The sequence below is a fragment of the Hyaena hyaena genome, unplaced genomic scaffold (assembly GCF_003009895.1).
Source record: "Hyaena hyaena isolate Hyena2069 unplaced genomic scaffold, ASM300989v1 scaffold_242, whole genome shotgun sequence".
Taxonomy (NCBI): Eukaryota; Metazoa; Chordata; class Mammalia; order Carnivora; family Hyaenidae; genus Hyaena; species Hyaena hyaena.
Genome location: NW_024080869.1, coordinates 1898137 through 2019912, shown reverse-complemented (window position 1 = coordinate 2019912; position 121776 = coordinate 1898137). Strand labels below are relative to the sequence as shown.

The following is a 121776-nucleotide window of genomic DNA, read 5'->3' as shown; positions in this document are numbered from 1 at the left end:
CCCCAAATGGAAATATTACCCAAAAGACCATAAACAATAGAATAAATGAGTAAATTCACAGTGTTCATATAATGGAATGCTGTGCAACAATGAGAATGACTCGCAACTACCGACGTGAAATGGCTTAACTGCAGAAATGTAAATTTGAGCATAAAAAGTGGGGCAGAAAAAAATACTTAATGAGTAAGCCTTTCTCAGCACAAAAACAGGAAAAGAAATCTGCTAGGATTTAGGGTAATGGTTACCTTTGCAGAAAAGGGATAGTGACTGGGTGAAGGATTCCCAAGGTGTTAGGCTCTCTCTGTTGATGTTGGCACTAGTTACACGTATGTGTTCATCTGTAAAAATTCACCAAACTGTGCTCTTATGCACAGTTTTCTGTATGTGAATTATATTTCACAAGCAGTAGTTTTTAAAATTAATTTTTTTAATTTCAAATTTGTTTTACTTATAATTCATTGCAATATAGTTTTGTAAACATAGTGGTTATTTATAGGAAATTTAATGCCAAGTAGCCAATGGATTTATCTCTAGAATTTGGTTAGTAGTCTCTTAAACCTGAGTAATGTACTCACTCTCACCACCTTTAAAAGAAAAGGAAAAACTTGATTAAGAAATGGGCAAAGGACTTAAACTAGACATTTCTCCAAAGAAGGTGTACAAATGACTAATAAGTAAATGAAAAGAGGCTCAATATCATTTATCATTAGTAAAATGCAAATCAAAACCGCAATGAGATACTATCTCACACCCATTATGCCGGAGGCCGCGCCGGCTCCGACAGGTCCAGGGGTCCCTGAAGGATGGACGGTGTCGACGAAAGAGAGTGAGAGAGCCCCGAGATTCTTTCTGATCACCAGGCAGGCATCTCTGTCCTGTCGGTTTTGGTGTCTTTATTTATAGGTTAAATGATAACACGACATCAGAAAAAGGAATTTTTACAATGGATAGCTCTTTGTGATAAGATGCTTTGGAAAGTGTACACAAGCAGGTTTTGCAGAAATATTCTTGCAGAACTATTGCAATTATAGTGAGGTTAAGTAAATCTTATAACTAGAGAATTAGGGTATTCTTAGTAAAAGACAGGATACATATTTGTTCTAAGTTAATAACGCTAAGGTTAGGTCATAGGTTAAGTGTATAGATGGGCTAAGAGTCATTCTGTCTGACTCTCAAATGTATGTTTTTGAGTTGGTTAATAAGTTGTTTGTGGAAACCTATTTGATGCTGAATGTGTGAACACCATGGAGGCCCTAAATGTGTCAGCCTTTTGTTTGTGGGTAATGCTTTAGCTACTCTTATCTATCCTCATCCCAGCCACCTGTAAGGGAGGGTGTTTGCAGAAAGTAGGCCTTGGGAAGGGACTGCCATACATCACCAATTAGGAGAAGGTATAAGTATTAACTTAAGTTCTGCCCTTATCTGTACCTTAACTCTAAATTAGGCTCTTTGTCTCGGGGCCAGACTCAGTTGTAATTCTTGTGTTCTTAACCCCCTAAGTCTTGGATCTGCAAGGCCCTCAGGAAGAGCCTTTTGACAATCATCCGTAGAGCTTTCATCTAAAATCTCTCTTGTAAAGGCAGGAATATGCTTTTCCTTATGAGGTATCTGTGTTCAGAATATGGGTCTGATATGGAATATTGTGAGGCCTGGTCAATACCAGCACAACATGAGCCAGTAGTAGCAGGAGATACCAGTTTTCATTTCTCATGGCAGTAGCTGTGCAAACACTGCCATTTCCTTGCTGTGACTGCCATCCATAGAGGCCGGTGAGGCTCCCGGCAACATTAGAATAGCTGTTATAGGAGCACCTGGGTGGTTCAGTGGGTTGAGCATCTGACTCTTGATTTCAACTCAGGTCATGATCCCAGTTTCCTGGAATTGAGCCCCAAGTTGCTTAGCAGAAAGCCTGCTTAAGATTCTCACCCTCTCTCCCTCTGCCCCTCTCTCCCGCTCTCTCTTTAAATAATAACTTTAAAAAACTTTTTTAAAATAAATGGATACTATAAAACAAAACAAAACAAAACAGAAAATAACAAGCGTTGGCAATAATGGTGAGAAACTGCAACCTCTGTGCACTGCCAGCAGGAATGTAAAATGGTGCAGCCATTATGGAAAACAATATGGCAGTCCCTCACAACATTAAAAATAGAATTACCATATATTCCAGCAATTCCACTTCTGGGTATAAGCTCAAAAGAATTGAAAGCAAGGAATCAAACCAACATTTGTACAACCATATCCACATCAACATTATTTACAGTAGCCAAAAAATGGTAGCAGCTCAAATGTGTATCAACAGATGAATTGATAAAAAAGTCATGTAAATATGACATTTATTATATTATTCAACCTTAAAATACTATTAGATTCAGTCTTAAAAAGGAAGGAAATTTTGATAGATGGTTTACTATGGATGAACCTTGAAGACATCATGCTGAATAAAAAAAGCCATTTAAAGAGTACAGAGTTTCTGTTTTGCAAGATGTAAAATGTTCTGGAGATGGATGGTGGTTAATAGTTGCACAACAAGGTGAATGTGTTTCATGTCCCTAAACTATACCCTTAAAAATTGTCAAAATGGTGGGAACCCCTGGGGGGCTCATTCAGTCAAGCATGAACTTTGGCTCAGGTCATGATCTCTAGGTTCATGAGTTTGAGCCTCATGTCGGGCTCTGTGCTAATAGCTCGGAGCCTGGAGCCTGTTTCAGATTCTGTGTCTCCCTCTGTCTCTTTCCCTTCCCCACTCCCACTCTGTCTCTGTCTTAAAAATAAATAAACATTAAAAAAATTTTTTTAATGGTCAAAATGGCAAATTCTATGTTAAGTATATTTTACCACAATTTTTAAATGGGGGAGAAAAAGAAAATTCTAGTGAGTATCAAAAAATATATCTGAGGATTCAAATTTGAGAAAAATTTCTTGAAGGCCCTTTTCCGTTTCCATGGGATTTTTGCACATTCTAATGCAATTATGTCTATCTTTTATTTGACTCAAGGCTGTGCCCAAGGAGTGGAAACCTGGCCTTTTATTTTTTTTAGGTTTTAAAATTTTATTTATTTTTGAGAGAGAGAGAGAAAGCATGTATGTGCCTGAGTTGGCGAGGGGGAGAGAGAGAGGAAGACACAGACTCTAAAGCAGGCTCTAGGCTCTGAGCTGTCAGCACAGAGCCCGACACGAGGCTTGAACCCTCGAACAACAAGATCATGACCTGAGGTGAACTCTGACTCTTAACCGACTGAGCCACCCAGGTACCCCTGGGGAAAATATTCTGAAAAGTTTTTTTGTTTTTTGTTGAGTTTTGTTTAGTTTTGCCTTCATTTTAATTTTTAAGTAATCACCCAAAGTGGGGTTTGAACTCGCAACACCAGGATCAAGAGTGGCATGTTCTACTGACTGAGCTAGCCAGGTGCCCCTGAAAAGTTATATTTTTAAGTCATTTAGTGATTCTTCAAATCTAGTACCTTAACTGACCCAGCAAAAGGTGGCCATTGTCCTTTGCTGGTTGTTTCACCATGTGTGATTCTAATGCACTAAATACTTTTCAGGGATCATGAATTGTATATGGGTGAAAAGACACACATTTTTAAAAAATGACATACTCTTAAGAAATCCTTGAAAATTTTACCACTTGAATCACAAGTTTGCAAACATATGTAAATTTGTGGGAAAATCAGGAAAAGCCTAAGATTTCTTCACAGTATTGTTCTAGATAGTAATAATGTAATAGTCTACAGAATCAAATAGACCATGCTTGAAAACAAATTTTTGAATACTTTCTAGTCAGACATCAGACATGGGTGTTTAGAGATGGACAGAAGGAAGGTGATTTGTGCTCTCTTGGAGCTTATAGTCTGGTAAGGGAGACTAACCAGTGTGATGGAAGTGTATAAAAGGGGGCCCTAATTTAAATTGGAGAGCCAGGGAGGCCTATCTGACAAAGTAACATTTAATCAGTTATCTGAAGGATCAATGTGTTAGCCAGATAAATAGGCAGAAAAAGATTTTAAGTAGAAGGAGCATCAAGAAAGATGACCTGAGGCAGGAAATAATTTAATGGGTTTGAGGAATTAAAAGGGAGCTAGTGGGCTAAGGTGGAAAGTGCTATAAAATGAAGTATTGAGGGAGACAGGGGCCAGATCATGAAGACCCTGTAGGTCAGGATAAACAATTTGGTTTATATTGCAAGTACACTGGGAAGCCTTTGAAGGGTTTTTAGTGCAGGGATAAGGAAATCCACTTGAAAGATTCCTCTGCCTGTTGTTTAATGAAAGCACAGAGCAGATGAAACTAGGACAGTGGAAGGCTGGTCCAGGTGAGAGATGATGGAAGCGTAACTGAGATGGTAACAGGGGAGGGAGAGAAAAGTAGATGGATTTGTTTTTAATTTTGGGTGTAGAATCCATAGGACTTGGCTACGGAACAGGAAAGAGGGAATGTCAGGAAGGACTCACAGGTTTCTTGAATGAACACCTGAGAGTCTGGCATCTAATTCCAATGTGTGGGAGTTTCCCCTCCACCACCACCAATAAGCAATTCTTAGACAATTTAACTCAATTTTGCCACTGTCCATCTGGAGATAGCATCAGGTTCCCCAGGTTAAGGGTTCAGTCCCACAAGACTGTGTTCATTCTTCCCCTCCCCACACACACTTCAGATGCCAGTCACATGCCCAGGTTATCAACCCGAGCTTCTGACCAATTCATTGCAGATGGGAGGTTCCAATGATCTCTTCCCTGGGTTTGACTAATTTGGTAGAGCAGCTCAGAGAACTCAGAGAGGCCATTTACTTTCTAGATTACCCGTTTATTATAAAAGAATATAACTCAGCAAAAGCCAGATGGTAGAGATGCATAGGATGAAGAATGGTAAAGAACATGCAGCTTCATGCCCTATGCAGGTGGCCAGTCCCCCACATCTCCACGGTTCATCTACCCAAAAGCTTTCTGGCCCAGCCCTCATGGGTTTTATGGATGCTTCATTACATAAGCATGATTGATTAAATCATTAGCCATTGGTGATTGAGTCAACCTTCAGGCCCTCTCCCCTTGCAGAGGTGATGGTGGAAGGTATGGGGAGTTGAGACTTGAAGTTCCAACCCTCTAATCACAAGGTTGGTTCTCCTGGCAACCAGCTCCCCCTCCTTAGGTGGTGTGTAAAATTCACGTTATTAACATAACAAGAGTTGCCTCTGTTGCTCTCAACATTTAGGAAATTCCAAGGGTTTTAGGAGCTCTATGCCAGGAACAAGGGACAAAGACTAAACATATACTTCTTGTTATAAATCACATGACCTTGCTGATAGTGGTCGCTATGGTACTAGCTACGATCCTTAGCCAGCGTGAGTCAGGGAATAGTCAGTTCTTTCTAGATATCCTTTGTTGGTTTGTCATCGATTGCTCTTGTCTCATATGGGCCAGCTAGCTGTATCATCACATACATTTCTGGATTTAGGGTGCTCATCAATTGTTAGAACATAAAAAAAAAAAAAATCTTTGTTAGGGTGCCTGGATGGCTCAGTTGGCTAAGCATCTCTTTTCTTTTCTCCTTTATGTGCATTCGTTTTTGAGAGAGAGAGCTTGAGCAGAGGAGGGGCAGAGAGAGAGAGGGACAGAGGATCCAAGGCAGGCTCTGCGCTGAGAGCAGCAAGCCCGATGTGGGGCTTAAACTCAGGAACTGTTATGATCATGACCTGAGTCAAGGTCAGACATTTAACCAACTGAGCCACCCAGGTGCCCCGAAGCATCCTACTCTTGATTTCAGGTCATGATCTCACAGTTCATGTGACTAAGCCCTATGTCAGGCTCTGCACTGATAGCATGGAGCCTGCTTGGGATTCTCTCCCTCTCTCTCTGCACCGCCCCTGCTCTCACATGCTCTTTCTCTCTCAAATAAATAAATAAACCTTAAAAAAAAAATCTTGGTTGTCCTTCACTGCCCAGGTCTGTCTCATACATAAATTTGCTTTTGTTGAAATAGTGTGCTGAGAGATACCCTCTCTGAAGGGGCTGTACTATATGGGCAACCCTCTGACTTTTTAAAAAAAAATTTTAATTTGAGAGAGAGAGAGAGAGAGAGAGAGAATCTTAAGCAGGCTCCATGCTCAGCAAGGAGACTGACATGGGGCTCAATCCCACAACCCTAGGATCATGACCTGAGCCAAAATCAAGAGTCATATGCTCAACCAACTGAGCCACCAAGGAACCCCACCTTTATTATTTATTTGTTTATGTGGCAACTTTCTGATTTTTGAGGACCTCACCGATGGTACATAGTGTATTTGTGTGATGTTCTTCCTAGTACATCCATTGGAACATTTGCTTAGTCATCCTTCCGGTGATCAGGCAATTAATGCATTTTCAAGAGCATATTGACAAACAGCATTTTGTGATCCACTCTTTGATTTAAATTCTTAAAATAAATTAGAGGATTATAGGATTTATCCTATTTTTAGAAATGAATGGGGTGCTTGGCTGGCTCAGTGGGTGGAGTGTGTGACTCTTGATCTCAGGGCTGTGAATTCAAGATCCACACTGGGTGTGCAGATTACTTAAAAAAAAAAAATCTTAAAAAAAAGAGAAGCAAATGAAGTAGATATTATATTAAATTTTCAGCTTGTAACTCCCACATTACATACATAGTGTACATCCAGAAACCATACGTACCCACGGTAAAGTTTTGGGGGTTTGATTCTTCCCAGAAACTTTCCCCCCCATTTAGAACAGTAGGGGATGGCAGGTTTCCTTGGTGCTTCTCTGGTCTACTGGAAAGAATTTTTCCAGCTCCTTTCTTACAGATTTGGTGGCTCTTCTAGTGTCTATCTTTATGTTAATGTCTCATTTTCAGCTGGACCGGGACATATCTTTAGTCCCTTGAAGGCATATTACAGCCTGTGATTGAGTCTCAGTTGTGGCACTTCCCAGACTGATTGTCCTACTTTTGATTTAGACTGTGGTTTTTTTGTTTTTGTTTTGTGTATTTTGTGGGATTTTAGTTTTTTGTTTGTTTATTTTTGCTATTGTTATAATTTAACCAACTATATATATTTACCTGGGCTTGTCAAGTCTCTATATAAATAGTGGGAGGATTCATATCAGCTCAGTTAGCTTTGTTACGGGAACAAAAGCTGTATTTTATTTCTATATCAAAGTAATTCTGGTCTGAGCCCACATTTGCTAGAGTTGTAAGATGCCCACTATCAGTCTTTAAAATAGGAGTTCACTGGGGCGCCTGGGTGGCTTATTTGGTTAAGCGTCCAACTTTCGCTTAGGTTATGATCTCGCGGTTCATGGGTTCAGGCCCCGCGTCGGGCTCTGTGCTGACTGCCAGCTCAGAGCCTGGAGCCTGTTTCAGTCTGTGACTCCCTCTCTCTCTGACCCTCCCCTGCTCACGCTGTCTCTCTCTCTCCTAGAAATAAATAAAACATTAAAAAAAAAAATAAAATAGGAGTTCACTAGTTCTCCTCCATTTTCCACAATTGCGTGAGTTGTCAGATGCTTGCACAGCTGGCAAGACTTGAGAAAGACCTCTGGCACTCAGTTAATCCTAATCATCACTGAAATGTGCATTGCCTAAGGTCATTAAATCTATTTGAATAAATTCAAATCCTTTATGCCAGGTTTGGTCGTAAGTATCTTTCACTTTTCCAATGTCCAAGCTATAGTGGTTAGTGTTCTTTTCTCCAGCGACCATAAGCTAAAGCCCCATCAGAAGTCCTACTGTATGTTCTGGTAAATCTGGGCAGAGATCACTGCAGTTTTTAGAAGCTACTATTCCAGAAACGTCTAGGAAGCTAATTAAATCTTTTCAATTCTAAGAACTCACCTCATGGTGAAAATGGTAAGGACATTTGAAATGTGGTTATCTTGGGGCACCTGAGTGGCTCAGTCAACTGAGCATCTGACTCTTGTTCTCAGCTCAGGTCATGATCTCACGGTTCATGAGATCAAGCCCTGAGTTGGGCTCTGGACTGACAGCATGGGGCCTGCTTGGGATTCCCTCCCTCAGCCCCGTGCTCACACTTTCTCTCTTCCTCTCAAAATAAATGAATAAATTTAGAAAAAAAGTGTGGTTATCTTAATAGCTTGAGGTTGGTATTGTTATTTAGTGCCTAGAATCCAGGGCTACTCAATGAAGCTTGCACCAAAAGGCCATTAGACTTCTCTTTGAGAATTATTGTCTATTCCATTCATCTCTGGGATGGTCTAGTTTCGTCCCCTTTGAAGGAGACTTGTGTTTGAGACCCACATTAGGTGTAATGCTTACTTAAAAATAACAAACAAATTGTTTAACTTCTTTTCTAAGTGTCTTAGCTCCAGTGGCCATAGACTGGGTGGCTTAAACAACAGGAATTTATTTCTCACAGTTCTAGAGGCTAGAAGTCCAAGATCAAGATTCTAGCTGATTTGGTTCCTGGTAAGAGCTTTCTGCCTGCCTTGCAGTTTGTTACATTCTCACTGTGTCCTCTGGTCTCTTCTTTTTCTTATAGGGACACTAATCCTATCATGGAGGACAAATTGTCATGACCAAATCAAATCAATTACCTCACTAAAGCCTCACTTCCAGCTACCTCACTTCCACATTGGGGGTGGGGGGGGGTCAGGTCTTTCAAATATTAATTGGAGGAGTGAAACACAAACTTTAAGTCTATATATATAAATATATAAATATAAATATTAGAAAATGTGTAATGAGCTCAGACGTTTTATCAATACTATGTCAGGTTTGTGTGGAAACTAATTTGACAAGAAACTATTTGTAAAAAAAAAAAATACTATGTCAGGTTTTCTTTTATGTAGGGGGAGGAGAGAGAGGCCCCACCTAACTCCTTTCTTGAGATCCATACCCAGTATCCCAGCATAACTGGCCGCAGCTCTGAACTGTGCCTGTGAGCATCTGTGCTCTGTTTCCATTTGTTTTGTGCATCTACTGGCAAAAGTAGATATATTTTGATATCTAAGATATCAAAAAAGCCTAAGAGAAGTTATTGTGGGGGGTCTGGGAATGCTGAAAAGTTTTTCCATATAAATTAATGGTGATTGCTTCTTTGCCTTACACCAATTTGGTTTAGAGTTTATTTATTTATCTATTTTTAAGTAATCTCTACACCCAATGTGAGGCTTTGCCTCATGACCCTGAGATGAAGAGTAGCTTGCTTTTTTGAGTGAGTGAGCCAGGTGCCCCTGCTTTATGCCATATTGGCTAAAACTTTCATTGGACGGTGTTACTTTTAGGAGTGGGGGAAGCCTGATGTGTTGTTGGAAGAGAAATGAAATCAATCCTTTTAGAGAGCAATTTGGCAAAATATATAAAAGAGTCAACTTGTATTTCTCTGTTTAAAAATTTCATTTACACTATATTCTATAAGGGTCCTTAATAATACAAGTACAGTGAACTCAGTTGTCTCAGATTTTAAGGCCAAATGGACATAGAGTTTGTGACCTGAGCAAATGCTTTTCTCTCTAACCCAAGTTATAGTTGGTTCCTTCTAAACATATAGGCTTGGGGACACTTGGGTGGTTCAGCTGGTTAAGCATCCCACTCTTAGTTTCGGCTCTTATGGTTTCATGAGTTTGAGCCCCCACATCAGGCTCGATAGCACAGAGCCTGCTTAAGATTCTCCCTTTCTCCTGCCCCTCCTCTGCTCACACTCTCAAAAAATAAATAAACTTTAAAAAAAGTTATCATTATTTTTTAATGTTTTTATTTCTTAGAGAGAGAGACAGCGTAGGCAGGGGAGGGTCAGAGAGAGGGAGACACAGGATCCGAAACAGGCTCCAGGCTCTGAGCTAGCTGTCAGCACAGAGCCTGATGTGGGGCTCGAACCCATGAACCAGGAGGTCATGACTTTAGCCGAAGTCGGACGCTTAACAACTGAGCCACTCAGGCGCCCCCAAAAAATTATTACAAAATAAACATATAGGCTACATTTTCAGATTATTAAGCCTTCAGAGATTCAGAAATTCCTTTGTAAAAAAAAATGATAGTCTGTCTTGAATTTCTTCCTAAAATATTTTTCCCTATGGGACATGATTTAAATGTAGACAGAAAAAAAAAAAAAAAAAACCCAGAAAGAATGTAGGACAAAACAAGTGTTGTTTTGATGATGAATTAGTGATGATTATAGAGATACCTCTGGGTGGTTTTAGGTTGCTTCAGGGCCTTATGTTGGGCCCAGATTCTACTCCTCAGATTTATATGTTTAAGAATTATATTTTACCAGTTCACTCAAGGGATGATTAGGGAATGGGAAACCAATCATTGTTCAAGGCTTATTATATACATAAAGCAGAATGGTAGTCTCATAACTAGGATATATACCAAGGAGGATAACCAGACCTGAAGCTTTCTTCACAAAACACGATCTCTTGCTTAAAAATATAGCAGAAGCCTCCATCTCATGCTTCCATCTTTCTCATTTTTCTTCTTCCTTGAATTTTTTCTTTCTTGTGGGTATGTACATTTAGGAGAACAATTTGCAAGTCAGAAGGCTGCTGAGTAAGCACAAAACTAAAGCAAATAGAATTAGATGCTTTCTGAAAGAATTTCTAGCAAACCAAAGAGAAACAATGAATGGTTCTTACACATTTTAGAGGAGTTTCTTTCTACAAAACTGGGCCATGAGTCAAGGATCAGAACACCCTTTCTTTTTTCAATGAAGGAGAAATACAGGCTCAGATACACAGGTGACCCTTGAACTGCACGGATCCACAAATAGAATCATTTATGCACTTTTTTTTATATAACAGTACAGTACTGTAAATGTATTTTCTCCTTTATGATTTTTTTTGGAAGTTTATTTGAGAGAGAATGTGAGCACACGTGTGTGTGTGTGTGTGTGTGTGCGCGCGCGCACACACACACACAAGCTGGATGGGGGGCAGAGAGAGAGAGAGAATCCCACGCAGGCTCCGCCATTTCAGCACAGAGCCTGACTCAGGGCCTGAACTCACAAACCATGAGGTCATGACCTGAACTGAAATCAAATGCTAGCCGGCTAACTGAGCCACGCAGGGACCCTGAAGTATTTTCAGCACTTTGAAGACAGCTTTTGGGACAGTAGTCTGCTGCCTTTCTAGTGTTGGCATCATGGAAATAAACTCCCTTCTTGTTTCATCACCACTCATATCTCTGCCTTTGGATTTGGCAGCCGCGAGTGGCCAGTCCTGGTCCGTTTGGAGCCCCTGGAGCCATGTGCTCTTGCACCCCTGCACCCCAGTTGCATCATGTTGTATAAGGGTCAACTGTAGTTCAATAAAAAACCAGGCTAAATGATTTCCTTTCATCTGTCCCCAAATGATAGCACACATGTAGTTTTTCAAAATAAAGCACTACCAAAAAGAGGGTGAACACTTTTCTTCATTGTGGTAGGAAGTTAGGTGGTTGTTTCAAAAGCTGGCAGTGTGTTCCATGAAAGGGAGGTATATGCAAAATGACCCCAAAGGCAAAGGGAGCCGTCAGACTGAAGAAAAAGGCGGACAAGTTTAGCTTGATGAGAAATGGTCTATTAAGGAGAAGTAGGGACAGAAGCTGTGTCTTTGGTGGCAGGAAGGCAGCAAAATGAGTAGATCTCTGCAACCCCAGCTCCCATAAGACTTGCTTCTATGCCAGAGGTTGGGGAGTATAAACTGGGGAACTATCCCGGAGGACTACCCAGGAGAATGTTCCAGAATAGGTGTGTGTCATAGTCTTACCTCCAGAGCAGATCAAGGACATTTTGCCCTGATGGTATGCTTAGGGGTGTGGCTAACAAAAGGAAAGAAGGTGGTGGTGGTTGGGGGATTGCTGTACCCTGAAAGGCTTCTGGTCACAGAATGTAATGCTTAGAAAGAACTCTCAATAATGTATTCCACAGTGCCTATGACTTTTAAGGACTGGGATATTTTCTGAGGACCTTAGAATGAGCAAATGGCCTCAGCACCCAATGTCTAACTTAAAGTGAATTTAATGTAAAATGTTGTTAATTATTAGCATCCTTTTCCAAACCTTTGAAATAATTGCTGGTAACTTGAAGTGTTCCCATTACTCTGTCACTAGGGTATCTGTTTCTCTGAAGACAAAATGACTGGTGAGGTGAAAATTTGTCCCACACTGCAGTCATTTAATTAACAGGAAGATTTATTCAGTTTTAATTATTCAAATATTATGTATACTATTGTAACTCTTTCAGTTTTCATTCTAAAATACATAAGCATACTACATAAGTGACTTTATTTGCTAATAGAAAATATCTAAAACCACAGTGGACTCTGAAATGTCCAATCCCCTAACTCCTAGGTGACTGTATGATTTGGCTGTAATAACATTTATTATGGGATGCGCCTTTTCTTCTCTTTCTTGAAATATCTATGTTAGGATGTTGGTAAATGGTCCCTAAAAATAAAAACATTAGGGATGCCTGGGAGCCTCAGTTAGTTCAGTGTCTGACTCACTTGAGCTCAGGTCAGCATCTCATGGTAGGGAGATTGGCTCTGAGCTGTATGTGGAGCCTGCTTAAGATTCTCTCCCTCTTCCTCTGCCCCTTTCCCCACTCATGCTCTCCCTCCTCTAAACAAACAAACAAACAACCCTTTGAATTAAAAGGAAAACAGAACCCCTTATGTATTTTTGTTACTATTAAATAATGCTTTTGTAATTTTGAATGGAAAACCACCCGTGTGTATTGCTATTGGGTTGGAGTTATGCCTTCAAGTTTAACTTAAAATATACTACTTAATAAAAATTTCATGAAAGATGAATACAATAATCAAAAAATAAATGCATTTCAAAACTAAAATTTTGTGTAACATGTATCAACAGTGTGGAACAAAGTAGTAAAAGAGGTAATGTGGGGCGCCTGGGTGGCTTAGTCGGTTAAGCGTCTGACTTTCACTTAGGTCATGATCTCGCGGTTCGTGGGTTCGAGCCCCGCGTCGGGCTCTGTGCTGACTGCCGGCTCAGAGCCTGGAGCCTGTTTCAATCTGTGACTCCCTCTCTCTCTGACCCTCCCCTGCTCACGCTGTCTCTCTCTCTCTCCTAGAAATAAAACATTAAAAAAAAAAAAGAGGTAATGTAACTTTACTTTTTATTAAAATATTTTTAAATTTTTATTATTATTTTTAATGTTTTATTTATTTCTAGGAGAGAGAGAGATAGACAGCGTGAGCAGGGGAGGGTCAGAGAGAGAGGGAGTCACAGACTCTGAAACAGGCTCCAGGCTCTGAGCTGGCAGTCAGCACAGAGCCCGACGCGGGGCTCGAACCCACGAACCGGGAGATCATGACCTGAGCGAAAGTCGGACGCTTAACCGACTAAGCCACTCAGGCGCCCCTAATATTTATTATTTTTGAGAGACAGAAAGATACAGAGCACAAGCAGGGGAGAAACAGAGAGAGAGGGAGTGAGACACAGAATCCGAAGCAGGCTCCAGGCTCTGAGCTGTCAGCATAGAGCCGGATGCGGGACTCAAACTGATGAGCTTCGAGAACATGGCCTGGGCCGAAGCCGAACACTGAACTGCCTGAGCCACCTACGTGCCCTGATAATGTAACTTCCTTAAAATTCAAAACAACTTGGGGTGCCTGGGTGGCTCAGGCGGTTAAGTGTCTAACTTCACCTCAGGTTATGATATTGAGGTCAGTGGGTTCAAGCCCCTTGTAGGGCTCTCTGCTGACAGCTCAGAGCCTGGAGCCTGCTTCAGATTGTCTCCCCGTCTCTCTCCTCCTCCCCCGCTTGTGCTCTGTCTCTCTCTCTTTCAAAAATAAACATAAAAAAAATTTAAAAATGGAAACAACTTAAAAATATTTCATATTTATTTATTTATTTATTTATTTTAAAAATGTTTATTTTTAGAGAGCATGAGTGGGGGAGGGGCAGAGAGAAGGCGAGAGAGATTCCCAAGAAGGCTCCATGATCAGCGCAGACACCTGCCCGGGGGTCATCTCACAACCGTGAGATAATGACCTTAGCCAAAATTAAGAGTTGGAAGCTTAACTGAACCACCCAGACACTGGTATTTCATTTTTTAGACACTCTGCTAATATTTAGCATACTGGTTTTATCGATAGTGGGGCATTTAATGCAATTTAGCAGCACTGTGGCTTAAACAATTTTGTCTTGGAAATGGAAGTTTCTTTTAAAGAAATAAAGTCTATTTTAAAGAAATGTTTTGTTTTAAGGCTTTTGTGTCCCACCCTCAAGTAATAAATTTATTTTGCCCTCTATAAAATAATTGTGGCATTTAAAAAATTTAAGTAATCTCTACATCCAAACGGGGCTTGAACTCACAATCCTGAGATCAAGATGCTCCACCAACTAAGCCAGTGAGGAGTCCCCTGTTCAAATTTCTATGTTAGCCATCATCCTAAGCACCTTGTTATTGCATCTCATTTAAAGTTTTAACTCATAGCATTATCATCCTGACTTTACAGCTGCGGAGGTCAGGGATATTCTCGGGGCCCTCTGTTGATAACAGCTGAAGTTGGGAACTCACGTCTTCCTGCAGCAAAGCTTTAAGCCACTATGTGTGTTCTCTCCCAGGGCTGTATCATCTTTAGACCCCAGGTCTGATGATTACACTTGAATATGTATTTATAATACTCCCTGGATCCAATATCTAGGTCAATTTTCCATTGCCAGGTTTTTCAATCTTTTCTGACAGCCTTGTCAAATTTCTGCACATATTGTGTGCAAATTAGTTGCATATTAAAGTTGGACTAGAGGGGTGCCTGGGTGGTTCAGCCAGTTGTGTCTCACTCTTGATTTTGGCTCAAGTCATGATCTCTGTTTCATGAGATCGAGCCCTGCACTGGGCTCAGTGCTGGCAGTGCAAAGCCTACTTGCAATTCTCCCTCCCCCCCCCCCACCCCGTTCTCACTTGTGCTCTCTCTTTCAAAAATAAACAAACTTAAAAAAAAAAAGCTGGACTAGATATTGAAATTGGCCCTCACCAAACAGCTGTGGGTGAATGCCATAGTGATTTGAATGCTGACTACACTCAAGAGAAGCATGTTTGCTACAATATTTTTTTTTTTTTTGATTGTTTAAGTAAGCTCTACTCCCAGTGTGGGGCTTGAACTCATGAACCCAAGATGAAGAGTTGCATGCTCTAAGGCCTGGTTATCCAGGCACCCCCAATATTTGAGGTGGATAATTAAATATTGGTGTGACCCAGTTCAAGTTGTTTACTCTTTGATCATGATTGAAAGCTTAAGAATGTGATTATGTCCCTAAACAAAGGTCTATTTCATTTTGCTTGCTTGTTGTGAGTAGACACACACAGACAAGTTCAAGCTCACTGCTGTCCTTGTTAAGTTTTCCAAAATTCTCAGCTTTTACTTTCATTTTTATCTTTGAATAACTGCAAAATCCAGCTTTCAAAAATAGCATTATCACATATGTGTCCTCCAAATGTATCAGCATTTCTCTCAGCCATTTGGAGTCAGACACGCTACCATTGCACTATGAGGTCACTCTCCCAGCCCTTTGAAAGGGACACATGTATGGATATTTCCTACTCTAAAATCATTGCATGTAATTGTTTGCCAGATCCTTGCTGTTACTTACATGCGTTGTTAAATTCTTTCATGCTTTCCAATTGCAAAATGTTGCAGAGTTCTCTAATTAGTTGATCACCTCTGTAGGGTGAATTCCAAGAATTTTGAGTTGGAGTGTGAGAGTGAGCTGCATCTACGCAGAAGACCATGTCTGCACTCATTATTGTGTCTCTCTACATCATACCTCACTTGCTAATGTTCTAGTCACAGGACACCATTCCCATAGAACAGTGTGACTGGTGCCCCCTAGTGGATGCAGTACTGGTACTGAAAGAGCAGCACAGTTGGAAAGCCCAGTTCACATTTATTTACTGTTAGCTCTCTCCTTCCTATCCCTCTGAAAGCTGTCTGGATTTTTTTTTTCCCTTAACTTCAAGTGTTCCTACATTAAAATACCAGGAGGCACAATTCTACATTTGTCAGACTTTTCCGGGGGAAGGACTGTCACTCTGTCCTCAGTTGATGCACACTGAGTGCTCTCCTGTCGATTCCTTGGCAGGTCCCGCGAGCTGCACACTCTAAGAGCCAGTGTAGGATTAGGGACACTCTACTGGGAAGCAGCGCTCATGAGGCAAGCAGCAGGGCTGTCCAAACACTGCAGGCTACATTCTATAAATGGTATGAAATGATCTCGCAGTTCGTGAGTTTGAGCCCCGTGTCAGAGTCTGTGCTGACAGCTCAGAGCCTGGAGCCTACTTCAGATTCTGTGTCTCTCTCTCCACCCCTCCCCCACTTGTGCTCTGTCTCTTTCTCCCTCTCTCCTTCTCTCTCAAAAAATGAATAAACATTAAGCAAACAAACAAACAAACAAACAAAAAGAAATGGGACTGTTAGGGAATGTATGAATAAAAGATAACATACTCTGAATTCCATTGTGGTCCCAAACTATTACCTATATAAAAGATGACGGGCACCTTGGTGGCTCCGTTGGTTGAGTGTCAGACTTTGGCTCAGGTCATGATCTCATGGCTTAGGAGTTGGAGACCTGCGTCACACTGTGTGCTGACAGCTCAGAGCCTGGAGCCTGCTTTGGATTCTGTCTCCCTCTCTCTCTGCCCCTCCCCTGCTCACACTCTCCCCTGTCTCTCTTTCTCAAAAGTAAATAAACATTAAAAAAAAAAAGAAAGATGACAGATGAAGGTAACATGTGACTCTTGGTAGTTTCACCATTTAAAAATGAATTACACTTCTATTCATTCTTATAAGAAATAAAAATGTTAAGAATCAACACACTGAGGTCCGTGCCCCTAGAATGTGGTTCAGGCTGGAAGTACAGAGGGCGACAGATGCTGCAGGCCAGAAACCGAGACAGCCTGGAGACAGCACACCGCAGCTCTTCAAGTCTGTGATAAGGGCTGGCCTCCAACAAATCTCCACTGCAAAAAAATGGGTAAGAAACAACATGAAGAGCACAAAGGTTGAGGAGGCAGGGCCCAAACCTCTGGTAGAAAATGTCCTAGTCTGACATGGAGTGAACAAGTGAATGGGAAGCAGGGGCATCTTCCAGGGTGGAAGGGATTCAAAGATGCTGACTGTCCTTGAAAACTGGAAGAAAACTTGATCCTTGCTTCCTAATTTTCAAAAAGCTGGTAAAGATGGCACAAAAAGAACGTCTTTATGTGATCATGAAACTGATGATAGCAAATGAGAATCAACTGACAAAATCAAGAGGCTTTGACCACAGTTATCAATGAGAATTAATGCTTCCCATGAAGTGGAAAGATTTAAATGAGGCCAACTTAGCAACGGCAATCAACACCATAATGTTCTCAGATTGTAATTGCTTTTTATGAAGAGAGGCTAATTTGACATTTTTGCCCAGAAAATGAAGCTCAATATTGTCTGCATTGCAAGATATAAATATATAAAGCCAATCTGGATCTTGACTCTTTTTTCCCCCCAGTGTTAAAGAATACCTACATTCTCATGAAAATTGGGTTTGATGCATTCACTTTGAAGTCGTATTTGAGGGGGAGTTGAGGTTTTTGTGTATCCACAGCACTAATGACTTCTAACAAATGAAAAGTGTTCTACACATTTGTTTCATTTATCACACATACAAGAATAATCAATATACTGGTCAACCTCGTTAGTCAACAAAATGCAAACGAAATTCAGGTATTTAGTGTAATTTCTAATGTAAGAAAAAACAATGCTTGATTCTGGAAAGTTTTTAGTGAAATAGCTACATTTTAATTACTGAAGACAGTATAAATTGATGTAACTCTTATACAAAAAATTCTGGAAGTATGTCAGGTCATGAAAATGTATATACCCTTTGACCCAGTAAATCCCACTGCTGGGAATTTATACAAAGAAAATAAAAAAACAAAGAAAAAAGAAAAAGCTCTCTGTATATAAATATACAGGAATAAGAAACAACCTGGAAACAATCTAAATGTCTAGTAAGGGGAATGGCTAAGTCAGTTATACAACTATACAGAATCGAGGTTTTAAAGTTGACGATTAGCAGACTTAATAGCAGCATTTTTAAAAAAAGGCAAGTTACAACACTGTATTTCTATAATGAGTAAAAATTGAGAGAATTGATGCATTTGGAAAAAGATGAAGTGGATATAGAGCTGTTCACAGTGGTAAAATCAGAGGTGAATTCTCTCACACTTTATCCCATGTTTTCACATATAGGAATAAATATATTCATATTACCAGATGCATAAATCTTAAAGTCAAAATTGATAGAGATGTCCAAAAAAAGGTGCTTTATGAAAAAGATGTAAGGAAAGGTTCTTATTTTGTGATCCCTTTTAAGCACACTTCTTAGTTAACAGTAGATGTGTAGTAAGTGTGTGTGCTGCTTAAGGTAAAGAATTTCTAGTCAACCAAATGCCCCATGTGCCCAAGCATCTCCACACCAGATAAAACTCAGGAAAGAAAGTAATGTTTTTGCCCCAGGCTGAGCACTAACTCTCCTATGTACTATGTATTCATCCACAGAATAGTAAAAAATATATATATATATTAGGTGCTAGATTCTAATACAAGACAAGAATTCAATCTAAAAACTTCTAGAAAGATAATTAAAATACTTCTAGTTTTAATTATTTAATCACAAAACTGATGACACTGGAATATTTTCCTCATCTGAAACAAACAATCAGTATCAAATGTTATGTCTAACATAAAGAACTAGTATTTAATCATTTTTACATCATCATTTGTAAGCGCTCTTCTTTTTCAAAACTAGTTAAATTTGCCTTCAGCATTCTGTTGCAGAGCTTTGGAACCAGCTCCTTTAGAATGCTCTAACAGCTTGATGGCCTTGTCAGAATTTTCAATATTTCTAAGCAGAGTCTCTAATCTTCTCTTAATTTTCTTCTGATCTTCAAGAGCACAGCCAATCACTATGGACTGAAACTTCTGGTCAACAGGCCCAGGTGGCACCTCAGATGAACACGCACTGTACAGTGACATCAAGTGACTCCTGGCGTTTCCCAAATCATCCAGAAACTTACTGACCACCTCATCGATAATCCTGGTGGCATGCTTTAAGGATTCTTGCTGCTGGGGATTCCTAATAGTTTCTACTGAAACTTCAACGGTGAGGGTTCGTCCCATCAAACGGTTTGCTGTTAGGTTTAATTCTTCTCTTTCTCCTAAATGTAGAAAGTTTAAAGTATCAATCAATAGGAGATATAATTATATCAATGTTGAGAACACAAAGTCATTCATTTGTGGCTAAAACTACTTTCTTTAAGTGCTTCTGCTATGAAATTTTTAAATGTAAAAGTTAAAACTATAGCACGCAAGATTAACTGATGAGTGTATTACAGAGAGAGGCTGCAGAATACCTTTCCCTGAAAGTCTTTATGCATGGGGTACTACTAGATGACTTCTTAGTGGTTGTGCTTGAAAAAGTGCGGGTGGGTATGCGTTTGTAGCTGGGATGGAGACAGAGTCTTAACACAGAGTGAATAGTGAATGTAACCAGGGCTTTGTGCTGTGTAGAGCAAGGGATCAGATTTGGTGGATCTCTCCATATGGATGCGCATGTAAGGGCAGAAAAATATTTTCCCTGTACCTTTCTGAGTTCTTGCCTGAGAAACCTAATAAAAGACAGATTCACAAGAAAAAAAACCCAGAAGTTTATTAATATGTATACTTCAAATATACATAGGAGAAGTTTACTGAAATGGTCTAACTCCCTGAGATGGCCCAAGTCACCACCTTAAAAACCATCCTCAGCTAAGGACTAAGACATTGAGGGAGGCCTTCCCCTTCTTGGGGAGGTTACCAGGAAAAGCAGAATAAACCAGGGTAAGGTTGTTTTGCAGATTTAGTAGGCGCTTTCTGCATAGATAAGAGTTTCTTGTGATTTCCAGTCATCCTCTTTCTGGTACACAGAGTTCCTTATAAATGGAACTTTCTTTTATAAATTTAAACTTGCCTTACAAAAGAATGACTTCTACTCTGTTTTCAGAACTTCTCCTGTGTCTGCAGTTTCTCAAAAATATTCAGCTTGAAATAATTCTTATGCCAAAGAGGCATACTTTGGGGTGACATATTCTGCAAGTGTATCAGAATACAATGACCCAATTTTGGCTGACAAAAACATAGCCACGGCAGCGAAGAAAAAGCTGGCCTCAAAATGAGGCACTGGCTTCATCTTCTCCAGGCAAATTTGAGCAGGCCAGTGGTTTAAGTCTTTGCCAGCACAGAGAGGCAATAGTAGGGAAAGGTGCGCTGGGTCAACATTTCATTATTTATATGAAAATGTCAGCAATCTCCTATTTGTTCTGTTCTGTAACTTCCTAATTCATGGATCTTTGGTCAGGATGGGGAAAAGACTGGCTAGGTCTTGACCCCCCGTGCATGTCTAACAGTTCAGGCCCTGGAGTTAGATGGCATGTTCATGGCACCAGCTGCCGGTCCATCAGCTTGTCCCAGGAAGCACCAGGGCAACCAAATTAGGAAGACCACTGCTGGTGAACGGAAATGACAGGTGCCCTGTCTCTCCTGGGCAGTCATGCTTTTCTTATGGAAACAATACCATGCTTTTACAGTAATGGGGCTTTATCCGGTCCATAATTTACTTCCCCTGGATTTTCTCTCCTTTCTCTATTTAAGTTGCACCTCAACCCTTCTTTTTGTTTTTTCTGCTTTTACACTTCCACAGTCTAGTAACTTCTGAGGAGCTGAAGTTAGGAGTGTGAACCTGAGGTTAAAGCCACAGCCTTACTGCTCAGCGCTACCTCTTTTGGAGCGTGGGGGCTTTTTCTACCATTTCCAATCATGTCCCTGAAGTAGGGGGTGGGCCAGAAGGGTGACCTCTGGATACTGGCTCTTGTAATAGCCTGACAGCTGCAGCTGCTGTCCGCTGCTCATGGCTGCTCAAAGCCTGGTGTGCTCCTTCCTCAAGTCAAGCGCACAGGAACCCACACGTATCCCAAATCCCTTCACGGAGTAGAAAAGATGAGCTCCCTTCCGTGGCAATGTTCTCACCGTCGCTGATCTGCCTCATGTCCTGGCTATTCTGGATGCTGTGGATCATCTCCAGGAGGATTTCTTTCTCTTGCTCCACAGCAGTTGCCGCTTCTCTCAAAGCCTCCACCCTGCAGAAATTGGGACAAGTCACCACGTGGACATTTAGTTTTCCTCATCTCTATTATGTGCTCCAACTCAGGTTTCCAGATCACTAGGGGCACCTTTCAAACATTCTTTATTCCTTTTTAAAAAGTTAATTTTCCTATTGTTTTCACTCCACCTACCCTACTCCCATTTACCTTCTTGCTTGTATGGCGACCATTCTATTTAGGGTTTATATATTTTCTATTTGGTTCTTAACAAAATCTGTATTTGTGGTCTCATCTATTTTCAAGTTATATCTCTCTCTGTTTTTCATTCAGCATTATTTTCTTAAAAACCATCCAGCTTCCTACGTGAACATCTAGTCAGTAGCTTTTTTTTTTTTTTTAAATTTTTTTTTTAATGTTTTATTTATTTCTAGGAGAGAGAGAGACAGTGTGAGCAGGGGAGGGTCAGAGAGAGAGGGAGTCACAGACTGAAACAGGCTTCAGGCTCTGAGCTGGCAGTCAGCACAGAGCCCGACGCGGGGCCCGAACCCACGAACCGCGAGATCATGACCTAAGCGAAAGTCGGCCGCTTAACCGACTAAGCCACCCAGGCGCCCCTAGTCAGTAGCTTCTGATTGCTGCATATCATATACTTCAGGCATATCCATCTGGTTTTACATCCACTCTCCCACTGAAGACGCCCACCTTGTCCCCTCACTTTTCATCACCACAAAAAATGCTTAAATGAATACATGTCCCCAAATGGACTGAATGAGAATCTCCTTAGGATGTATCCCAGGGTAGAATTCCTGAGACAAGGGTGTGCGCATCCTCAATTTAACTCAGTAGTACTATGACTGTTCTCAGGAATGGCTATGCTAGACCACTGCTGGGAAGCAAGAATTCCTGTCCCCTCAAAGGTGCTTCTAGCTGGACTAAGAATCAAATTGACAGAGACAGATTAAGAGGAAAACATCAAATATAATAGTGTACATAGGGGGAACCCACATGGACATGGAAATTCCAATGATGGTCAGGCAAAATCAGGTGTAGCTGTCATTCTAAATGAAGGAGGAGAGTAGGGGTCTGGAACTTCAGACAACAGGAATATACTTCACGGGGTGATAAGAAGAGCAGATGTTTGGTAGTTAGATGCTTGCCCTACCAAACAGATGGGCCACTCAGATAAAATTTCTCTCTGCCTAAACCCTTATTCTGGGAACGACCCCTAATTTAGATTCTTCTGTGTGGTTAAGGGAGGGGCAAAAGTGTCTTTTGAGCCTGCAGGCTCTCACATGCCTTCAGCTCAAAATAACCCACATATCAAAGTGGCACATTCTGGGGGACCCTGTCCTGAACTCCTTCACAATATTCCCAGCAGCAAAGGAGAGGAATCCCTGTGTCCCCATAGCCCTACCAATACTCAGCATTTTCCAACTTTCTACTTGTTGCCAGTCTAGTAAGTGTACAGTGACATGTTCGTACTTAATTTACATGTCTGTCATTACCAATAATTTTGGATATCTGTTCATATTCTTGTTAGCCTCTTCATAGCCTGTGCCTATTTTCATTTCATTTCATTTCCTTTCCCCCCTCCCTCCCTTGTTTGTTTTATCATTTTTAAACAAGGGTTACTGTCCTCTTATTGATTTGCATGTTCGAGGAATTAATCCTATGTTAAAAACATGACATTCATCTTCTCCCATCCTATCATATATGAATTTTGTCTGGGATGTCCTTCACTGAACAGATATCCTTACTTTGAAGTGATCAAATTAGTCTTTTCTTGCTCTTCTTTTGCCTTATGGTTTATGCTTTGAAGTTTTGCTACAGGGTTTTTCCATCCTAGGTCATAAGATATTTTCCTGTATTTTTTGCTATTAACTTTATTGCTTCATCTTTCTCATATTTATGTCTTAGTCCATCTAGAATCCACCCTGTAGGTGACTAGGTAAGGATTTTGTTTTATTTTTTCCAAATAGTGAACTGGTTTCTCCAACATTCCATCCGCCGACCATCCACCTATCCTCCAATGATTTATAGGAAATTGATTGTCTACTATTGGAAATCTCTATTACACCCACTCGTGTATTTGACTGTTCTTATACCAACACACATTTTTAAAACATAGCAACAGCCTTGTAATATGCCTTATTATTTGGCAGAACTAGTACCTTAATCTTAAATGTAACTTAGCTATTTAGACTTTTAATCCTGCACATTAACTCTAGAGTAAGTTTATTGGGTTTCTCAAAGAACTAAGGGAAATTTGACATCTTTAGCATATTGCCATTCTATCCAGAGGCATGATATGATATCTATCTCTCCATCTATTCAGATTATCTTCTATCTTCTCTACGTTTATTTTTGTATTATATTTTTAAGATTTTATTTTTGGGGGACACCTGGGTGGCTAGGTTGGTTAAGTGTCCTGTCTTGACCCTTGATTTCGGCCTCCAGTCATGATCTCACAGTTTGTGAGTTTGAGCCTGGCATTAGGTTCTATGCTGATGGTGTAGAGCCTGCTCGGGATTTTCGCTCTGCTCCACATGTTCTGTCTCTCAAAATTAAAAAAATAACAACAAAAAAATATTTTATTGTTTTAAGTAAACCCCACCGACCCTGAGATCATGAGTCACATGCTCAATCGACTGAGCCAGACAGGCACCCCTCTTCTATATTCCTAGAGTTTTGAACTATTCTTTTCAAAAAAATTTTAATATATTTTTTAAAGTTTATTTATTTATTTATTTTTTGAGAGAGAGAGAGAGTGGGAGCAGGGAAGGGGCAGAGAGGGAGGGAGAGAGAATCCCAAGCAGGTTCCACACTGTCAGCACAAAGCCCAAAACGGGGCTTGAACTCACAAACTGTGACATCATGACCCGAATTGAAACCAAGAGTTGGATACTTAACCGACTGAGCCACCCAGGTGCCCCAAGTTTTTAAGTATTCTCCATGGTAGTTTTTGTGGACTCTTTAGAGTGCTTTGATCCTCTGAAGATTGTTGTTATTATAAATATTTTAAATTATAATTTCTTGCTGGTTATTGCTGGTTAGAGAAATGCTGTTTTTAGAAGGTTCACCTTGTAACTGGTAACTGATTTATTTATTAATTTTAATAATTTATCTTTTGATTCCATGATTCTTCCTGATTGGTGAGCATATCATCTGTACAAAATGACAATTTTAATTTCCTCCTTTTCAATCCTATCAGCTCCTATTTTTATTTATTTATAGTACTAACTAAAGTCCTCTGTTACTTTATTAAGCAGTGGTGATTAGACAGGCTTCAAAGAAAGACCTTTGTCTTTTCTTGAGTTTAAAGGAAATGTCTGCTTAGGCTTTTGGTATAAAGCCCTGATCAAGCTATAGAAGCACTACTTTTCCTAATTCCCTCAAGTATAAATACACGTGCACTCTTAATACACATACACATGAACACACCTAGTCACTGAAGAACAAGGCTATGGAATCATGGGAGCAGAAGAAAAGAAAATCCTGTATGCATCAGTGCTTTATTTCCAGGGCAAATGCTTGTTATACGTTGCCACTTTTGCAAAATGAACAGTGACAGACTTACATTCTCAGTATTCAGATGGCCCAAGAATCATGAGATCATGGAAGATCTAATCCTGATCACTGCCTTAAGTGGGCACAGAAGGAACAACTTCACTAATGTTTAAGCACATGTCCACTCCATATAAGGCTTCCCCTTCTCACCCTAACCACACATTTGCCTTTTCCCAACAGCCATCCACCTGTTAGACCCCAAAATAGCACTGATAGACTACAAAGTCACACGGTCTCTTTGTTCATCAAGATACTAAATATATGTTGAACTCTGAGTTCATAAGAACTAGAAAAACAAAGAGCTGGTATGAATCTTATGTGACAAATGTGGCTGGAAAGCACAATAAAAACCAATAAAACAGCACTAATGCAACAGCAGGCCCACTTCCAGCACCATTCATTGCGTGCTTAAATATTTTACATTAGCAAACTCTTAGGCAGATAACCAAGGGCCCAGTGCACAGAAGGGAGGTTGAGTTGGCACTAATATGCAATATTTATGTGAAAAACACAAACCATGACTGCACTGTGTACATGACAAAGATGAAATCATGTGACTGGTAAATGAGAAGATGTTGAAAGAAGAGATTAATTTTTCAAGACTCTTGAGTTTGTACTCAAATGCACAATGATAGAGAATTAAATGTTATTCTAAAAAGGAAAGCTTCAGTTACATCCAGTTACAACAGTAAGTTCATGGAATTGTTAACAAGAAAATGGTTTAAGAGGAGACGCGCTAGGAAAAACCCCCATAAATATAAGGAAGATATTTTGCCATTAAATGATACCAAATGCAGAAAAAATTATTGTTAACGTTTATTTTTGAGAGATAGAAAGAGAGAGCGAGCGAGCGAGCTGGTGAGGGCAAGAGAGAGGGAGACAGGCTCTGTGCTCCCAGGGCAGAGCCCGACTTGGGGCTTGAACCCACAAGCCATGAGATCATGACCCAACCCAAAGTCAGACCCTTAACTGACTGAGCCACCCAGGAGCCCCAAATACAGAAGAAATTAGATGGAACTTTTAAATCTTGTGGGTTTTCTGTTGTTGTTGTTTTACTTTTGTTTTCCTCCCCAAGGCTAGAAACTGTCAGGGCATTTTTCCTGTGATAAACAGATCTTACTTTTAATGGGACTTCTCAGATACATTTTCATGTACACTTTTTTTCATTTCATAGCTAAGATAAAATGCATTCTTCAGAATATTTCATTCTTTAGCAGATTTCAAGGTTTGCTTGTTTTCTGGTACCATTGACCTTTCATGTGCTGTTTCCGCTAGCTGAACCTAGACTTCTACTTAATTTATCTAAGTAATATTTGCACTGTTTGTCAGCTACGGAGATCCTTAAATTCACCTCACATATAAATCTTTCTGTCTACAACCCTTCCATTTAGCTCTAGAAAACTGTTAGCCATAGTATCTCTGAATATTCCCTGTCCTCCATGCTATTATTTTCTTCTGGGACTCTGGTTAGACAAGTGTTAGGCCACCTCACTTTACCCTTCAAGCTTTTAAACATCATTTGACAATACTTCTCTTGGCGGAGAAGGGTGGCTCTGTTTTTATTAACAGATCCTAGAAGAGCTACATGTCCAAAATTGGGAAAGAACTCCTCCTCATACCAAGGCTGGCCTGGGTGGTACTCCTGGAAAATTCTCTGCGTGAAATCACAACTAAGCAGGCTTTAACACAAAGAAATTTTAGTCAGAAAATTCTTAGGAGGGCAGAACTTGAAGTTCTTGCGTCCTCCCCTAGTATTCGGGTCTCCTGTGCCTCACACATCTCTGCAGCCTACGAATCAAAAGGACACATTTGTGAGAGAGGCCGGACAGCGACTTCACCAGACTGAGGCTACAGTGGATATGTCCGCTTACACAGCATGCAATGAAGCGGCAATGGCTTTTCAGTCACGCTGTTCAAACCAGCACTGCCACTAACTGGCTGTGTAACCTAAGTTCTCTCTGACTCAATTTCTTCATTTATGAAACAGGTTTAATGAGATGGTGGTTGTGACTGAATGAAGTAAAGCAGGTAAAGAGTTTAACACAGTTGAGTTACAGCACTGACTAAAACAATTATGTTTATGGGTTACTACGCGTCCTGTGTCTAGAATTGGTGCTGGTAAACACTGGCTTCAGGCTATTTATCACATACTTACCATTATGAACTCCGGCTTATAAATACCAAGAACTTGTGCTTTCATACAAAGGAAGAGAAATGGCAAATGCTCCCATCATGAATTTAATTGAAATAAATAATTTCCAAAACAGGCTCTCCAAATTATAGTCCCTTCTCTTATTAAGTACTCAAGTATCCAAGAATGAAGTATTGGCGAGGATGTGGAGGAAAGGAAACCCTTGTGCACTGCTGGCAGGAATGCAAACTGGTACCGACACTGGAAAACAGTATGGAGGTTCTTCAAAATATTAAAAATGGAATTATCCTATGATCCAGTAATCATACTACTGGGTATTTACCCAAAGAGTACAAAAATGCTGATTTGAAAGGTTATATGCACTGTTACGTTTATCTCAGCATTATTTACAATAGCCTAATTATGGAAGTAGCCCAAGTGTCCATCGATAAACGGATAAAGAAGATACACATATACATATACTTAATGGAATATTATTCAACCATAAAAAAGAATGAAATCTTGCCATTTGCAACAACATGGATGGGGCTAGAGTGTATAAGGCTAAGCAAAGTCAGTCAGAGAAAGACAAATAACATATGATTTTACTCATATGTGGAATTTAAGAAAGAAAACAAATGAACAAAGGGAAAAAAAAGAGAGACAAACCAAAAAAACAAGACCTTAATTATAGAGAACAAATGGGCAGTTACCAGAGGGAAGGGGTGGATGGGATGGGTAAAATAAGTGAAGGGGATTAAGAGTACACTTATCTTTTTTTTTTTTTTTTAAAGTGTTTATTTATTTTTGGGAGAGAGAGACAGAGATAGAGACAGAGTGTGGACGGGGGAGGGACAGAGAGAGACACACACACAGAATCCGAAGCAGGCTCCAGGCTCTGAGCTGTCATCACAGAGCCTGACGCAGGGCCTGAACTCACCAACTGGGAGCTCATGACCTCAGCCAAAGTCAGATGCTTAACTGACTGAGCTACCCAAGCACCCGTTTTAAAGTTTTTTTTTTTTTTTTTAATATTTATTTTTGAAAGAGAGACAGAGTGTGAGTGGGGGAGGGGGGCAGAGAGAGAGGGAGACACAGAATCTGAAGCAGGTTCCAGGCTCTGAGCTGTCAACACAGAGCTGACGAGGAGCTGGACCCATAATCCCTGGGCCAAAGACAGATGCTTAACTGACTGAGCCACCCAGGTGCCCCTTAAAGATTTTATTTTTAAGTAATCTCTACACCCAATGTGGGGCTCAATCAGGACTCCCAGCCTCTACTGATTGAGCCAGCCAGGTGCCCCAAGAGTACACTTATCTTGAGGAGCTCTGAGTAATGTATAGAATTGTTGAATCAGGGCACCTGGGTGGCTCAGCTGGTTAAGCGGCTGACTCTTGGCTTCAGTTCAGGTTGTGATTTCACGGTCCCTAAGTTTGAGCCCCTCACTGGGTGCTGTGCTGACATTGCAGGGTCTGCTTGGGATTCTGTCTCTCTGACCCTCCCCCACTTGCTCTCTACCTCTCTCTCAAATAAAAATAAACCTATATATACATGTATACTCAAAAAAATAAGAATGGCTGCATCACTATATTGCACACCTAAAACAAAATGCAAAAATCAGGCACCACTTAGAATTGGTCAAAAAACTGGGAGAGAAAGGAATCCCCTTTTTAGGAAGAAGCAAAAAAGGAGAGGAGATGGAGTCAAGAAAGAAACGCAAGTATCGTGGTAAAGTATTAGGAACAAACGGAATTCCTTTAATGATTTGTAGAATGCTGCCAAACATTTCAAAGCATTTAAAAATCAGATACACCAGTTGATACTCTAGCTCATAAAGCATTTGGCAAATTTCTTTCAGTTTCATATGGATGACATTTTTTATTGGCTGGGGAACAGTAAATGGAAGCTTCTGAGTACAAACTATAGTGTTTTATTCTATCTAAAACACTGCCTTATGAGTCATCCTTAATATAAAATTAAACTATTAGAGCAAATTACCTATGAATATGTTTTCTTTTACAAATAGATCTAGGCATGATGCTAGTTTTTAACAGTGCAGTGCTCTGTGACACTGCTCACGTGGTTTCAAAGGAACTTTAAAGCATCAGCATTTGCATTTTTCTTTATTTTCACTACCTTCTAAAACATTTCCTTAGATTAGTTATTACTTTTTATTGTAAGGAAGAAACAAAGCTTACAAAAGCCAAAAATTACTAGAGAAGTCCTTAAAATGAGTAATTAGCACATTTTAATCAGTCTTTCCTCCTCAGCTCAAGGGTTAATTAAGTTATAATGTAATCACTTGTATAAAGTAATCAATTCATTTTACATTAATCAAACATTAGAATATACTGATACTCAAAACCAGAGGCTTTCCTTTAAAGATAAGTACATGCCTGCTTTTCCACCTACCACACAAGAGGTGTTAATTCAAGTTTGAGGAGAATGACTCAGCTTGTAGAAGGGAGGGGCAATATCCTCCACATTCCTTTCAGGAAAAATCCTTTCTGATCAGGAGGGAGAGAGCCCTGAAATAGTTAAGAACTTGCCCTCAAAGTTCTAAGTACCTGTAGAGAAGAGGGTGTTACTTTTTTTTTTTTTCCCAGTGTCTTCATTTCCTATTTATTTATTTATATTATGTTTACAATTTTATTTAAATCCAAGTTAGTTAACATATAGTGAAATAACGGTTTCAGGAGGATGTGGGGAGTTACTTGTAATGCTGCTATGTAAAAAGAAATATTATTAATACTTCAGAGGGGCATTAAGTAGCTTGAAGCCACTGATCAGTCTTGTTCCACGTTCTCTGGGGGCTGAGTGTGTCAAGCCCAACCACAGGAAAGCATTACTTTTCTCTTGTTCCATTTGTCTCATTCTGAGCAGAACCGTAGAATGTGGTTTTGGCTCAGGTTTCCCTCTCTGTTGCCATCCATGAAATCATCGTGGAAGGAGAATTTCTCATTTTTTGACTCTTTTCTCAGGATAATAACTGCCTCAACTGCCAAGATATTCTGTGGTTATACATGCACTTTGTTGGCAAATAGACACCTCTTCTCATTTTGGTATATAAATCCAGGGAGATAAAGACATATGGACTACTTCCTAAAATTTTTGGCTTACATACTTCTTTGCTCCCCCGTGAAAACTATGGGGAAAAAATTCACTGTAGTTTCAGGGGCTGCAGAGTATTAATAAGATGTTCATTTATCTACACCTGCACACAACTGTCACAGTAACTTTGGTGACATAAACGTTTACAGGAAGTACATAAAGGTTTTCCAAACATTTCCAAAATTTTATAAATTAGAGATTGTATATATGCTTAACACTATATTGCTTAATAAAATCTTACTCAATTAAGAAAAAAAGTGTGACTATCTTATACTCTCAGGCCAATGATTAGCACTTTCAAGAAGGTGTCAGTCAGTGTCTTCTCTGGAAGAAGGAACACAGTAAATACTGAGAAACTAACGGAAAGGTTGCATGCGGGGTTAGGAGGAAATTGAAGGCTGCAGGGTCTTACTACACCACGTACCCAGCCATTGTTCTCCCCGCAGCCCCTCATTTGTCCTACTCCGTACTCCTTGTTATCAGACGGATCCCAGGATTTTTCATTTTTTGCTTTGCTGGGTTTTGGAGCAAAGAAACTAACTTATCACTCACATCGGGGACCAGTAAACTGCTGCCGCTCTGAAAAATGCATAATAGGAAAAGAGTAAGTTAAAACCATTTGGGAAGACCACATACTGGCACTCAGAAGGTTCTAGAAGTTCTGTAGACACGGACTGTCACAGTCTCTAATCTCAAATAACGTCACGGTAACTTTTACCTTCTCTGATTTTCCTCCGTTCCCAAACGCTCATGCCTGTTAACGAGAACGTGGCCACCAACAATGTGCTCACAGGTTCCGCCTTAAATCGCACGCGTTCTCTCTCCGACGGAGAGGAAAACCCACCGCGGGCCCGACAAAACCGCCCCATCCGCACGGAGAGCGAATCTCGGGCAAGCACCTTCCGCGGCCGCAGCCGGCCCCGGGACCGGGGCGCGCCGGCCCGCCGCCCGCGGCCTCCGCCCGCAGACCGCCCCGCCGCTCACCTGAGCTCCAGCTGGTCCAGGCTCTCCAGCAGGCGGCTGGAGCGGTCGGCCATGGAGGAGGAGCGGCAGAAGCGCCCCTCGTTGGCTTTCGCGTTGATCTTCGCCTGAGCCATCTGAGCCTCCGAGGGGGGGCGGCCAAGAGGTCACCGGCCTCTCCGGTGGCGGCGAGTGGAGAGTCCCGCGGCCGCAGGCGTCGCCGTCACCGCGCGGGGCGCCCGCCTCCTTCTGACGCCCGCGGGGGGCGGCCCGGCGGGACGCGCCGACTCCGCCGCCGCCGCCGCCGCGTGGCCAAACAAGGGCAGGCGCGCCGCCCGCCGGGCTCGGGGCTGCGGTGCCCGGCGGGGAGTGGCTGTGGCTGCGGGAGGAAGCTCGCGGGCCACGGCGCCTCGGAGGTGGGCAGCCAGGGCCCGGGGGCCGGAAAAGCGGCCTCCCCGACACCCGAAGGGCCTGACGAAGAAAGGGGAGGACCTAACGCGGTCGCCGCATCTTGCTCTCCAGACCCTGAAATAACCGAAATCCCAGAAGTGGCTCACAGGACAGCCCTCTACCCCTACCCTTGGGAACCTCCGCCTCTGCAGCCTGGATGTAGCCAACTCCCCACACGCCCAGGTACCTAACGGTAGGCTGTGGGTATCACTGTTAGGGCTTCGCTCGTTTCTCCCAGCGCTCAGAATTCACGGCCAAACCAAAAACCATTAAAAATCCTTTGATAGGGAGAAAAAGTTCCTTTGTGACACAGATGGCATTTAAGTACAGCTTCTTGGGAGCCTGTACTTGCCTGACCCTGTCTTACCAGTCCCTTTCCTGAGGCAGATTAATGAAAGCCTGGACAACACCCCTGAAGCTTAAGGTGGGGGGGCCGAAAAAGCTACCCCATTTTTGACTTTCACACCCAATTTATTTAAATCTCCTGTTAATGAAAAAGATGCGGCAAGTCACTAGGGCAGACACTATAAAGGTCAGTGAAAGCACGGGACTGGGAGTACAAAGATTAATGTACTTAAAAACTTGTGCTTTGCTCCCATCTCATTATAGCTATACGCCTCATATTGCAAGGATGAGAATATATATACGGGGCACATAAAATGATAGATAATAACAGTTTAAAGCTGAATCACAGCCTTTAATCTGAGATCAAAGCCATTTAAATACCTGAATAGAGAGGACTGCTGTAAATCTGGATTCCAGTTCCCTCTGAACTCAGTCTAAATGCTAATAAACTATAGGTGTAGGGGATTATTTGACCTCATTAAACATATTTTGCCATTATCATGACACAAACTTGGAATCCAAAGACATGTTGTGAATGATCTGAGAGTCTATCATGGAAGTTTAGAATTGTCCTGGACTCCTTTTCTCTCCTATCCTATAGATCCAATCCATCAGTAAATCCCCTCACCTCTATTTTCAGAATACACTCAAGATTCTTCTCCCCAATTCCACTGCTACCACTCTGGTTCCAGCCACCATCACTTCTCACCTGGATTACTCCCAACACTTCCCTGTCTGGTCTTCTGCTTCTACTCTTGCCTCTGGTGTATGTTCTCAACACAATGACTACAGTAATCCTTCTAAATAAGGCAGATCACACCATTTATTCTCAGAAACCTAATCTTTCCCTTCTTTATTTTTCCTTCATTAGTTACCACCATTGGATACACTTGTTTACAGTAATGGATAACACTCTATCCAGCCGTCTCTCCACCAGTTATGTGAACCATAAAGAAGTGTGGGCTTCGCTTTGCTCACTGGTATATCCCAAGTGTTTAGAACAATCACTGGCACATGGTAAGTACTCAAAAAATACTTTGTGAGGGAGTGAATAAATAAAAAAGTGAATGGTGTAATGAAAAGATAAGCATCTCTGTCAATGTTAGAAACATTTACTTTTGTTTTTTTAATCATTTACTTTTGATAATTTAATAAACCCATAATTTTCTGTAATACCATCCACTGATTACCTCTCCTCTTTGTGTCTAAATTAAGTTCAAATTATTAATTTAAAAATGATTTTTAATTGCTTAACAAGTAGAAATACAGTGACATTAATTAAAACATTAAACCACCCAATTATCTTTTTTTAATGGTCATGATGAAATATCCCTTTACTGTCATATAAAAAACTTCATTTATTCTCTACCATACACACCACAAGAGCTTCTTAACAGAACATTTGTGTGTGGTACCACTGGCAGAGAGGTGTCGATTTCTCTTTCCCACATCTACATCAGCACTCTTCTCTCTGGATCATTCTTTCTGCTCCTCACTATTGAGCAAGCTCCTAGAGAAGTCTTTAAGGTCCAGCTCATGACTACCTCTGAAAGCCTTGCTTGATGACTTTAACATACAAATGAAAAGTACAATGTGGTCATTTTGGAAAAATGACTGGTAAATTCTCAGCCTACATGTCTACTTAAAAACATGCAAGCAGGTAGGACAGGACATCTTAAGAAATAAAACCACAAACTGGTTTCCATTGTGGATTGGAAAGACTCTACTAATAAACAAAAACAACTAGTACTTCTGTTTTACACTAAAATATCTAGTTGAAGAGAAAAAAGGAAATTCTAGCCATGATTTTTTTGTCTTAAAAGAAAAATTTACATTTATAGACACTTTTAAGTTTTGTATGGAATTACTACTCAAAATTTTTAATAAAGACATTTCTGGTTATGAAGCATATACACAAAGATAGATAAGCCCTTCCTAGTCTTCTAATTTTGTAATGTTTTTTAATTATTCGCAATGGAGCCTGAACATTTAAAAATTAAATGGGTAATATGAAATGTAGGAGACTGACAAGTTAATAATTAGAATGAAGATACTTACAATGAAATAAAAATTTTAAAGGGTTAATTAAGGAAGATTACTCCTGAGTAGACATTTAACATTATTTTTTGAAGATTATGTTTACACAAATATATATAAAAGAGGACTAATATTATTAAAAATACATTTAATTCTTTGCAAACATTTTGACATCATTCCCTTTAAATAGCAGATAATACAAGTCACATGATAGTCTAAGCAGGTAAAAGGAATGGAAAGATTTCTTTTTAATCATTTCAAGGAAATTAGGTTTTGTTTTTTTTTTTTTATTCCAGCAATGTGCTGCTCCAGTTAAAGCAGGAATATACATCTGAGTGAAACCCACAAAGAACATGGCTGGTAAAATTTTTAATTTGTTTCCATGATCAGTTTCCATTATTCTCTTCTAATAATCAAACAAAGATCTCAAAGGTATTCTATACTATTGCCACATAAGAAATAGAATTTACAGAAAAACTGGGCTATAACAGCTTTATTTACATTCATTTTCACTCTAAAAAAATAAACTAGAGTCATCTGTACAGTACAAATAAAATTAAAGCACTAATGCGATTTGGGAAACATGTAAACAATAGTCAAGAGCTTCTCTATTTTTAATTCTTTTAACCTAAATATATAAATTCAAAGTTAACTGGAAAACCGTGCTAGCTATATAAGAATACATGATTTATATCTGCATGAACATGTATTCTACTCCTCTGTACATTTTTGCAAAATAGCACAAAAATACAAAGCAAGTATCAGATGCAAAAGCAAAAAAAGCATGTTTCCAAATACATTTGTACTAACAGATTTCTGGTCTCCTTTAGAAAACAAACTCAAGGATTCATCATTCTGAGTCTCTTCAAGGCCACTTGATGTTGTGTGGTAGTATCTTTATAATTACATTTCCTCAAGACTTCTTCTAATAGCTTCTTCTAATTCCACATCTGCATTTAAAGATAGAATTTTAGTATTTAGTGCAGAAAATAAACACGGGCTTTATATAAATCTCATCAACTACATCTGTCTTTTAAAGAAAGGAAATACAAACCTTTGAGAACCTTAGGATGACCTGACAGTTTCTTCATAAATTTGAGTATTTCAAAATAATAAGAATCTGGATATAATCTCAGAATTATAATAAATATGAGCTTAATAAGGAACTTGCAAGTTATTTCTCTTTAGGGACATAGAAAGTCAACAAACTAATAGAATCACTGACAGGTAATCCAATGCACATAAGACTTGAAACAGGCTAAACCATGAAATGCCAAAATCTCAAAGACATTAAAATTTTAGTTTGCAGCACCTGGGTGGCTCAGTCGGTTAAGCGTCTGACCTCGGCTCAGGTCATGATGTCATGGTTAGTGGGTTTGAGCCCCACGTCAAGCTCTGTGCTAACAGCTCAGATTCTGGAGCCTGCTTTGGATTCTGTGTCTCTGTCTCTGCCCCTCCCCTGCTCATGTTCTCTCAAAAGTAAACATTAAAATTATTTTAAAATATAGCTTTAAGCTTTTTAGCATCTAAGGCAGAGTGTCTTCTGAGAAGCATATATATTATATGTACATATATGCACTCATTTAACAAATATTTAATGAATGCCCACTGTAAACCTGGCATAGGACTACAGTAATGACTAAGACAGTCATTCTTGTGTTCACAACTGTTTCTCCATTTTCTCCCTGAGAATGATGCTAAAGCCCAGGAAGGTAGAAGTAGGTGTTGATTTCTTGGCCTTTACCAGCTTCTCACACTAGATTTATTTCATCTCATCCAGTTCATAATCTTTCAGAGGCTACTTAGGTCATAGGCACCAGTGATCACTCTAAGATGGAGCAACATCTTCCTCTCAGCTGGGACAGTGGTATTATGTTTTCTGTAATTTAAAATATAGGGGTGCCTGGGTGGCTCAGTCGGTTGAGCATCTGACTTTGGCTCAGGTCATGATCTCACGCTTTGTGGGTCCACACCTCACACTGGGCTCTGTGTTGACAGCTCAGAGCCTAGAGCCTGCTTTGGATTCTGTGTCTCCCCTTCTCTCTGTCTCTCACCTGCTTGTGCTCTCTCTCTCTCTCAAACATAAATAAACATTAAGAAAAAAAATTAAAAAATACTACAGGCTAGTGTATAATGTGTGTTAACTTAAAGCTAGATTCTGGGTCAGGAAGTTGCCCTAAGATGAATTCAAAAGGACAAGGAAATAAAAAAAAAAAAAAAGCCAAGATGCACTTAGCAAAGATAAACAAGGTGACAACACTTATAAAAAATGTGAAAACTTATTATAAAGTTACAGGAATTAAGAGTGTGGTCCAGTTTCTAGAAGATAATGCAAGGGGTTAGCTTTATGACCTTAGTGTAGAAAATCATAAACAGAATTAAAAAAATATTATGGAAAACTATGGTAATTTGGAATGTATTAAAATTACTTTTATCCATTAAAAGACACCATTAAATGAGGAGCCTGGGTGGCTAAGTCGATTAAATGTCAACTCTTGATTTTGGCTCAGGTCATGATCTCATGGTTTGTGGGTTTGAGCCCCACGTCTGGCTCTGTGCTGATGGTACAGAGCCTGCCTAGGATTCTCTTTTTCTCCCTCAAAATACATAAACATTAAAAAAAAAAAAAAGACAATTAAATGAGTAAAAAGGCAAGACATACAGTGGGAGGAAGTATTTGCACTACGTGGAATTTGTACCCAGAAAGAACTAAAAAATTTTCAACCCTGAAAAAAAAATCAATAAAAAAATCCACAAGAAAACTGTTAAGAAATTTGAAAAAGTACAGACAAAAGATTATGTCAAAATGTTCAACTAGCCTTACTCATCAGAAAAGCATAAATTAAAACTACAAAGAAATAACAGTATATACTCATCACTAGCTAAAATTAAAGGGACCTAATAATTTAAAAGATTAGTGAAAATGTAGATCATATACTACACTGGGACAAAAAAAAGTGGCACAATCACTTTGGAAAAACAATTTGGTGTTACCTACTGAAGATGAACATAAGCAATCCCACTCCTAGGTATATATTCCCAGAAATGTGCACATATGTGCATTAAGAGACATGTATGAGACCATTCACAGTAAGCAGTATTACATGCAACAGACAAAAAGTACAAAGCAAAGGTCTATAAATAGATGAATTGAAATATATATGTAAAATAGAATATTATCCATATATTAGAAATGAACAAACCAAAGCTACATGCTAACACCTGGATTAATCTATAAAACAATGTTGATTAGAAGGCATCCAGACATAGAGGTACCTGGGTGGCTCAGTTGGTTGAGTGACTTTGGCTCGGGTCATGATCTCATGGTTCTTGAGTTTGAGCCCCACACTGTGCTTGCTGCTGTCAGGACAGAACGAGCTTTGGCTCCTCTGTCCCTCTCTCTCCCCCCTCCCCCACTTGTGCATGCTTTCAAAAATAAACATTAAAGAAAACGAAGGCACCCAGACAAAAAAGAATACACAGACCCTGCTTGTGCTGTCCAATATTATGGACACTATGTGGCTATTTATATTTAAATCAATTAAAATTAAATAAGATTTAAGATTCAGTTTCTCATTTAAGCTACATTTCAAGTGCTTAATAACCAAACATGAATATTAGCAACCATATGGGTGAGGTATCAAATATTTTCATTGTCACAGAGAATTCTATTGGACAGTGATGGTCTGTATAATCCCCTTTAAATAAAGTTCAAAATCGAGCACTACTAAACTAGTATTTCAAGACATGATAGTGGCCACTAGCCTTTGGGAAGGAGTGCAAAGGAAGTAACTGGAAGGGGGAATGACAGGGAGACTTCTAAGGTACTGGTTGTTATGTTGCATTATGCTTCCCCAAAACATGTCCAAATCTCTAATACCTAGGAATGTGACCTAATTTGAAAATAGGGTCTGTAGATATAATCAGTTTAAGATGAGGTCACTAGGTTGACTGATGTCCTTTTAAGAAAAAACTACCATGTGAAGACAGTCACGCAGGTAGAAGATGGCCACATGATGACGAAGGCAAGACTGGAGTGATGCATTTATAAGCCAAGGAGTGCCTATGACTGCCCTGTAACAATTAAAATCTAGGAGAGGAACAATGGCTCTACAGACGACTTGACTTAACTTTAGTTTCCTAACCCTTAAAGCTATGAGACAGTAAATTTCTGTTGTTTTAAGTCATCTCTTTTATAGATGTAGTATGTATAGCATCCCTAGGAAATTAATGTGCTGGTGTTATTCCATTTATTTTTAATCTGAGGGATGTGAGATCTTTTATACGATTTTTGTGTGCATTATACTACACACATTTACACCCAGAGAAGCAAGCAGTGGAGAATACCAGCATCTAAGTTGGGAGGAGAGGATCAGAATTGAGGGGTTTTAGAGTCCTTTTCTTGGTGCAGAGGCAGACAGCATGTAGGTATACTTTAGTCGTTAAATCACATATAAAAATGTGGCAAAATACTAATATAAGCACAAAAAATAAAGTATATAACTTATAAACCAATTAAAAGAATAAAAAACTAAAATAAACAAAAACTAATTAAATGGTTCTACTTCTAATTAATACTGGAATAGCTTATATTGGATTAACCCTCCCATCGATAATAATTATGAACTATTTTAAGGCACTGGAGAGCAACAAAGATCAGGTAGTAACAGGACAGAAGCTGGTCACTAAAGGAAGCAAACTGCACACAGGGTTCAACTTTCAGCTTTATGGTTTTGATGCCTCAGGGTATTCCTCAATCCTTGTGGAACAAGGTAACAGCTTAACCCAGAAAGCCAAGCTCTGTGTCTTAAGGCATCATAGACAGAGTTTGGATCACAGAAACTAGAAAGTGGAGCTGGGGAAGGGAGGTTTTGAAAGAAAGAAGGGTATCTCAGAAGAAACAAGAAAGCAACAGAAGGAGGATCCTTGAAATCTACAAAGTCTTAGTTGACCTCTAAACTGCACATACAAAGGAAATGATCTAATATTCTAAGTGAAAAACAACAGTTGGGAAGTAAAAGAAGTAAGCAATTTTAGCTATTGCCTGCTGTGGAGGAGGCAGAGGTTGGAGATTAGGTCTATCAGGGTAACTGCCTTTAAAGGAAAAAACCAACCTACCAACCAACATTCCTCAGATAAAAATAATAAAATCCAAAGAATCTGAAATGTACATCCACAATATACATATACATCAAAAAATCACTTGATTTGAAAAGGAAAAAGAAATGTAACCCAACAGTCAAGAACAGCCAACTGAAACAAATACCCAAGATAATCTAGCTGTTGGAATTAGGAGAAAAGCATTTTAGAAAAGTTATATTTTCAAGGACTTAAGGATGAATGCATAGGAAATCTCAACAGAGAAATGAGATCTATTTAAAAATAAAACAACTAGGAGCACCTGGGTGGCTCAGCTGGTTGAGTGTCTGACTCCTGATTTCAGTTCAGGTCATGATCCCAGGGTCATGGGACAGAGTCCTGCATTGGGCTCTGTGTTGAGCATGGAGCCTGCTTGGGATTCTCTCTCCTTCCCTCCCTCTCTGTTCTCCCCTCCTCACCTTTCAAAAAACTAAACATTTAAAAAAAGGTTCATTTGTGAAACGATCAAATAAATTGATAAATTTCTAGTTAGACTGATTAGGAAAGACAAAAACAGATCCTACAGAAATAAAAAGTACATTTGGTACATTTGACAATTTAGGTAAAATAGACAAATTTCTTGAAACACACAATTCTCTAAAATTGACATAAAATTCAACAAAATATGAATGCCTATATATGTTAAAGAAAATAAATCTATTATCAAAAAACCTCTCAGAAAACTCCAAGCCGAGATAGTTTTACCAGTAAGTTGTCTAGAACATTTAAAGAAGAAATAAAATCAATCTTGGAGTGAATTCAACAAAACGGTGGAGTAAGCAGCTCTAAATACCCATCTTTCCACAGAAACACTGAAACACAGCAGAAACCATCAGAAACAACTTTGTCCAAAATCTGAAACACACTCAAAGGTTCACAGCAACTAAGCAAACATTAAATCAAGAAAAAGACAACATAAACACAGTAGGAAAAGGGCATGCCTGGCTCAGTTGGTTAAATGTCTGATTCTTGATTTCAGCCCAGATCATGATCTCAGTCATGGGATTGAGCCCCAAGTCAGACTCCTTGTTGACAGTGTGACAACCTGCTTGGGATTCTGTCTCCTCCACTTTCTCTGCCTCTTCTGCCCATGCACATATGCTTGTTCTCTGCCTCTTCTGCCCATGCACATATGCTTGCTCTCTCTCTCTCTCAAAATAAATAATGAACATAAAAAAGAACCAGTGGGAAAGTTTAATGGTATTTTTACTTAACCTTTCTTCACCACTTCCTTGACTTGGTAGCAGTCTTGAAAACAATAGAGAATGTTCCTGGTATGGGACTCTGGTTCCTAGTTCCAGATGCAGTACAGTAGACGTTACAAATTACTGTGTTTGTCTATTTTAGTCTGTCTGCGTGCATAAAGAAGGATGAATACAAGGCATTCGTCTTTGTTTTGCCTAGCTCAGAACCCATTTAGGACCAAAAAGCAGCGGGCATTGCTCAAAACATTTTAAAGTGAATAAAAAAACACAGCCTGGGGCAAAAGATTATAGTTGAGACATACAAATACCCAGAAGGAAAAACCCCAGAAAATTTCTTTGGGAAATTAGGGCATTCAAAAGCATCTATGTATAACAGAGAATTTAGAAAGCTGGGCATATGCCTAGGACAGGATACATGCTAAGAAAATACCTGAAAAGACCCTAAACTTTCACCACTGGCTGATGTGTAGGGCCAGTGCAAGCCTGGCTAAATACTGAAGAGCTTCAGCACACAGCCAAACTGCGAACACTAGGAAAGGTTGTTTTGGTTTTTGTTGTTTTAGTTTTTTGCAAAAAACCGTTGATCCTGGAACACCACAATTTTGAATTGTGTGGGTCCACTTATATATGGATTTTGATAAATACAGTACAGTACTATAAATGTGTTTTCTCTTCCTTATGGTTTTCTTGATTTTTTTCCTGAATTTTAAGAACATAGTATATAATACATATAATGTACAAAATGTGTGTTAATCAACAGTTTATATTATTATTGGTGAGGCTTCCCGTCAACAGCAGGCTATTAGCAGTTAAGTTTTGGGGGAGTTAAAAATTATATAAATTTTTGACTGTGTGGTGGGTGGTGTCAGTGCCCCAACTCATTGAGTTTAAGGGTCAACTGTAGTTTGTAGAAGTAACCAAACAGACAATTATAGCCTTCAACACCAATAGCAAACTGTGGGGAAGAGATATAATCTGACTTCCAGAGGTACTATAATATTTGCATACCAGTTTTCAACAACAAAACCACAAAGAATACAAAGTAACACAAATGTATGACCCATTTGAAGGCAAGCAAAAAAAAAAGAATTAAACTGTCCCTGAGAAAGACTAGATATTGGACTTACTGGATAAGGACTTTAAATCAATTGTCTTAAATAAGTTCTAGGAGCTAAAGTAAATCATGGACAAAGAACTAAAGGAAACCAGGAAAACAATATATGAACAAAATGAGGTTATCAACAAAGAGAATAGAATTTCTGGAGCTGAAAAGTACAACGGAAATGAAAAATTCTTTATAGGAGTTTAACAAATTTAAGTAAACAGAAAAAAGAATCAGCAAACTTGAGGGTAGGACAATTGATCCAGCTTGAGATCAGAAAGAAAAATGGTGAAAAGCAAGCAGAGGCTAAGAGATTGGTGGAGTACCATTAAATGCACTAAGGTATGCATTATGGGAGCCCCAGAAGGAGAAAGGGGCAGAAAGAATATTTGAAGAAATAACGACCAACAAGTATCCCAAATCTGATGAAAGATATGTATGAACCTACACATCCAAGAAGCTCAACTCCAAGAAGAAACGGAAAGAGATCCACACTGAGACATAATCAAACTGTCAAAAGCCAAAAACAACAAAAGCAGCAAGAGAGAAGCAATTAATCATGTATAAGAGATTCTCAGTAATTTAGTTAATTTAATTCTCACCAAACCATGGAGGCCAGAAGGCAGTGAGGTAACATATTTAAAGTACTGGAAAAAAGGCCTTATAAAGCCAAGAATTCTACATCCAGCAAAACTAAAACTAGTCTTTAAGAATGGAGGAGTGTGGAAACTAATTTGACAATAAACTATTTAAAAAAAAAAAAAAGAATGGAGGAGAAATGAAAATTTTCCCAGATAAACATAAGGTACAGGCATTACTAGCAGACCTGCCTTAAAAGAAATGCCAAAGGGAATCCTTCAGGTTGAAATGAAAGAACATTATACAATAACTGAAAGCTCTATGAAGAAATAAAGAACATTTGTGGGAAGTATGTCTTCACCTTAATTTCATTCCTTTGAAAAAGAGGTAATTACTGCAGAATAGGAAAGAACTCAGTAATAGGAGTTAGGATACTTATATATAAATCATGCCCCATCATTTTGAGGATGAGAATCTGGAGGCAAATTACTTAATGTTTAAAAGACTACATTTTTATGCAAAATGAAGAGAATATTCTCTCACAGAGTTGTTGAGATTAGTGTTTTCTTAAACATTAATTGAATTAAAAACGAACTCTTATCTCTCTTATCCTGTCTTTGTTCACTCAATTGGCCACAATGTTTTACTATTTACATCATAATATTAATTATAGGATGACTGCTATTAATTGAGAGCTGAGTTTTAACCCAGGCAGTCTGAATCGAAAGTCTGCGCTCTATACCACCACACTATGTGGTCCCTACTTCCCATATCTGGTATACATAATAGATTATACAAGATCTTAATGACTGGCATGGATAGTCAGAGTCTGATACTGGTCTACAGAGAACAGCAAAGAATGAGACAAATCATGGTTGGGGGTGAGTAGTGTGGATAAGGAAACTACCATTCCTCAAGGCAAAAAGTCACAAGTTTATCCTGCCTTTTGCCACTATTTGTCAGGCATTTACAATGCTGTGCTGAAAAGGATAAGAATGAAAAGAGGCTTGAAGAAGTTAAACTTTTTTGAGTTTTGCTAATAAGTCTGCACTAAAATACCACTTTGCTTCCATGGTGGAGGATCTATAGATCGCTCACTCTTCTCCCAGCCAAATGGCCTTTATCTTTTTTTTTTAATTAAAAAAAACTTTTTTGTGAGACAGAGAGAATGAGTGGGGGAGGGGCAGAAAGGGGGACAGAGGATCCAAAGTGGGCTCTGGGCTAACAGCAGCGAGCCGGATGCAGGGCTAGAACTCATGAACTGCAATATCATGACCTGAGCTGAACGAAGTCAGATGCTCAACCTATTGAGCCACCCAGGCACCCCCAAATGGCGTTTATCTTAATTTCTCTTATTTAGCTTTAGAGAGATGGGTCCTGGTAGCTCTAACATATCTGAGTTTGTTATAAGTATATTCTTCAACAAGCAATCATTTAGTGCCAAACACCAGGTGCTAGGTGCTACTGAAAAAAAGATAAAACAACAACAACAAAACATGATCCTACTTCTCAAAGGGATAATACACAGAAAAATTTTAAATCTACTTGGTAAGGTACAGAGGGAGCCTAGAGGAGACAGTTGTTAGATATCTCTAAAAAAGATAAATCTGAAAGTACTACTGTACAAAAATGCCCACAAAATGTCAATTCTCTATGGTTCGACCTAAAAGATGATATTTGAGTTAGTTCTTGTTGGGTAAAAGGGGGAAAAGATTATCAGAGGAAACTGCATAGGAGGTCATATTCCTTAACTTACATGGAACACTGTGGGCTTCTCAAACTTATTTATGTAAATCATAAGAAAACAAAGAAAGCACATACATAACACTTTGGTTTTTCTTGAAATTAGAGCATTACATTCCTATCTCATATGACAACTAAACTTTGAAGTATCTTTTCTTGACTTCTTTAATAACAATCCTTTTGCTCATCTGAAAATCACAAAAATCTAAAAACTCTACAAATCCTAAAACAGCCCAGAGATAACAAAATGTTAGAAACTCTGGTACACAATGCATTATACATACTCAGATTTCCTGGGGACAGCTACGAACCATAAAAACTGTGAAGGCTCCTCAAGAGTGGTTATTTAAAGTTATAATTTTGTATGGGGCGCCTGGGTGGCTTAGTCGGTTAAGCGTCCGACTTTCGCTTAGGTCATGATCTCGCGGTTCGTGGGTTCGAGCCCCGTGTCGGGCTCTGTGCTGACTGCCAGCTCAGAGCCTGGAGCCTGTTTCGGTCTGTGACTCCCTCTCTCTGACCCTCCCCTGCTCACACTGTCTCTCTCTCTCCTAGAAATAAATAAAACATTTAAAAAAAAATTAAAAAAAAAAAAAAAAAGTTATAATTTTGTGTGGCATTTTCCATGGGATAAAGTCATGAGCGGAAATAAAGGGTGCCAAGTCTGAAGTACTTAGATGCTCAGCGGTTATCTTTTAGTGGTCTTGATAAACAACTCAGGTGGCTGGTTTTTTTTTTTTGTTTTTTTGTTTTGTTTAACTCATAAAAGTTCTTTCATTTGTTTAACTCATTATTATGTGGCTGCTAAGCAGAGAGCTAGACCTTGAAAAGCCATGTTGGGAAAACAAGATGATCAAAAAAACTTGTTTCCAACTAGGTTGTAGATTTACTGCCAACTTTATTTAACCACTGAATTTTGGTTAGAAGACCAGAGTTTTCTACTTCAATGAATGGATGAATCAAGTCTACTGCCAGACTCAAATTCCCAAACTCCTAATAGCAGAGATCTAGTATGCTCTTTTTTTTTTTTTTTTTAAATGTTTTATTTATTTCTAGGAGAGAGAGAGACAGACCGCGTGAACAGGGGAGGGTCAGAGAGAGAGGGAGTCACAGACTGAAACAGGCTCCAGGCTCCGAGGTGGCAGTCAGCACAGAGCCCGACGCGGGGCTCGAACCCACGAACCGTGAGATCATGACCTAAGCGAAAGTCGGACGCTTAACTGACTAAGCCACCCAGGCGCCCCGAGATCTAGTATGCTCTTAAACAATTGCATTATGTGAAAGATCAAGCAAATATACGGAAAATAAATCAGCTGGGCCAAGTCACATTTTCCTTCCTACTTGCTAGTCTCCACATTCCCACTCTCAAATCTCCAATAATAAATACTTCAATGAAATATATTAAGCCTTCTACTATTGTTCTTTAATGTTAAAGATGCCACTGTAATAGTTAAACTTCTTCAGTGAAGCTTAAACTATTTTCTAAAATCACTGGTTTTTCCTATTGTTATTTAAAAGTAGTCTGTTATGGAAAAACCAAAGTACAAGCAAATGACACAGCTAAACAGTTGTACAGCCAGGAAATTATTTGATGTAAAGTAATACAAAATGTCCTCTTTAACCTATGGAAGAAAATAGCTTTTCCTTTAAGAAGAGGGAAAAATTTAAATTATAGAAACAGTCCATTAATAATCAGACAAAAGTGTTTATTTTCATAGTCCTACTGCTTAACTTGTAATATTCTTTTCCCCCTTTTTATTTTTGAGAAAGAGGGAAAGAGAGAACGCATGTGCGCAAGGGGGAATAGGGCAGAGAGGGAGAGAAAGATAATTCCAAGCAGGCTCCACACTAGTGGAGGATTTCTGAGGCTTGATCCCACAAATTCTGAGACCAGGATCCAAGCTGAAATCAAGAGTTGGATGCCTAACTGACTGAGCCACCCAGGCACCCCTAACTTGCAATATTCTTAATTCAAAGCAACTTGAAATAAAGAAAAATTAGGAAACAAAAATCATCTGCTAGCCCAGGGTTAGACAACTTTTTCTGCAAAGGGTCAGAAAATAATTATTTTAGGCTTTTGTCACTGATTCATCTCCCATGAGAAAATGCAAACTCTCCTTTAAACAAGGAAACAATATTTTTGAAACTTAGGGGTAGGAGGTTAATAGGAGGGGATAAAGAGGCAAGAAAGGGAGCAATTAAAAAATACAGATACAGTAAAGTAAGAAAAGGATTAACTACATTAGGTTACCTTCCTTGGATCTGAATTCTTCTTCTATTGAAGTATTTTTTATACCCAGGTTATCATCACTGTCACATTCTGTAAGGCAGAATCAGTAAATACATTTCTGAAAAAGTTATTGTGCCATCATTTAATGTAGTCTCCAACGATATTATTTTCAATCACTTCTTCCATACCCAAGCTTAATTACAATTCATTAGCATTATACCACTTTCCCTATAAAATGCTTTTAAAAAATGCTTACCAAATAGTACTTAAATCAAAGGGGGGGAATGTAATGAAATAATTCAATTTCAGCTCTGTATTCAAATTATTTGAAAAATTTCTTTTAGCACAACTGTTAATGAATATAAAATTCTATTATTAAAAAAACCCTAGAAATTAAGAAAAGCTAGTATGCTTGTTTAAATCTACCAAATAAACTCCCAAGTTTAAGTTACATGAAATCATCTTAAGATTTTAAAATGATGAGATAAAGTTCTTCTATATTTTGAAAATCATGCATTCACTGCTATAGAGACCACAGGTTTAAATTAGCAATATTTCTTCTCGGCACAAACTCACTTACCTGATATCTTATATACTTTTATAATGAAAAAGCTAAGTCTATAAAAATGACATGACTGATAAGGTATTGCAAAAATCACTTAAAATTTGAAACAGTGAGCAAATATTTGATTTATCACTTTAACTACATTTAAATCAATATATATATCATAGTGACTCAATCAGGATTTAAATAACTGAATATAAGTCATATGGACATAGTGGCTTTTGTGGAAAATATGTAAAAACTTAAATATACATTTAAAAATTAAAGATTTTTAGTATTTATAAATAAAAATCACTGTATTTCACTTGTATTTCTTTGTTGCAAAAAATATGTTGTAAGCCGTCTTTTGCCATTTGAGCAAAAATACTAATGCTGTTTTTACAATCTGTTACATACACTTACGAATTCAAATATTTCAAGCAATGTTTTAGGGAAATAAAACTTTACATTTACAATCTGAAGAACAACAAATAGTGTATTGAAACATTAGGAACAAAGAGAAAGTACCCAAGGTTTATGTTATTACAATTCAAAGGCAATGCCTGTCAAAAGCAGCATTTTTTTTTTAAATTTTTTTTTTTAATGTTTTGTTTATTTCTAGGAGAGACAGAGAGACAGCGTGAGCAGGGGAGGGTCAGAGAGAGAGGGAGTCACAGACTGAAACAGGCTCCAGGCTCTGAGCTGGCAGTCAGCACAGAGCCCGACGCGGGGCTTGAACCCACGAACCGCGAGATCATGACCTAAGCGAAAGTCAGACGCTTAACCAACTAAGCCACCAAGTCGCCCCTCATATTTGGTATCTTTATACAGACTGTTCAATGTTGTCACACTACAGCAAAGTGTCTCTCATTATCTTCTCAAGGAGATGGTTAGAGTCAATAATTCACACCGGATTCTCTACATCATAAAATCAGATATATCAGTAAAAGGCTTAGCCTTACCAAGAGATATTGATAAAGAGAAAAATACTTGCTGTGTAACAGCCACAGGTAGCTTATTTTAACCTTTCTAGACCTCTACGAAATACGCTAATCTTAACACATCCTACTTCAGTGTTGCAAGGATAATTAAATAACATGTGGAAGCTGTTCTTTAAATATGTTTAAACATAGGGGCGCCTGGGTGGCTCAGTTGGTTAAGCGTCCAACTTCGGCTCAGGTCACGATCTCATGGTTCGTGGGTTCAAGCCCCGCGTCAGGCTCTGTGCAGACAGCTCAGAGCCTGGAGCCAGTCTTCGGATTCTGTGACTCCCTCTCTCTCTGACCCTCCCCTGCTCACTCTGTCTCTCTCTCTCTCAAAAATAAATAAAACATTAAAACTTAAAAAAAAAATATGTTTAAACATAGTCACTACAAGTATAAAAAGCAGCTAGCAGAGTGGCTGGCACTTTGTAGGCCCTCAATAACGATTAGTTAGTTCCTTTAATCTCCTTTAAAACATTTAAGTGACAAATTACATCTGCATCTTTGGAATACGAGTATTGAGTTAGAATGAACATATATTTGTGAATAAAATGTAAAAAAAAAAAAAAAGAAAAAAGAAAAAGAAAAAGAAAGAAAAAAAAAAGGTCTAGAAGGAGAGACCTGGCTTCTCTGATTAGGATTATTAGAAAGGATTCATCTTGGCAAGATTTTTTTTTTCATTTTATTTTTTAAGTATGCTTCACACCCAACATGGAATCATTGTAGGGCTTGAGCTCACCACTCTGAGATCAAGACCTGAGTGGAGATCAAGAGTTGGACACTTAGGCACAGCTGGGTGGCTCAGTGGATTATCTGACCCTTGATTTTGGCTCATGTCATGATCTCATGGTTCCTGAGGTTAAACACAGCATTGGGCTCTGTGCTGAGAGCATGAAGCCTGCTTGGGATTCTCTCTTCCCCTCTCTTGCTCACAATTTCTCTTTCACAAATAAATATTAAAAATAAAAGTGTTGGATGCTTAGACAACTGAGCCATCCAGGCATCCCCTGTAAAGTTTTAAATCAGTGCATACAACTGGGGTGCCTGGGTGGTTCGGTTGAGCGTCCAATTTCAGCTCAGGTCATGATCTTGCAGTTTGTGGGTTCAAGTCCCATGTCTGAGCTGTCAGCTCAGAGCCTGGAGCTTGCTTCAGATTCTGTGTCTCCCTCCCTCTCTCTGCCTCTCCCTTGCTTGTGCTCTATCTCAAAAATAAATCATAAACATTAAAAAAAATGAGTACAATATAAAATAGAACTGATGAAAGCTAAGGGAGCCAAAGGTATCAAATTAAAAAATGTTTTATAATATCTCTACAGAGATTTATACATTTATCATAGCTGTAATCAAAATGTAGGTGCTGGAACCCTGATGCTTAGGAGAATTTAATTTACAGGGCAAAAGCCATGCCACATTCAAATCTCAAATTTAGTCTAAAGGGTTATGTTGCCAACAAGAGAAAATCACTTACGTTAAGTTAGAGATTTTAAAAAGTACCAGTAGTAAAGCTATTTAGCTGTTCTCTCCCTAACAAGCAAAAAGGTAATACCTTATGGTCAACTGACTTGACATTTACATAGGAAACCAGCCACTCTGAATATCTTTATTTTTATTGTGATAAATATTTTCTGACAAAAACTTCCCATTAACTGAAAAACTGGCAAAAACTGAAGATAAAACATTGTCACAAATTCTCATGACACTATTCAATAGATTCTTCCTTTTTTATATAGGAAGCTCCAGTTCAGTAATGTCACTTTCTAGTCCTATTAATGGAAAATCTCTGAAAAGTTAGAAAGAAATAAGAGGTTCAAACTATCATTTATTTATGCTATGGTGGCTTACAAAACCTGAAAAATCAGGAGACTGCCTGTAAAATAATGACTAATGTAAGAGAACTTCTCACCATATGTTACTTGTAGTAAGAACTTTGGTCATATCCTAAAGGGTTTTGTGGGTTGGTTGGTTGAGACCACAAAGCCCCTGAAACTGTATTTGATATATATACATGTTTATTTTATTTATTTTTAATTTTGAGACAGAGAGATGGGGCATGTGGTTGGCTCAGTCAGTTAAGCATCCGACTTCAGCTTTGGTCATGATCTCATGGTTTGTGAGTTACAGCCCCACATTGGGCCCTCTGCTGACAGTGTGGAGCCTATAGAGAGAAAGAGCTCTAGACAGCGAGTATACAAGTGGAGAGAGAGAATCTTAAGCAGGCTCCACACTCAGTGCTGAGTCTGCTGCAGAGCTCAACCTCAGGACCCTGAGACCCATGACCTGGGCCAAAATTAACAGTCAGATGTGTAACGAAATGAGCCACCCAGTCTCTCCCATGTTCATTTTTGAGGAAAGAAACATAGAAAGCCTTTGTCAGATACTCAGAAAGATTCAATGATTCCCTCCCCCAAATGACACTGCCTTAAGAAACAGTCTTGTTTTCAAATCTGAAGATAGGAACGCTGTGCTAAGAAGTTAGAAGAGAGGAGTTACCCTGGCATTCCTGGCATTCTTGTGATAAAGTACCTTAAAGGCCGAAGAAGAATGACAGTATTTGTGGACACTGAGAACTTATCCAAGTCCCAATACATATCAAGTATCATTTTTAAACAAATGCTATTATCCTACTATTTACAAAGCCATTTGTTAGGAAAGGTGATGGAATAAAGTTACCCAAGGATTGTTCTTATTCTAAAGTTCGCTACTAGGTAATTTGATGTCTTTAAGCCTCTTATAAAGGAAAAAATTTGTCTTAAACTGAATCTGAACATACTGCGATTCAGTGTAACTTATTTTTTTTGGATTTTAGAGTTAGCTACATAAGTATTTTAAATCTAGGTATAAATGAAAAATCAGGATTTAAGGAATTGACACATCTTTGGCCACTTAAATTTTTAGTAATTTTCATCACTTTTAAAATGTAGTGGCTGTAGCACATGAAAAGATGCTTGGGCATCTGGGTGGCTCAGTCGGAAGCATCTGACTCTTGACTTCAGCATGGCTCATGATCTCATGGCTCATGAGTTCAACCCCCGTGTCAGGCTCTCTGCTGACAGTGCAGAGCCTGCTTGGGATTCTGTCTCCCTCTCTCTCTGCCCCTATTCTGTATGCTCAGTCCCTCTCTCTCAAAATAAATAAAATAAACTTTAAAAATGTTTAAAAAATTGAAAAGATGCTCAACATCACTAATTATTAGGGAAATGGAAATCAAAACCATAATGAGATATCACTTCACACCAATTAGGATGACTACTATAAAAAAACAAACAAAACCTAGAAAAGACCAAGTGTTAGCAGGGATGCAGAAAACTTGGAACCCTTGTATACTGTTGGTAGGAATGTAAAAATGATACAGTTGCTATGGCAAACAGTATGGAAGTTTCAAAAAATTAAAAATAGAATTAGCATATGATCCAACTATTACACTTCTGGGTATATACTCAAAAGAAAAAGCAAGGTCTTGAAGAGATACTGGTACATCTATGTTCATAGCAGTTATTCACAATAGCTAAAACATGGATATATTGCAAGCATCCATTGACAGACAAATAGATAAGCAAAATAAAGTCTGTAGTTTCAGCTTTTGGCTTTGTCCAGCACAGTTGAGGATGGCAGAAAGGATTACTCAAGACTCCATGCAAGTCAAGAGAGGTGAGAGGGAGGCTAAGGGAAGTTTCTCCAAGCTGCACTCAAGCTCCCAAATTTACTGAGCAGACATTTAGGATAACATTGCACAATACTCAGGGAGCTACTTGCTAGTAAGAATGTATAGAAAACACACAGAAAAACAAGCTAAGACAGGGTAGAATATTCCATGCAATAACATGGTCTAAGGAACTTGTGAGCATTGGCAGGACCTAACCTCTAGGTACATATTAACTAGATAAGCAAAGTTGAGTACCCCCTAGATATACATTAACTAGATAAGCAAAGCATGGCTGCTGTTTTCAGCAGGTCCAGAAAGCAGTTTTCTGTTTTGCAATACATTCCCTATAATCTCTTAGCCCAGGACATACATACTTGACTTCCCACAAAAGTATACACACTGAGTGGAATATTATTCAGCCTTAAAAAGGAAGGAAAATCTGACATTCGCTATAACCTGGATGAAGCCTGAGGACAGTATGCTAAGTGAAACAGGCCAGCCACAAAAAGACAAATGCTGTATGATTCACGAGTTATGAAGTACTTAGTCAAAATACTGAAGAATGGTATTGGCCAGGAGTTAGGGAAAGGGGAGTGGGAAGTTACTGCTTAATGGATATAAAGTTTCAGTTTGCAAGAGGAAAAGAGCTCTGAAAATGAATGATGGTGATGGCTGCACAAAATCTAAATGTAGTTAACACCAGTGAACTATGCACACTTTAGAATGGTTAAGATGATAAATCTTCCATATATTTTACCACTTTATTTTATTAGAAAGAAAAACAGAAATAAAAGTAGTGGCTAGAAATTGTATTTTCTTCTTATGGTAGTAATAATAAAAATAGCTGCTATTTATTAAACACCCACAGTACTTTATATGCTGTGCTAGACATTTTATACATATTGCTAATTCTCACGACTTTATAGATATGAAAAGTGAGGCTCAGAAAAAGTTCAGTAACTTGCCTGAAATCACACAGCAAGGATGGAGCAAAGTTAGCATTCAAACCAAAGCCCATGCCCTTCTTTATGCACTCTCTCTACGATCTCTGCATTTCATAAAAATTCAGAATAAAGTACACAGTGCCCTCAAATAGCAGTACATTCAAAAGAGCACTGATTATGAATGAATTATTAAAAAAAAAAGAGCATAAGAGGCATTTAGAGGGGAACAATCAGTATATAACAATAACCTATATCTTACCTCCAACCCAAATACATCCATGCACATCTACTTATATGTAGCTCTCATTCCAAATCAAGTTGGTAAGAAAGGCAAATCAATAATAAGTTTCACATTGAAAATTACAAAAGAAATATTTGTTTCCCAAAGCAGCAGCATAAAAAAAGGGAAAAAGGATGGCTTAGGGTGGCAAAGGTAAAAATTTAGGTATTTCACAGTACATTAAGATGTTGTTAAGGACTGGGGACAGGATGGCAGAAGAATAAAAGAAAAAGAGATTTTAAAAAAGGCAGCAGTCAGAGATGGAAAAAGAAAATAGATGAAAACAAAAATTACAGAAAGATAAAGTTCAGGAAGATAAAATCCAGTACTAAAGAATGACATAAATATGCAGAACAGAGTTGATTTCCCTTTAAAGAGCAAGTTGGGCTAGTAGATTAATGATTCCTAACTTTGCAGAAGTAAACTGATCCAGTGTAATGAGTGACTAGAGCAAAATTCTTCAGAATGGGTTTTTAATCAAAATATGGCTCCAAAAATGCTGAAAGAAAAAAAAAAAACCTAGGAGGACAGCAGAGTTGGAGAATTTAAAGCATATAATAAAAAAAGGCCAAAGACAGTTTTTCAGTGAGGTCACTCATTAATATCTTCAAATCTTATTCATGGCTGCAAGCCATGAGGATATTTAAAAATTATACTTTTGTTCTTTTCTTCTACCCACATTTACTTCAGAAATTACAAAAAAATCTCATCTGAATCCCTAGAATTAAATCCTTTTTAAAATACTTGTTAGTGAAAGTGAACATTAGCACAACCTTTCATGGAACAATATCAAAATGTCAGAGAAGAGAGTTTAAGTCCTGGGAACAGGACAGGAAGGTACCCCTTCCATGGAACTAAAGCTCTCTCATGACTTCATTTTGTCCCTGTCAATCTCTTAAAATGATCTTTTTTTTAAACTGACATATTATTATTTATTCTTTCTGGTTTAACCTATAAGCAATTAGCTCTCTGAAAAATTGAAGATAAATTTGTAATTTCAGAAACAGTGAAAGTCTGGATTCTGAGTTTTTCAAAATTGTATTAACCTATTGCAAATCGTGAATATATATTTTATATACATGAATGTAGATTTTTATCTATTAGATCAGAAAAGGCTCCAGAAAATTATGAAATCATCGTTTCTCTAAAACACTAAAAAATAAAGTGAGAAAAGGAAAAAATAAATAAGAAGTATGAGAACATGATGCTTTAGTGAGCAGCCAGGAGTTCACTAGTGGACAGCAGTTTATTGGTTTCTTTCAGCAGTGAAGTCTCCTCCTCTTGGGCGGTTTGCACTGTGACTGTAGGTGCGTACCTTTGGTAGTATCAGATATGCTATTTAACAAGGCACACATCATATCTCCCTCTAAATGGTGAGGGTTGAGTATATGTGCTGGCCTCTGAGTCTTCTTAAATTGGTTCTCTAGTTCCAGAAAACCTTGATCTCCTGAGAGGATGGTGAAAGGAATTTGCTTGGGTAGTTGTTCATCTAGACGGCCAGCCTAATTTGGAACAAAACGCATATGTTGATAAAAATCAGTATTTGAGTTTTAAATCATTACATCTATTTCAGAATGAACACATACCTAGAAAGGTATTATTTATTTACTTAAGATTTTTTTTTTAAAGTAATCTCTACACTCAACATGGGGCTCAAAGTCAACCTCGAGATCAAGAGTTGCACACTCCATTAACTGGGCTGGTCAGGCAACCCTAGAAAGGTATATTTAACTTGTTTTCTAGCTCCCACCAAAGTATGATACAAAGATCTCCTTCATAAATAAAATATGCGACACTTAATCAAACATAAACTGACACCAATTATAAGCTATTTTACGTGGCACTAAGAAAGAAAAAAAAAAAGGCCAAAAGAAGTCAAATAGGCTTTCATATAAAGCTGGAATGATACATGGGTTACAAACTTAATTTAAGGGTAAATAAATAAATCTGCCAGAGAGAAGGTAAGCAAGGTAATCTGAATAATTCAATCTTAGCACCGAATAGATAGAAAAGAAAATGTTTTGTGGTTTAAAATGTAAGCAGCAGTCAAGTTTACAGAGTAAATTCATGTTATCAGTGTGACAATGTAAACCTTTAAGCCGAGAATTTAATGTAAAATGGGTCTCAGGTTGGTAGTTTCTCTAGGTGATTGGCAGACACAGAAGCAAATGCAAATCTCACATAGGCCAACGATGGTTGTTAAGGTGTCTCCCAATTTCAGGGATGTTAAAATGTGTAAGTATCTCAGCATACATCAAATGCACTGTCATCTATTGATCACTATTCTATAAATAGTTGAGGGTCTGTAGACCCATTGTAATGGGTAGCTGGGAGTCTGCTAGGAATTGGGGAAAAGCAGTACCTAAGTATGATATGGGTCCTTGCCCTCATTAGTCATCAGCAGAATCTGATATAGAAGGTTTTATACAAAACTACAGCAATGAAGAATGCTCTATACTGTCATTACGATTTCAGTAGAAAAAAAAATTCCTAATGGGTCCTAGATTCACATTAGATTTTGAATAAAACCATCACTCACATGCATACATATGGCAAAATCAGCAGCATCTTTTCTTTTACTACAACGAGGATGAAGGAAGAAACATCCAATCCTATTCAGGTAATTATAGATTTTACAGTTGAGTGGAGGCTTCCAATTGGTGTTTCCACCTATTATTTTAAGAAAGGCATAAATGATAGTCAAACAGAGAAAATAGAGAACACAACAGTAGCTACAACTGAAAGCTGTACTAAGAAAAAACACACTAGAAAAAGATTTTTTAGAGGGCAAGTACTAGATTAGAACACAGAACTCCGTTCTAGTATAGGCATCACCATTTTGTTGCTTTACAACTTGGCAAAGTATGCCACCTTCCCTCAAAACTCACAGATAAGTTATGGAAAATCAAAAGAAATATGTGTGAAAAGTCTCTGAATGGTATAATTCCATATGAATGTAAGCATTAGTGGGTTTTATTTACTTTAACAAATATGTCAAGACTATTCAGTGGATAGAAATGATAGGCAACCAGCAAAGCTAAATTTACTAAAAGGTTGAACTAGAGAACTTATCCATGTTAGTATGTTTCTTTTTTTATTTTTTTAAGGTCAGTATGTTTGTATCTTAAATCCAGTCCTCCTCTTTAATTTTTAAAATTATTTTTAAAATATTTATTTATTTTGAGAGAGAGAGCGTGAGGTGGGGGGAAAGACAAAGAGAGAGAATCCCAAGCAGGTTCCATGCTGTCAGCACAGTGCCCAACGCAGGGCTTGATCCCACAAACTACGAGACCATGACCTGAGCTGAAATCAAGAATCAGACACTTAAATCGACTAAGCCATCCTGGCACCCCAAATAATCCTCATATATGTTGTTCCCTAACAAACATGATATTTATTGGATCTTCACTATACTAAACTTGTGTAAATCAAAGTTGTGTCTCTTCCTATTTGGTCAATGGTTTGTAAAGAGAGGTTTAGATGAAGTTGCATGCTTATGAACTTCAGTTCAGTAAGGATGAACAGAAAAGGTAATTGTGGCATCTTGAAAATCATACTAGTTCTGTAGCCATGTGATCCAAGTTCAAAAGCTAGTTCTACTCTATTTATTACTTTTATACTTTGGGGAAAAAACTTTTCAAGCATTCTTCCTTATATTTTAAAAAGGAAATAAATATATAATAATCAGTAAACACAGGTTAATATCAAGCATTGTATCTGGCACATTGTAGTTGTTGAATAAAGCCTTTTTCAATATGTATCTAAAGATCCACAAGCTTTAGGTCACCAAAGAGAGCTAACATTCGCCACAAAGAAATGTAAAGAGAAAAATATTCTAGCAGAGTAGCTATATAATGCAAAGTGACAATATTCTAATTATGCTTGTATATTCTACTCAAGAAGGTTCAAGAGCAATACATATTCTATTCAAGAAGGTTCAAGAACAGTACGTCTTCCAAAAGTGGAACATATTCTAATGGAAAAAAGAGGAGAAGGTATCATTTCAAATGTTTTTCTTATCAATCATACCTTGAAAGCCCCAGATGAATGTTCCTTGGTTAAGATGCCCTGGTAGATGACCAAAAAAGTTTGACCAGTTATCAAAGTCTACAAAGACTATATGAGTCATGGTTCGCAGGTAATCCAAATCTGGAAGCTCAACAACTTCCTCATCTGAGGAGAGAGAAATGTTAACATGAATTTGGAATTAGCTAAAAACATTTTAATTTCTCAAGTTTAAAAGATACTAGACAATATGCAAAAATATTAATCTTGAATGTTATTAATTTCTACTTAAAACTTTTCATGAAATCCAAATCTGTACATGATACAGTGTATTTACACAAGATAAGAAATATCTGAATATTTCCACAATTTTATTATTTTTTCTATAAATACATGCCATTGACACTAAGCTGATCTTTCTCTTTTTAATTAAAAAAAAAAAAAGACATATTTAGGGGTCCCTAGTTGCTCAGTTGGTTGAGCATCAAACTTCGGCTCAGGTCATGATCTCATGGTTTGTGGGTTCAAGCCCTTGTCGGGCTCAGTGCTGACAGCTCAGAGCCTGGAGCCTGCTTTGGAATGTGTCTTCATCTCACTGTGACCCTCCCTCACTTGGGTGCGCATGTACTCTTTCTCAAAAATAAACATTAAAAATTTTTTTAAATAAATAAAATAACCTGTTACACAATTAGTCAGAAATACAGTCCTTGACTTTTTTGCCCAAACACATGAGTATTGTCTAAAACACATCTTCTTTGTATGTAGCAGCTAGGCCCTGCCACCAATGTGTTGGTCTGAGTTCACAAATCTGTTTTAACCCGTACCTTCCCTGTCACTTCTCTGGCTCTCCTCTCTTGCTAAGTTGTTTCCTGGCAGTTACTAAAATCTGCCACTACAATAGCTACTGCTGCTACTGGAAATGCATAGCCACCTTGGTTTTGTGGATTGGCAAGGTATTGGCCTCCGCCACCATAGGGGCCAGAACTTGTCTCCAAACTTTTCTCCTTTCATGTGTCCCAGATTTGAAAAATGTTGTAACTGCCAAAAGCATAGCTTCCACCACTTCCAAAATTGCTTCATTACCAAATCTGTTACAGCTAAGACTTTCTTTAAAAGTCACTTATACAGGAATTAAAATATAATAATAATGTACTAGAAGAACTAAAAGGCCAAGTTTTAAGGCTGAAAAACCAAAAACTTGCACCATCCATCAAAATAAAATTCAAGGTGGGGCACCTGGGTGGCTCTGTCGGTTAAGCATCCGACTTCAGCTCAGGTCATGATCTCACTGTTTGTGAGTTTAAGCCCTGAATCGGGTTTGGATTCTCAGCTTTGATAGCTTGGAGCCTGCTTTGGATCCTCTGACCATCCTTTGGATGCTCTTTCTGCCCCTCTCCTGCTCAGGCATGCACATGATATGTTAAAATATCAAGGTTACCTATTAAGAACTTCTCCCCACCAGAACTGTGTTCTTTTCTCAATCTAGACTGATTAGTAACCCACTAGCTATATGATTAAAAACCTAGAAAGCACAAATGAAATAACTTACAACCCTCTATCATAAAGTGGTGGTACCGGTGGCAAATCAGGACCTCCTACCACAAACACATTTTCCTTGGTTTTCTTAAGTTCTTTCCTCTTCCACCATTCTCTAACCCTTGTTCTCCATCCCTTTCACTTCTTTCATACTTTTCTATCTTGATAAGGCCTTAAAGTTTCTAGTAGCAACAATGCAAACCTTAACTTCTAAATTATTTTTAAAATGAGTAGGTTCTACTCCACCTAATAGAGCCTCCCTCAAATATACTACACTGCCATCCTCTCCCATTTCCAAGCCACCTATCTTCTTTTATCTTGTCTTAAAATTCTTAGTAATTGTAGGGGCCCTTGGCTAGCTCAGTCAGTGGAGCAAGTGACTCATGATCAGGAAGCTGTGAGTTTGAGCCCCATGTTGAGTATAGAAACTATAAAGATTTTTTAAAAATTCTTAGTAACTGTAGATTTAGATACTATAATCATTTATCAAACACAGATCAACATAAATTCCCAAAAGTAAGTGGGAGAACAAAAGGAAACCACAAGAGAACATAAAAACAGTGTGATCACTGCTTCACTGTTAGAAGTAGAGCTGAATGAGTTGGTAGTATGTCACGTAACCATTTCTTACATAAAACACACCAGGACTAAAGATGATACTAAGATCTATAAATGCTATAGAGCAAGCCTGAATAAACTCAGTAGTTCATAAAAATAGTTTATAAAAAATTTCTGGCCAAAATTTTCACATATCCTCAGTATCCCCATTCTATACTGTATAACATGCCAAGAGCTCATATTTATTTAAAAGAATATGGACTTAGGGGGACACCTGCGTGGCTCAGTTGGTTGGGCATCTGACTTCCAGCTCAGGTCATGAACTTGTGGTTAGTTTGAGCCCCACATTGGGCTGTGTGCTGACAGCTCAGAGCCTGGAGCCTACTTCAGATTCTGTGTCTCCCTCTCTCTGTGTTCCTCCCCCACTCATACTGTCTCTTTCTCTCAAAAATAAATATAGATTAAAAAAAAAAGAATATGGACATAAAATTATACTCTAACCATGACAAATTATACTTCTAAACAAACATCATACTCTTCTAGAGTTACTCTTTTTTTTAAGTTCATTTATTTATTTTGGGGGGAGGGCAGAGAGAGAGGGTGAGAAGGAATCCAAAGCAGGCTCTGTGCTGACAGCACCTAGGCCACCCAGCGTCCCTAGACTTACGCAGTCTTATTTAGACTAAGTGCAAGGGGATCTATGCTTCAATTTTCTCCTTGGTCTCCTACTACCACTTGTAACTCTACTTCTAATTGCTACTTTAAGTCTAAGTAAAAGCTCTGCTTTCTAGACAATCATAACAAAAACATACAAATTCTGAAGTGAACATTAAGATTTCTCATACTTAGAATAAAGCCAAAATATGAGGATGTGGAGAAAAAGGAATACTCATACACTATTGGTGGCAATGTAAACTCGTACAGCCAGTATGGAAAACAATATGGAGGTTCCTTGAAATATTAAAAATAGAATTACCATATGATCCAGTAATTCCACTACTGTGTAATTACCTAAAGAATACGAAAACACTAATTCAAAAAATACATGGACCCCTATGTTTATTACAGCATTATTTACAATTGCCAACTTATAGATGCAACCCAAGTGTCACTGATAAAGATGTGATATATACACATACATATACACACACACACACACACACACACACACACACAATGGAATATGAGCCATAAAAAAAGAACAAAATCTTGCCATTTGCAACAACATGTATGGATCTAGAGGGTATAATACTAAGTGAAATAAGTCAGTTAGCAAAAGACAAATACCATATGATTTCACTCATGTAGAATTTAAGAAACCAAAGAAAGAAAAAAAAGACAAAAACCCAGACTCTGAAATATGCAGAACTGGTGGTTACCAGAGGGGAAGTGAATGGGGAGGATGAGTGAAATTAAGAGTATTCCTATCAGGATAAGCACTGAGTACTGTAAAGACCTGTTGAATCACTATATTATATACCTGAAAATCAGTGTATGCTAACTATACTGGAATAAAAAAAATTTTTTTAAGTAAAAAAAAGAATCAGCCAACAACAACAAAAGAATAAAGCCAAAATATAAACAAAAAGAACTCACTGGATTTATCTTTTTAATGAACCTAAGTCTAAATAATAAGAAGAATCTAAATGTTAAGGATCACACACACACACACACACACACACACACACACACACGTTAAATCTGACATTCAGAAAGACTATCAATTTCCTTCATCTCTCAAAATTCCCATGCTTTTTGTAAAAGACAATGTTATCTTAAATACATGTTGTTTAAAGCTAATATATACTCTTTTTCCCTTAAGTTTAGAGTGGTTGAATGAATATTTAAATATTAATATTTATTCGTATTTAGGGATACACATACCCCAGAAGTATATGTTACAATAATGAACTGATTAATGTATCATCCCACCATGTTTCTTACTTCAAAATTGAATCATTATTAACCTTCACAAAAATGATGGCTACAGGTGCACCTGGGCAGCCCAGTAGGTTAAGTGTTGATTGATTCCTTTTTTCTTTTTTTAATGTTTATTTATTTTTGATAGAGGGAGAGTGTGAGTCGGGGAGGACAGAGAGAGAGGGAGACAAAGAATCTGAAGCAGGCTCCAGGCTCTGAGCTGTCCGTATGCGGAGCCTGATGCAGGGCTTGAACTCATGTACTATGAGATCATGACCTGAGCTGAAGTCAGATGCTCAACCAACTGAGCCACCCCGGTGTCTGAAGTGTCAACTCGATTTTGGCTCAGGTCATGATCTCACGGATTAGTGAGATCCAGGCTTCTGTTGAGCTCTGCACTGACAGTGCAGGGCCTGCCTGGGATTTTCTCTCACTCCCTCTCTCTCTGTCCCTCCCCTGCTTGCGTGGACACTCTCTCAAAATAAATAAATTTAAAAAATGATAGCTACAATATGTATGTTTCTATATCAGTATATGAAATGTGCATGGACATTAGAGTTGTAAAGCCATACCTATATTCTGACAGCTTAGGTCATTTTCAGCTCCCTTCTCCAGCTCTGAATTTTTTGGATGGCTTACTGCCTGTTTTAGTTTTCTCTCTGTACGTGAGGCACTGGCAGCAAACTTGTACAGGCTTGTTTTCTCAGATGCAAAATGAGCCACACTGGGTTTCCGTAAAAAGCAGTGTTTTCTATGGAAGTGCTGCTGAGCACTCTTGGGATCATGAAATGCTTTGGTGCAGGCGCCACACTTGATGACATACCGTTGCTCCTCTTCCTCCTCACTCTTTTCTTCTCTGTGCACTTCGCGGATGTGAGTATTGATGTCAGCTACATTCTGTGCTGTTGCTGAACACAAGCTGCAGCGAAACCACAGTTTACCTTTATCCAGCATGATTTGGAGACACCTACTATAATCTTCCTTTCTGTTGACTTTACAGATGTAACTCTCACGGCAACCACAAGTTAACAGGTTACTGGTCTCTCTTACTGGAAAATCATTCTCAGTTTTAATTGAAGTTTCAGTTTTTTCTGACACAAACACATAATCTATGCTGTGGTGCTCCTTATAATGACTTAAAAATTCTTCTTCCACATTGAAGGTAAGATCACAAAGCCCACAGAAGTACTTAATCTTTATCTCATTGTTATGCTCATCTTGGCAATGTCGGTACAGTGTTTCAACCTTGTGAAAAGTCTTTTTGCAATGGGCACAGCTATATCTATGAAACTGGTGACTTGCTAAAGACATGCAATGCTGTTTTACACATTCCTGGGAATCAAACATATCTTCACAAATTCGGCACTGCCATTTACCCCTTGGAGGACTGTTTGCTGGAGAATGATCAATGATAGTAATAGTTGAAGAAGGACTCTTAGCAGTCAAATTACTCACCAATGTTGTAGAGGATGTTGGCAAAATTTCACCTTCTACCTCATCCGTCTCATAAAAATATCTGTGTCCATTATGAAATTCAGTCACATGTGCCATGATAGTCTCTTTTCTTGGTAACTCCTTTCTGCATGTCCGACACCAGAAAAGAAAGTTATTTAAATGTGCCCCTCCATGAATCCGGCTCATATGTAAACGGATGACCCCTGAATCTTCACATACTTTTCCACAGACCACACACTTATAACACATTGTGTTTGCTGAGAAAACATGTTTTTCCACTGCATCTTCACTTGGGAATTGTTGATGGCATTCACAAAACCAGGTTTTAACAAATGACTTTTCTTTCTGAGCACAAACTATACCTTCATGGCTTTTACCTTCTAAATTCATCTTCTTTTTTGGAACAGTGGTGCAATCTTGTGAGCTAGATTCTTGAACAGACATGGTTCTTTTAAGTGATGAAAATTTTGATCGATCTAGCAAGAGATTCAAGTCAGAAGAAGGTTTGTTCCCTTCACTGCTGTGGCAATAAAGTAAGACTGATTCTTCCATTGAGGTAATGACTTGGACTTTGTGTCCTGAATTCTGCTTGTGATTTCGGGTACTGGTTTCATCCACAAAGACTTGGTTGCAATGTGCACAGTAACCTCTTAATACGAATTTTTCTGCAACTTGGGCAATGCTCTTCTCAGCTACAGCTACAGGACCAGCATTTCGACAACGAACTCTAAATTGGATGAAAAAAATCTCTTTTGTAAGTACTTTCTAAATACAGTATCTGTTTTTTATAGGAATTATAAACAATGTATACATAAAGCACTAAAAGATATTTTTCAATAAAAAATGCACGTTACAGAATTTCACCTTAGAGTACCTGAGTATTACCTATATTTTGTCTATTTTTAATCCATATACAGAACAGTAAAACTAGAATCAAAAGAATAAAAAAATTCACACAAATATTTAGAAATTGAATGCCTAATCTTTAGAAGTTAAATAACAAATTTCTACTAAATCTATGGGTCAAAGGAGAAATTAAAAGGGAAAAGGTAAAATATTTTATTTTTAAATAAATAAAAAAGAAGACAACTTGTAAAAATCTAAGGGTAAAGCAATGCTTTGAGGAAAATTTATAACTTTAAATGTTTATATAGCAAAAGACGACCCAAAGTCAATCTAAGCTTCTACCTTAAGAAGCTAGAAAAAGATAAGCAAATTAAATCCAAAGTTTAAAGAACAGAAATCAACAAAGTAAGAAATAGGCAAAAAACAAAAAATCATCAAAAGTCAAATGTTGCTGGTTTCAAAGATCAGCAAAAATTTGTTTTGAGATAAATTATAGATATAAACATAAATGCTAAAAATAAAAAGCTTAAAAAAAGCTGATGTTCTTGTTTGCTGAGGAATGTAGTTCAAAGAAAATAAAATAAAATAAAATAAAATAAAATAAAAAAGCTGATGTTCATAAAAAATGAAGTAAACAAAATATATTCCTGAAGAATAAGCAGAGGATTCTCAGGGTAGAGGACAGACAATCACAAAAGACAAAGTCACTAAATTACACTTATGGAGATTAAAAGCTTCTGCTCATCAAAGGACAGAATTAATATGAATATGCAAAGACTGGGACAGAATACAGTCACATATTTCTGACAAAATATTTATATCTAGACCATATCAAGAATTCCAACTCACTATGAAAAAAGCAAACAATCCAATTTTTAAACTAGCAAAAGACCTGAACAGACATTTCACTAAGAAAAATAAATGAAACGCCCATAAACACATGAAAGAGTGCCCAATGTCATTGTTTATCAGGGAAACGCGGTTTAAAACCACAGAGACATTCAAAAGAACAGCTAAAATGAAAGACTGGGAATACCAAACCTTGGCAAAGATGCAGAGTAACTGGAACTCTCATACCTTGTTGATACAAACACTTTGGGAAAATATGTAGTAGTTTCTTATAAAACTAAATACACACTCTTTGATCCAGCAATTCTACTCCTAGATATTAATCCAAGATGAATGAAAACACAGGTCCATAAAAAGACTTGTACAAAATATATACAGTAGCTTTATTTATGACAGCTAAAAACTTTAAATCCAAATGTCCAACATCATGAGAATGAATAAACAAACTGTGCTTAGTTCATATAATGTAATACTACTCACCAGTAAAAAGAACCATGTACTAAGCAATATAGATGAATTTCCCAGATATTATGACAAATATGAGAGTACATACTATATGATTTCATTTACATTAAGTTCTAAAGGAGATGAAGCCAATGTAAGCTGGAAAAAAATATCAGAATAGAGCCTCTAGGGTAAGAGGGTGGGAAATGACTGAAAAGGGACACAAGGGAACTTTCCAGACAGGTAACTTATTTACGATAAAAATGTAGGTTAACAGATGTATAGATCTATCTGTCAAAATCATAAAAGTGAAGATGTGTACACTGTGATTAATTTAATTTGTATCTCAAAAACAAAGAACTTTTAAAAATAATTAAGGGGCTGGGGCGCCTGAGTGGCTCAGTCAGTTAAGGGTCCAATTTCGGTTTAGATCATGATCATGTAAGTTGTGGGTTTGAGCCTTGCACTGGGCTCTGTGCTGGAAGTGCAGAGCCTACTTGGGATTCTCTCTCTCTCTCTCTCTCTCTGCTCTCCCACTTGTGCACACACACTCTCTCTCTCTGATAAGTAAACTTAAAAAAAAAAATAATTAAGGGGAATAAGAAGCATAAAGATGTATAGAATAAAACAAGAATGGCAGTGTTGATTCTCCTTACAGAGGAGTAATGGGTAAATGGAGGTTCATTATACTATTCTGCTGACTTCATACAGTTGAAATTTTACATAATAAAACCCTAAGAATAAAAATAACAGAATCAGGATTTGAACTCATGAAATATAAGTCAGAACCAGGACTGCTAACCTTAGTAGTTACACTGGGTATATACAGAGTAATTATATTTTACTGCTTTGTTTTTTGAGAACATATTTTACTTGAAGGCTTGTGAAAATAATTGTTCTATTTAAATGAATGCAATTGTGTCATTTATTAGATATGAACTGTTAATATATTTTAATGATGCAACAGGAAAAACAGAGACCTAAGAGACATAGCACCTAAAGAGAAAATATGTACAGATTTTGGATCATGATTCCAAGAAACTAAATGTAAAACAAAAAACTTCATGAGATAATTAGGGAAATTTGATAACTCACTAGGTATTTGATGCTATTAAAAATACCAGTTGTTTAAGGTGTGATTAATAGTATTATAGGATTTTTTAAAAAGAGTCCTTATCATTCATAGTTATATATTAAGTATTTACAGGTAGAATGAAATGATTTACTGCAAAATAATAACTTGCATGGAGTGAGAATATAAATGAAACATGACTGCCATTGGTTGGTAACTCCTGAAGCTGAGTGAAAGGTATACTAGGGGTGGTACATTGCTTGATAATTTCCATTGTAAAGACAAACAAAATCATACTTGATTATTTGATAAATTTGACCTTTCACTGAAATTTAATTTTCATATGTATATTATACTTTTCATTCTGGTTGACTTAAAGGCAAGTCAGTTTTTACCCACTCCTCCCCTATACACACACTCCTCACAAAACACACAGAGAAAAACACAAATAGAACTGTTTGTTTTACATTCACAGCAATATCAACATATCCACTTTTTCCATACCTTTAGCTTTTCTCATTATGCTAAGTTTGATTAATTTCAAGACTAATATATATTCTCATTTTAAAAGCAGAGAAACATGAAATAGAAAAGTATTTTGAATCCTCCTACTGGTAAAGAGCTTCTTGGGCATGATTCCCTTACAGCCCCACTAGACCTGTACAAACCTGAAGTGGGCAGTGAGCTCCAGGTGAGAACGTAGGGTCTGGTGGCAGGCCACACACTTAACTTGAAATGGGACATCTTTGCACAGAGAGATCAGAAGTTTCTTTGCAAAAGATGGAAATGATATTGGCTGTGCTATTCCCTTGTCATCTGAAAGACAAAATGAACCGTAACTTGCAAAGATTTAAGCAGATAGCAACCCAACCTTCCTCTCCTTTGCCTTCTTCATGGCTGGAATATGTAAAAGATTGTTGTGATAAAAATCTAAGGGAAGTCATTTTCTAGCCATAAGTACAAAGGATGCTGAACTCATGCTCAAAATGTGAACCTTAAATCAGAGAAATACCCAACTTCCCAGGTATTATGGATATATGAAAAATTATTACATCAAAAATTATTTTTATATTTATTATATAAATAAATGTTTTCTTCCCAAGTTTCTCTTCATTCCTCAAAGTAACTAAAGTTTACTGCTGCTACAGCTCAATGTTGAGAATCTTTCTTGGAAAAATAAAAATTAAGACAATCTTTCACTTTCATGTTTCCAATCCAATATGAGGATGTTACCTCAAGAATTATCTGGTAAAATAATGGTAAATATAAAAATACATGGTAAATCAGCAAAAATTAAAGTACTTTAATAATTTTCAGAACAGAGTATTAACATACCACCCAGTTGAAAATTCTGATGGAAATGATTCTTTCCAGACATATGCTTCAAACACTCATCCTTGCTGCTAAAAAGAAGGAAGCAATTTGGACATGCCAAACACTGAATAATCTGAGGAAGAAGGTTGTTTTTATGTCCATCATCTGCAGCTTCCTAAAATACAAGGCAAAGCTGTATTATAGACAACTAAAATCAGTATTCAATTTTTAAAAATCAACTTTCAAAATTTCTTATTTCTTTGGAATATTCTGTATCAGCTTTTAACAAGAAAACTTTTCTCTCCTCAGTGCGAAGAATGGAATTTTTATCATAAAATTTCCTATGTGAGTTAAAAATACTTTTCTTAAAAAAAACTCTTGACCATGTTTTTGTGATAATAAATATACAAGTTTGCTTTCTATGTTTTTCCTTTATATATATATCTATGTTTTCATAGCACTTATACTTTTTCTCCCAGTTTGCTTTATTCACTCTAATCTGCAATATAACCTATGTTGATATATAATGTGTTCTTCCACAAATGTCTCCATGCTTAATAATTTTCAAAAATATATAGAAATAAACATATAGGGAACTACCACTGTTTTACCAAATGTTATCATCTTACAGACTCTTCTACTTCTTAGTTCTCTTATTCCAATATACCTAATGAAATGCCTAAAAAAAATCAACTGGCATTCCTCTAATTCATTCTTCTCAACAGCTGTAAACTTCTCAACTGGTTGGTAATCAGTGTAGGTTTATTAAGACTTAGGCAACTATTCATTACCAGACTTTTTTTTTTCTTGCCACTATAAACAATACAATGGTGTTGTAAAAAACGTCCTTAAATACATATCCTTATTTAAAGGTGCATTTTTCTCATTATTAGGAGTGGCCCGATTGGGTTAAAAGGTTTATTACTTGAATATTAAAAGCTACTGTATGATTGTTTTTCAAACAGGCTCTACCAAATCACACATTCCCTAGCAATGAATGAGCCTGGCACAATAGCTACTATAGATTTTTTTTTTAATTCATACAATTCTATGGAGATTCCGTATTCTGTGGATTGCTTATTCATATCCTATTGCCTGATGTTTCAGTTGTTTTTGTTTCCTTCCCTTCTGGTCAACTTGTATCATTTCCTCATTATAAAAATTAACTTTCTGTCTCATGCTCCAGTTTGTAAACATTTTTCAACTATCTATGAATTTTGTATGTGGTCACTTTAAAATTTTAATATAGTCAAACAGGTATATCTTTTCTAGCATCTAGGTGTCCACTTGGTTAAGAGGCTCCTCTATCTCAAAATTGAAAATGTTTTAAATATAAAAAATTTTTTTTCTTAAAGTAAACTCTATCTCTAATGTAGGGCTCAAACTCACGACCCCAAGATTAAGAGTCACAGGCTTAGGGTACCTGGGTGGCTCAGTCAGTCAAGTGTCTGACTTCAGCTCAGGTCAAGATCTCACAGTTCATGAGTTTGAGCCCCATGTCAGCCTCTGTGCTGACAACTCAAGAGCCTAGAGCCTGCTTCAGATTCTGTGTCTCCCTCTCTCCCTCTGCCCCTCCCCTGCTCACTCTCTATCTCAAAAATAAAATAAACATTCAAAGAAAGAAAAATTTTAAGAGCCACATGCTCTACCAACTCAGCTAGCCAGGCTCCCCAAAACTGAAAATATTTTAAAGTACCTATATCTATGTATGTGTGCTTGTGTATAAATATAATTTGACATCTTGTTAATGGTCTTTAGGGTAATAGCCTTAGAAGCTGTAGTGTGTCTTTTTAAATTTACTATCATTAACATTAGGGATATAGAAAGTTTATACAGTGCTAATAAGATGCAACAGAAAGAGGAATAAGAAATTTACATTTACAATGAGCACATGTGAAGAAGCACATTAGGGTTCAAAATATACTTTTCCATTTAGTCCTTATGATAATCACATGAAGCACTATTTGCATTATTTACCAATGAAAAAACTAAGATTTAGTTAAGTCAACACTTCTCTCCCAGACAAGATTACCATTCAAACACAGTCTTACACCTTTGGTTATAAATCCTTTGCTCTTTCCATAATACCTCACCCCATTTTAACTTCCTGAGTGCCATGCAGAAGATCACATCCCAAGAAGATACTTAGAAGGTTCTAAATAAGAGCACTGAAGGCATTTCCTAAACGCCAATTTATACAAATGTCCCCAACTTGAAGAATGCTAACAAAATAATTCTTAGTGCAACTGTGAGTTATAAATGGATTCAACATAAAGTCTGTTTAAAGTACTTGCTCAATAGAATGTAATCCTACATAAAATTTTATTGAAATATGCCAACTGCAAAAGTATAGCATCCTAGCTTGTGCAAACTAGGGGAAGAAGTGGGAAATTGTTAAAGTACTCTATTCTTTTCTACCACTGTATTTTCAGCTATATTAAAATATATCATAAACATTTGTATATATAACAAAGTTAAACCATAATAAATTATTACTTTATAACCACTAGGATCTAGGCTACCTTAAAAGGCACTTATGGTCCAACAATTTAACTTGCTGGAGAAGTGAATATATATTCACATGAAGACTTGTACATTTATTTATAGCAGCATTATTCACAATAGCCAAAAAGTAGAAATAACCCAAGTGTCCACCAACTGATGAAATGATAAAGAAAAAGTGGCATATATCCATACTCTGGAATGTTACTTGGCAATAAAGAAGAATGAAATATTGATATGGTACAACATGGATGTACTTTGACAACATTATGGTAAATGAAAGAATCTTGTCACAAAAGGCCACATATTTTACAATTCCATTTATATGAAATGTCCAGAAAAGGCAAAACTAGTTTACAGGTTGCCTATGGCTAGGGAGAATGGGCTAACAACAGGGAAATATCACCTTCAATGATAGGCTGGCTCTAGGAAGAGAATGAGAAAGAGTGGTTTTGTCTATTGACCCACAAGTGACACTGAGGTACACTGAAGCTTACTATATGTCCTCTACCACCTCCATCAAAAAGGGAGAAAAGCAGGAAGCTATATAGTGATATACTACTCATTGAATGGCTCTAATGTCAAAAACGACTAGACACTAGGACAAGAAGCACTGGCATCACCTACACCTATAAACTTGTTAGGAATCTTGAATCCAAGGTCCCACCTCAGATCTATTATCAGAGCCTGCATTTTAACAAGACTCCCAAGTGATAAGTATATAAAGTTTAAGAAGCACTAGCGTAGACAGAAGAAATTGGAGATGAAAGGGAAAGAGGAGGGAAGCAAGGCAAAGAATACAGATTGTGGTAATTTCATTCTCTTTCACAGAAGAATGCCATCTTTACAAAATAGACTTCATAGGTATACAATCTTCTAGTGACCTCTTCTGGCTGATTCAAGATAGGCAATTATAATTTAGTGCATACCAGTTTCCTTAAGAGTTCTAGTGATGGACACTCCAAAAAATAAGCAATAAGGAACATTTAATGAGAGCTGTTTGTTAAGCCCTAAGTGCTTTATACAGAATTAAATTTTCTCTTATCAATCTTGCATGTAAGTATAACGATTTCATTTTAAAGATGAATAAAGCTCAGAGATGTTAAGTAATTTCCTGAGTACATACAGCTAATAAAATTGACAGTAGAAATAGGTCTGTCTGGACATCAAAGCCTTTGCTCTATTTTACCATAATGCTTCCCAGAAGGCTAAATATCATAAATTTACTTCCTAGAGACCAGGCAAAACAGCATGGGATAAGTGATTCCCAGAAAAAAAAAAAAGCAGAATAAATTAATGAAATTTGGGGAAATACAAATGAGAGTATTAATTAAGGTTCAAATACCTATTCAGATTTACTAAAGAAAAAAGATAAATAACTTGCTCATTAAAATAGACAAAACACTTACAGCCTGGAATAGGGAAACATGCCCTGAAAAGACTCTAGTTTTGAAAAAGGAAGAGTATTAGTGGCAAAGTGAAAACACCAAAAAAAATTTATGGAACACAGTCCTTTTGTATCCTTTTTCTCTTCTCTCCTTAAACCTTTGTCACAATAGGAAGCCCTATCATTTCTTCTTGCTTCACTTTAAGGTCTTTATTCTAAATGCCATTACCTAAGTAAAGCCTTTTTTCATCTCAAAGTTAAATTACTGCAAAAGTCACCTAAAGTGGCCTCCTTTCCATACCTATGAATCCACCCTGAACACTGCTACCATGCTAATACCATTCAATCTCTTTGGAATTCCTAAAAAAGAGAAGGAATTGGGTTCTAGAATTAAAAGTCCTTCTAGCTCTAAAAGGTATAAAGCATTATTTTCATCATGTCACTGTCCTATTACAATAACGTCTTGCCAGTATCAAGATTACCACTTGTGTTGGGAGTCCCTCAAATCATCCCCAGGTTTGATGGCTTGCTAGATTCACAGCACTCCGCATAGAGTTGTACTTATAGCTATGATTCATTACAGGATTTTAGTTATCAGGATATTTAAAGTGGTATTGTTTTTAATACAGAAAAAATGAAACAACTAATACATCTAATAGGAAATTAAATGAAATGTACTGTAATATATTCATACAGTAGAACGCTATTCATTGACTTAAAGTGTATGTATTGATTCAACAAATGTTTAAGCATTCATGTTTACAACACACTGCTTTTCTCTTTTTAAGTTTATTTTTTTTGAGGGGGGGCGGGATGTACATGCAAGGGTGCAGGGAGTGGGGCAGAGAAAGAGGAAGAGAGAATACCAAGCAGGCTCCGCACTGTCAGCGCAGAGCTGGGGCTCAAACTCACTAACCGTGAGTTCATTATGATCTGAGCTGAAACCAAGAATCAGACGCTTGACCAACTGAGCCAGGCAGGTGCTCCTAACATACTGCTTTTTTTTTAGTTACAAAACAACTCACACACCTTATTTTATACAAAAATATTTATAAATGTTTTTGGTGTAACTGTAAATCAGGTTTTTTCTTAATTTCACTTTCTGCTTCTTCATATTAGGGTATAGAATTACAACAGGTTTCTGCACAGTGATTTTGTATCCTGCTACTTTATTGAATTCATTTATTAGTTCTAGTAGTTACTTAGAATATTTAGGATTTTCCATATATAGTATGTCACCTGCAAATACTTAAAGTTTTATTTCTTTCCTACTAAGAATTTCTTTTTTTTTACAAATAGTTTATTGTCAAATTGTTTCCATAGAACACCCAGTGCTCATCCCCACAAGTGTCCTCCTCCATGCCCATCACCCCCCTCCCCCCCACATCCACCAGTCCTCAGTTTCTGTCAGCATTCAAGAGTCTCTCATGGTTTAAAAAAAAAAAAAAAAAAAGAGTCTCTCATGGTTTGCCTCTCTCCCTTTCCCCCCTTCTTCTCCCCCATGTTCCTCAGTTAAGTTCCTCCTAATCCTCCTATACATGCAAACATATATTTGTCCTTCTCTGCCTGACTTATTTCGCTCAGTATAACACCCTCAAGGTCCATCCATGTTGCTACACATGGCCAGATGTCATTGTTTCTCATTGCCATGTAGTATTCCATCGTATAGATAAACCACATCTTCTTGATCCATTCGTCTGTTGATGGACACTTAGGCTCTTTCCATGTTTTAGCTATTGTGGAGAGTGCTGCTATGAACACTGGGGTCCATGTGCCCCTATGCATCAGCACTCCTGTATCCCTTGGGTAAATTCCTAGCAGTGCTATTGCTGGGTCATAGGGGAGTTCTATTGCTGGTTTTTTGAGGAACCTCCACACTGTTTTCCAGAGGGGCTGTACCAGTTTACATTCCCACCAACAGTGTAAGAAGGTGCCCATTTCTCCACATCCTCGCCAGCATCTAGAGTTCTTTCCTACTAAGAAATTTTTATTGCCCAACTGCTGTGGCTAGGACTTCCAGTACCATCCTGAATAAAAGTGATGAGAGTGGACATTCTTGTCTTGTTCCTGACCTTAGGGGAAAGCTCTCAGTTTTGCATAAATGAGTATGATGTTAGCTGCAGGTTTTTCACATAAGGTCTTTTTTATATTGAGGTTATATTCCCTCTAGACTTTGTTGAAGGATTTTTATTATGAATGGATACTGTACTTTGTCAAATGCTTTTACTGTATCTATAGAATGCTTTGTTTTTTATCCTTTTTCTTATTGATACATCACGTTGTTTTGTATGTGTTGAACCAACTGCAACAAAACCAATAAAATACCTACGAATAACTGTAACCGAAGACGTGGAAGACCTATACTTTGAAGAATATTAAACACTTATAAAAGAAATTCAGGATGATGCAAACAAATGGAAAGATGTTCTATGCTCATGAATTGAAAGAACAAATATTGTTAAAATGTCTTTACCACCCAAAGCAATCTATAAATTTAATGCAATCCCTATTTAAATACCAATAACATTTTTCACACAACTAGAACAAATAATCTTAAAATTTGTATGGAACCACAAATGAACCCAAATAGTCAAAGCAATCTTGAAAAAGAAAAAACTGGAAGTAACACAATTGCAGACTTCAAGTTATATTACAAAGGTACAGTAACTGAAACAGTGGGGTATGGGCATAAAAATAGAAACACTGATAAATCAAATAGAACAGAAAATCCAGAAATAAACCCAAAATTATATGGTCAATTAATCTTTCACAAATGAGAAATGAATATCCAATGGGAAAAAGATAGTCTCTTCAACAAATGGTGCTGGGAAAATTGGACAGCAACATGCGTAAGAATGAAACTGGGGGCTCCTGGGTGGCTCAGCTGGTTAAGGGTCTGATGCTTGATTTTAGCTCAGGTCATCATCTCCCAGTTTGTGAGTTTGAGCCCTGTGTCTGTCCTTACAGTGTGGAGCCTGCTTGGGATTCTCTCTCTCTCTCTCTCTCTCTCTCAATCTCTCTCTTTCTCTCAAAATAAATAAATAAACATTTAAAAAATAGAATTAAAAAAAAAAAGAATGAAACTGGACCACTTTCTTTCACCATACACAAAAATAAGTTAAAAATGGATTGAAGACGTAGATGTGAGACCTGAAACCATAAAAATTCTTGAAGAGAGCACAGGCAGTAATCTCTCTGACATTGGCCATAGCAACATTTTTCTAGATATGTCTACCAAAGTCAGGGAAATAAAAGCAGAAATAAACAATATATAAACAACTTACACAATTCAGCTGAAAAACAAATCATTCAATTAAAAAATGGGCAGAAGACATGAGCAGATATTTCTCAAAAGACATTCAGATGACCAACAGACACATGAAAAGATGCTCAACATCACTCATCATCAGGGAAATGCAAATGAAAACCATAATGAGGTATCAGCTCATACGTGTCAGAATGATTAAAATCAAAAACAAAAGAAACAACAAGTATTGGCGAGGATGTGGAAAAGAAAAAGGAACACTTGTGCCCTGTAAATGGAAATGTAAACTGGTACAGCCACTCTGGATAACAGTATGAAGGTTCTTTAAAAAGTTAAAAAATAAAACTACCTTATGATCCAGTAATCGCACTACTGAGTATTTACCCAAAGAACACAAAAATACGAATTCAAAGAGATACTGAACCCATATATTTATAGCAGTATTCTTTATAATAGTCCAAGTATCCATCGACTGATGATGTGGTGTGTATATATATATATATACATTGTATATTTATATATATATATAAATTGTATGTATATATATATAAAATGTATATATGTATGTATATATGTATGTATATATATATAAAATACATATTGTATGTATATATATATAAAATGTATATATAAAATGTGTATATATATATATACAATGGAATATTACTCAGTCATAAAAAAGAATGAAATCTTGCCATTTGCAGATGTTAGTCAGAGAAAGACAAACACCCTATGAATTCACTCAGATGGAATTAAGAAACAAAACATGAGCTAAGGGGCAAGAGAGAGACGAACCAAGAAACAGACTCTTAACTACAGAGAATAAACCGATGGTTACTAGAGGGGATGAGTAAAATAGGTGATAGGGATTGAAGAGTGCACTTGTCATGATGAACAATGAGTGTTCATAAAATAAAAACTTAAGGGGCACCTGGGCGGCCCAGTCGGTTAAGTGTCCGACTTCGGCTCAGGGCATGATCTCATGGTTTCTGAATTTAAGCCCCACATTGGGCTCTCTGTTGTCAGCACAGAGCTGGCTTTGGATCCTCTGTCCCACTCTCTCTCTTTGCTCCTTCCCTGTTTGTGCTCTGTCTCTCTCAATACTAAATAAACATTAAAAAAATATTTTAAAAACTTAAAATTTTTTTCCACAGTGAACATATTACACAATTAACATTTTGTAATGTTAATAAGTCATTATAGATATATAATTTCAAATATGGAAACATGCACAACAGAACCATATATTATACAGATTTGCATATGTCACGAATCAACCTGTGTCCCTTGAGATTCAACACTTAATGAGAGTTACATAAAATAACCTTTCATATACTAGATTTCTTAAGACTAGCATTAATAAAGGAATTGCTGTTTTATTTACTACATGGCTCCAACATTTCAACAGGCAGTGAAAGGCAGTGGACTTAAGATTAAGGTTCTATTTCTCATCATAAGCATTTTGAAGAAGGTTAATTCCACAGAGCAACTCCATCAAAGAATGGGTTTCTATGACAATCTTTAGGAGTGTTGGTAACAAAGTTTACCTGCCCACAAAAATTTAGTGTTCCAAATCATTTTACTCTTCACTCTTATGTGCACCACTAGTGACTGCAGGCTTAAGAGCAGCAAGGAAACATCTATATCCAATTCCATTCTAGAAAAAATACCTACTCTCAGGTATTTTTTAGGACATGCTCTTACCTTAGCAAAAAGATGATCCCTATATTGCTGTTGAGTAGCAAAATTTTTATAACATACTACACAAGCAAAGGAATTGATGAATGGTCCATGTAGTGTAATTGTTGGATCACATGGAGAGTGATCAAACCTACTTGGCAAAAGAGAGGTAACATTAGAAAAGTCCACATTTTAGGAGCCAAACTATGTTGCATTTGTTCAGCATTTGATTTGTTTACACACACATACACACACACCGCACTCAGAAATTTACACTTTTCTACTGAAATACTGAAAATGTTCTTCATATTCAAGAAATATCAAATGGCTCCTAAGTGCCACACAATCCCTTCAAACAGTGACCAACAGTTAGCTCAAGATTTCATAAAAGTACCCAAGATTCAATAAAATGGATTTAAGCATATCTTGCCTAACAGGTGGAATTCCAGTCTGAAAGTCATAGAGCCATCATCTTTTCCTTTTTGCCTTATTTGCCACAACATTTACTAATAATTGTAAATGAACCAACGAATTATAATCTCATGTCAAGATTTTCTGGCACACACCTGTTTCCTAAAAATGGATTTTAATACTTGTAGTGTTCTTTTTAATCATTTAATAAGTATGTGTCATTTTAAACTGCCTCAAAGACTTTTAAAAAGTCTTTAGATACAGTGTGCTACCCAGTTATTTATAGAATGCTGAATGCCATACAAAAGTCTCTATAGGTAAATTCATAAGGAGGCTGAGACATCTAGAAATGAAAAAGGTTGCGAGACCCCAAACTCTCGGTTTCCATCTTTAAACTATTAGGAGGAGAGATTATGAAGGTAGGAATGTTTAATGCTTTTAATACTGCTTTTCCTTGATATTTACTTTCTCAAGCTCTACTATTAAAAAATTCAGTAAGTTAATAAGATGGGTTTATAAATAGAATACTTATTATTAATTTTGCTACATCTGGTTTGCTTTTAACATTTGTTTTGTAATACCATATTAGCTTTCTTTAGGCTAAACCAAATATCTGTAAGTGTGTCTCTTGAAATTTGCATTTATGGGCTGGATTTCTCTACAACAGATTCAACTGCATGTCAATATAAAAAATCTGCTCTGAATTTTATGAGACATATTAGGAATAAATACATACTTAAATGCTACATGTCTTTAAAGAAAAGAATTATCACTAGAGAAAACTGACTTTAAGCCTTCTAGGAAACCTAAGAAATACAAATTTGAAATAACTGTCATAAGAGCATAAAATGATTTGTTTGGAATATAAAGCTATGATTACAATGGCATGAGTGCATCATGCTTTCATTATATGCAATCACTCTGTAACACATCTGCTCTTCAGTATCCACTATTCTGAGTATCACACTCACCTTTTCAAATGTCCTAAGAGAAGGTGTCCATTATCAAATTCCTTGTTACAGTGCATTATGGGACATAAAATTGGTTTCCCAGACACCTGCATTTGGCCTCCTCTTCGGAATGAACTTTTTTTTCCAGAATTAATTGTGCCTGTTTTGAGTCCTGCATTATTGGAATACAAATTCTTAGTTTCTACTTCAGATTATCTGCCCTTTGGACAGGTAATCAAAATTATGGCAAAACAATAAAACTACGATATAGCATCAACTGGGTTATCCTAATTGTAATTAAATGTTTCTTGGCTTTCAAATCAAATATATGAAAACCTAAAAATAGTTATTTTGGACAAATAAAGCTGTTAAAATCCTTTTTTTTTTTTTTTTAAAGATTTTATTTTTAAAGTAATTTCTACACCCAATGTAGGGCTCAAACTCCCAACTGGAGATCAAGAGTCGCATGCTCTATTAACTCAGCCGCTCCTTCTTCTTGTTTTGAAATAGGCGATGAGGATTAAGTTTGTTAGCATGTTTATCATTGCTATAACCAGTGTGGGTCTTGAACTCAACACCGTAAGATCAAGAGTCGCATGCACTGTTGACTGAGCCTTCCAGGCATCCTAAATATTGTTAACATCTTTAAGTAACATTCTCTTGAGGAAAAAACTCTGTTTTCTTAAGTTCGACAGCCAAGAAATGTCAAACATTAAATATTAATTACAAAAGCAGTTGCTCCACAGACCCCATCCTCCCTTATTTATATAAACTGGCAAAGATCTTCTAATTTTTTCCCCTCTTTTAACGATCTTAAACACATTAGAAGGCTTAGCTATATTACAAAAGATTGGAGTTTTCTGAAAATTACGTTAAAAAATGCAACTGAGAGAGCAAGGAAGAGTGGAGAGTTCGGCGGGGGGGCAAGGAGAGTAAGAGTGGTACTTTCTGAAGAAACCAGCCATTGATAAGTAAGTTCCAACCTGGATATCAAATAATGCAGATCTCAGTAATAAATTTATAGAACACAAAGCAGAGATATACTTGTTGTTACTACCTCTTTCCTTTCTATTTATTCTATTTTGTCCCTTTTCTTTTTCTCCTTTCATTAAAAAATTTTTTAAAAAATCTTTATTTATTTGAGAGAGCGCGCGCCAGTGGAGGAGGAATTCTGCTTCACAGAATCTGAAGCAGGCTCCCAGGCTCTAAGTTGTCAGCATGGAGCCCGATGCAGGACTAGAACTCACGAACTGTGAGATCATATTGTCAAACGCTTAACCGGCTGAGCCAGGCACCCCTCTTTTTCTCCTTTCAAAGTCTGCCTGTCTCTAGTTTCTCTCTTTCTTTTTAAAGTAAACTCTATGCCCAATGAGGGGCTGGAACTCGTAACTCCAAGACAAGAGACACATGGCTCTACTGAATGAGCCAGCTAGGTACCCCTTTCACTCCCTTCTCTTAATTAATCTTCCTCTATTCTGGTCCATTCTTTCTCCCCTCTCTTTCTTTATAATCACACAACTCTTGTAGACTGATACCCTGGGCCAAATTTTGTTCCCAGGGAAACTACCAATGCATGATACATGACAGAATTTTTTTAGTTTCACTGTATAAGCCATGAAATGTAAAACTGCCAGGAGGATTCTGACTTTATCACACGGTTATACACAGACTGTTTGATTATTGACTCCCTTTTACTATTATTTATGGATTGTTTCAATGCCTTAAATATCTCATACAACGGAAAACTAAGTTATCTATGTTTATGACAGGATTTAAAGATTTGAATAGAACTTAAAAGATTTAAATAGAATGAATTATTATTCTTTTAACATCACCTAGTTTTAAGATCTCCAAATGGTTATTATAAAAACTTAAGGTTTCAACTGCTTTTCTGCTGTTTTAGTCCTCATGGGGGAAGGCCTCCATTAAAAGCTGCCAAAATGTTTATCAATGTGTCTGCCAACAGCATAGCATTAATCATATTTTAATTTTAAAGAGGCACTAAATGACATTCCATCTTTTTATCCTTAATTTTCTAATGTAGTCAGAATTATGACAATTTTTATTTACTGTCTGTCCACATTCTAGATGTTGTTCCATTTTGATCTTTATTTAGCCAAATAAAGACTTTGGCTAAAAACAATAGCAGAAAACAATAAATTGAAAGAAAATAAGCTTTACTCATGGAAAGGCAAAATACAGAATTTTTTTTCAAAATACACAAATGTAAACAACTCTTTTCCTTAAATAGTACAGAGAGTGTTGTTTTTAAGTTATGAAGTATTCAAATGTATGCAAAGTGGCCTAACTGTAAAGATCTAAAAAAGACGAATTTCTAGTAATTATAAATAAAGTACTTAAACTACTTCTAATCAAAGAACTGAATTACAAAGCTGGATATTTTGGAATAGACTGAGCAAGTCCCTTACTGCTACTTTAAAGTAGAATCTCACTTTCTGTAATTAAAGAAAACAATGACTCATCTGTTTCCCCAGCTATACCCTATATCTCAGCACTCTCTAAAGATTATTTATGGAATAGCATCGTACCAAATATAGTCAGTGCTAAAGCAGCTGTTCTAGCAATAGATCCTAAATTTTAGTTTTATAGTACTGTTGCAGGGAGCAAGCAAAAAAATAAAACAATCACATAAAAAGAATATAACTAAAGATCTTAAATCCAGGCTTAAGCTCATCAGCCACCAATGAATCAGGTGTGACCTGAAGATATATAAAATAACAAGTCTTGCCAAGACATAAAGACAGAGCTAAATGAGTCATTTGTTCCCCCCTGACCTGCTCAGACAGATACATAAACAGATGCTCATGAATTCATTTTATAATGATTTAAAATATTCTGCCAAACTGGAGGCTGGGGTAGGCCTAAAGGGGCATATTACTGGCCCAACTAGCATTCAGACAGGATTTGAAGGTGTTAGATTCACATGAGATAAACGATTTTTTGAAGAGATCTTATAAATAAAATAGTCCATTCCCCTATCAAAACTACCTAGGAATCTTTCCAAAACTACAGATGCCCTAGAATTATCTCTGGGGTTGAGGCCAAGGTATGTATTTAAAAGCTCCCAGGTGACTCTGATATGGCTAAGGAGAAACCACTGAAATGAGTCATTAACTTGCACTAAGAACATAATTCTTATCAAGAGGAATTTTTTATAACACTAAGCCTTACAAAAAAACCACCCAAGAGGCAAAACCATTGACCACAATTTCTAAGTAACTTTTGCTACAGTAGGTCTGGTATGCCAAACAATTCCTTTGTTTAGTTGAAGGACAGTCACATTTGGAACCCAAGTCCTAGGCTTCTTTTCTGTATTCATATGCAAATGTTTATAGCTTACTTTGGCTAATATTCAACCTGCATTTATTGAGTATATCTCTATGCTGAGCATTCTTTTCAGGCACTCATACAAAAAAGAATTATAAACCTTGGTCTTTCTCCCCACAGAGTGTGCAGTCTGACAGAGACAGACATGCAAACATTTCAATTCAACATAACAGGGTAAAAACAGGGTATTAGAGAACTTTGGAATTATCTTATTAGTGGTAATTTGATTCAAAGAAAACCCCTCTGAAAACAACTTCAGAACAAGATATCTAGGTTCAAGTTGAGTACTGCATGCACAGTTATTATTATTTTTTAATGTTTATTTATGTTTAGAGAGACACACAGCGAGAACGGGGGAGGGGCAGAGAGAGAGAATCCCAGGTAGGCTCCAGTGTCAGCACACTGGCCAATGTGGGGCTCAAACTCAAGAAACTGTGAGATCATGACTTGAGCCACAATCAAGCCAACTAACTAAGCCACCCAGGTGCCCTTGCATGCACAGATATTTCTAATGGCTTTTTCAATTAAATCTTCTGCTAGATTATATGTACAGATAAAGTTTCTGTGGATATCCCAAGCCTTTAAAAGGCTTAGTGTTTTGTCAACAGGACAGGCTAGAAAAGCTACCATGGTATGAGTGTCCCACTGGCTGTTAAAAGATTCCATCGAATTATCTGCTGGGGGAAAAATGTTCCATAGTGACTCTTTCAGGAATCTCAGGTCTACAATGAGTTAGAGAAGAAGCTACCCAATGCTTTAGATGAGACTCCCATGTGGACACTTCCTTTCAAAGTATCTACACAGGCTGCATTGATGAATAAGTAAGTAAACACGAATTCTTTAGGTCTCAGCTTAAACTCCATTTCATTAGGGAAGTCTTTCCTGATCCCAAATAATCTATTAAAAACCTTCCCACAGACACATGTACTATTTCATGTAATAACTATGAAATAACACAAGTAAATTAGCAATATCTAATGAGATCAAGAATGACCTATAATATTCAAATTACACGTTTGCCAATGTAGAAAGACAATTGGTAAAGTAGGCCATTATTAATTACTGAAACTAAATTTCAACACTTTATACACTTATTAGCAACTGAACAATACAGACATAATGCATTAAGACTTTAGGGAAGCTAAATAATCTCAGTGTTCCACTCTGATCTCTAAAGAATACCTGGCATTTTTAGCCACTGGTCCACACACAGTCTTGCTGCTTCTGTATCAGAATGTCCTCGAATAAATTCCAATTCCTGTAACCCATGAGCATGCTGAAAATCGATTTTTTCCTAAAGATATTAAGAAGAAAATTAATTAACCTATGATTACTAGCCTGGATTCCTTGAAAAAAGATTTTAACACATTAGTGATCAGAAAATACTGATAATCCATTATCCCTGTAACCATATCTGGACATCTGTCCCAAAGAGGTAAGTCAAAACAAAGGTTTATACTCTAAGATAATGATCCCAACATTATCTGTATTTGCACAAAGTTTGCTACAACCTACAGTTCCAACAATGGGTATCATTTAATTTATATACATATTTCATGAAAGTCAGTTAAAACATTAATCAAACTTTTTCATTGAAGTAGGAATGCATTTTTGTATCAAGGAGGTCACCAAATAGTATTAAACAAATGAGGCCAAATACAAATAAAGATTAATTTCAAGCTATATGTAACTATATCTGCTGCAAAGGAGGAATAAATGCTGAAAATAAATATACAAAATGCCAATGATTATCTCTGGGAATGGAAATATGAATGATTATTTTCATTTTTAAACCAATATACATTCTTTTCAAAATTTCCACATATATTTTGAAGCGTACAGAAGTCTATTCAATATTTGTTCAGTGAATAATATTAATAAGAGCAGATATTCTTTAGTACTTAGTACGTGCCAATATAAAGCATTTATTGACATCTAGATCTAGAGGTGGCAAACTTTTTTCATTAAGGGCCAGACCAGTGAATATTTTAGGTTTTGCAGCCCATACAGTCTCTACTGCAATTACTCAACTCTTCATGAAAGCAGCCATAGATAACATGTAAACAAATGGGCACTGCTGTGTTCCAACAAAATCTTATTTACAAAAAAAGGTGGCAGGCCAGGGCCAACCATGAAACTAGACTTATGCTTTAGACTGTTAGTCTAAATCTTCTTATATATTACTTATAAATCTTTTGCATACTCTGTGGTCATGCTGTATCTAACAGTTAACACTTACTAACCACTTACCATGTACCAGGCATTATTCTAAAAGCATTTTGGATTTTTCACAATAACTCTGCGAGACAGGTACTATTACTATTTGCATTTTATGATGGGAAGACTGAGGTACAGAAAGGTCAAATAAATTGCCCAAGGATAAATAACAATGCCAGGATTTAAACTCTCACAATTTGATTCTAGAATCCATGCACTTAACTAGTATACCATACTGCATCTTAACAAGGTTGTTCTTTAAAAGAAATCATAGTCACAAATGCTAGATTTGCAAGAGACAGGCCAGAATAATGAATGGCCTAGTTAGCAATACAAAAAGATCTTTCAAAAATGGTCAGTAAAGGAACAGGGGGATTCATGATTTTATTTATTTATTTATTTTTTGGGATTCATGATTTTAATCTAAAAAAAAATCTTCTATACAACGTTGTTCGAAGTACAGCCATAAGATACTAATTCTCAAAGATGTTAACAAGCATTGTGTAGAGATTTAAAAAATTCCCTATAATCAAATTAAGTATAGAAAGAATGGTTTTATTATAAAATTTAAAAGGTTCCTTTAGTGCAGGACTTGTAAATCCTTCAAGTGTCAATGTCTGTGTGATTTTCCACACAGAGAATATGCAATATCTCAAGAAATCATCAAATATTTTTTTCAAAGTATATCCTATAGTAATAGTGTTCTGAATAATGCATTATGGAAAATAAAGAGAATTTATTCAAAGAAAGCAATATTGTAAGACTCCAAAGATACTTTCTAATGTACAAAATTAAATCACTTATTAAAGTTCCTTACAAAAATCTATCACAATAAAAACTCTTAGATTAATTAGGATCAAGTACAATGACATGACAGCTAACAGCCTCTTTATTGTAAATTGTCAAAATTTAAAAACAAACAGATATTTTAAAAGTTCTGACATTTTTAATAACAGAATTTGAATCTGTGGTCATAGATAGTCAATGCTCAAAAAACACTTGTTGGCTTAAGTCATCCCCAAATTAGCCACTACTTTTCCTCTGTCATGAAGCTTCTTCCACAAACTTTAGGGTTATAGCTCTTCTTATACACATCATCTTAACTCCTAAAGTATATCCACAAGCAAAGCTTGCCAGTCAACACAATATTATCTCTGAAACTAATTTATCTAGTGAAGATTTTTAAGTTTATTTGCAGAGAGCGACAGAGACAGCAACAGAGAAAGAGAGAGAGAGAGCGCGCAAGCGAGCATGCGCACGGGCTCGCACATGCGCATGAGTAGGGAAGAAGAGAGAACAGGAGAGAAAATCCCAAGCAGGCCCTGAGCTGTTAGTGTAGAGCTCCATGTGGGTGTGACCCCATGAACCACGAGATCATGAACTGAGCTGAAACCAAGAGTGGGAGGCTTAATCAAGTGAGCCACTGAGGCACCCCAAGATTTTTTTTTTTAATTTCTTTTTAGGTAGGCTCTATGCCCAAAGTGGGGCTTGAACTCATGTCCCTGAGATCAAGAGTTGCATACTCTACTGACTGAGCCAGCCAGGTGCTCCATATCCAGTGAAAGTTTTAATGACTTTTCTTTTTTTCTATAAAACCACTCCATCACAAAAGATGAACAATTCACCTTAATAGTAAGACATTTCACAAAGGCCTAAGAATAGTTGAAAGATATTTTCTACTATATCTAGTTTTTTTTTTTTAAATGTTTTATTTATTTCTAGGAGACAGAGAGAGACAGCATGAGCAGGGGAGGGTCAGAGAGAGAGGGAGTCACAGACTGAAACAGGCCCCAGGCTCTGAGCTGGCAGTCAGCACAGAGCCTGACACGGGACTCGAACCCACAAACCATGAGATCATGACCTAAGCGAAAGTTGGACGCTTATTAAGCAACTAAGCCACCCAGGCGCCCCTACTATATCTAGTTTTAGTCAGAGTTACCATACACTAGAATTCTTCAACAATTATTATTTTAGTTTCATCTTTCTGTTTATTTTTGTTTTTTTGTCATATAATTAAAAAAAAAGTTATCTATACAGGAAACCAAATTTTAAAAAATCATGAATGGATTGGCAAGAAGTGAACTAAAGCATCTATGTTAATTCCTCCCTTAGAAAATAAAATCTTGGGGCACCTGGGACTCAGTTGGTCAAGGTCTGACTCTTGATTTTGGCTCAGGTCATGATTGAGTCCCATGTCACACTGTGCTAGAGCCTGCTTGAGATTCTCTCTCTGCCTCCCCCACCCCAAAATAAAAAAACTTAAAAAAACAAAAAAGAATGGAATCTTAAGAAGAGATATAAATTTATTCTTCACAACTGATTAAACAAGAATTTCACAATTTCAATAAATTCCTTCAATGCTGAGGTAAAATCTTTAATAGAATATATCAACATTTATATGGGTGGAAGCTGAAACCACCCCTGATAAAAGCACTAAGTATCATAGTGCTTGTAAGATTCTGAACTCATCACAGACACTTTATTATCCATGTGGGAACACTGCCTGGGAAAAGAAGCTAGCATCATTCAGGAAATCTGTGGAAAAGGACAGCTTGCAAATCACCCCTCTTGAGATTTTCCCCATGACCCATAAACAACACACATAACATAGTTTTGGGGGAAAAAAAACCTTCCTTAAAATTGACTATTATTTCTGTCAGGAAAGAAACAATCCTAATTTTTTTATATCTTTGTGCATTAAGCATTTTAAACATACAACTAAAATACTATGCTCTAATGTAATTGGTATTACATTATATAGTAAACATCCTCAAACACACCTACTTCTAAATGCAAAGAATATTAATTTATTCTATGGAGATATTAAACAGGCTATAGAAATATACAAATTCCTTTAAGATAACCAACAGACAAGCAATTAAAACACAGATGTTAAAATTTATAAAATCATAGTGCTTATCCCACCCTGGGGAATCATCTCCAACTTATTAGTCCCTACCAAATTAAAGCACAAAGTCTATAAAAGCTAAGTGACCTGCTGAAACCCAAACAAGCTACTGGCAGAGCCATTTCCACTTTTTTTTTTTTTTTTTTAAAGTAAGCTTTACATCTAATATGGGACTTCAACTCATGACTCTGAAATCAAGAGGTGCATGTTGTAGGAGTGCCTGGGTGGTTCAGCTGGTTGAGGGCCTCACTCCTGATTTCAGCTCAGGTCACAATCTCAGTTGTGAGACTGAGCTCCACATTGGGCTCTGAGAACAAGGGACCTGTTCAAGATTCTTTCTCTTGCTTTCCCTCTGCCCTTTGCCCTCACATAAGTGAGCCCTCTTTCTAAAAAAAAAAGTTGCATTTTCTACTGACTGAGCCAACCAGGCACCCTTCAATTTCCATTCCCAAAGTCCTAGTATTACTTTCTACTCATAACATACATTTGTCAGCCCTAAGGGATTCTTTTTTTATTTTTATTGAAAAAAAATTTTTCTTAAAGTAAACTCTACCCCAACACAGGGCTCAAACTCATGATGCTCACATCGAGAGTCACATGCTCTATCGACTGATGGAACCAGCCAGGTGCCCCAGTACTGAGGGATTCTTTAAATAATTCATCCAGGGCCTTCTAAAGCAAGTGAAGAAAAAGATTTACATCATTAGAGATTCTATATAAAACTTCATTTTCCACATAGCAACTCTTCGACAAACCGGATTCAAAATTCCTTCCTTTTTGTAAGATTTAATCTGAAGGGACAGGCTCAAGTTTGAGAAAGTGGTCTGATTCTACTTAGTAGAAAATAATCTTTCTTTTAATAGCTTATGTCTACAGAAGAAGCACCAGTAAACTCTTATCATGCCTGTGATATAGTAATCAGAAACCCTTAATTGCTTATCTACTATAAGAAATCTCATGATTTTTAATTCCCAAAAATAAAGCCCACTCCAATTTTTCTCTTGTATACATATATGATCAGAATCTAACAAAAAGACAGATATAAAAACTTACCATGAATTACTACTAAATTAATGAGATATTTAGAGTCCATACTGAACTTGGATTTAATTATACATTTTTTGATGACAAGTTTCTCTTTACAATTGTATTATATTGTATACAGATTGTATTATAAACCAAAAAAACCCAACTATGGTAAAACACCAATTAAAATAGCCACATACCCTGAATGCTCTATTCTTCTCTTCTTTCTGCTGTTTCTCTACTTCAACATGGCGGGCTAGACGAGCCAGAGTTAAAGCAACTTTATCTTTCTGATGGTCAATATAGTCTTTATGCTTAACATTTTCCTGTAATTGAAAAAAACAATATTCATTGATTTTAACTAATAAAACATGCGTTGGAATAATGAATTCATTTACCAAAGACTTACTATACTAAAGATCCATTTACCTTTTTTGTAGTTTATTTATTTAAGTAATCTCTACACCCAATGTGGTGCTCAAATTCACAACTCTGAGATCAAGAGTCATGTGTTCTTCTGAGTGAATCAGCCAGGCACTCAAGAACAATTTATTTATCATTATGAAATTTCTAAGAATGTGTCTTAAAAGGTCTAACAGTACAAACATCCCTGATTCTGGTTTTTCAGCAATGGCAGAACAGTATTTACTTAAAAGAAATTATTGATTAAAAAAAAGATCTAATTCCCAGTTTCCAGTCCAACATGTAAGGACCTTGTAAGCTACCACTCCATCCTGACAAGTAAAAAGCTGAAAAAAGCCAAAAAGTGAAGATCTCTTCTTAGATCTACTGGAGAAGTGAGGTCATAGCATAAACTGGTGCTCTGAAAAAGACAGAGGGCAAATACAGAGCATCACAAGTTAATGGAGCAGAAACCTATGAGAGGAAACCTTAGCAGGAAGAAATACAGGTAAAAAAAAAAAAAAAAAACAAAAAAAACCCCTGAATTGTAATTGATGAATTGCTGGAGGCTCAGTGGGATAAGTCTAAGCGGTCACAACCACAGGATGACCCAGTCATGGAGAGCCCTCAACTTTTTTGAGTTTACCTCCAGGAGTTCTACCAGGTTCTCACAGTAAACACTGGAGAAAAATCCTCTCATGCGTCCAACAGGGGGAGAGGAAAAGTAAACATTTTGAAATATGCCAGAGCATTTTGTTCTTAATAAGGTCTGCCCTCACCAACAACTATTTTACCAGAACATAACCTGTAGGAGTGTTATCAGAGTTAACCAACCTGGGAAAATAGAAAGACCCAATGCTAGCTCCATTTAGCCTTCCACATGGGGGGAAGGGAAATACCAATTTCAGGCCACACTAGCCATCCTTCCCCTTGAAAGAAGGGAATGAGAAGCAGTGTTGAAGATCACCACAGTCCATGAGCACAGGCTCAACAAGACAGACTTAATCACAGGACTACAGAGTGCTACCATGCCCCATGCCTTACCATTACATTATAAAGGCCCATTTACCACAGTTCCTCTTACCTAATACATCGTATCTACCTTTCCACTGAAAATTATAAGGAACACTAAAAGGCAAAAAACAGTTTGAAGAGCTAGAGCAAGCACAGAAAGGTAGACTTGGCAAGGATGTTAGAATGATCAGATCAGGAATTCAAAACAACTATGATTAACAACATGCAAGAACAGATGTGTAATGTAAGAGAGATATAAATCCTAAGAAAGAATCAAAAAGAAATGCTACATCAAATACACTATACAAGAAATGAAGAATGCCTCTGACGGTCCCATTAGTAAACTACACACTCCCAAGAAAAGAATTTCTATACTTGAGAATACGGCAATACAAACTTCCAAAACTGAAAAACAAAACAAAGACTGAAAAACACACAAAATGCAATATCCAAGGACTGTTACAAAAGATGTTACATGTACATAATGAAAATACCAGAAGAAAGAAAACAAAATACCTTAAGCAATAATGACTGAGAATTTCCCCCAATCTATGTCAGACACCAAACCACAAATCAAGCAATAAACTCCTCTTTGCTCACAGATGACATGATATTTCTTAAAAAACAACATGCAGGGGTGCCAGAGCGGCTCAGTAGGTTAAGTGTCTGACTTTTGATTTCGGCTCAGGTCATTATCTCACAGTTTCAGGAGTTCGAGCCCTGTGTTGGGCTCTGTGCTTCTGGTGTGGAGCCTACTTGGGATACTCTCTCTCTTAATTTCTCTGCCCTCTCCCTGTTCATGCCCTCTCTCTCAAAATAAATAAATTAATTAAAAAAAATTAAAAAGCAAGTAAATATATAGTAGTTAGGGGTGAGGTAACCTGTGTAATTAGATATTTATAGAGCTTTATTCATAAATGTCAAAACTTGGAAGCACCAAGACATTTTTTAGTAGGTGAATGGATAAACTGTGGTACATCCAGATGATGGAATATCAGCGCTAAAAGGAAATGAATCATCAAAAAAAAAAAAAAAGCCATCAATTCATGAAAGGACATGGAGATTTAAAAACATATTACTAAATAAAAGAAGCCAATCTGAAAAGGCTATACATACTATATGATTTCAACTATATGACATTCTGGAAAAGGCAAAACTATGGTGATAGTAAAAAAGATCAATAGTTGCCCAGGGTTGAGGAGAGGGAGGGATGAAATGGCAGAGTACAGATTTACAGGGCAGTAAAATTATTCTGCATGATACTATAAAGGGGGACACCTGTTATCACAAGTTTTTACAAATTCAGAATGTACATTAATAGTGAGCCCTAATGTAAACTATGAACTTCGTGATAATGACGTGTCACTCTAGGTTCACTCATTATAACAAATGTATCATTATGCTGGGGGATGCTGATAATGAGGGAAGCTATACATGGGTAGGGGCAGGAGGTATACAGGAAATCTCTTTATCATCCTCCCAGTTTTACTTCCCCCCCCAAATAAAGTCTATTAAAATTTTTTTCTACTAGAAAGACTGGATTACTTTGTAGCACTCTGTAGGCAAATCAGTTATATATGTACAACCCAAATTTTATCTATAGTAGGATACAGTCGCATCACCAACCATGTCAAACATCAAGTGGGACTTTCCAAGTACACAAAAGTTACGCTAAAGTGAGTATATATAAAAAGGTCAAAATGGTATTTTCAGTATGAAGCTGCATCTTTACAATAAGGAATGCTCACAGAATCACTTGGGATGCAAGTAATCCAGCTGACTTCGGACCACCTGGCCAGCCTTCACACACCCTTGTACCAGGTACTAGATGACATTCTCCTAATTTCACCAAAATAATCTTTTATAAGGCATAGGACAATGCAGCTTGTTAGAAATAGAGTCAAAAAATTTGTTTATCTGAATTCTGATCCTTTAGTAAAAGCATATCTAAAGGCATTATCTGTTTTAAAAACAAAAATTTACTCTTTGGGAAGCCAAAAATAATACCTCTTTATTTAAAATGTAAATACTACCTTGAAAAGGAAATCTAGAGTAGATTCTAAAAGAATTTTTTAATTTCAGGAAGTTAATGATACTCAATCATGAGCCTAGAGTATGTTAGTTTTCCTAACACGGATACATTTTTAGGTTATAAACTCTAGTAAAAGTTGTGCTTGGAAGGTTAAGTAAACCAAGGTCATATTAACAGTAGGTACACAAGGTATAAATTTAGGTTTACCTATAAAAATATGTTGTTGGATCAAATTCTGGGGACAGAAAGAAGGCCATGTTTTGAATTAAGGTAATTCTAATGCAGGAAGACCTACCCTTGAATTGATGGTTCACTATCATTTTACTTTTTCTTAGGTCACCACAAAATAACTATTGTGAAATATTTCTTAAGTTATTCTTATTCAGGAAGATTTTACACTTTATTCTTCTTAAAGTTTCCTTTAAAGCACAATTAATGGTTCTCTGCTTTACATTATAAATTATAAATATACTCTCGGAGCGCCTGGGTGGCTCAGTCAGTTAAGCATCTGACTCTTGGTTTTAGCTAAGGTCATGATCTCACAGTTTGTCAGCTGAAGCCCTGATCTGGCTTCACACTGAGAGTGCGGAGCCTGCTTGAGATTCTCTCTCTCTCTCTCTGCCCCTCCTCTGCTTATGTGCTATCTCAAAATAAACAAACTTTTAAAATATTCTAAATATACTCTGGACAGAAAACTAGCTGAAAATTAAAGTCTGAAACAGAGATTATATATCCAATGGGAAAAATTTTTAGTAACCCATTAGTCACAAAATATAGGTAAGAACTTTACTGTCTTCAACCTATACTAATAGGCTAGGAAGAGAAATTTAGTCCCTTATCCAGCATTCAAACATTTGTTTAGATCTCAACTTAATTCTAAAATTAATATCTAGTCCTAGAACATTATTCTTTGGCGATCAAATAAAGACTGTTGGTATTACTGTTTGCTAAAATTACTTTTCCCATATTTAGCTATCAGTGGCCTATGTTAACTTAATGAACTAGCTGACTACATCAATTAAAAAGATTATTTCTGGTGCTTGCTTCGGCAGCACATATACTAAAATTGGAACGATACAGAGATTGGCATGGCCCCTGCGCAAGGATGACATGCAAATTCGTGAAGCGTTCCATATTTTTTTGAGGGTGTTATACTGAGCGAAATAACTCAGGCAGAGAAGGACAAAAATCATATGTTTGCATGTATAGGAGGATTAGGAGGAACTTAACTGAGGAACAAGGGGGAGAAGAAGGAGGGAAATGGTGGGGGAAAGGGAGAGAGGCAAACCATGAGAGCCTCTTAATGCTGACAAAAACTGAGGACTGAGGGAGGGGGGGGGAGGGGGGATGGGCATGGAGGAGGGCACTTGTGGGGATGAGCACTGGGTGTTATGTGGAAACTAATTTGACAATAAACTATTTGTAAAAAAAAAAAAATGGCCAATAAACATAAAAAAAAGATTATTTCTGTGATTCCCAACTAAGTCTGTTTATTATTTTTCATGATTTTGAAGGGCTCAAAAGACCTAACAGCTCTGATACTGAAAAGAAAAGAAACTTGAGTTTGGTTTTCTTCTCCTTTTCCTCGAAGGGGAAAGTTTCTATAGCTCTGGCTACCTATATTGAAAGCACATAAGTAGATATGAAAGACAATTTGCTAGGAGTAGATAAAAAGGAATGAACGGCAGCCATAGAAAGAGTGAACTTCAACTCTGAAACCTCTGCCATTTAAAATGAGAATAATTAATTATATCAGGCAGGGGATGATACTCATTTATTTTTCTATTACAACTTAGGTTTTGTGATCACAGTTGCTGGTTTAAGCCAGGCGTGAGTAATGGGTTATTTATGATCACACACTCACTCCAGGAAGCCAAATCCTTTGAATTTCCATTTTTAGAGGTTCAAGATGAGGGGCAGCCTCTAGATCTTACTAAATTACACTTCTATGGTTCTGGGAGAACACACATGCACTGGAAAGGCCAAGATGACTGATATTAAAATATATACTAGGGATTTTGCCTTTTGGGTCACAGAAGGCCTTATTTTGCCCAGAAGTATAACAGGTAATTCAAAGAATCAATATGTTCAGAAATATATTTTAACTTATCAAAAAAAAAAAAAAAAAAGCAAGGGGAAAAAAACTTACTGCAGGCCACCTTGTTACTGATTGAAAAGCAGAACCAAAGTATACTGTTATTTTCCAAGAACATGGACAGAAAGTAAACTCATCTCATGCTAGAAGAAAGTATATTAAATGTTTCTGTAAATTAAGATGAAAAAGAGGCCACTATATTCTTATGTGTGGGAGTGTCCACCATTCCATTAGTGACAATATGCTGAATTATAATTTAATGTCAAGTCACAAAATTCTAGGATTGTTCTTAGGTTATATTTGTCAGTCTTCCCCAAAGCCTGTAGTATTAATAAGCATTTAGGTCCTTAGAGTTTTCTAAGGTCAGACTTTCAGATATGTAAATTCTCAAGCTAGAAATGGAATTAGCTCTCAAAGGTAAGAATGGTTAAGAATAAAGACACAGAGAGGATGATGCCGTATGAAGAGACTGAGTCATGCGGGGAGAATGCTATGAGAGACATAGGCAGAAACAGAAGTGATGAAGCTGCAAGCCAGGGAATGCCAGCCTCTGCTGGAAGTGAGGAGAGAGGTGAGAACCCTTCCCTAGCGTGGTCAGATGGTGCATGGTCTGGCCATACTTGGACTGTCAGTCTCCAGAACTGTAAGAGAATAAATTTCTGCTGTTTTAAGCCAAAAAGAAAAAAAATAATAAAATGTTAGCAGCTATAGGATCTTCAGAGGCATCTTTCTTGAAGCACTTGCTGTGCTTCACCCTGGATTAACTTCCATATTAGAAACTATTTAAAGAATACTAAAATTGAGTCCATGGTTATAGCAAATAATCTGTAAGAAAATGCTATCCACTCAGTAATTTTTTAGGAGAAGAATATGAAAATCTCAAGAGATACACTGGAGAGGGGAGAGTCTGTTTCTATTTTAGATCATTCTCTGCATCAGTTTTTCTTCCATACCCTCTCCTCTCCCACTGGGGAAGTTGTGTGGTGTTAGAATTAAGAAAGTTGTCAAGTCAGAAAATGTTAAAAGGCAAATTCTAGTTCAGGAACTATGGAAAAAAATTTTTAAAGAAAAATTTTTGTTTTTCAATTGGGAACCACAGGTATGGCTAAAATGCCAATCTGACACACACACAAAACATCTGCGGGTGATCAGGAGTTGGAAGGTCACAAAATGAGGGTCACACTGGGTACAGGATGAAAAGCTGTTCCAGAAACTCAGAAGCCAGGCTAATATGGCCTCTGTGATCCTATCTGTGCTCACTTTGGACACTATGAACTCCTTATGTTTTCTGGTATATTCTTCATATTTTTATCTAAAACTTGGGTTATACAAAGCAAATTTGAGTTGTGTCCTAGAAATGGCAGTCAGATTAAGAATACTGGTTAAATCTGAGTACACATATCCATGAAAGTTAAGCATATACAGGCATACCTCATTTTATTGTGCTTTGTAGATACTACACTTATAAACTGAAGGTTTGTGACAACCCTGCAACCAACTAGTCTATTGGTGTGATTTTCCCAGAAGCATTTGCTCACTTCATGCCTGTGTCACATTTTGGCAAGTCTTGCAACATTTCAAAATTTTTCATTATTCTAGTTATCCTGATCTGTGATCTTTGATGTTACTACTGTAATTGTTCTGGGGTGCCATGAACTGCATATAAAGACTGCATAAACGTTGTCTGACTGCCCACTGACTGGCCTGACAAGGGCGTCTCTCCCTTTCTTCAGGCCTATTTCCTGAAGACATAAATATTGAAATTAGGCCAATTAATAACCTGACAATGGCCACTAAGTGTCCAGATGAAAGGAGGGGTTGCACATTTATACTTTAATAGCCAGAAAAGATTAAGCTTAGTGAGGAAAACATATTGAAAACCATGATAGGCTGAAAGCTTGGCCTATTGCACCAAAAAGGAAAGTTGTGAATGCAAAAGAAAAGTTCTTGAAATTAAACGTACTACTCTAGTGAACACACAAATGATGAGAAAACAAAACAGCTTTACGGCTGATACCAAGACACTTTTAATGGTTTGGACAGATCAAAGCAACCATAACACTCCCTTAAGCCAAAGCCCAATCCAGAGCAAAACCCTCTCTTCAATTTTTTTCTGAGGAAAAAAAAAAGTTTGAAGCTAGCAGAATTGATTCACAAGGCTTAAGAAAAGCTGTTTCAGTAAACAGTGAAGTGTAAGGTGAAGCAGCAGGTGCTGATGCAGAAGCTGCAGTTTACCCAGATCTAGCTGAGATAATTAATGAAGGTGGCTACACTAAGTCACAGATTTTCAGTGTGGATGAAACAGCCTTCTACTGGAAGGAGATAATATCTAGCACTTTCATAGCTAGAGAGAAGTCAATCCATGCCTTCAAAACTTCCAAGGACAACAAGCTGACTCTCGTTAGGTGCTAATGCAACTGGTGACTTTAAGTTGGAATCAATGCTCATTGACCATTCTGAAAATTCTAGGGCCCTTAAGAATTATGCTAAGTTTACTCTGCCTGTGCTCTATAAATGGAAAAAGGCCAGGATAGCAGATCTGTTTACCTCATGGTTTACTGAGTATTTTAAGCACACTGTTGAGACCCGCTGAAAAGGAATTCCTTTAAAATAGTACTCACTGACAATGCACCTGGTCATCCAAGAGCTCTGTTGGAGATGTACAGTGAGAATTCATGTTTTTATGCCTGCTAATATAATACACATTCTACAGCCCATGGACTGAGGAACAACTTCATCCCTCAAGTCTTATAATTTAAGAAATATATTCTGTAAGGCTATAGTTGCCATACATAGTGATTCTTCTGATAGATCTGGGCAAAGAAAATTGAAAACCTTCTGGAAAGATTTACCATTACAGCAGCCATTAAGAACATTCATGATTCATGGGAAGAGGTCAAAGTATCAGTATTAATAGGGGTTTGGAAGAAATGGATTCCAACCCTCTTGGAGGACTTTAAGGGGTTCAAGACTTCTATGAAGAAAGTTAAGTGCAAATGTGGTGGAAATAGCAAGAGAAATGGAATTAGATAGAAGTGGAACCTGAAGATGTGACTCAATTGCTGCAATTTCATGATAAAGCCTTAATAGATGAGGAGCTGCTTCTTATCAATGAGCAAAGAGATTTCTTAAAATAGAACCTACTCTTGTGAGGATGCTGTGAAGACTGCTGAAATGATACCAAAGGATTCAGAATATTACCATGCTAGAGATTGTTCTTGAAATGCAGAGTTAATCAAAGCCAACAAACCTCATTGTAATTTTATATTAAGAAATTGCCACAGTCATCCCAAACTTCAGCAACCACCAACCTGGTCAGTATGAAGCCATCATCATTGAGGAAAGACCAGTAAAAAGGTGAAAACTCACCAAAAGCTCAGATGATGGTTAGCATTTGTTAGCAATAAAGTATTTTTAATTTAAGGTATGTATATATTTTGAGACATACTACTACTGCACACTTAACATTTGTGTAATTTTGGTGGTCTAGAACCAAACCTGCAAAATCTTCAAGAATGCCTGCACAGGTCAAAGTAAGACTTCTTTTGTTCTTGAGGACAGAATGTTTATGTTTTTTAATTTTTTAAACATTTTTATTATTGAGAGACAGAGAGAGACAGAGCATGAGTATGGGAGGGGCAGAGAGACATAGAATCTGAAGGAGGCTCCAGGCTCTGAGCCGTCAGCACAGAGCCTGACGTGGGGCTCGAACTCACAAACTGCGAGATCATGACCTGAGCAGACATTGGGACGCTTAACTGACTGAGCCACCCAGGCGTCCCAGGATGCTTATGTTTTAATGTAGTGTAGTTGAGTTATAGCAAAAATTCCAAGCTAGAAGGTATAACTTGGGTAGGAAAGGAAGAAGGGTCTCTTAGGAGATCTAATCTGTAATAATGGGATTCAATGGGTCAGTATAACTGGGGACAGAGGGAAAAGGAAAGCCTGACATAGGAGTACCTTATTTTGTTAAGTAAGGACACTTTTTTTTTTTAAAGTAGGCTCATGCCCAGCGCGGAGCCCAGCGCAGGGCTCAAACTCACCTCCCTAAGATCAAGACCTAAGTTGAGATCAAGAGTTGGAGACTTAACTAACTGGCCAACCAGGCACCCCAAATAATGGCATTTTAAAGGAACTAATACCAATAGTCACCATTTCTTAAGAGTAAAGACACAACCTCAAGTTGATACTTTAAAATTTCCCTTAATGGTCTCATATTAAATTTCGTCTTGTGAAAAACTAGCTGCACTATCCTGCTTTTTCTTTTTGCCATACACCAATAACCACCTCAAAATCAGTTCGGTTGAACTTAAAGTCAGTTTTGATCATGAACTCACAATTCTGATCATAAAAGATCATGAGTCACATTCAGTGTGAATTCCACTATTTAGACAAAATTTTCACCAAAGTAATTAATACTTTCACTTACTAATCAAGTTTAATGAGATAACAAAGACTTCCTGGAAACTATTAAATTTCTAACATTAACGTGATCTATTGTAAAATCATACAATATCATTAAATAGGCATATTAATGACAAAATGGCACAAAATACCACTTATCAATGAAGTTATCTGTATATATTTCAATGTCATTTTTCCCTCACTTATATTTAAGTGAAAATAATTTTGTGTTTTGTTAATTAAAATATGTTAAGTAAAATCTAGAAAGCTATACATCAAAATGTTAACAGTAGTTGTTTCTTTCTGAGTTTTTCTTTTTTCTTTAAAAAAAAATTTTTTTTAATGTTTATTTTTGAGAGAGAGGACAGAGTATGAGTCAGGGAGGGGCAGACAGAGGGAGATGCAGAATCTGAAGCAGGCTCCAGGCTCTGAGCTGTCAGCACAGAGCCCGATGCCAGGCTTGAACCCACAAACCATAAGATCATGACCTGAGCCCAAGTAAGACACTTAACCGACTGAGCCACCCAGGCGCCCCAAGTTTTTTTTTAAATCTCTATTTCCTAATATTTCTACAGCGAGCACATGTAATAATCCTATGAACAAAATTTCAATTTACTTTTTAAAGTAGGCTTCACACCCAGCACAGAGGCCAACACAGGCTTAAATTCATGATCTTGAGATGAAGAACTCAACCTGATCAAGAGTAGGCTGCTTAACTGACTGAGCCACCCAGATACCCGATGAAATTTCAGTTTTTAATGAACAAGATAGTATAAAGACAAAAAGAATTGAGGATTTCACTCTTTTGTTTGGGAATGATAGGTTTGGTTTAAATTAATCCCTTACAAAAATGTAAGTTTAACATTTATACTTCATAAAGGTAGATGGAAATTCTGCATCTAGAGCAACATAATCTGTTAGCAAATTGTATTTAACTTTTTTGTCCTCTAGATTTTTTCCTCTAGAAATCAAATGGCAAGATTACGTTATTTTCCAATCCTAACAAAAAAAGATATTAATCATAACTAAGGCAAGTCATATTCAACAGACTTAAGGACTATCAGGAAAGTATATTTTACAGTTTTGATGTCAAACACTATTACTATTTTACAGCAAAAGGCATTTAGGTATAATGTACTTAAGATTTTACATTTTTCCTTAAATACATATATGCTTTAAAAAATGATGAAGTACACATACTCATTTGTATTTTTAAGTGTGCTTAAATTATTAGGAGTATATTTAGCCAAAATAAAAATTGAAACTTAAAACTATTAGCTTATTCAGTCTAGACCTGACCTTCCTCTTTTCCTTTTTGGAATATAAATATAGAAAGCAACACTCTTTTATTTTTTTAAACTTTTTAAAAAATTTATTTCTGAGAGAGAAAGTGTGAGCAGGGGGAGGGTCAGAGAGGGACACGCAGAATCTGAAGCAGGCTCCAGACTCTGAGCTGTTAGCACAGGGCCCGACGTAGGGCTCAAACCCACGAACTGTGAGATCATGACTTGAGCCAAAGTTGGACGCTTAACCGACCGAGCTACCCAGGCGCCCCCAGGAAACAACACTCTTTTAACTTTCCAATGACCAAGGTAATTTCTCAATATATATATTTATTCACAAGAAAGCTAATAATGTCCCAAAAGTAATTTTAACTAGAACTTGAGTTTCACAGGTGGGGTTTCTTTTAAAATTCATCTACAAAAGCCTAGTTCCTGGACCATTCACTCTCAATCCATCAGTGTATTATAAACCAAATGTCACTTACTTGCCAACTCCCCTTTGGTAGTTAAGAAATAGACCTGGTACTGAATGCTGAGAAAATGGGCTATAATCTGTTTTATAAAGCTTTTCTAAGGTCTCGTGAACAAATCTTTTCAAATATTAAATACAGGAAAAATTTCCATTTTACTCTTCACTCATCTGCTCACCCAAAAGTTGAGCTTCCTACTGCCATAACTAGCTAAATCAGATTTCTAGAAATATTTGCCAAGATTAAGTCAAAGGAAATACAGGATTAAAAGAGTAATTCTGCTTTTTAAAGGCAATTTCTAGAAACAATACTGAATAAGGCCAGGCTTCACAGAAGAAATTATCATTTTTTAATAGTTTGTGGCATTATATCATTTTGGGGCTTTTTTATAATGAGCAACTGACATATTTTAAAATCACCACCAATCTCTAAAAAGTACTTTACTTCTTGAGTAACTATCAAATTTGGCATTAAACAAAATTACTTTTTTTAATGGAAATAGGAATATAGGCAATGGAGCTCCGTGTGAAATGGACTAATTCTCACTCCTTACAGGGTGATGTAAGCCAAGGGAAAGCACTGTAAAAAGTTATCCAGAGAGGTGATCACAACAACCCAGTTCCCTATCTGACTCAACTAAGCCACTCTTTTGGCTACAGAAAAGCCAGTAATAAGGAAAGATGAGCTTTGTAGGAGGTAGGGGGGAAGACTAGGGAAAAGGAATATAGAGAACAATCCAAGGGAAAGGTTTATTTGTTGTTACAGTATCCTTCCTCAACACCAGCTGGCACAAACTAGTCAGAGGGTCATTAACTAGAGAATGATTATTCTGGCCATTATCCTTATCTTCTATAAGGGATCCCAAGTTTAATAAAAGCTCAAAGGAGCAATCAAATGTCAAAGTGTAATTAACTTTGCAAATCATATTATCTATCAATCTGACCAGTGCAATTAATTTTAAAAGAATTCCTGAAACAACTGCACTATTTCACACAAACTCAAATTTCAAAGCCTGCTTATTACTGCCCATCCTAAAGCCATGGCCCATAGTTCGGTCTGAAGTTTGTACTCCCAAAAGTTCTGTTTACCAGAAGACCCTTCTGCCCAACTTATGGCTCAAACCATACCCCAAAATAACATTTTGAAAAGCAACAATTTTTCTCAAGAATTTTATATTCAAATACAGAGAGAGCAGAAGGGATAAACACAGCAAAGCAGTACAATATTTATTTACCATCTCCAGCAGCAAAGCTTTGGAACCAGGAAACAACCCTTTTGTACAAAGCAATTATCTTCCCACCCCCAAATGGTTATTGTTTACAAATACAAAGTACATAGAACATCTGCTTTATATGAGCAAACTTAAAAACATACATACAGATATACCCCATTTTGTAAAGTACTTTATTCATTTAAGAAGGCTAGTACCACCAAACATGTTAAATTAAGATTCTTCTTCCTGTACTGTCTTTTGCGTAAACTGCCAATATCTTACTTATAAAAACCCCTCCTGGAAAGAATGACTGATTCTCCTTCAGCACAGGACCACAAACAAACAAACAAAAACTTTGGAACTTGGGGATTTAAAAATATCTCTGAAACTGCAAAGGGCAAGTTATAGCTTTAACCCTGAGTGCCACTGCTATACCTCTGGCACAAAAAGAAAAAGGATGAATTATGAAAAGAGAAAGAGTGACAAAGTGGCAACAAAAGAAACTCAAACCAGAGAAAAACAACAACAAAAAGTTGACAAAATGTGTGCTGCTGGAGATACCACTGGCACAAGGTTCACAGGTCGTTCTTCAACACAACACCTCCAAACTCCAATGAAGGAACATTTTTAGAAATATCTTCATTTTCTCCAAATCCACCCTCAAATTATCTATAAGCCAATGTAGAGGGAAATTAGCCACATCTAGCTACACTAAGGACACAATGCCAATAAGAGGTCCTAAAGTATGCAACTGTATACCCATAATGTAACATTCCACTTCAGTGGCATCATCCTGTTCATCTTCAAAGTTGTTCTCTACCAGTGCCTCAGTTCTTTTTCACTGCTTGAGCTGTCTATCCCTGGGGCTAGAGGTGCACTGACCAAAAACCCTCCTTTGGCTCAGGTCAGGGAAGAAAAAGAATTGTTCCAGATGTCCATAGGTGACTATGGCACAAAGCGAACTCTAGACAGACTACTTCTATAACCTTACAATCAACAGCTATACAAACTTGGTACCCTTTGAATAGGTAGGAACCAGTACGCTTTCATGGATTATGTATCCGCTTTCTTTAGCTTCATCTCAATTGTGCCCCATAAACGCTGTTCCTTACAATTCTGAAACCAGATGGGATGTTACACATGCTTTTGTATACACTGATTCATCTCAATGCCTGACTACTGATTCTCCATTAGTCCAACTGTCTCTTATCTAATCATGTTCCAAACCTCAACTCAAGTATTTGCTAAGTAAGAAAAGCTTTCTTGATCCCTCGAGATGGCCCCCCTCTTTTGTTCCAACCACATCACAGGCATTCCTCTAAACAGGACAATTACACTGTACTGGTATTTCCTTCTCTTGAGAATATACCATCTCTTATGAACTCCCAGTACCCCCAGACCTTCCTCAGTGTCTGCCTTCACATAGAGATTGATAATGATAAAAGATTGTTGCCAACATAGACACAAAGTGACAAAACAGCATCCATCAAAAACTGTATACACCTACCTACATATCCTAGCTCTTCATTCTACATTCTTTTATTTCTTATTATCATGAGCATTTCTTAGCTTGCACTTGAGAAAAGATACTATTTTACTTTAAATATGCCTTTCAATGACTTAGTCCATTGATGGGCTTGCAATATAGCTTAATGGTTGAGCCTTAAAAAACTGTAAACAAAGGGAACATGATCTGATGACATGAACTATTACATGCTATTAAATATACATCTTAAAATGTACCTATACTTATACCCAATACCATCCCACAGTTACACGATATCTACGAACGTGTGTACAAACAGCACAACTATGAAAGAAATCTATATTGGATTTTTGAGTTTTCAAAGTACTTCTGCACATTTCCTCATTTGAGAGTAGGAAAACTGAGGCTCAGAAAATAAATGACTTGCTAATACTCAGATCAAGGTCTCTGAATTTAAATACCATGTGCTTTGCCCCATTCCACCTTCCTTCCTAGCCAATATCCTAAAGATGCCAGCAAAAAGAAAAAAAGAAATTTTAAGTGTGTATCTGAAACAAAACAGATAGAACAAAAAAGGTACGAAAAAAACAAACAAAAAGAACTATGACTAAAATAATCACTGCTGAAAATGAATGGAATACATGAAAAAAGCCAATCACCACGTATCAAGAACAATCAGTCCCACACGGTAAAAGTTCAATGGGAAAACTAAGAGGTTAGGGTTTCTCATCTGACAGGTGAAATGACCAGGAATTAGTTAATATAAGACATCAAATACTAAGGAATGAGAGTAAAACCATAAATAAAAAGTTTAGGGAAGAAAAAGACTAGTATATGTCAAATTAGCTCATCAGAAAAGCTAAGACTTTAGCAAAGCCTTGAAAAATACACAGAGATAGCATAGTATTATGCTGAATTAAGACTTTGGAGGAAGAGTCTATATTCAAAGCTGGGTCCCACCACTTGAGCAAGGTGCTTAATGATGTTTCATTTCCTCATCTGCAAAATAAGGGTAAATTTCTCAAGAATGCCTTGTAACTGCTAGCACACAGCCTAGTAAATGTAGGCTCTATAAATGAAAATTTTCTCCTCTACCTGCTTCCCAGGTAGGAAGACAATAGACTCAAGGCTATCAAGGTGCTTTCAAGATCTCAAAATATATTTTTGCTAAAGTAAAAAGGAGCTGTTATAAGCCATCAGGCAAAGATCAACATGCATGCAACTCTTGCTGAGAATCTAAATGAGGCTAATATAAAACTGACTATACTTGAACCAAAGCAGAAAGGAATGGACTGCACACCTAACAGCAGGATGTTTAATCAAATATGTTCCAAAAAAAAAAACCCTGAAAATTGGAGACTATTTAGTGACTTGGAAAATGTTTTCCCCCAATTATCTACATCATTGTTGCCCCAAGAATTACAAGTGGTATAGATAAAAGGGATCACAAACATGATAGTTCTTATAGCATATTAGTGTTAAATACACACTAAGTAGTGTGAAACAGCCATCACAGATTAAAAAAAAAAAAATAGTGGGAGTTAACAAGAGGTCTAATTGTAGCCCTTAAAACTGAATGACGTGACAGAGCTACTCTTATGGGCAATGAAAGAAAACAGAAAACATACGTTGATAACTCATGGGAAAAAATAGCATACTAAAGTAGGTCTTAATAAAAATGACTACTAACAACTCATAATAACACTTGAAACATTTAAGATCAAAGGAAAATTTAAAATATCACTAGATATAAAGCATTTACTTTCACTTCTACCAACGAATATACTTAGAATTATTAGAAAACTCAATACAACTTGAGAGGTCTCCAAAGTCCTAAAAGAAAGTACAGACAACCTGAGAATTCTTGTTGAATTCTTAACAAGGCATCAAAAAATCCAAGAGACCATTTGAAATAGACATTTATCTCAATAAAACAGGTAAAGCCCTTAAGACCTAGAGAAAAACTAGTTAACTTTAAAATATACTATATGTCAGAGTTGTCCTAGAACTCCATGGTAATGGGTAAAATTTTTGAGAAGATGCAATTAACTGTAAACCATATGTAATAATACATTTATGTGAAAACTATACAAAATGAGAAAATACTACTATTGAATGAGAAGGCATTAAAAACTGATGAAAATTCAACAGCCAGAAAATAATAGTTCCAGAGACTGGACTGGCTACCTTTTTAAAAAAGGACATTAAAAGAGAAAACTAGAAAATCTCTTACAATAATGCTGAAGGCATTGTATTTAAGTATACAAATACAAAGCCACATCAAAATACTGGCTAGTATTTACTGGTAGAATAAAAAATATAATCTACATCAAAGAGATTAAGGGAAGATCAGACATCCTTCTAGAAAGAGGTGTTACATAAAGGAGATCAAATAAAGAATGAAATAACTGATATAACATCAAAAGGACATGGTTGGACTGTGATCACTTCCAGATACATTCCACTGGAAGGAAACATAACTTCCAGTAATGAGATAACTCATTGGTACCAAACACGATTATAAAAAAGTTTTCATTAATATAAAGTCAAGCAACAAAAAAGACAAAAGTAGTACAAAAATATTATCCCACTAATCAATAAGAAAAAAAAAGATTTAATAAAACAATATTTTCATCATTCATCCAGGAAGGGAAATTTCATAAAATAATTTTTAAATGGCTTACAAAACTCGTTATTTCTGGAAAAATAACTAAAAGATTTGCATTCAAAAGTGATCATTATCAGTTAAATGATAACTTCCACCTGTATATTTTAAGTGAAAAGTGGAAGGACTGATTAGTTTGTGTATCCACAAATGAAACTATATAGAATGGATCTGGCCAACAGAATGGCATGCATAAGATGTACACAGATATCACAATCAATCATTGGACTAGCCACTAACATTAAGAATGGAAAATGTCAAAACACGAGGAAACCTAAACAGTGCAAGTCTGGGGCAAAATATGCCTCATGTTAAAAAAAAAAAAAAAAAGTTTCAATTATTGCAACTTTAAACTATTCCTACAAAGACATAGTCCATGATTTCTAACCTTCATCAGAATCCCACTGAATTACATCCTCAAGAATAGTGAATGTAGCATTTCAGTCTACTTATCCATGTCATTTAACTCAGTATCCAATTTTATAGCTAGAAGGGATTCTGGATTGTGTCTATTCCAACCTCCTTGTTTTTAGTACCTGAGAGGTTATCCTGGATATATTGGACCCTTAAGAACATTATCAATCAGGTCACTTAGGTATTGTTCAGTAAATTATTAGTATAGTACTAATGTAATTACTAAATAGTATCCAAGTATCCTGAAAGACTTTATGCTCCCCTCAAAATGTCATTTTGAAGGCTAAGTAAATAAATGGAATTATAAAGAAGCTGCCATACAGTTAAATAAAGTTTAAACGCAATTACACTGATAAGGAAATTGTCACACCATCTAAAAACAAAGGATAAAGTGTCAGGAAATCTACTGCTTTTCCCAATGTCCTTGTTTCTTCTTACCAAGTAAACACTTCCACTTATCAAATATAAGTTGTGTCACCATGGCTTTGAACAAGGTTAGATATGAGACAAATGACTCATTCAGAAAACCTAGAAGCTGCAGAAAGAAAACAAAGCTGCCTTAAGGCCCAGGAAATTGAGCCAATCACTAATAGCTAAAAAGAACTACTGTTAACGTTTCTTAAATAAAGGGGAAGGGGCATACTCTATAACCTTCTGAAATGGATCAACAGTGCTATAAAGAAAACAAATTAACATTCAGAAGGAGAGTACATTTAGATAGTGCAATTGTACAGATGATGAATAAACTACAAGATTTAAAAAAGTAACTGTACAGAACTCACATAAATACCACCAGTAACATATGCAGGACATCAAAATGTTAAGTTTTAAACAATAGGGTGAAATTTAAAAAGGCACTTCATATAACAATGGAAACCATTTCTCTGTACACAGTAACTGAAAGGAATCATATTGTCTTCACATATATTTTATGTCTAGCTGAGAAAAAACATTTTGAAGAAAAAGGATCATTAGACGCATCCCTTTTGAGAATACCAAATCACTTAATCTGCAATTATCCCAAAGCTTCCTGAAAACCTACAGATATTTAAACAGGTTCACCTAATGGAGAATTTTTGTGGCAGGCTCTGCACATGGCAGGCACAATATGAAAACTTATTATCTAACTGGGAGTTCCCTATACTATCGGGGTTGTCTCCCTAGAACAAGTCCCAATTTTTAGTTTTTAACACCATCATCATTCAAGTATGCCAGAGAAAGATTTTTAAACAAACAAGTTAAGGATATTCTTTTGCAGTCAAGAGACTGGCTAATCTATAGCTAAAAGCTGTTCCCATTTTACTACATTCTGATAATCCCACTCAACTGCCAAATCCAAATCTCTTTCAGAAGTTACTGATTCAATCAAAAATTTGGGGATTCCTCAATACCTTTTCACTTTTAGGAAAATTCTCTGGAGATGCTTGAGCATATCAACTGGAGAGTGGTAACGCAATGTTAACTTTATTACTGAGCAACATAAACAACACAAGAGAAAGAGAACAGCAATGCTGTTTTATAAAATATTTGAGGAGCTATACAACACAAATATAACGCTAGTGAACTGTATACTTAAAAATGGCTAAGATGGTAAATTTTATGTTGTCTTTTTTCTAACCACAATTAAAGACAAAAATTTAAAAGGAGGTGCACGTTATGTGGAAGTGCCAAAGTAGTTTTAGAGAATCTCATCTTCAGCTATCATCGTTTTTGGTTTGGATTTTCAAAATAAGAGTACCTCAAAAATCATCAAATTTGTAACCCACGATCTGATTCAGGGAAGGAAAGGGAGAAATAGACAAGTGGGAGCAGTTTAAAGTAGCCTTAGCTAACTGGGAACTATGTGTAGCCATATAGAGCAGTTCCAAGGTCTCTCTCTCCACGGAGTTCACCTGTGACTAGTCATTTCAAAAAAGCTATACAGTGCCACGTCAAGGGCACATGAGACTGCTTAACTGATGTGACACATATCAAACTATAAAAATCTTTATGATTTCTTAGGCCCTTGCGTCTTTTCAGTAGGTAAATGTTAACTCTAGATGTGACTTGACCAAATTTGCAAGAAGATCATCTCTGCTATCAAGTCTACTGTTTTGTTTAAGCTTAATCTACAAATAGGACCAATAAAGTACTCTGAAATTATTTGACAAAATAAAATAACTTCTTCTAAGTAGGGATGTTTGCGTCTTCAACCTCTGTTGCACCTTCAACAATTAGGGAGAGGAAGAAAAGTAGTAAAAAGTACTGAATATAGTTACAATGGAGGGGGAATGAGCCTCAACTATTAAAAAATAGGGCACTCAGGAAAATGTTAATCACCACTGTGCAAGAACTATGGCCAGAAATAGAAACCACGTGAACCCTAAAACAGTTATATTCCACTAACAGTAGACCCAAAATATTCTGATCAAGCAGATGAAAAAAATGCAGATGTTTTACAAACTAAGAAGTTACAAAATGTTAAGTCCATTAATAAAAAAAACTTTTTTTGGCTGCCAAGCAAATAATACTAGGTGATGTACTCTGACCCCTCAAATTTGACACTTTTTCCATTTTTTAAGTCATGCTGCAAAAACGAGGATCTAAGGGCTGGTATACTGTACAGCCACTGCCTTGAGATTAAAAAGATACTGTGGGATATACAATTGAGGTATCTGCTGCCAGTTCCAGAATCGTGAAGAACTATTAATGGAACCAACTCGGAGCAAAAAGTCGTCTCTCATGATTAAGAGTCTGACTAGAATAAGGGACCAATAAACCAAGAATATGTCACTGAAGTCTTGATTTCAGACTTTTAAGAAATCATTAATGGATATTATCATTCAAATAGTTATCCAGAAACAGAACTGTGTGAGATGTTCTCTTTACTACATCCATAGTTATACTCTAACACTTAAGGATTCTCAATATCATCTAGTTTGACGACGTCCCTTTTTATTACAATAAGGGGACCAGATTGTCAGGCATGTATGGATTTCTCCTATAAGAGTTCAGATTTGCATGCCTGGATTGTAGAACATCCTTTATTTCCAGAGCACTAATGCACGAATCTTTTTTGTGTTTAGAGTGAATTATCAAGCTCAAAAAAAGTTGACTGTTTAGAAGGTAGGTTTGTTTAAGAAGGTCATCTTGGTGAAAGGCCTAGAATATCCTGAGAGAACACCATGATGGGTCTCACAGCTTGTTTACATCTGAGAGCTTGACAGGTCAAAGACTCAGGCCATGATGATAACAGAGAATTCTTTCACATGTAGCTTTGAATGGTAAAGACACTGTAGCCATCAGTCTCCATAAAGATTGTTAGTGTGAAAATTTCTAGAGATGTTACAAGTAGGAAAGTTGTTTTCCAGCTGGTGTTCACAGTAGACCTGTAACATCTAGCCATCCCACTGGAAGCAAACTGGATTTGGCAAAATTTGATTTGTATTCCACTTCTTGACATAGAGTTGCATGGTTGATTCTGAAGTCTCAGAGAGCTTGAAGAATAGTACGGACTCTTGAGGAGTCAGATCGTCCTGACATAAACAGAGTACAACAGATTTGTCATTTTGTGAAGATCTGACAAGCTGAAGCCTGAACAAGGAAGCACTGATGACATAAATAATGAAAGATTTGCCTCTGGCATTAGTAAACAGAGATCTAGTAGCAGGTTATTTCCAGACTCCAAATCTGCTAGTCCTCAGTTTACCAGTGAGATTTTCCTGAGGAACTGATCATTTATACTTTTTTAAGCACGAGAGGATTCAGATTCCTGAGTACCCTCCTCTGAACTTATTTTGGGCCAGAAATAATGGGTAAACATTTGTCCAACCCTACTTAGATGAAAGTCTCTACTGCCACTTGGCCAATAAAAGATGAGTCTCTAATTTCAAAAGTCTAGAATTAAATGTTAGCTGTGATAATTCCAGACATGCATGTAGTTTCTGAGGTGACTTCCTACCTGTAGATCCTGTTTGAGTGGGGAAGAATAAGTAAAATAGTTAGGATCTTGGATGACTACACTGTTGAATGCAAACAAGTTATTAATTCTTGTACCCATGGCGTTCTGGAGATTCTCCTTTTTTTCTGTATCTATAGGGGTGGTTTCGAGGTTTGTACCAATCTCCTTTGGAATATCCTCTACTGTGATAATGTACTTTCTGATCATGACTATAAAAGTACCGATGTTGGTTATAGTATTTGTTGTGGTCTCTATAATCATTTTCTTTTATACTATTTTCTTCCGCAACAACAGCATTTACATCTTGTCCAAAGAGGGAAGTACCATCAAAGGGCAAGTGTGAGATCTTCTCCTGGGTTTTCTTAGTGAGAGATGTAAGTCGGAGCCATGCTTGTCTTCTGTAGTCTATTGCCATTGCCATAACTCTGACTACAGAATCCATTATGTCCCTAGTAGTACAAAGCTGCCAAAGGCCAGCATCCATACCATCAGATATTATACATCTTGCTTTTCCACGATCAAACTCTGGGTCATGAACCAGATCCTCCATGTCTTCCCAGAGTTTACGCTGATACTGAGTCATATAGGCCATGTAGCTAGCGGCTCGGGCTGCAATGGAAGCAGCATGGTAGAATCTACAACCCATGACCTCCATTTCTTTTGAGGTAGAATCTAGAGGAGATGTTGTGCTTCCTCTTTTGCTGTGCTCTAATGCTTCTACGATAGGGCCCTCAGCTGGTGGATTTGGTTGGAAAGGAGAGGTATCCTTGGCCACAGGATATACTCTGTGCCCCATGAAGGAAGAAGGATGGCAATCAGCAGGGTCTTTAAAAACCTCCGTGGTGGCAATTCTCAGAAGAGGATGCAATGGAGGAACCAAACGCTTCTTTGAGGTCACATAATCCGGTTTCCCTTCACACGATTCTGCTTCAGATTGTAACGTTACTCTCTTTATAACACCTCTTTGTTCCATTCTTTTCAAAAGACCTGTGAAACTAGACTGACTGGGGTCAGTTGGCTGCCCTTTGTCATCAGCTGAGGGAGACTTGCAGTCAGCTTCTTCATCAACTGTAGATAAATTTTCATCCTTGGAGGTGGAGATGTCCCATGGAACTGAAGAGTTCTCACTTGGCCTAGAATGATGAAATCTAAAACAGCTCCGAGACTGCAGATCACGTATCACTCGGGACATCTCAGCCACCTGTGTCTGAAGATAAAGGATGGCATCCTGTCCATGCTGTGAAGCTGAAGAAGACTCTACAGGTAAATCCTCCTTGACCTCTGAAGAGGCCAAAGATTCTTGGGGGACCAGAACTGGAGATGAAGGCAGAGTCTGATAATTTTGTGATGGTTTAAGTGTCTCTGTCTCAGAAATCTTAATATCTGAATTATTTTGATCATTTTTCTGGTTCTCCAATGGGTTCTCAACAGAAGAAGGTTGAGAAACTATCCTTTGTGGACTGCTGGTGCAACTCCCAGAGGAGGAGCTGCTGTCTCCAATGGAAAGAGGAACACTGCAGCTAGAGCACATTTCTGGGCGATGATTCTCAGAGGATGGCACCTTAGACTCAGGCATTCTCTGGGTTATCCACATGAACAAGAAAACCAAGGAAGAAAAAAAAATGCTTTTAATATGTTAACTTTCAAGTGCAGAGATGCATGACCAGTAAGTAGAACTCATTTTTTTTTTCAATTATCATAATAACAATGAAAGATGCAATCCACTATACAGGTCAGCAAGGGGGTCATAGAAGTCAAATCCACAAGCTTCACTAACCCAAAACCCAATACCAACTACTGGCAATAATCTGGTACTCTATTAAAAAAAGAGAGTAAAAACAAGCCCAGTTCAATTGGTGCCATCTTAGCCTACTGCTCGGTCTCCTACTAGGACAAGAAGAGGTGGTGAGACTACTGGTGAACAATCTTTTGTTAAAAAATCCCATTCAATGTATAGAAGTCAACAAGTAGAAGCTTATAATAGTACAGAGAACTTGGGAAAAGTTCCACTTAAAACAAAAAAATATTTCTCAAAGTCCCCACTGTAGAGTCACTTTTGAGCCCTTTTAAAAATGCTCTCTTGTTCACTGTCCATGAATAACAAAACTTCCCAGTTGCATGGTCCTACTTTATGGTTTGTAGTTTCCAAGGAGCTTACACAATGTGTATTTGTTACCTCATTTTGTCCTCACAACAACCCTGTGAGGTAGGTATTATTCTTATTTGATAAAGAAATTAATATTAAAAGCCGCTTAATTGATCCAAAGCCACAGAATTACTAAGGAGTAAAGACTAAAACCTAGGCATACTGATTCCAAGTCCAAGTCTCAATCTCCTGTATCATAAAGCAAGTATTCTGGCCACCTTGAATAAGAGCAAGGAGTCTCTGACCCATCAATCCATCAAGAAAATAGCCCATTAATAGAATCTGGGCTAAGACAAATGAAAGACAAGACTGCTACAAAGGGCTCAGCTAGTTTGGTTCTCAGAGTAAGGGAAGTATTAGTTTAAGGGTCAAACCCACAACCAATAAATCACAGGTAAGAGAAAAAAAACTCTAAATATGTGAGGGATAGACAAGGTTAAAAGGAATGACGACTGAAGTACTATACCACCTATAACCCTTCCCCACATTCCATTTCCTAAAGGATCTTCTCATATCCTTTCTTCCAAGATAAAACAAACTTTCTGTGGCCACATGGTTCTGGAAGAAAAGGATCCAGTTATACATGGCACCTGAGGAGAGATAGGAAAGGAGAAGGGCACAAGGAGCCAAAAACTTGCAGTTTTTATTATTCCATTTCCCTTTTATCAGTTACCATCTTCAAGGCTTAGAACTTTCCTGTATCATGTTATCCTTTCACATCCTCACTGAAAGTAAAAAACAAAACTAGAAATAGGAGATGTTCTGGGCAAAGGACTCATTGGATACCTTCTATGGCTCATTCTACAGAAATGGGCCATTCTCTGAAGTACTACAGTTCCTAAACAAAGCCATCACTGACTTGATAAATGTCTTAAGACAAGGCCTCTTAAATGACTAAAGTGAAAGAAATGCAAATCAAATATAATGTACTTACATCACAATGGGAGGTGCTAGGCTCTTCATCATCACTGCTGATCAGATCAATGTATTCAAGAACAGGTCTTAATGGTCCTTCCTATGAAAGAATTGAGCAAATTAGTAAGTTATATAGTTATTCAAACTAAATTAGTCATTGAAAACAATCACTATTTTTGTTGGAGGACTGGCAAGAATTCCTTTAAAAAGGAAGCCTATGGGTAGCAGAAAATAATCAGAACACAGAGAAAAATATTCAGAGTACATGAATAAAAAATGATGGTGGGGCGCCAGGTGGCTCAGTTGGTTAAGCATCCAACTTCGCCTCAGGTCATGGTCTCATGGTTCATGAGTTCAGGCCCCAAATCGGGATGCTACAGAGCAGCTCAGAGCCTGGTTCAGATCCTCTGTGCCCCCCTTTGCCCCTCTACTGCTCGTGATCTCTTTCTCTCTCAAAAGTAAAAAATAAACATTAAGAAAAATGATGACAAGATCTAAAAGGAAGAGTTTAAACCTTGGTAGAATATTAAGACAGTGTTATTCTTTGGGGAAAGGGTTATTTATAATAAAGGAATAGTACTACAAGGACATAGATATTATGACTCAATGCTTTTGAGATGGTTTGAGTATTAATTATGTTAGATAACCAAGCTCAAAAACACGGGGTTCTTTGACTAACAGCTTGGCTTTATCTCCTGCTCCTACAGTCAAACTTCAAACCTGATTCTTCATCCTCCTTCCAACCAAACTGACCGCATCATATATCAGGCCATGAATACTAGGCCTAAAAGCCTAGATTTTATTCCATAGGCAAGAGGGAATCAATAAATACTAAGATAAGGAAAACATGAGAGCTGTCCTTTAAGATTAATCACATAGACAAGTATGGAGAATGAGAAATGCAGGATAATCAATCAACTAATGCAAAAGAAAAGAAAAGAAAAAAAACCAGCAAAGAGTGTTGTGGTATACCCACAAGAGAATACACGGGTATTAAAAAAAAAAAACCAGACTGGCTATAAAAAAAAATTCCAGCAATAAAAAGGAATCAAAGAAGTCCCTAAGGTTTCAAGCTTGAACAACCAGGTGGATACGACTGCCTTTAGTATAAATCTGGAATTCAGAAGCAGGAAACTGGCACTCTTTTGGACATAGTGGGTTGATGTATCAGTGGCACACAAAGTTAACTGGCAGAGAACCGGAAATGCAGGGCTGAAATCGGGATGTACAAACACAGCTACAAATACAGATTTGAGAGGGGCTCCTCTAGAAGACAGAATTGAACTATGATATTGCTAACAAATAAAACAATGAGGAAAGAGATATAAGGAGGCTCCTGAGGAAATGCTGGAATTTTAGGACTCAGAAAGAAAAACTAAGAAGATAATCGAAGATTGAAGAATCAGGAATGCATAAATTCAGAAACACTAGAGAAACCTCAACAAAAAGTTGTCACTGCTAACTGTAGTCAAAAACACTTGACAACCAAAAAAACTGCCACTGAATTTAACAAGATTTTTAAATGCCTGAGAACAATTTTCAAGAAAGTAGCAAGCATATAAACACCAGGCTCTAAAATATTTAGAACAGGAGGCAACAGAAATGCCTGGCTTGCTCAGTCAACATAGCATGTGACTCTTGATCTTGGGGCTGTGAGTTGGAGCCCCACAATGGCTGTAGAAATTACTTAAAAACAAAATCTTAAAAAAGAAAAAGAGGCAGTAAAGGCCATGAGTAAAGAATATTATTTTTTAAATTCTAGTATGTTGAGAATAAGAGAAAGGAACACAGGAAGAGAATACAGCTGAGGGAAAGATTTCTTAGGATGTAGAAAGCTGACTGTGGGCAAGCCAAAGTGATATATTCAGTGGATAAACTAACAGAGAAAAGACTAGAGTCAGGAGACAGAAGCGGAGATCTAGTTAAATATCCTCTTGCTTAGAAGAGACCTTCAGTCTCAAACATAACTTGTTTCTCCCTTAGGCTACAACTTCTCCCAAAGCAGTAAACTGCTATCCTTGCAGATAGGTTTTATCTAAGCATTACAATAAAACCAGAGAGCAGAACTTCTGGACAGGGATCATGTAATAAGTAATTACGATTTTTGCCTGAGCTGTAAAAATTGAAGTTTAAAAAAATGTTTATTTTTTTTTAAACTGTTTATTTTTGAGAAAGAGCGAGAGAGCAAGAGAGAGAAAATGAATGAGCAGGGAAGGGGCAGTCAGAGAGGGATACAGAATCCAAAGCAGGCTCCAGGCTCTAAGCTGTCAGCACAGAGCCCAACGTGAGGCTCAAACTCCCGAACCGTGAGATCATGACCTGAGCTAAAGTCGGATGCTTAACTGGAGACTGAGCCATGCAGGCACCCCCAAAAATGGGAAGTTTAGAAAAGAGGATATTCTCCAATTACGGTCAACAGAGATGAATCAACTACCTTAGGACTACAATCTACTACTGTTATTGTCAATGTTACACATTCAATCCAAGAAGGAAGTAGAATAAATAAAAACATGCTAGCTTCTCCTGTTCTAACACCTTAACCTTGGGCTGCAAGAAATATGCATTAGAAATTGTTATTACATGTCCATAGAAACAACCCACCAACAAAGTCTCCAGGTTACCACAAATACACAGAGGGAGGGGCAGAAAAAGCTTCCATGAACAGAGAAAAAAGAGAGATGAAAGAAGGGAACAGAGTACAAAGCAAAAAGTAGAGCAGGAAACACCCCCTCACCCCACTAAAACCCCCAAAACTTAGAAGAAAGAAAATGGTCACAGTAGGATTTAAAAATAGCTACAGAAATAGTAGAAAACAGCAGGAGCAGGAAATGATGAAAGAAGACAATTAGACATTCACTACTAAGGTGAACCATTAGACTGATATGCAATCAATTATTCCTGAATTAGCGAAAAATGACAACTTCCTATGATTTACGCTATTACAAGACAAAAAACAATCAGGGTAGGAAATCCAAAAATGAGAAAAACCAAGAGTCAATTAGAATATTTATTCATTCACTCCATTTAATTGTAATGAGTTGTAAGTGAAAGAATAGATGACAATGACATATATTTGAAACCACCAAAAAAGCAGAGGCTGAATTAAAAAATAAGAGAAGTATCCCCAAGGAAATTATTACTTATATGCAAATATTCTAAACTTTAGCTGTCACACTGGATAAGGAAAAATATTCCATTGTAATGAACTTAAAGAATCAAAACATTTTCGTATTTCTTTTATTTTACTACTGATCAATAACATTTGTCTTTGAGCCCTATACAGGAACTGTGTTCAATTTTTCATGTAAATGATTCCATTTAATCCCCAATTACTTTATAAGGTGAAATAGTGAACTATTAGTATTATTCCATTTAACAAATGAGAAAACTATGTGAGGTACACCTGATCCTCGAAATACAGAACCAGCTGGGTGGTCACTATAATTCTGAGATTAAGTTCAAAGTATAGATACTACTTTTCTTTTTTTAAAGAATTTTCTTTTTAAGTAATATCTACATCAAAAGAAGGGCTCAAACTCACAACCCTGAGATCAAGAGTCACATGTTCTGACTGAGCCAGCAAGGTTGTGACCCTACCTGCTATTTTTAAATCAATCCCTTATTACCTAAGTTTTCAAGAGACTTTGTCTTCTTTCAAAAACAGAAAAAGGACTTCTTCCTATTGTCCCCAAATCTGAATAACTCAACCACTAAGCAAAAAATAAGTTATTAATTCCTCAAAAGAATGCTTATTATATATGCCAAGAAACATTTCTTAAAATGTTTACAGTGACTGCCTATATTCTTAACAAGTTTAATGCATGTTGTCCTCCAATTAAAGGCATTTTACTCGGATATGCTCCAGTCACTAACTAGTAAACCATCATTCTCATCATCCCATTTGTATCAGTAACAAAATCAAAGGATTCTACTCCCTAAGGCCACACAATTAGAGCAAGGAGCACAGGCACAACAGTTTAGTAACACAGCTGAATTAATATTCTAAATTGAAAAAAAGTTTTTTTAATGACACAAAAAGTTTTCATTCCTGTTACTGGAAAAATGATTCTCATACAAAACCAAACACCAATTACCTACTATAGTTGACCCTTAAAGAACACGAGGGTTATGGGCTATAACCTTCCCTTTCACCACATGGAGTTCAAAATCTACATATAGCTTTTGAGTTCCCAATATGTAACTGCTAACAGCCTACTGTTGACTAGAAACCTTACTGATAACATAAGCAGTTGGTTAACATGTATTTTGTATGTTGTATATACTTGTATTCTTACAATAAAGCCAAAAATATTAAGAAAATCATAAGGAAAACACATTTACAGTACTGTAAAAAAAAAAAAAAAAACAACTACATACAAGCAGACCCACGCAGTTCAAATCCATTGTTCAAGGGCCAACTGGAAATGGAAAATAATGTTAATACACTAAGATACGGTCTGTAAGAAATGTAGTTTACTTGAGTCTAACAGAATATGGATTTGAGTACCAATGCAAAACTCCAATCTGAAACTTTAATAATAATGCATGTGGTATTTCAACAGATTTCCAGATAAAGGATCAGGGATATAGTTTACTTGTGCAGTCCTGCCCAGTTAAAAAATTCCAAATGGTTCCCAACTGTCACTTTAAGTTCAAATGTAGTCCACATTTCAAGATCTACACTACCTGGCCTACCCTTTCCTCTTCTACTTAAAAAAAATTATCTTCCAAAACTACACAGAATCTTCCCTGCTTTTCCATTTTGATGCCTTTCCTTACTTCTTTCCAAAATGCTCTTTTAAATACAAATACTAAATGTTACCTAAACCAAAAATTCTGCCTTTATTTTTTTATATAGCTCCATGTACTTTTTAATAAAATAATTACTTTCTATTACAACTATTTATACAGTTCTCATCACTTATATTATCTTTTACATTGAAATATGGACACTTACAGGTAGGATCTATTTCCAATTAATCTTTGTAGTTCTACAGTACTTACTTTATGACTTTGCATATCATGAGCTCCAACATTATTTTTATTTACTGAGCTAATTATAGGCCCAAGACACCCAGCGAAGGTACCTTCACATTTTTGTCCATGACTCTTATTTACTGCAGCAGTTAAAGTATTATCACTTGACCTATGTGCTTCAGTAGTTACTTATGAAATTATACCTTGAATTCCTTTACTATTTCCGTATGTTCAATGGTTCTACATTATACTAATAACCTTGACTAAAACCTAAATCCCATGTGCTATTAGCAAGATTACAATAGGTTGCCTTTCTATCTCAAGCAGCACTATGAAAAATCATGTCATCAGCTCTTGGCTAAAATTGTTTCCTGGGAGTAAATTAAATAAAATACATGCAGTTTCAAAGAGAGACAGAAAGATGGTGGCTGAAAAGGGATAAGAAAAATATTCTCCTTTTTCAAAAGCTTGGGTTAACACCATTTTACTCTTATGAAAGACCTACATTAGTACCAGGTTTCACTAACTGAAGTAAATCTGAGGAAGAATTTTACTTGTACAGAAAAAAGATGAAAAACAAAAATACCATAGAGCATCTGTTTTGTAGAAAGCCATTACAAAGGCGGCATGCAGCCCAAGCAGCGGGAATAGCACTGCCAAGCTGCTTGCTTCCTTGTGAACTAAACTCAGCATTTCACTGCCATAGCTTTGAATTATGTCTGTAAACATCTGTACCTTATCTCAATTTATTTTGTGCATCCGTTAGCAAGATGGGTTTTAAGGTATCAGAAGAGCCAAAAAGAGGTTATTTTGGGGGTCTGGAAATGCTGAAAATTTTTCCATATAAGTTAATGGTAATTGCTTCTTTGCTTTAGGCCCTCTTAGCTTATCAAGTTTTCATAGGTTTCAAATGTTTCTTCTCTACAATAGCTGCGAGTGGTGGAGATATACCTGTACTACTAACAGAAAATGAGGGCAAAATCCTTAAATAAAAAGTTTCTGTTACGGTAACGTTCTGTTTGAGACCACATAGGTACTGGCTTTGCAAAAATCAAACAGTACACTTATAAACTGTGCAGTTCTCTGTATGTACAATTCAACAAAATGCATCTCTACATCCTTATTATTCCTTTCCTTCAGTATGCAGTTTGGTTTCAGGCTCCATATTTTGGAAACCACTGAAAGACTGCTATACCACCATGTGGATTAAAAACGGGAAAATTAGATTAATGAACATGAATTAAGAAACAACATCATGATGCAATTTTTTTTATCTGAAGAAATCCTAAGGAGAGAACAATTTATTATCTTTATTGGACAAGCATCACCTAAAGGAGTCAAGGATAAGATTAGTTTACAGATACAAGTAGAAGGTTCTATCTCAATTTATTTTAAAAGAGAATTAAGGTATCATTAGCGATCATTTAAATGTTATCACTAAAAATATGGAAGCAATGTTTTTAATAGATCTAGTACTATAATTGTGCTTAATATATATAATTAGTTTGCATCTCCATTTGGAACTATCAGAACTTTGAACCTATATTCATCAAAAGGAATAAATATAAGATGTTGTATCAAGGTGCACATACATTATATTTTATAATTTTTTTTAAAGAAGTTATGTTCCTTTTTAAATTTTTTTAAATGTTTTATTTATTTCTGAGAGAGAGAGACAGCGTGAGCAGGGGAGGGTCAGAGAGGGAGGGAGATACAGAATCTGAAACAGGCTCCAGGCTCTGAGCTAGCTGTCAGCACAGAGCCCGACGTGGGGCTCGAACCCACGAACCGGGAGATCATGACCTGAGCCGAAGTCTGACGCTTAACCGACTGAGCCACCTAGGCGCCCCATATTTTATAATTTTTTAAGCATTTGTTTTGAGAGAGAGAGAGCGTGAACAGAGGAGGGGCAGAGAGGGAGGGAGACAGAATCTGAACCAGGCTCCAGGTTCCATGCTGTCAGCACAGAACCTGACATGGGGCTTGAACTCACAAGCCATGAAATCATTACTTGAGCCACAGTTGGACGCTTCACTGACTAAGCCACCCAGGCACCTCTGTACTGTATATTTTTTAATCTTGATGCAAAGATATAACAGATTTTCTACATTTAAAATTAAAAGATTTAAAAAAATGTTTTAATGTGTTATTTATCAAAGAGAGAGACCGAGCACTAGTAGGAGAGGGGCAGAGAGAGAGGGAGATGCAGAATCCAAAGAAGGTTCCAGGCTCTGAGCTGTCAGCACAGAGCCTGATGCAGGGCGTGAACCCAAGAACCGTGAAATCATGACCTGAGCCAAAGTCAGATGCTTAACCAACTGAGCCACCCAAGCGCCCCTAAAATTAAAAGAATATTTTAAAAAATAGGGTATTTTAAACTCAGCTTAATACATTATTAAGCTTAAGTCATACACATGCTATATTACAATTTTTCATTCTACAAGTAACAAAAAATTTTTTCAAATCTTATTTTTATAAATTCATCTGTGATTCTCAATGCAACGCCCATCGTTTATAAAGTATGTCACTCTTTCACATGCACAAGTATCAAGATAAATATTCTCCAGACACCAATATTCAGGAACAACGTGAAATATTTGTCTGAATAAGCCACAGAATCCTGTTACCAACATACTTCAGTTCACAGTCAGGGCTTCTGGGTGGCTCAGCTGGTTAAGCATCCAACTTTTGATTTCGGTTCAGGTCATGATCTCACAGTTCATGAGATTGAACCCGGCAATGGGCTCTGCACTGACAGCACAGAGCCTGCTTGGGATTCTCTCTCTGCCCCTTTCCCTGCTCCTGTGCTCTCTCTCAAAAGAACTAAACAAACATTAAAAAAAAAAAAAAGAAAAAAAAGAAAAAGTACACCTGAAGCTATTGTAACACTTTATGTTAACTACACTGGAATTAAAGTAAAAGGACAAAGGGCACCTGGGTGGCTCAGTTGGTTAAGCATCTGACTCTTGATTTTGGCTCAGGTGAGGATCCCACAGTTTGTGAGCTCAAGCCGCACACCAGGCTCTGTGCTGACAGGGTGGAGCCTGCTTAGGATTTATTCTCTCTCTCTCTCCCCCTCTCCCTATTGTGTGCAAATATGCACTGTCTCTCTCTCACTTTCAAATAAAATAAAAGGAAAAAGTACCATATGCACTGGCAATGGTGAAGACAGCCAAATAAATGATCTTGTGAAAGACTCAATAAACCAATTAAAGACAATACAAGGACGATATCATCACAATGGCCCTAATGTTGGGGTATGTAGAGAATATCAGTTTATAACCAGCTTTGCAAAGTGTCCCAAACCAACAAACATTAATACATTTCAGATACTCTATTAAGAAAAATTATATACTGTTCACAGCAAACCTCAACTAACTACAGTACTCAAAAAAACAGTTTAGAGTAGAAGTCTTCTCTAGCTAACTATGGTACTACTTTAAGCTGAGCCTTTGAAACTCTACAGTTTTGGGTAAAAATTATTCCCAAATATGTCATAACCTCCCCGCCCCCCTTTCCCTAAACCAAGGACTTACAAAGTGTGGTTCAGAAATTCATACATCCTTTCATCTGTTCCCAAAGGAAGATTCCTAGGTCCTACCCGCAAATACTAATTCAGTGGGTGTGGAAGTGTGAGGCCCAGGAATCTGCACATTTACACTTATTAATGCTTAAAGACCACTGTCTCACTGTCTCAAAGGGAATAAACTCTGAAAAAAATGTGCGCTCCTGTTGATGCAGGGATCTCCTTTTGAACGTCAACTCCCACACTATGCTGTAACACGATGACTTCACAGGTCAGTCAAGGGTTGGAGCTAGTTGCCTTCATGTCATGAAAGCCACCTAAGGCTCAGGTTTTGAGTTCTTGCACCCCTCCTTGTTCTCTACCTCCTTCCTCATCATTAGCCGTCCTTTCTCTCTCACCTGCACTGTCATCTGTTAGGGGACATCCTTACCTCTCTTGGAAACACCCAGAGATTAAGTATAAAATGGCGCCAAATAAGGGCATGCGAAGCGTGATGGAGCGTGCAACATGGACTTTCGGCAGTCTTTGTGACGGCGACTGTAGCTGCTCAGAGGCCTCTCTGGGTAAACCTCCTAATCCTATGCCACGCTCCCCAGTGTCTAGTCCCTAGCAGACGTTCACGCATAGTTGCTCAATGAGGAGTGGACAGGTGCGGTCTTACCACGCACAGTCTCGGTCTCTAGGAAAATCCCGAATGTCGCTGCTACTTACACTAACAAACTGAATGTCATCTTCATTTTCATCCGCTGTTGACTCAGATGCCTCGGGCCCAGCTGGAGGGACAGATTCTATTATCTATAAAAATAAGCCAGAACACGCTTATCTATACAGCCACATACTTGGTGGAAGAGATTTTCCCCAAAAGGAACGAAAAAGAAAGAGCTTTTGAAAACAACGAGCTCTTGAGGCAACCTAGCTGAGCACAACTGCATGCAAATCCCACTAAGAACACAACTCGATGCAGTCGCGGTCGGTCTCCGCAGACGTGGAGCCATAGGGGCCGGACGCCCCAAACGACTCCCCAGCCCCTGCGGACTCCCCGATCCGCTCCCGGAGGAGGGATGCACGCTCACCGCCCGAGAGCGATCCGCTCTCAAAATGTCGCTCTCGCGAGCGGAGCGGCGGCAACGGGGAGCACCGGGGCCGGCGCAGGGGGTCGGGGGCAGCCGGGCGGCCATTGTTACTGCCGGGTGGTCGTTCGGCCCCGCACCAGGCCCGAACGCCGGGCTCGGCCCGAGACGCCGAGGATAGCGGCCCGCGGCCGCACAGCAGGCCGCACACTCAACAAAACACAAAGCCCTTCGCGGCTGGGCTGAGGACGCCGCGGCCCAAGGCTCCACCACTCACCTCCGACCCCGGGTCTCCCATTTCTCCGACGGCCTAACTGACAGCACCACCGCTGCAGCGGTCTCCGCCGCCACCGCCGCCGTCGCTGCTGCCCCGACCGCCGTCGCTGCCACGACTTCCCTTCCCGCCCAGCACCGCTTCGCGCCGCCGTGACCCGCCCTTGCGTGAGCGCCGACGCCGCCGACGCCACCGACGCCGCGGGCGGAAAGAGGTGCGAAACCGCTTCAAAAGGAGGAGCGGCTGGCTCTGGCCCGCTATCCCCCGGAGCCTGTTCCGCACAGTCCCGGCCGGCCTTCTCCGCGCCGCGCAGGAAGCTGGGAGTTGTAGTTCTATTCCCGCCCGAGAGGATCCCGGCGTTGGTAGAAAAGAGCGGAAAAGGACTCCAACGCCTGGCGCACACATTTTGCCACGCTGACGTCAGCGGCAGCTTTGCGGAGCAGTGGGCGGGCTGGGTTCTGTTTTATAGTGAAAGGCAGGAACGGTTTTGTGGAGTGTTTGCAATTGGATATTGTGTGGGTGTGAAGTTGAAGCTCACCGATTTCAGTTTGGGCCTAATGGCGTATAATGGGGTCTACATTCTCATAATCACTTTTTTTTTTTTTTTTTTTTGCGCCGGGCCCAAACTGGAGATTTATTTGAATTTTGAGATACAGAAACCCGAGTATATTAATATTACTCACCTGTTCTCTAGCTTCATTCTCTCAGCCACATCATGTATTAATATACTCGAATAGGAAAATTGAGGACCAGAGCTCGTCTCCAGATTGGCCTGAAGAAAACTGGCAAAGCAGGAGAGCGCCAGGGAGCCGAGGCCTAGCTAACCATCATTAGCTCTAGACCATAGAAAACATGTGCTGTTCAAAGATATTCTCAAATACTACCTTACTAAGCTAGCTTACCTTTTCTTTTTTTCAATGTTCACACTCAAAAAGCACTCTACAATAGTTCACTCACGTTTACTTGTGTGGTTTTTCTCACTCTAATGTCTTAAAAAATGTCTGGCCTTTTTTTTTTCCCACACCAACAATTTTGAAAAGAACTTTTTAAGTCGGAAAATTCTTTTAAATTTTCAGATGCCTATTTTTGCCTATGTCGAAACCTGTTTATATCTATAGTAAGTATTCTTGGTATTTGTTATTTCCTGCTTTTCCAGCAAGTGCTTTATGACTTCATTTGCTTTTATGCTTAAGTTTGAGAATTCTCAAAGAAAACTGACAATGAGAGAGACTGGTTACAGGTAGGAGTTAATGGGAAAAAGTCTTGAAAAACAAGGTTTCTGCTGTGGGTAGAGCTCATACTCTTCAATTCAGTGGTCACTCCAAGGCTTTATCCTGAGGACATACTTTAATCTGTAAGAAAATATTTATGCAAAATATTTATGACAGATTTGTTTGTAATAGGAAAATTGAAAAACATTTAAATGTCTAGTGATTAGGAAATGGTTAAACTCTGGCATGTATTCTACCAATATAATTCTATATTGTTTTTATCTCCATTGAAAATATTTAGCTAAAATTTATAAAATCCTGTTTTTCAAAAATGCAAGATATGTAATATGATCAGAACCATGTCAACAGCCAAGAAAACCATGCCTGAAATAGAAAAACTACTTAATCACTAATAGTAATCTTTTCTGGGTAGTTAGAACTATGTGTTTTTAAGAAAATCCTTTGAAACACACTAACAGAAGATTAGAG

The 121776-nt window shown here is 37.4% G+C and overlaps 2 protein-coding genes and 1 non-coding gene across 6 annotated transcripts; 1 reads left to right on the top strand and 2 right to left on the bottom strand.

Annotated features, from left to right (window-relative positions):
• Positions 1-17669: 17669 nt before the first annotated feature.
• BAG2 (BAG cochaperone 2) lies at positions 17670-31082 on the bottom strand. Its single transcript, XM_039244303.1, has 3 exons — positions 30861-31082; positions 20994-21103; positions 17670-19147 (listed from the first exon to the last, which is right to left on the bottom strand). Exons 1-3 carry the CDS (start codon positions 30971-30973, stop codon positions 18735-18737), a joined length of 636 nt encoding a protein of 211 aa, XP_039100234.1. The 5' UTR covers positions 30974-31082; the 3' UTR covers positions 17670-18734.
• Positions 31083-32727: 1645 nt separating this feature from the next.
• Positions 32728-120251, bottom strand: ZNF451 (zinc finger protein 451). 4 transcript variants are annotated; one of them, XM_039244310.1, is made up of 15 exons: positions 120080-120210; positions 119444-119527; positions 110249-110329; positions 85951-86076; positions 80782-80893; positions 76273-76423; positions 74915-75041; positions 66078-66231; positions 65411-65558; positions 60649-62258; positions 56087-56230; positions 54597-54727; positions 53373-53559; positions 45685-45753; positions 32728-34618 (listed from the first exon to the last, which is right to left on the bottom strand). In XM_039244310.1, exons 1-15 carry the CDS (start codon positions 120098-120100, stop codon positions 34572-34574), a joined length of 3192 nt encoding a protein of 1063 aa, XP_039100241.1. In that variant the 5' UTR covers positions 120101-120210; the 3' UTR covers positions 32728-34571. The 4 variants fall into 4 exon arrangements, with proteins under 4 accessions (XP_039100241.1, XP_039100244.1, XP_039100245.1 ...); XM_039244313.1 differs by having other exon boundaries at positions 45689-45753; XM_039244314.1 differs by lacking the exon at positions 45685-45753.
• On the top strand, positions 90235-90338 carry LOC120239814. The gene has a single exon (XR_005530514.1). It is a non-coding gene; the product is annotated as a U6 spliceosomal RNA (small nuclear RNA).
• Positions 120252-121776: the final 1525 nt, after the last annotated feature.

Coding starts and splice junctions, on each gene's coding strand:
- BAG2 (XM_039244303.1), bottom strand. CDS start 30,973: ATGGCTCAGGCGAAGATCAACGCGAAAGCCAACGAGGGGCGCTTCTGC. Junction 21,104..30,860: donor CTGGACCAGCTGGAGCTCAG/GTGAGCGGCGGG, acceptor CAATTTCTGCAG/GGTGGAGGCTTTGAGAGAAG. Junction 19,148..20,993: donor CATGAGGCAGATCAGCGACG/GTGAGAACATTG, acceptor TTCTACATTTAG/GAGAAAGAGAAGAATTAAAC.
- ZNF451 (XM_039244310.1), bottom strand. CDS start 120,100: ATGGGAGACCCGGGGTCGGAG. Junction 76,424..80,781: donor CCAGTGGCTAAAAATGCCAG/GTATTCTTTAGA, acceptor CCAATAATGCAG/GACTCAAAACAGGCACAATT. Junction 65,559..66,077: donor TCAGAATTTTCAACTGGGTG/GTATGTTAATAC, acceptor TTTGTCTTTCAG/ATGACAAGGGAATAGCACAG.